The 121,896-nt window shown below is 39.0% G+C and overlaps 4 protein-coding genes and 1 long non-coding RNA gene across 9 annotated transcripts; all 5 read left to right on the top strand.

The window, feature by feature from the left end:
* Positions 1 to 4,481: 4,481 nt before the first annotated feature.
* On the top strand, positions 4,482 to 14,996 carry scamp3 (secretory carrier membrane protein 3). Its single transcript, XM_082186046.1, has 10 exons — positions 4,482 to 4,691; positions 4,852 to 4,931; positions 5,917 to 6,000; positions 6,255 to 6,362; positions 7,452 to 7,572; positions 8,564 to 8,692; positions 12,648 to 12,816; positions 12,904 to 13,005; positions 13,152 to 13,284; positions 13,765 to 14,996. Exons 2-10 carry the CDS (start codon positions 4,878 to 4,880, stop codon positions 13,912 to 13,914), a joined length of 1,050 nt encoding a protein of 349 aa, XP_082042172.1. The 5' UTR covers positions 4,482 to 4,691; positions 4,852 to 4,877; the 3' UTR covers positions 13,915 to 14,996.
* A 133-nt stretch (positions 14,997 to 15,129) lies between these two features.
* Positions 15,130 to 31,403, top strand: rnf115b (ring finger protein 115b). The gene is made up of 9 exons (XM_082186047.1): positions 15,130 to 15,335; positions 22,748 to 22,806; positions 22,983 to 23,049; positions 23,201 to 23,433; positions 24,717 to 24,785; positions 25,064 to 25,136; positions 25,338 to 25,431; positions 26,769 to 26,884; positions 30,227 to 31,403. Exons 1-9 carry the CDS (start codon positions 15,258 to 15,260, stop codon positions 30,356 to 30,358), a joined length of 921 nt encoding a protein of 306 aa, XP_082042173.1. The 5' UTR covers positions 15,130 to 15,257; the 3' UTR covers positions 30,359 to 31,403.
* Positions 31,404 to 33,859: 2,456 nt separating this feature from the next.
* Positions 33,860 to 66,467, top strand: ash1l (ash1 (absent, small, or homeotic)-like). Of its 2 annotated transcripts, XR_014210432.1 has the most exons (28): positions 33,860 to 34,018; positions 34,879 to 34,975; positions 39,114 to 39,912; positions 40,592 to 44,966; positions 46,721 to 47,438; positions 47,941 to 48,114; positions 48,206 to 48,300; positions 48,662 to 48,735; positions 49,092 to 49,137; positions 49,291 to 49,399; positions 49,534 to 49,740; positions 50,802 to 50,948; positions 52,037 to 52,145; positions 54,849 to 55,010; positions 55,114 to 55,184; positions 55,385 to 55,557; positions 55,678 to 55,830; positions 56,332 to 56,386; positions 57,780 to 57,912; positions 58,200 to 58,469; positions 58,820 to 58,906; positions 59,105 to 59,195; positions 59,735 to 59,873; positions 60,655 to 60,827; positions 60,964 to 61,130; positions 62,418 to 62,904; positions 63,899 to 64,586; positions 64,707 to 66,467. XR_014210432.1 is itself a non-coding variant. In XM_082185663.1 (27 exons), exons 3-27 carry the CDS (start codon positions 39,325 to 39,327, stop codon positions 63,988 to 63,990), a joined length of 8,895 nt encoding a protein of 2,964 aa, XP_082041789.1. In that variant the 5' UTR covers positions 33,860 to 34,018; positions 34,879 to 34,975; positions 39,114 to 39,324; the 3' UTR covers positions 63,991 to 66,467. The 2 variants fall into 2 exon arrangements, 1 of the variants encoding a protein (XP_082041789.1); XM_082185663.1 differs by having other exon boundaries at positions 63,899 to 66,467.
* A 6,328-nt stretch (positions 66,468 to 72,795) lies between these two features.
* LOC309511255 lies at positions 72,796 to 80,835 on the top strand. Of its 3 annotated transcripts, none has more exons than XR_014210560.1 (4): positions 72,796 to 72,901; positions 73,796 to 73,905; positions 80,113 to 80,679; positions 80,751 to 80,835. It is a non-coding gene; the product is annotated as an uncharacterized lncRNA (long non-coding RNA). The 3 variants fall into 3 exon arrangements; XR_014210561.1 differs by lacking the exon at positions 72,796 to 72,901 and having other exon boundaries at positions 73,842 to 73,905; positions 80,113 to 80,174; positions 80,256 to 80,679; XR_014210562.1 differs by lacking the exons at positions 72,796 to 72,901; positions 73,796 to 73,905 and adding an exon at positions 79,836 to 79,850.
* An 11,011-nt stretch (positions 80,836 to 91,846) lies between these two features.
* LOC309510375 (THAP domain-containing protein 3-like) lies at positions 91,847 to 94,235 on the top strand. Of its 2 annotated transcripts, none has more exons than XM_082185117.1 (5): positions 91,847 to 92,020; positions 92,447 to 92,550; positions 92,793 to 92,985; positions 93,135 to 93,224; positions 93,342 to 94,235. In XM_082185117.1, exons 2-5 carry the CDS (start codon positions 92,471 to 92,473, stop codon positions 93,558 to 93,560), a joined length of 582 nt encoding a protein of 193 aa, XP_082041243.1. In that variant the 5' UTR covers positions 91,847 to 92,020; positions 92,447 to 92,470; the 3' UTR covers positions 93,561 to 94,235. The 2 variants fall into 2 exon arrangements, with proteins under 2 accessions (XP_082041243.1, XP_082041244.1); XM_082185118.1 differs by having other exon boundaries at positions 91,866 to 91,957.
* The last annotated feature ends 27,661 nt before the right edge of the window (positions 94,236 to 121,896 follow it).

Genomic DNA, 121,896 nt, shown 5'->3' with positions numbered 1-121,896 from the left:
TCCTCTCAAAACATCAAGATAATACGTTCTTTCTCTCAAGGAGATGACACTTTAATCTAACTGGAAAGTAAGGCTTTAAATGAGAAATGGTCCCTTAAACTATAGACTTCAATGACCCCTGTGACTAATAGTCGTCAGGGTATCCTAGAAAAACAGATGTATGTAAAACAAGTCCATATTTCATTTCTGGAAGCCGGGCTAAATGAGCAAGCACTGTTACTGCTTTCAGATATCAAATACAGACATTAGAGAATACATTAAAAAAAGAACATTTCAGTAATCACACTGGTAACTTCTATAACAAAGTAAAATCTCACAAGCCTAGAGAAGTAATTCAACTCATTTGATATTTAGAAGGAAAAATATTGATTAATACCTTGATTATAATCACTCATTAGATATACATTGAAGCAGCATTGGATTCCAGAATCCACCCCATTCACACCCAACAAGCAACAACCCAGCAACCACCTAACAATACACTAGCAACAACCCAGCAACCACCTAACAATACACTAACCCAGCAACCACCTAACAATATACTAGCAACAACCCAGCAACCACCTTACAATACACTAACCCAGCAACCACCTAACAATACACTAACCCAGCAACCACCTAACAATATACTAGCAACAACCCAGCAACCACCTAACAATACACTAACCCAGCAACCACCTAACAATACACTAACCCAGCAACCACCTAACAATATACTAGCAACAACCCAGCAACCACCTAACAATACACTAACCCAGCAACCACCTAACAATATACTAGCAACAACCCAGCAACCACCTAACAATACACTAACCCAGCAACCACCTAACAATATACTAGCAACAACCCAGCAACCACCTAACAATACACTAACCCAGCAACCACCTAACAATATACTAGCAACAACCCAGCAACCACCTAACAATACACTAACCCAGCAACCACCTAACAATATACTAGCAACAACCCAGCAACCACCTAACAATACACTAACCCAGCAACCACCTAACAATATACTAGCAACAACCCAGCAACCACCTAACAATACACTAACCCAGCAACCACCTAACAATATACTAGCAACAACCCAGCAACCACCTAACAATACACTAACCCAGCAACCACCTAACAAGTTAAAACCCAGAAACCAAAACCACCTAACAATACACTAGCAACAACCCAGAACACCCTAACAACCAACTAGCAGTACTTTAGCAACCCATCAAAGACCTCAAAAGAGTCCACTAGCAGCCACCTAGCAATGCCTAGAAACTACCCAGAATGCCATAACAACCAACTATCCATAACCCCCTAACAACCAGCAAGCAATGAAACACATTGACTTAACTACCACCCAACACCTCATAATAACCATCTAGCAATGACCTAGCAACTGGCTAGCAATGCTGTAGCAACCACCCAGAACGTCCTTACAACCACCTAGCAATTCCCTAGCGACCACCCTGAACTCTCAGTAGCCACCTAGCAATGCCATAGCAACCTTTCAGAAACCCCAAAACAATACTCTGAGCGACCACCCAGAACTCCCTAGTAACCACCTAGCAATGCCCTTGCTACTACCCAGAACACTCTCACAACCACCTATCAACACCCTAGCGACCACCCACAGCACCCTATCATTGTGGCAGCAAATTTTGCACAAGCGCCGGATTACATTTTCTTCAGAATTCAGCATTAACTTCTATTGGTTCCTAGCCTGGATGCCAGCCGAACTTAGCCCCGCCCACAACATTTGAGGTAGGGAAGTTCAGTCTGGACTTGATTCGTTGTGGAGCAACTATGCTCTAACCAGAGCTATTCGGACCAATCAAATTGTCAGGGCGGGCTTTATACGATGAAGGACAGATGATCAACAGTAACGTAATTATCCACGTCACCAAAGAGTGCTTGGGTTGAATTCGTTTACAACAAAGATGCCGCCATCGCGTCTGTTATAGAAGATATCGACAGCGCATTCATTTTAAAAGAGAAACAGAGAACCGCGATCAAGGCATTTGTTGATCGGAAAGATGTTTTTGTAGTCCTTCCGACGGGATTCGGCAAAACTTTAATTTATCAGCTGGCCCCAATGGTCGCTAAGAAGACGGGGTGCAATGAAAACCCTGTGGTCATTGTGGTTTCTCCATTGCTTTGATTGGTTCTAGGTCTATCCAATTGAGTGCAGAGGCATTTTCTTTCCTGGTTCGGTTGAAACATGCCCCATAATCACAGCCCAATGGAGCAGTACCAGACTCATATTCTGACTAGAATCTGAGTATGACGATGTCAGGCTAATTGGTTCCATGTGTCTGTCTGGAGTTCTTGACTCAGTTTAAAATTTCAAGAGAATGCCAAAATGCTTTCAGACACGGATCCACATCCGCTGCAACTCCTGGCATGTCCACTGCGCACCTCGTTAACCAGATTCATTTTACAAGCACTCTAGAACAAGGTCGTCAAGTCTTCACCGCGTATTTAACTCTGGCCTTGTGCGGTTTAAGCCCATTGTGGTGGTATGCACTAAATTAGTCCCAGATCATGATTTCTACCCTTCTTTAATTGACACCATACTGCTGGGAATCAGTGGCAAAACCCCACAAGCCCACACGGTCCACTGAAACTCCTTCCATCCCTGCTGGTTGCCTTGGCAACTCACCAGTACAGGCTTCATGTCAGCTCATTCCACAGGCGGTGATGTCATGAGGCCATGCATCGCTTGATTGGCTGAGGAATGTTGCGGTTTCAAAGGAAAGCAAAAGGAAGCATGGACACACCCATTTAGGTTGTTAAAGAATGATGGTTTGGGGAATTAATAGTGACAAATCTTTGTCATTTTAGTATAACCTTCCCCTGAACTCAAAGATAAAAAGCATATTGTTTCTCCATGAATGGTTCATTTAAGGTCCCATTCCTGTTTACCATTGCTCTGTCAAGCTCATTGATTAATGTATTGCATTGGAACTTTACTGGAAGCTTGCGCACTAGGACCAGAGCATAAAAATAATGTGATCCAGGAGCCATGCGGTCTCAAAGCCAATTGGTGGAGTGTTTGGTTTCCATTCAATATGTGTGAATTTCATCTTCATCTGGTCAAAGTGCTGCATTGTTTTTGGAACACTTTATAAGCGGCAGCAGAAACAGTCATGTTGTAAGGCCAAATTTTTTAAGTGAATATGTAAATGTAAGCAAATGGAATTGAACAAACAGTTGTATGAGAGCACAAAAAAGGGTGAGTGTGTGTGTGTGTGCTTGTTTTTCTATTCCCGTGGGAACTTCAACCTGAATGCACACTGACTCATGGGGACTCGTGTCAATTGAGGTCCCCATGCGAAAACAAGCTTATAAATCATACAGAATATTTTTTTTTGAAAATGTAAAAATGCAGAACGTTTTCTGTGATGGCGGGTAGGTTTAGGGTTGGTGTAAGGGGATAGAATATACAGTTTGTACAGTATAAAAACCATTACATCTATGGTTAGTTCCCATAAAGATAGCGAACCAAACGTGTGTGTGTGTGTGTATGCTATGCGCGTGCAGTGTTTGAGGTTGTTTGTGTTTGAGGTATCATATGACTGACTTTCTGCCCTCCTGTCACTCATGTGAACTCACATGACTTGAGAATAGCAAGCCATCAGCAAACTTGCCCCGGTGCCACTACTTATATTTTTACAGAGGGAAAATTAGGTTGCTGACTCAATTTTCGAATCAACAGTGACGCCCAGTGGTTGAAACGGGAACCAGAAAAACATGAGATTTTAAATTGTAAATCAATTAACAGATAGATAGATAGATAGATAGATAGATAGATAGATAGATAGATAGATAGATAGATAGATAGATAGATAGATAGATAGATAGATAGATAGATAGATAGATAGATAGATCATTTTACTTTGTTAAGCGAATCACGCCCCTTTGCAACTCGGCAGAACATGCATTTTCCCCAAAGATTCTCCCTCATCATGTGACATAATTTCCTTTTCTTATTAGGCTTGTTCAACTTGAACCAACGCTGCACAGACCGATCAGTGTATGACATAAAAGTACCGCGAGAGTGATTAGAGAGTAGACGGCTCCGCATGCTTTTGAATCGCTCTCGCGGCACTTTGATGTCATAGACCGATCGGTCTGTGCAGCCCCGGTTCAAGTTGAACAAGCCAATTGGCTTTTAGCCGTCATGTCACGCAGCTACTTCCTCGCCTCTCTTCTGCCGTGTTGCCATGTCCGCTTATTATAAGCGACTTTTCCCACTGATACATATTTTTATTTTTATAGAAAAAGGGCCGAAACGTCTGGTTTATTTCCAGTAGTTATGTGAAATATTTTAATATTATAATTTTTTTAAGGGGTTTTCAAAAATACATTAGTTAGCAGTTTTCTCCTCCGGAACGGAAAAGGGATCGCTTATTTTGCTTTGTTTTTCAGATTGAACGGCTTTTTTCTCGTGTGCAACCTGGCAACCCCCCTGTCATGTGATAGACACATTTCCTGTACACTAGCGCTAATACACCAGTGATGCCAGAGTGAAATTGAAACAAATCGTGTCGCTCGTAAAACCCAACAAAAGAAAATAAGTAAATAAATAAAAATACCAAAGAAGAAGACCATAAACCACTTCAAAGAAGGACGAGATATGTTATTGATTTGAAACGGACACCTGACGTCTCTTTGTAATGTCTGTTGGTTAGCTGGTCAGTGTTAACCGTGATTTGTTTTGGTTAAATTGCGTTTATAATCAGCTGTTTACTAAACTATATTTACTTCTTCCTGTAACTATCCGTTACACAACACTGTTCTGGTCTGTAATTGGTCATCACGGTTAAGTTTAGCCTCTTTTTACATCTTGGCCAGATTTAATTTGCCAAATCAGCACCAGGATGTCAAAATACACCACTTTTCCTGATTCAGCCGATGATCATAATCCATTTCAGGTAATATATTGTTCAGGTTTTTGTAACTGTACATTAGAAATTTATGGTGTTTTTGTTCTCATTCGGGGCCTTTATTTGTGGGGTACGTCTTGTGATGCTGTCGTAAGACTTAACGGTCATCAGACCAATCATATTAGATTACATGATAATGTTATTGTATGGCTGATCCTTCCACTGGTCCACTATCTGTATCGTTGCATTCTGGTCTTTTTGACCTGCTTGTGGGGAACTTGTTGCTTTAAGTATAGATACATTTAGGGTACGAACACGTATTATGTTGCCAGGCCAGTAGTTGGCGATGCCACTTTATATTTGACATGAAAGACATGACATAAAATATTTACAGCTATAAGAAGACATCCAAAACGATAACAACTAAAAAGATTTAATTTACAATACAAGAGAAAATAGAAAAGAAGAAGAGAAAAAAATACCAATAAGTATTTAAGGAAAGAAGGCAGCATATAAAGTTAAATTTCCAAGTAACTTCATCTTTAAATTTTTGGTTATCAATACATTGGAGAGATTCGATATGCAAATGAAAATAATCCATAAAGACCTTCAAACGTTTATGAATATGAAATTACCCAAATACAAATATAAATGTTACATTTTCAGTCTATGAATAGGTACAGTTTATATTTGTATCTAAATTTAAGCAAACGTCCTTTAGGTCAAAAGGTTTTAAGATCAAGAGAAATTAATTCAACCATGTGTGTCATAATTATTTAATAGCAGTTATTACTGGTTACTTGCAGTTTATCAGAAGGATTTCATGTCTTTTTGTGTTTTGAAGGTCAGTTCCCTAGCAGGTGAAGTGATATCAGTGCAAGATTGTGAGCTTACAGTGCCAATTCCTAGGCCACCTCGAGCTTGTTTTAAAATTTTTAAATTTTTGTGGTGTCTGCCCAAATATCTAATCACTATCTAGTATCTACCGCCTTCTCTAAATGAATTGAAAGGTTTGTTTTTTCTGTGTTTGCAGGATCCATCAGTGACGCAGCACAGCAGCAACACTGGCTATGCCACGCTGGACCTCTACAACCCATTTGACAACAACACAACTGCGGTAAATATGTCCGTCCTGACAGGTGGTGAGCAGGCTGTGCTACATAGCTAACATAGCCTTTAATTATTAACACAGCACATGATGGGAGTACAAATGATTAAAAAACAGCGTTTCATTTCAACTTCGGTTACCTGCAAGAGAAAATTCTCAAGTGTCAGAACCTTTTGCCTGCATTATCATGATAGCTTATTTTAGTTCGATTTTTATTAAGCTGATATTAATTGTTTTGCATTTTTTGTTTTTGGGTAATGAAGCCTCCACCTCCCTATGAAGCCACATCTCCTGCTGCACCTCCTGCCCAAACGCCTCCCAGCAGGACCACACCCACTGAGCCCAGGAATTATGGATCCAATGGAACACAGGTGCCGGTTCCTTTTAGAATAGTCTGTTACTTGCTACTCAACACAGAATTTCAACTAAATTAACCATATTTGTTCACAAAGATGCATACACTGGATTTACTATGATTGCTTGAAATGTGACGGTATAACATTTTTATATCATGATAATAGAGTGGTGCAGGGATGATGTCAGAACCCGTAAGACTAATTCGCCACTTTTTTTTATTACGGTCTGTGGTAAACATAACGTGACGATACTTGAATATTTTGCTCTACAACGTAAATGAAACACCTATATCCAAAATGCGATTTTTTTTTTTTTTTTTCTTATAAGAACCTAGATAAGAATGTCTGGGATGTGTGCAGTTTTTATTGTAGATGAAAACGTTCAAGCATCGTCAAGTTATGTTTGCCGCAGAACTCATTAATTAAAAAACCCTGATAGGTAAATTTTGGCGGAACCAGTGGCGAATTAGTCTTTAGTGTTTTGACATAATTCCTGCAGTACTCTATTGCTGAAGCTTTTAACACTGTGGTTTTTACCAGTTGATTGAAAATTATTCTTAAAATGCAATCTCAAAATCGAAATAATTTGTAAAGTGAATGATCATCGTTGTGATAGATCTTATTGTCGCGTATCAGCACATTTACTAGTAAATACACTTACTGCATCACCTTCAACACATGCTTGCCCTCTCGTCAAGCCAGTGTATGCTTCTTATTTCACGTATAAAGCAATATTTTAGTTCCATCATGTAGAGCTAGATCTGTTATTACTATGATGCAATTCTAAAGTGGTTATTGAGCAATCAAGCTGTATATTGCATAATGATTGTATAATTTGATCTTTAAATGATTTAATTCCATATTTGGACTTTTTTCACAACATATAAGATAATTAAATTAATTTGCATGAATGATTTTGAGACTGCTGACTGTTATAGTGGGAATTTTGTGGGAATAGCAAGATAATATTTTTTTTTTAAAGAAATTAATACTTTTATTCAACAACTTTTATTTCTGTCACAGATAGTGACAGAAAACACTTATGCATTTCATAACTTAATCTCTCTCTCTCTCTCTCTCTCTCTCTCTCTCTCTCTCTCTCAGTCTGCAGTAAATGCCACCACAGCAGATCTGTTGAGGAAGCAGGAGGAACTAGAAAGAAAAGCAAAGGAGCTGGAGAGAAGAGAGAGAGAGCTGGATGCCCATGCACTTGGATCTGGAGCCTGTGAGTGAAGGATGAATGGAAAATATCTTAGTTTATGCGTTTGTCAGGGGAATTCTATTTAAATGAAACATCTTGAACCAACAGTGAAATTACTCCCTTCCCATCGACTTCCCATCAATTTTGCTGCTGGCATTGCGTGTATAAAAGGTTTTGGTGGCAATTTGCAATTAGTTTCGCCATTCATAACCTGTTGAATAAAATATTAATGCTAAAAAAGGAATCATAACACCTAAGCAACCACATAGGAATGACCTGACAATGATCCACAACATCCTAACATAGTGGTTTTACATGTGCAACCACCAGTTTCTTTTCAGAAAATGTACTTATCTAGATGCATTATGAAAGAGTTTTGAATAAACGTAATTCAGTTACCAAATAGAGTGAAGTACAGTCAGCTCCATTTGCATATTTTACCATATCCACATTTAAATGAACAATTTCTCACAATTTTGCAGATTTTTATCCACAATCAACGCCGAAAATGGGACAAGCAATCAGTTTATTTATTTTTTTACGAATAAGAGGCTTGAGCAGAACAGGCAAAGCAGAGCATTTCAATAATACTGTCTAAAACTGATTTAATTACTGCTTTTTTCACTACAGGTAGTCACCGCATTTACATCTTTTTTTTTTTTTAACCCTGAAGAGAGCTGTAGGAATAAGTATAGGAAAAGTGTTTGATGTAAAAATAACAAGACGGGCATAAACCCAGTGTATTTTAAGAACTGAAGTGATTATTTAGATGGACTTCTGAAATTGTTAGTGAGGGTTATGATGAAGGTGCAGAGATGTATGAGACCTGAATGAGTGGGGAGGGGACAAGAAACGGAACGGTTAAAAAAATGACAGTGATGGATGGATGGTATTTTCAAAGGAGTGAGATTTAGACCTAGGCAGTAATGAACAGGACATTAATTGAGTGATGCTAGCTAGCGGATGTGATTGATGAATGGGGAAATGAATCTCTTTCTGTGTTCTTCTCCATCAGCTCGTCTGAATAATTGGCCCCCATTGCCCTCCTTCTGCCCGGTGAAACCGTGTTTCTATCAGGACATTAATCTGGAGATCAGCCAAAGGTTTCAGCGCACTGTCACCACCTTGTACTACTACTGGATGTGTAAGTTTGCTCGGTTTAGTTTGTCTTGTCTTCTGAAGTGTGCGGATGGTTCTGGTTTGGGTCATCATCCTTAGTAAATAATTCAGTTATGAATTTATCCTTTGTTTTTTCTTCTGTTAAACTGAAATTGTGCGTGCCCATGGTAGTGATTGACAGATATATTCGGCAGGCTGATAATTCGACTGGTATTTGGCCATTGTCTGGCCATTTTCATTTTCTTTAGTACACATTAGCTGAGTATTTTCTCCTTATAACTGCAGTGAATCAAAGACACAGGGTTCCCACGGGTCATGGAATTTCTGGAATGTCATGGAATTTCTGGAATGTCATGGAATTTTAAAAGGTCTATTCCAGACATTGAAAGTCAGGGAATTTTATATATTTTTTGTCCAAGTCATGGAATATCAGGGAATTTAGTTTGTTGCTTTAAATTTTAGTTTCCATTTATCAAAATGTAATTTTTCTATACCGATTTTTTTTATCGCGCTGTTTCACACATCTTTTTACGGAGACCCTGAGGGGACCTTTGCAAAAAAATTATAATACGGACTTTCACATGCGCACGAGACTATTGTGTGCGCACGAGAAAGTTTCGCGTGCGCACGCGTTACAATTTCCGGTTTGGTTATAGTTAGGGGTGGCTCGATACCACTTTTTCATGTCCGATACCGATACCGATAACACACAATTAAGTATCTGTCGATACCGATACAATACCATATATTTTTTTCTTAATTAAGCTGTTAATAACACATTTGTCAGGAGGATGCACTGCTTAACCTAGCCATCTAAAAAGCATCATGCTCAAACAGTGCAATAAATGTTCTATATAAGTAGCCCACAACATGACTCAGTTGTGCAATACTGCTGCTTAATTTTTATTAAAACAATTTTTAAACAGAACTTGTAGCAGCATTTTTAATTATTCAGCACCATTCAATTAATGAAATTTAAAGTGCAACTGTGCAAATAAAACAAAAATTATAATTCCAGTGCCAAAAACTGGATGTAACACAAAACTCTTATGTAGTCATAGGGCTGTACCCGACTATTCGAATATTCGTTCGGTGGGTTGGTATTCGATTTGAGAATTTGACATTCGAATATTCGTTTTTTTTTTTTTTTTTTTTTTTTACACCTGGCATCCCCCTCGAAATGGTTCTCATTCGCGCTTGAATATGTTCAACACTATAAAATCTGACGAAATATAGATAGACACACGAGACGAGACACGTTCAGAATGAATAAACTTTGAATAAACTACAGAACAGCGCGAGTGGGAAGCGGCGCGCCTCACGCGGGCAGGGCTTATATGCTCCGAGAACTCTTTTTTACAACTATCTTATAAGGCCTAGCCATTTTTAATAGGATGGACAGTTGAAGGAACCCAACCTCGTTATTTGATGCTTCTTGAGTTGGCCTACTAAAGTGTTCCTGCAACGGTAGTATTCTCTGGCTAGAGCGCAGAACAGCGGAGTTTGTAAGGACAGAAGTGCATGCCTGCGAGCTTGTATTTTGGGTTAAGCTGCGTTGCTTTGACATTGTGGAAAATAGAACAATAGAAACAAAATGTATTAAGTTTTTTACCCCTTATTATCAATCTAAATTAATCTCATTTTTAATTTAACTTAATTTCGTTTTTCTTTATTTAAATTCGTTTTTTTCTTTAATTAAATTTCGTTTTTCTTTATTTAAATTTCGTTTTTATTTATTTAAATCTACCCTTTACTGTGTCAGTAATTTGTTAGTCAGAAAAATATTAGACTACCTTATTAAAAGTATTGCTTAAGTTAACAGACCTGTGTGTGTGTGTGTGTGTTACGTGCGAGTGTATTTACTTTGTGTTGTTCATGGGGAAGATGCGTTTTATATCACTAGTGCAGTAATCCGTTCTCGGAGCATAAGCCGTGCCCGCGTGAGGCGCGCCGCTTCCTGCTCGCGCTGTTCTGTAGTTTATTAATTATGAACGTATCGCGTCTTATTTTAAATAACTCCACACAGCTGACATGATAACTTAATTGCTGAGAGGGCTTACCTCACTCACCTCTAGCTACCGTTCACGTGATGCCAGTGTTGCCAAGTCCGCGGTCTCTCCCACCCCGAAACGCGATTGGCTATTTTTAAGAAGCAATTGGACGGGATTTGTATGTGAAAATCTGGCAACGCTGCGTGACGCGTGTTGCTCATCTCTCTTTACGGCATGTCTCTCAGGTGTTGTTAAGCATTTGTATGACAATTTAGGACTAAGGGACGTGATCGTATCGGATCGGGTTATACTCCCGCGATTCATGCAATATCCGATCCAGTGATTTTGGCCAGTATCGGACTAATACCGATACCGAATATCGGATCGGCGCACCCCTAGTTATAGTGTCATTACTACAAATGTGGGAAAAGGGATGAGATGAGAGTGTGCTTGGAGCATGCCTCCAGAGATTTGTCTTATTATAGGGAGGTTGTTTGTGGACTGTGCTTTACTGTAAGAAAAAAAGCATGAATATCACATAAATGAATATCAGGTCCCACATCATGGATTACATAATCAGAGAGTAGCCTATTTCTTTTCGTTTTGAATTGTTTCGTTTAAAGACATTCCAAGCTATCTTCAGATGTATTTCTCATGTATGTGAGGCATACACCGAGTTTCGGTTCATTTATGATGAGATGCGCTCCATTTCACGTGCAATGCAAGTGACCGCGCCGGCGCCTCCATGATTATATTGTCTGCTATATATTTGCTTCTCATTTATTAAATACAGGCAATTGGTTGATGAAAAATTTATCAAAATTAAGATACAATTTATACAAAATGAAATTCACTTTAAAGAAAGGCTTTCTACAAAACAAAACAGCTCGGTGCTCCGCAAAACAGCAGCCTGTTTTGCCGTTCATTATAGGTCATGGAAATTCATCTTTTTAGTCAGTGAAAGTCAGGGAAAAGTCAGGGAATTTGACATGTGGTTTAGAATGGGAACCCTGAAGACAGTCTCAACGCGATTTGAAATCGCTGGTGTTTCTGACGTCACAAACTACCCGTCACTCAGTAACCAATCACGTTAACGTGTGATCGCAAATGAGTGGATCTCTGAACTGGTGTGAGTGAGTGGGGGCGGGGCTAATTTGCATATTCATAGAACCGCGTATACTAAATGAGGCGAGGGTGTAGAGTTACATTCAAGCTATTTTAAGGCATGACGGATTTTTTTTCAAGGATAAAACGTTTAAATATGTAATTTTGGTGATCAAGGATGAGTTTTAAGGAATAAAATGATTGAATACAGGGGGACTTTAACATTTAAAGAGATTTTGTAAGAAACATTTTACTTGAAACATATTTTACTGTTTGTAATGTTACTAGGCTACAGTTTTATTTATGAATTTCATTCATAGAAAATTTCCCCCTGGGAAAATGTTTACAATTTCTATGTTTATATAATTGTTGTTGTAATGTGAGGTTTTAATTGCATATTGTGTTATTGTATCATTACTTTTGCCATGAATATAGCCTTTAATGCTATATTCAGTACTGCAAAAAAAAAAAAAAATCTGTTGTTTGACTGAATTTCATTGTTTTTGATAAATATGCCCATATTTTATTTTTATATTTTGTACTTGATAATATTTTTGGAAGCTATTTTTAAAGGTGCTATGTGTAAATAAAGTTTATTATTAATATAATGCTGATATGGCAAACAGACAAAAAAATAAATAAATGCATGCATATCCTCATACTGTTCCAGATCTCTATGATTTCTGAAGTCATATGGGTGATACAATTTTCAATTTTGGTTGAACTATGCCTTTAGTTTCAGCAATTTTTAACTATTCATTAAATAGTGTTATGTATCACATGCCAGCAGTTGCTCTTTAGTCATCCCTAGTATAGGAATATTGGTCAACCGCTACTCCAGTGTGTTACTTTACTTACTTTGTACTTATCTTTCTCTTCTTTTAGTCACAGCATGCACTTTGCTCTTTAACCTCATCTCCTGTTTGGCTATGTTCTGTGGCCAACCCAGTAATGTTTCGGCACCGGTTGGCTTTGGTTTTGCCATCCTTTGGTTTCTCCTCTTCACCCCCTGCTCCTTCGTCTGTTGGTACAGGCCTGTGTACAAAGCCTTCAGGTACGAACACAGATTCAGCGTTTAAATTGATGTCTCATCAAACATCATGGATCAGTCATTGTGCACTTCTGTTCTCTTTCTCAACAGGAGTGACAGTTCCTTCAACTTCTTTGCCTTTTTCTTTGTCTTCTTCGCCCAACTGGTGCTTTATGTTATCATGGCTATCGGTATCCCTGGCTGGGGCTTCAGGTGAGCGTCACGAAACAGCCATATTTCAAAACAAAATTTGCTAACCTACTTATTGACTTTTCAGTTAATTGTGTTATTCCATTCTTAAATTTGGCCAATGGCTTGTTACTCTTTAAACTTCTCTCTTTCTCTCCCGTTTGTTTCAGTGGGTGGATCGTGAGTTTAGCCGCTCTTAGTGACAACAGCAACAAAAATGGCAAGGCAGTGGGTGCGATCATGCTGATCAGTTCTGTGCTCTTCACCGCTCAGGCGGCCATGGGAGTCATTTTGCTCAAGAGGGTAAATCTCCACTAACAGCAGCAAATGGACCTTTACACATCCATTGGCAGTCAAATTAGGGATATAATCCTAAATATAAATTGAAAACCACACTAAATATTCAAATTCATCCTATGGTGAAGCTGTCTATTCCTCTTCGGCAGCTTTTCCACAGTTATTCCAGGGTTTAATGACAAAAATAGTGTTTAATGATTTCTGAAGGATCATGTGACACTGAAGACTGGAGTAATGATGCTGAGAATTCAGCTTGCCTTATAAATTACATTTATACAGGAATAAATTACATTTTGAAATGTATGAAAATAGAAAAAACATATGTTGCAGTATTACTGTTTTTACTGTAATTTTGATTAAAATAAATGCAGCCTTTGTGAGCATAAGAGACCAATGCAAAATTTTGAACAGAACTGTATGTAGAATTATAATTCAAAATACACATTGATCTGGTTAATGATGATTTCTTGCATATTCTTCCATCAGGTTCATTCTATGTACAGGCAGACTGAAGCGAGCTTTGAGAAGGCCCAGGCCGAGTTTGCTACCGGTGTGCTTTCCAATCAGGCAGTGCGCCAGGCAGCCACCAATGCCACCGTTTCTGCCGCACAGGGCGCCTTCACTGCACCTCGGTAGAGACCTGGATGAAAAAAGAAATAAGGTCTATGAACCTGATTGGTTACGCTGCTCATGAGACAAAGTGACTTATTCTAGCACCCATAGACATGGCTGAATTGCAAACCAACACAGTTACCCTAGACCCCTCTTGCATGCATGTCATAATGATAGTAATGCTACATTGGATTTCTTTTCTCTTAGTCGGTCTTGCTGAGCATCAGGCCATTAGTTTAGACATGCAAAAAGGATCTAGGTGTTGATGTGAAATTATGGTTGATATAAATGCTCTCTATGAGGATCTACAGTATGATCAACTAATACAATTGTCTTATTTCCATATATCATGCTAGAAATGTCACTATAATAATTTGTAAAGACCACAAAAATACCTAAGGCCCCAGGTTTTGGCTTACAATTCTTGCATATTTACAGTACATCTCTAAAGCTTGCAAAGTGTAAGGTACAGCAGCCTTGCAGATTCACGAAAGATGTGCCACATTCTGCCTTTGCTTTTTCCTTGACTTCTTCCTTTCTGTGTAAATAGCTGTACATGTCCAGGAAAGGGATCATTTCATTGCTCTAGAATTGAGGTTACTTATAAACCTGTGAAGTTTACCTTGCCAAAAGTTGTTTTTTTTTTAACGAATCTGAGGATTCTCACATCCTATTTTAGAGATTTATTATTCACTTTATTAGTCTGTTGGTGTTTCTTGTTTTTACCATTATGAAAAAGCATGTTTTGATGCAGCTTATACTACTGTATGTACCTCTTTGCATTGATACACAACTAATGCTTTATTGTCATGGGTTAAGGCAGGTGATTTGTGCTTTGGAATACAGAATCGAACTTGATACCTTGACATAAAACTTAAATGTTCTTATCAAAATGTGGTAGCAGAGATTGGTGTGGTTATCTGTGGCCAAAATTGTTGTGTTGCTTTTGTGATTTGTAACTTTCTCTTTTTGTATTTTCAATCTAACGTTTTGTCTAACACAATTGTATATGCCTAAATGAAAGTATTGGTTTTTACTGTTATTGTGTTGCTGCTGCTGTATGTCACTGTGTTATGTTTTATTAAAGTTCATGAATATGCATCTTATACTATTTGGATTTGGATTTTACTGTCTGGTTACCAACATTCTTTAAAAGATCTTATTTTGTGTGAAGAGAGAAACTCATACAGGTTTGAAACAACTTGAGGGTGAGTAAGTAATGACAAAGTTTTCCGTTTTGGGTGAACTATCCCTTTAAGGTTTACTATTCGGAAACTTGATTGGTCTGACGCGTCTCCTTGACAACCGACGCTCCTTTCCAAACGTGGCGCGTAACGTCATAGTTCTATAAGCTATATTGAGTAAAGATGGCGGAGGCTTCTGCTGCCCCACGACACCGGTTCTTCTGTCACTTCTGTAAAGGTGAAATCGACCCCAGACTACCGGTGAGTACACAGCAACACTTCATTAACTTGCGTTTATCTGCGTTTGGTGGTATGCTCACCCCATATTAGCCTCAACGCAAATGAAGTTTTCCTTCTTTCATTTATAACTTATAAGTTCTAACATACAGTACTGTATATATTTCTTATACATGCCGTGTTTGTATGAGTTCATGCGCATTAGTATAGAACTTTGGGAATGTCTTTCATGTTACCCTAACTGCGGACTAAACGTTATAAGGAATTTGTGATGAGTGCCATGGTTGCAAGGGATTCGGTATCCAAGTTTGGGAGTTAGCCTCTGATGCCAAATTTAGCACAGCCTCGATCGTCTGCAATCAAGCAGAAACACATGCAGTCAGTGCATTTATTGGCATGATGATGTGTGTAATATATCTTTTGGGTAAACAAGTGGAGACGCTATAAAATTACCCTGACATACATTCATACAAGGGTCAACTATATAAGGAAGATAGAATAAAACTGAAAAGTTCAACTGTGTTCTCAGGACAAAGGTATTTTTCATAAATATCAGATCGGGGCAAGTTGTCACACGTCTTTTAAAGGCACACTATGCAAGATTTGTACCTTAAAGGGATACTTAACCTCTGGAAAGATGAATGTATTTAAAATGGGTCATTTATGTAGAAGAAATATGAAATTATTTTTGAATTTATTTTTGAACTCCCAGAATGCACTTGCCTCGCTGCCCTAGGAGGCCACTCCCAAGCTGCGCCTACCGGTAAGAGAGCGCGCTGTCAAACAACAAGGCTAGGCTACTAGTGAGTCTCCATGACGAGTCTGCACAGGATTTCGAGATCGCCCAAAATGTCCGGGATTCGGCTTTTGCGTTCTACAGTCACCATTCATTATGTTTATTGTGGCGAGCAGGACGAGGCTGAGGGCCGCGGGAGAACGGCGCGCGGCCGGTGGCGTGATTATTGATGAGCCAGACTCGTATCTCTCACGGAGGAGCGGGAATTTTCTTAGCAATGTTAAAACGCACATCAACCGATCACTTGTTTAGCGTTCATGTAAACACTACATTCAGATTCACCAATCGGAATGAATTCAGTTCAATTGAAACAAATGGTGTGCATGTAAACAATGAATGGCTGCAGAAAGCAAAAGCCGAATCCCGGACATTTTGGACGATCTCGACGGCCGGACATGTCCGGTAAAAAGAGTATGGTAACCCCTACTACTCAGCTTTCTCCACAGAACAAGAGCCTGCTAGCTTAGCTTCCAAAAAAAGATGGTTGACACTATGTGTACATTCTGTGAGTGAGATCCCACCCTCTATGGGCGGGTTGAAAACATGCGGGACAGCCCCTCCTACTGGCTGTAGTCTTTAGCCTCTGGCCAAAAAATCCTCCGATGACGCAAAATGCAGGTTTGACAGGTGGCGCCCTGCCAAATCTCGCGAGAATCACGACTTGCTTTACGGCACGACGTCACATACATCAACAACATATGAAGCAGCCTCTATGGAAGACACTAGGCCCTGTCCCAAATGGCACACTTCATATGCACTTTCGGTCTTGTGGACTTACAATGGCTGCCGCTAGGGTGACCACCCATCCTGCTTTGCGTTGCACCGCATTTTCACTCCTTGTCCCGCACGTCGCATATTGAGAAAATGTCCCGCATTTTCATCAGTCTGTTGGTTTTTAATTATCATATTAAGAAAACGTGCATGCGTTCTTTTGACTTTTTAAGAAAGCATTTTATTTATTCTTTTTGCAGCGTAGTTTTTCACCTATATTTAACAGCGCTTCGTCAGAAGTACAAATACAACAGCCGGTTTTTAAATCCTAACCAATGGTTGAAAAGAAAGGAGTAAACACGGTCACTGGTAGGTTGTGACGGCTGTCAATCAAAATGTGGACCGCGATTCGTTCCATGTGTTCCCTGTCAGAAAACAAATGGATAATTCGGTAAATTAAAATTTTCATTTAAAGGAACCGTATGTAAGATTGTGGCCAAAACGGGTACTGCAATCACTTTCAAATTACTGTAGAGCGGTGTATCCCCTCCACCTCCCCCCTGACTCAAGGTTGCCAGTTAAGGCTGATTTATACTTCTGCGTCGGACCTACGGCGGAGTCTCTACGCTGTAGGCAACGCGTTGGTTTTCATTTATACTTCTGCGTCGTTGTCCGCGATGACGCGCAATTACACTTGCAGAGGGAGCATGTGAAACCCGAGGGAGCGGTCCCAGCAGACCAATCACAGCGCTTGCGTCCGCGTAGGGTTGACGCGTTATTACATTTTTGGAGAGGTGCACGTCAAGGTACGCCGAAAGGTACGCGCGCTACACACAGCCTACGACGTAGCTACGGCATAAGTTCGACGCAGAAGTATAAATTGGGCTTTAGGCTGCAGGTTCCAGCAGGAACGTAGGCTGCTACAAGGAGCTTCCAATGGCAAGTGATGAGTCCTACACAGTACGTTTTTTTTCGGACTTTGTCACAACGTATTTCGGATTCATAACGAGGTCTTTTAGGTTTCGTAACGATAGACATTTTTTATCCGACACGTTTGTAGCTGCAGCTGTGGTAACTAGAGCAGAGCTGGCAACCCGGATGCCGAAACACTACTGACTTCGTGATTAGTAGATAGGTGGAGGGTGGCGCATCAGGCCAAAACACAACATGACAACATCAACATCAGTTGAGGGCTGCAACTTCACTTTTAAATGACAATATCCTGGCCGGACTACTGTTGTCAGTGATATACGTATTTTAAATGAACATGATTTCTTAATGTCTAGTGACATATCAGGGCCATTTTATGATTCATTGAAATACATTTCTTACATACGGTTCCTTTAATAGAATTGATCAACTTGTTGCCTGCTGTGGTTGTTTTAATTCACATCCTTTCTAAAAAATATTAAAGTTTTTGGTTTTATATATTCTTAAAGCTGCAGTCCGTTAAAAATTATCCAAAAAAACACACACACAAAAAAAAACATAACCAGCCAGTGTTCAAAACTATCTGCTTACCTTAGCTCGATTCAAATCGGTTAGCTTTTAATAATGATTTTAATTCCAGTGGTACTGGTGGATTTCCGCGGGAAATTCAAGCATGTCTTTGCGTCATTACGTCACATCTGTACACATAAAGAAGGAGTCCCGTCTAGTAGGCTATATTGCGTGTGAGGATGTTCGACGTGTAGATTTATAGCCTTTTCTCACAGCACTCATAATTAAACTTATGGCGGATCCAGAGTATTTCAAACGACAATCACCAGTGACAACTGGAGATTCACCCGTTGTAAAACCCAAAAGACTTCGGACTTCGGAGTGGCTAGAGAAAAAAAGAGACTGCAACTGGGCCCATGCGAAAACAAGGATAAACATCAGCAGGGCTTTTGAAAGATGGCGTCAACTCCGTGTTTTAAAGGGGTTCAAAACGGACGCAGAGACGGCTTCTTCTTTTTTTTTGCTAGACAGGTAAGACATTTTAATAGTTTAATTACGTAACAATAGCGCACTTGTTCGCTTAATTTACTGCTACACAGTTACGGAGTTTCCTTTGTTGTGCCTTTCTCGTTTTGCTATTATGGTAAATATGAATTATTTTGTGCTAGCTATGAGAGGGAGCAATTCACCTCTACTCCAAGAAAATCAAACCCGCCTCCTCCGTTGTCAAGTATTGGATCTGAATCAGATCAGTAAAGTGAACATTTTCCTGTCGTAAGATGTTTATATTATGTTATATTATAACACGTTTTATGCATAACAGGGATTCCGTTCATACACTGTTTATTTCATAGCACTATGATTGTTATTTGTTTGTACTTATGATTTGCACGGTTTGACATGATATTATAAGCGATCGTTAGATTTAATCAGCGCGATTTACTGCAATGCTTTTTTTCCCCATTGGTCAGAACAAAAGTGGATGTTACTTACTTGTTCAGACGTCATTTTCCGTTGAAAATTCTAATATTGGTCATACTTCCAAAAAGTATATTTTGTGATTCTGAATGCCCGTAACCACACCAGCGCGGTGATTGATAGCCGCACACATCCGCAACATTGGATTCATCCGCGCTGGTTCATGCCGATGTACAACCAACGTAAAGTTGATAAGTCCGCAAATAACTGCAATTGCATATTTCGAACAGAGATGGCGACAAAGAGGAAAAGCTACGGACTGCAGCTTCAATATATAAGACTGTCAGTGGACTAATTTCATGTTGTTTTATATTTTATTTGTTCATTGTTTATTCTGTTGGATTTTAGTTGGACTTGGGCAGAACTGTTTCATAAATAGTGATCTGCATGATGCCGCTGCTTTTGGGCTCAGATGCTGAATTTAAATGACATGTAAAATGTTATGTTACACTGTGATGTGCATGTGATGGTGTTTTCTGGAAGGGACTAAAGAACAAATATCTTTTATCAGCTGAAAGGCAGAATACAAATGTTTTTATAAAGTTAGATAGACATTATATAACAGTTTCAGGTTATGTTTAGTGTTGGTAACATGTCCCACATTGTCCCACACAAACTTATAATCGTCCCACATTTGGTTTGTTTGATGGTGGTCACCCTAGCTGCCGCGTGCGCGTGTCCGTTAAGTCCGTGAGACTGTAGGGTGTCTCATTTGTCATTTTAGGCCTCAGAAGGGTGCTCGCAAGCGCCCCCTTTACGGTCAATATGCGCCCTCGATGCGCACTTTTGCCGAGCCCAGCAGACTTCTGCCGCATTCTATTATTGTCAACGAACCGACTCGGCCATCGGATATGACGTCACTTCCACACTTCAAGCGTTCTGGTATGTTTTGCGCGTCCGAGTCTGAGAAAAAACATGCAGGCAGTGATACGGACGCAGTAAGGTATTGCAGTAATACAAGTGGTATGAGTGATTAAAATCGTCATTTAAACAACCAAAGTGGTCCAAAAACAATGAAACAATGAAAACAATTCATACTTACAAGTCACACAGGGCACAGCCTTTTTGGATTCCGTATTGGAATTCTTGCTCGGTGTCCTCATGGTTGTCCGACTTCCGAGCTGTGAAATCCGAGGAAATGGGGCGCGTTGGTGCGTGTTGCTAGGCAACATCTGTCTTCCTAGTCAGATCTCCGACACGGATAAATAATAGAACGCACCATTCTTCCCGACAGTCAAAGTGGCATTAGGCTACGTCACAAAAGTGCGGACTCGTAGGAAGACCACGAGTGCTTAGGGTTCCATTTGGGACAGGGCCTAAAGCGCGGACGGAAGAGTCAAGGAAAAGAAAACGAGAAACTATTTACGACAGTAATGTTAAAAACAAGTACTCCACAGCGGTCACCTCTAGGGGTCGCTGTTTGACAAAAACGGAAACTGCATAGTGTGCCTTTAAAACAATACAGTATTTGTTGACCACAACACATGTTTGGTATTTCATTACAGATTTTTTTGTTTGTTTTTTTGTTCTGTTTTAGTTTTAACTTGCCTCATAGTCATTATTGTCAGCTATTGGGGTATGTTACACAAAAGGTAAATGTGTGTTCAATGAATTGTATTTTTTTTTTCATGGGCAAAAACAATGGGAATGTTCAATAGCTTTTTGTAGTCTATTCAGTAAAATAAACTAGAAAGTAAAGTTTGTCGGGACAAACGTTTATGTTTGCTTGACAAAGCCTTGATTGAAAGTTTTATAAACTTCCTAGCATGTGTCTAACATGTTTTAGGCTAGCTCATTGTTAACATTTTTTATTTAGTTGCTAGCATTATTTTGCATTTTGCTAACATTTCTAGAATGTTTTAACGTTTTTCTAACATGATTTAACTTGTTGCCAGCATGTTTTAACATTATTTTACAATTTGCTAACGTGATCCCATTCCTAACATGTTTTAGCCAAGCAGCAACCTTCCTGTCTCTCTCTTGAATCCAACACGGAAGTGACTTAAACTGCAATTCATCGACTGGCCGCTAGAGACAGGCTCCAAAAGAGAGTCAATCCCATAGACCCCCCATGTTAATGTGCCCAACTTTACAGCAGAATATTTTTTTTTACACCCTGGTTCAAAAAGTGTTTTTAGTCTATATAACTAATTTTCCCCTTCATGACACCTGAGGGGGTGCATTTTTTTTTATAACTCATCCGTTTAAATTATATTAAGCCTCTTAATTATATTAAGTTCTGCATAATTAAGGGTGTGGCCACTTGAGTGACAGTTGGATTGCCGCTGCTGTCACTACTGGCCGTTTGTCTGCTTTCTGTTAGCTGTCACTTCACCTCAGCTAATCCCGCCTCTTTGCCCGTTTTTGGTTATCCGGGAGTGACGCGCCGCCAACATGGTGATGGCCGGCTCCTCCCACTTTGTGGTTCAAAAATGCTCTTCAGAAACCTACGGGTGATACCACGGACACTACGTCCCTATTTATTTATTTTTTACAGTCTATGGTTTTAGCGCATTGCTAGAATGATTTAGCACATTGCTAGCATGATCCTAACATGTTTTAGGACTTTGCTAACATGTTTCTAAAATGTGTTTAGCACTTTTCTAACATGATTTTACATGTTGCTAACATAATTTTACATTTTGCTAGCATGATCTTAGCATGTTTTAACCCACTGCTAGGATGATTTAGCATGTTGCTAACATGATCCTAGCATTTTGCCAGCATCATCCTAGCATTGTTTTAGCATTTTAATAACATGTTTTTGCACATTGCTAGCATTTTTTAGTACGTTTCTAGCATGTTGCCAGCATGATTCTAGCATGTTTTAACATGTTGCTAGCCTGTTTTAGCATGTTTCTAGCATTAGTTTTTACATGTATTATTACACTTTCAAACATTTGATAACCCACACTTTGTATGCAAACCTCTATGAGACAGATTTACTAACAGTTTGCGCCAGCGCAAACACTCTTTTGGCGTTAAACTATTGTCAGGATTTATTAAAGACGTGCAGTGATAAATTAGCACTGAAAAGGCGTGGACACAGTTATGTTTAAATACACGGTGTAGGCAACACCAATTTTTGTCGTTGTTCTCTGTACTGACAGCACTCCAAATTTACAAAAAAAATGAGCTCAATGTTAAAATTGACCAGATGTTCTCCTTTAAGTGAATCCCACAACACAATTTACTAAGGATTGCGCTAGTCAGTTTACTGGTATTTGCACTATTATTTAACACCCACAAAAAGCATGTCTTAAACCAGACACTAATTTGCACTGCTCTTGGTAGATTGCATTGGGCATTATGGAAATGATCCGGCTGTGTTTGTGTTCTTTAATGTGCTCATTGTCAGTAAATCACCTGCAGAACTTTCCCCGTCCATCTGCGCTTTTATAGGATTGCACTTTCAAGCTAATTTGCCCTGTTTAGTAACCTAAAAGTCAACATCTGAATTCAGAAGCAATTTGTTTGGAACTGATGTACATTATAAATTACCTTTGAACAGGAATATGTTTGTCCCAAATGTGAATCTGGCTTCATTGAAGAGGTGTCAGAGAACTCCAGGTGAGTTTAACATTTATGTCACTATGTAAAAATAAAGATTGAATTGTTTTTCATTACTGTTATTGCATGTATCTCTGTTTATTATACTTACAATATCCTGTTTATGTCTAATAGGAATGATTTGTCTTTTAATTATGATGTTTGTCATGTTCAATGAGTAAAACATGTTTTATTAGTCTTCTTCAGAGTCTTGATGGCAGTGATGGGGCTGGCAGTGATGACATGGCCTCACAGTTTGCGGAGGTATAATACTATACAATTTTATAAATAAAATGTATATATATACCCTCCTTTGACTCAGAATGACTTTGCTGGTGCAGAGGAAATAATTCCTTAGGGGGGGTCAGTCATAGTTTTGTTTCTCTATGAGTCTTTTGTCTTTTCCTTTGATTAGCTGTGGCAGCTGCTCTTCATGGAACGTTCTGCGCTCCTATCCGACCCCGCGGTCACAGACGCGCCCCGCAGCCGCTCTGGGGTCGAGGCAGCAGTTGGTGATCCTGCCTCTGGGACTGCGGGACCTGTAGCTTTAGAGGAGTCTTTGTCAGACTGCACAGAGCCTGCGCTTCACCCTCAACAGAACAGCCAGGAGCGAAACTCTACACTGGATCAGGGACAGGCTGTGGAGGGGTGTGTAGAGACACTTGTTACAGCTGCTGTCTTCTAGGAGTTCTACAAGACGGAATATATAATGATCTGTATTTGGTCAAGTTTAGCACATTCATAATATATTTAGTATATCCATGTTTCTTTTACTTAGCTCTGGGATTTGACTTGACTAATCTACAGTATTCTTTACTAATTCAATTCAGCATGTTTTAACCTGCATATACAAAAACTATTTTAAATCAATCTAGTTTTTAGTACCTTGGCTATTTTTAACAGCTATTTGATGCAAAATGAATCTAAAATATTCCAGAATATTTTTTTTTATAATTCACCATTAGTCATTTACCTGGTCCAACAGATAGATCATGGTTTCAACATTAATAATTGGAAATTATTATAGGAAAGAATCAACTGTAACATATTTACACACTCGCACATATTTACACACACACACACACACACACACACACACACACACACACACACACACACACACACACACACACACACACACACACACACACACACACACACACACACACACACACACACACACACACACTCTCTCACTCATAAACTCTCTCTCTCTCTCTCTCTCTCTCTCTCTCTCTCTCTCTCTCTCTCTCTCTCTCAAGAGGAACTTAAATACACAGGCTAGTGATGAACATAATACAAACAGGTGTGATCGGTAATGAATGTCCATGGTAACATTGTGGCGGGAAAATAGAACAAAGGGAAACATGTGACTGAAGAGAAACAAACTAAAAGTCCTTGAAAACACAGATTGTGACAACAACATTGATTGTTTAGAAGCTAAGAAGCACCAAATCAGTATATTAGAATGATTTCTGAAGATGAAAATTCACCCATGCCATCACAGGAATAAATCACATTTTAGAATATATTAAAATAGAAAACAGTTATTTAAATTCTAATAATATTTAACAATATTACTGTAATTTTGATCAAACAAATGCAGCCATGAAAGACGTAAGAGAACACAAGACATTTATTTCAAAAACATAAAAGAGTATTAGTGTATAGAAAGTTCCATGATTTCCCCATGACACTTTTTCCCCATGACACAATTTCCATGACTTTTCTAGGCCAGAAAACATCATTTTTAAAACGTATATATATTTCCAAGTTTTCAATGGTGGCAAAATCTGATTAATAAGAATTTCTTAATTTATCTAGAACTCTACAAAGACTGGAATTTTTTTAAATTATTATGAAGACTGATATTCTGATATTACAAACGTGAACTCTTTCTTTTTAAATGCAACAAAACTTGTTTCTTTAAGGATTGTCCAGCAGTTCTTGGCTGGTCTGTTTTCCAATTCTGACAGTGCAGGTTCCCAACCCTCCTCATGGTATGTTTTTGTGGTTTACCGTGATTCTGTTAAGTGGAATATGTTCCTGAAATAACATTCCTGTAAATCAATCAAATTCATCAGATTTCAGGTGTGGCTGGGCTTAAACAATATTCTTATCAACCCATCATCACCTTTTGTTTGTTTGACAGGACTGTTGTTCCAGGACCAACAAAAGATATTCATGGTCCCCTTTGTCCTATAAATTCATTCATTACTATATGTGAAGACAATATCTACAGATCTATCCAATGTTTTATCAATAACCTGTTTCTCAGGTCTAGCATGCTACACTCTAACCCTGAAGATTATGCTTGGGGACAAGGAGGTTTAGATGTGGTCATCACACAGGTTAGTCACACCGTCATCTAATGATGTGACTCATCATGTCCTCAACCTTTTTGCACTTAGCCTCATTAGTCTTTGCAGTATTTTGCCTGTTGCCACTTAAATTTGTCCCCAAGCTAAAGTCGAGAAGACGTATTATTTTGTTTTACCAAAATTAAAGAAACATTAGAAATATCTTGTTTTTTTTTTTCTGTTCTCTTCCAGTTGCTTGGTCAGTCTGAAAATACCGGCCCCCCTCCTGCTGAGAAGGAGATGATCTCATCTCTCCCCACTGTTAGCATCTCCTCCGAACAGGCTGGTAAGTTCCCATAATCCTCTGAGTCACCATGCACACTTCATTTTAAGTGCTGTAGAGCAAAACAGGGCTGTTCACATACTTCTGGTCACCTCCAAGAAGCGTTTTTCTTGCTTTTCCTGGCAGTCTATTTTATTGAGTATGATACATTTAAGAGGGTGAACTGGAAAGTGTTAAAACAAGACGAATCTCTATGATTCTGACAGCAGTGCATTGTGTATTTGCCATATTCATGTCATATTCAAATGTTTCCAGAGACTCACATTTTTCCCCTCAAATTATTGATTTGCTGAGCTACAAATCACTTTGTTCATTCAGTCGCAATTTTTTTTTTAAAGCGTCGCAGATAATCGGTAACATTCTCAGAACCTTGGAACTTTCTGGCTAGGCTCTCTCAAAATTATAAGCAAACGCTCTTCCAGTAACATTAATAGAATGTTTGTTCTAAGTTATCTAGTCTTTAATAACATTCTCAAAATTATAGCACAAAAATGTTATTTAAACATTGTTCATCAAACTTTTTTCTGAAATGTTTTACTTTGTCTAACATGTTCAAAATATTGCTACTTGTTTCAGAATGTTCAGAGAACATTCAGAAATAACATTTTCATAACTTAATGGGAACATAAGTAACGGTTCTCATAATGTTTACATAATTATAAAATGGAATGTTCCCTTTACGTTTGAATAACCAAGAAAAAACATTTTTAAAACATAAAAAACAAACATTTTGAACATTCAGAAAGAACGTTTTCATAACTTAAAGTGCCCCTATTATGCTATTTTAAAGGTTCCTAATTTTGTTTTGGAGGTTTACAATAGAACAAGTACAAATAAACATATCTACAATAGGTTTACTTCTATCCAAGGTCAAAAAACACTTTAATTTTCTCATAGCATGACAGTGATGTCTTGAAGACATTGCACATCACCTAATTTCTCAAAGGTTCGTGCTGAAAACGGTTCATTTGAAGATTCAGTCTCTCTAAACCCCTTCTTACCACAAGCCTACTCTGCTCTGATTGGTCAGATGGCTCAGTCTCTCGTTATTGGTCTACCGCCTGACGACTCATTTAGTTTCAGAATTTATTCTTTATTTTAGGAGACAATACCTTTATTTGTCGTGCACTTTGATCTTTGAAACTTTGCAGACATTTTACATTTACAAACAGCTATATTTCACACTGCATGAAAGGTAATATTCGAAAAATCATAATGGGGCACTTTAATGGGAACGTACTGTACATATTTTTGCAAACTGGGATGCAGCACTTGACAATTGCTTTCTCCATTTTTCTTGTGTGTTCATCCATGCATATTTTTCCCCGTCTCTCTCACAGCATGCCGGCTGGAATGCCCTGTGTGTAGAGAGGAATACTCTGTAGGGGAATCTGTCCGACAGCTGCCCTGTCTGCACTACTTTCACAGCAACTGTATTGTGCCCTGGCTTCAACTGGTATGAGTCTCATAAAATGACCTTAGTGCTGGATCTTCTGTAATCAGACCCATGTTTACTAAACCGAAACATAAGCTTACTTTAGTGCTGCTTGCTTGTCGTAAATAGTGGTGGCCATGTGTAATCGTTGGTTATATTTGACTAACAAGCAAAAATGTTTGGAAGGACCTCTAGTGGTGGACATAGGAAAAACAACCTTACTCTAATGGACTAATAATCAAAGCCTGTAGATGTGGTCAGTCCTGACGTAGACCAACCCGAAGTCTAATTCACCCTCGGGAATTTCCACTGGGTTTTTTTTTATGTCAGTTTTCGAATTTATGAGCACAATAAACATTGTGGTTAACATTACTTGAAGAGACTTTCACATTTTTTCTTTACAACATTACACCAAGTCATACCACAAACATGAATTTTTGAGGTGGCAGGTTTGAAATGTGCTCAGACGTTAATGATATTTGAAAACTGTAGGTCATGGAATACCGAATGATGTGCTAAAATAACCTATGCTACCGTTTAAAAGTTTGGGGTTGATTTTGAGTCCCTAATGCTCACCAAGGCTACTTTTATTTGATAAAAAATTCTGTAAAACAGCACTATTGTGAAATATTATTACAATTTAAAATAAATGTTTTCTATTTTAATGTATTTTTATTTCTGTAATGACAAATCTGAATTTTCAGCATCATTACTCCAGTCTTCAGTGTCACATGATCCTTCAGAAATCATTCTAATATGCTGATTTGTTGCCCAAGAAACATTTCTTATTATTATGTTAAAAACAGTTGCTCTGCTTAATATTTTTTTCAGGATTCATTGAAATACAAGAAATACATAGTTCAGTCATGAAACTTCTGAGCAGCTGATTGGTTCTCATAAAGGGTCATAAAACCCTAAACCAAATTTTAACAGAGTTATGTGTGTTGAACATCATAGAAGTCAGTGTTACCATCCGTTAGTTTTGTTTGTAGGAGAAAGATGCAAATTTGAAACTTTTTTGCGGTATTTTTAACTTCCGGGTTTAAATTCGTCTGCTTGTTAGTGTCGCAGGATGTGGTGTTTTCTTGTACTATAGTAGATCGATGACTCATCTGTGTCTCTAAATTATTCATGTGCATTTATTTGTGCATTAAATTATAGCTGTCACAGGATATGTATGTATTTGTGTAATTTACGGTGAGCTCACAAAACCATATGTATGTTGTGTTGCGTGTAACGGTAAATTGCAGCGTGCATTTGATGCTTTTAATGAGAGCGTTGCTGTGTTGTCAGTCTCCCCTCTTCCACCTCCACTCAGCACTCAACCACGCCCACTTTTGTAGCATTTTTCAAAACAGTAGTGAGAACTGACTGCTTCTGAAACAGGGGGTTTCATGACCCTTTAAAGCTGACCGAGTCAGTGTACCGTGCCATGGGATTTTTTCTAGCCCTCCACATTCCCCAGCACCACCTGCCTAGATCTGTAAGGGCTTCTCCCTTCTTCCCTTTATAGCAGCTTGCATTCTATTCACTGTATTAATCTGCATGTTTCAGCATTAGCCTTTTCTCACGCAACAGCAACAGCGTAGCAGATCTAGCCCTCCAAGACTAAGAGGGTCGCACACCGGACGCGCAGCTCAGCGCCGCGCAGCGCCACGTCTTTTAAATTCGAACACATTATTCTCTATGAGAGTACACACACCGGCGGCGCCTTTCGGCGTCTGTCCGCGGCGCCCAGCAATGGCTCAGGACCGTGAGCGGCCGCACACTGGACGCGCAGCTCAGCGCCGCGCCGCGCCACGTCTAGGACAACTCTCACCTGAAAATCCGATAACATCAGCAATTTTTTGATTACTGTAAATAAATATAAAACTAAATGTATATTGCAGCACAGGGTGAAGTCCGTATATACATTAACTACGATTTGAGACACACACATGTAAATTTAATATAAAACTATGTAAATGGCGCTCTGTGGCGCGGCAGGATTTTGAACAAGGTCCTGAGCCGCCGCGGACAGACGCCGAAAGGAGCCGCCAGTGTGTGTACTCTCATAGAGAATAGTGTGTTCGAATTTAAAAGACGTGGCGCTGCGCGGTGCGCCGCCGAGCTGTGCGTCCGGTGTGCGACCCCCTTAAGCCTATTTACTTGGGCTGGGAGAAAAAAATCCATTCACCTAGCTATCGCGATTTTTCTAATTCAAATTCAATTGCTTTATTTTTGTAGTTGCTTTCGTATGAGGTTGACAGAAGTTGGCCGCTTTCGTTCCAACAGAGGATGAAATGTGTCGCTATCTATGAGTGTTGAGTGACGTAATATCCCAAGTGGACGAACGGAAGGACGTGAGACTGAAAGCACTGAAAAGCCCTCGCGCTACTCATATGCTGAGAGAGAGATAAGACAGTAGAGCTGCACGATTCATCTTTAAAAGACTGTGATCTCGATTCAAACACCCACGCGATCTTTCAATTCGTCTGTCTATTAAACTTTGACAAAATCATATCGCAACATTCAAAGCTGTGTTGGCGCTGCCGCTGCCGCTGACCCGGAGAGAGTTGTCATGAAACAGCTTCACAAACAGTCTTTTCAACCTCATAGTATCATTATTTCTGTGATGCAATAGTTAAAATTATCATAGAAGAACTTGGATAAAAGTTTAAAGTTCAAACATGAACACTGATGTCTACGATAACGATCAAAATCAGCTTTTGATAGAAACTTGGTGCTTAAAATAATGCATTTATCATTACATTGTTTCGCCATTAAGTGCCGACAAGCGACTGTTAAAATTTGTATCTGTTATTGAATCATTTATTCAAGGGAATGTAGTATTGTATGATGCTTCTGAAATAAAAGTAAGAAAGATGTGATGATTTGTTTTTGTAAATATGACTCATCATGTGCAGTCTGTATAAGTGTATGATTTAACTTTTCCCAATGGTCTAGTGTTAAAAAAAAGGCAATATATTGCAATATCGAATCGCAATACTTGTAGAATCGCAATTCTTAAAAAAATTGCAATACATATCGTATCGGCACCCAAGTATCGTGATAGTATCGAATCGGGAGATAGGTGTATCGTCCCAGCCCTACTATTCACATTCCATTCTTATCAATAAATGCTGTTAAACTATATTCCTAGAGTTGTTATGATTGAACTGCATTACATTTTTGAGATTTTTTTAGTAACATTGTCTTTAGAGTAATTTTTTATCAATTTAATGTGTCCTTGCTGAATAATAATTTTCTCACAAAAAAAAAATCATAGTGACCCCAATCTTTTTGAACGATAGCTTATGAAAAAAATTTAACGAAAAAGAAATGACTCTTCTGTCCTCATTTTGTGCTGTTTTGTGTTAATAGCACGACACCTGCCCTGTCTGCCGGAAAAGTCTGGATGGTGAAGACTGGGGTTTCCAGCCACAGACAGGACCTCCTGAGGCAATCCCTTCACCAACGAATGTAGAGGAATGTAGCACCTTTGAGACCATTTAGCCTCCTTTTCCTTCCTTGATTAGTTTGATCAATCCAGGACAAAGAGAAGCACCATAGCTATGTGCACCAGTGCTTCTTGGAGCCCCTGAAAAGACCTTCCAGTCAAGTGCCTTCTATTTCGAGAGACATTTTAATCAGACAACCCTTTTTAAAACAATATCTGTTTGATAAGCATCTATATCTGTTAATTTTGTTTGTATAATGTTTGTGAACTAAAATCCCACCAAGGATGTTTACAGTCCAACCTGAGCAAACGCATTTCAACTCTGACTTCAGTTTTGATAATTCCAGGTTGGAATAAACACGGTCTCTTCGGTGGGCCCGCAGTACTGGAGCTCACAACCGCTGAGATAGATGATACAGATGTCTCAGGGGATACGGTTCAAGTTGCATATGCATATTTAATGGCATGGCACACTTTTACCCTATAGCTTCTTCAGAGCTCTCGTTTCAATAACTCACAAAGAAGTCAGCGCACAGTTCACTTTCCCTTACCTGTCAATGGATGACATCTGCTTCACGCATGCCTTCGCTCTTTTGAAGGTATCATAGAAACACAAAGATTTAGATACATGCTGAAGTTTTGCACTGTCAAACGTTTTGTCTGCTCTACGTGTTTTTGGTTCATAGTTTACACTTCTGTTTTGTGGTTGTTGTTGATTTACATTGCTACATATAGTTTTTTTTGTGTGTGAAGGTTTTGGGGTTTTTGTAGATAGATGTAAAAAAAAAAGAAAGAAAAGTACTTAGTAGATGATATCTTGAAGCTGTTTGATGTTCCTCTGGGTGCTTTTGTCCTCATTCTCAGGGTTCCTTGACTTTCTGCTCCATATTTTGATATTGAGACACAGTCCCATTTATAAGAATGTTCACTTCACAATATGGCCTTTGCATATTTTGAATGTCATTCAATCTCAATGTGAACGTGAAATGTTTACAAGAAAAATTATGTTGCAATAAATAACTAGAAAAAGGCACATAACTTTTATAAGCCAACCTATTACATATTGCACTCAAAGCAAATAAATAAAATAATTTATTACAACGAGTTTTGTGTGTTTTAGACAGTGTATGAACTATATGGGGTTTTCAACTGTTGATAGACTTCAGGGTGGTTGATGGCTGATATATTATAAATAATTCATCCTAATGACGGAAAAACAATGTGTTAACATTTCTTAATAATCTCAAATATTTAAGCCTATTATCGGATTGAAGACTCATTATAGAATTATGATTAATAAACCAATCATAATTCCATAATTTAATCATAATAGAGTTTTGTAGTGTTTAGTTTTACATACACCTTTCAAAGGTTTGGGGTCAGTATGATTTTTTTTCATACTTTTTTCCAGCAAGGATGCATTCAATTGATTGAAAGTGACAGTGAAGACATTTATAATGTTATAAAATATTTTTATTTCAAATAAATGCTGTTCTTTTGATCATTCTATGAATCAATACTGGAAAAAAAATTATCACGGTTTCCACAATAATATAAAATAAAGAGTTTTCAACATTGATAATAATAAGAAATATTTATTGAGCAGCAAATCAGCATATTAAGAATGACTTCTGAAGGATCATGTGACACTGAAGACTGGAGTAATGATGCTGAAAATTCAGCTTTGCCATCACAGGAAAAACATTTTAAATTGTAATAGTATTTCACAACATTACTGTTTTTACTGTATTTTTTTTTTATCAAATAAATGCAGCCTTGGTGAGCATAAGAGACTTGTTTCAAAAACACCAGAAATCCTACGACCCCATGGTGAACAGTAGTGTGTTTGCATGCTTTGAGAGGCAGATATGCTTTTCAAAATTGATCTGTCATTTAGATTTTGAAAGCTTCTGAACGTAGCTTCCTAATTAATTTGTTATTAATATTTGACACGTCCTCATGCCATGCACTCAGTCAGATTAATTATTAATAATATAATTTTGATTTCCATTTGTTTTACCAAGGCCATTTCTGCATGATTGGTAGAGGTAAATGAGACACGTGACTATTCATATTTCTTCATGGAGCAATGTCCCTACAATGATAATCCCTTGACATTATAGACACTCAGGACTTGTTTAAATGCAGAATTGACCAGTAACTTAGATCAATGTAAAAAAAAAAAAAACATGTTTTGCGCAACTGTATATTTCACCATCCGCCTCCTCCAAGCTTGTTTCAAAAGTTCAAAGGGAGTTTGTGTGGATGGAGTAAAAGGTCAAATAAAAAAGCAGGTTTCAGTGGTCATATTGTTGCTCTAATTATTGCAAATTATGCCCACTTATGCTGTTACCGAACACCCCACAACTAATACCCACGAAAGTCTCAATATTTATCTGTGGTTAAACACTGACATGACACAACAGGATCCAGAAATGGCTATAATTGATGCCCTTTTCGCAATAGGTGTTGGGATTTTGATTAATCTCAGTGGCTGCATCTGAAATTGCATACTTCCCTATAAAGGTGAAAAACAGTATGTGATGAAAGAAAATTGTCAGAATTCACAGTATTCATAAAAGAGTTGGCAAAAAGTACCCAGATGACCTATTACTTCCTTCTAGATTCTGCATACAACTTTTCTATCCCATGAGGTCACGGGAGAGGATTTATGAATGGCAGTGAAGTGACATAACTGATGCTGGTAGGTCACGTGATAATGACAACATGGTGTAGTAGCTACATCCAGATTACACTCATACTACAAACATTCATACTATATAGAACATACTTTTCTAGAGGTTGTTAAGTTATTACTTATTCAAAATAAGTACCTACTCAATAAAGTATGTGATTGTGGACGCAGCCCAAGACTCTCTTGAATTTATCAACTAAAAAGATTTGTTCAGTGGCCCTTTCTGTAGTACCTCCTTACGCCAGTAGGTGGCGCCAATTCAGTGAGTGAGTTTTGTGAGTCATTGAATAATTTACTGAACTGACTTGTTAAAAAAGTAGTTTAACTGAAAGTCTTATTATTAATTAATTAGTCTTTAAACATCACATGAATCACTTTCAGGGGATAAACAATCTAACAATGACAGCCAATCAAAATCCACCTTACAACTTTGTTATGTTCTTGATGTGAATAAGAACAATTTGTTCCACTTTAAAGATTAGTTCAAAACAAACAACTATTAGTTGCTGGTCTCCTAATGATGGATTCTGCTCACTTACTATTATTACACAACCCGCCTCACGGCTACGATTCCCACGGGAGTCTCGATATTTCACTGTGGGTAAACACTGCCACGAGCGTGCGACAACACATGACCCTCTTTTTCAGGAGTCAATCGTTTTGTGATTCATTAAACGTGTAACTGCTCAACATTTTCATCCGACGAAAACAAATATAGCCCGTATGTTGTTCAAATGTCTGTAATTGAATATGCCCCGTACAATTGAGCAGGGAGAAAGTGTCGAACAGCCTTCTTCGACAACTGCCCTCGACTCCCCTCCCTTCTACCCGTCCCCCTCCTTTCCTCGCCTCCCCTCCCGCCCCGCTCTGACTGTGAGAATGCCCGTGGTGTACTGACAGAAACGATACGGGCTTAGCAGACATGGAGGCCCGATTAACGAGAGAGGCCCATTCCTACGCGTCTGAGCTCGACTAACGCTGACCCGGAGAGGGATTCGGGCGACACATCAGATTATCACGGGTAACAAGCGCCGCACACAAGACGGGGGAGAGGGTGAAGAATTTGAGGCAGAGATCCATTTCGGGTCCTCTGTTGATTCAACGCAGCAGCCGCCATTTTGTTGACAGTTCGTGTTTTTAATAACCCGTGCAAGGCTCATCCCGAAGAGGGTTAGATTTTTGTATTCTGCTTCTTTTGGTCCTCCCGAGGATGTTTATACGCGATTGTTGGATTTTTATTGACGACCGGGGCGATAAGGGAACACTTTACTAATCTGTAACACACCAACAGCGGCTGCTTCGTTACATTACTAGTCGTGTGGACGGATCGCGGGGGTTTAGCTAGCCATACCAGTAAATGTGCCTGACAGGACAGATCAGCCGTTTCATTAGAATGTGGGTTTAGTGGTACCAATTACCTGGTGTGAATTCACTCATTTGAGAGGTAGTAAACAACACAGAGACGTGAATTGAATGACCGTTGACGTTGTGTACGTGGGGTTATAGCCGCGATGAACTTACATTGCTCTGACATGTGTCTTAAAAAAATGCAATTGCAGCAAGGTATTTTGACATCCCGTTGTAGTAAGAGTCACAGTCTAATAACTTGCTAATAATGTTTGATACAGTCTAGTTTTTGACATATACAGTAGTGTGAGGTTAAGCTCAAGATATGCTCTTTGCTAACGAGCTATGCTAGCTATATTAGGATCATAAACCGTGACCAGTGCGCCTCACGTAGATAAATATCGTAATTTTTGCGGGGTGCCTAGATCTACAGACCAGACGAATATTTTGTTATGCCATGCATTGGTTAGAATGTTCTCCCGAGAAATGTGACCGTTTTCCCCTTTGCTTTTTTTTTTTTTTTGGCCATATCAGCAATTTCAAGATAAATATCCAAGCGACCATGCTGTTGCGTACGAAGGGAGGATTTTGATCGCAAATTATGTGAACGCCGTTCTGGACCGCTATCAAGGTGAGTAGCTTGTTAATTTTTTCTGTATTTTAACTGCAATTACTCAATAAGTTGTTTAATCCAGGTGGTTTGTTTATTAGTGCATCAGCTGTCAAAACAAGTGAGGAAAATGCAGTATTTTGATGCGTAACTCGCGAGCTTTGTTTGTTGTTGTCAGAACGTATGGTGTTTAGTAAGTGTTGCGGTATTCATGAATGAAGGAGTTCTGGTTTTACGTGTTCATAATAAAATACCAGGTTCATAGAAATGAACCTCCAGTAGCACCTGCGAGTAGATCATCCTCAGTTAACCTCACTTACAATAGGGTTCATTGCACATGCAAATTGCGCGCGCCTTTGCTAGGTCATATTTTTCCCATTGGAGCAGATGTCTTGAGTAGCGTAGGAAAGTGTAGAAAGTGGTGTCTGGAGCCTCTGAACCACCTTTGACCTCTGACTCCGCTGTCAATGAAACCTTAACTAAGCTTCCCGCTGACTGAGTGCTGTTTGAGTGGATAGCCGTGATTTCAGGCATTTAGCGCAATCTTTTCCGATCACAAACTAAGACGCATTCTGTTTGAAATATGAGTGCAGATTAATAGCAGATCCCAATGCTTAGCCTGTGGTAGAGAAGTTTAGTTTCGTTTTGTGGTCCTTTCCTATCTGATGCTACCTTGCGAGTTAGTAGATAAATAAATCTAACAGTTTCTCTAAAATAATAGACACTTAAAAATGAATGAATATCATTTTATTAGATGAGTAAAAGTAAAAAAAAGTTGTATTAAAAAAACAAACAGATAGCACATGCACAAGTCTGCTTTTAATATGCCTTTTTAATATGTAGACACTTTCTTGTTGTTAAACATTAACATTCATAGTTGATGTGCTGAACTACACTAAATTACCCTAAAAATTATTTTGAGACCTGTTGGTTAAAAATAATCGCAAAGATGTCTAAATAAGTGAAGTTAACTTAGTGCTAAGAAAAAGTCTAGACATAATTTGTTTGCGGATTCCACTTGGCTGGATATTGTTTTCTAATGCAATGACATTCGAGTGTGGATAGTTCACCTTAAAATTATAGTTCTGTCATAATTTATTACTCACCCTCAAGTTGTCCCAAACCTGTATGAGTTTCTGTCTTCTGTTGAACACAAAAGATGATATTTTGAAGAATGTTGGTAGCCAGAATGTCAGAATTTTCATTTTTGGGTGAACTATCCCTGTGAGTGTCTAAATACATTACATTTTGGGTCGGCATGAAACAAAATTCACCTTACTTTCTAAATGCATGTTATTGATCTTATTGTGACTGATTCATCCATGCATGTTTCATTTTTTTTTTAAATAGTTTTTGAGCTTGTAATTTTTAATCAATGTCATAACTACATTTTCCAGTGAAATGACAGACGTCTTTCTGGTGATGCCAGACTTCTATAGTCATGTCATTCACTTAAACCCCACCCCTTTTATACAATCTTGTGCAAGCTTGCATCCAATCAGCTCCATCCAATCTGTAACTGATGAATAGAACTCAGTCCCCGCCCTTTTTAAAAATTATTTTTGATAATGTTTACCTCAGATGTAGGTCACAATACGGAAAAAAATGTGTGGCTACTCCGGTTGCATAGCAACTACACTATGCAAATAGTAGCTTAAAAGATGGTTTTGAATAAAAGAAGACATAACTGCATGTAAAGGGAAGAGTGGGAAATGAGAGGAGATGATAATTGTTTGCTGTAAGTCATCTACACCATATTTTTAATAGCTTTTAGATGCAATTTGCCAGAGTTTTTTCTCCTTGCCATCTATTCACCCTAAGGCTCACTAAATCTCTCAAACTTCAACTGCTCCACTGTCTCTCAATTTGTCCTGCAGTGTTTTTTGGCCGACTGGAGGTTGTGGTTTTCAGTACTCATAGAATAAACGAGGGCACCATAGTTGAAGAAAGGCTGTCCAAACACACTGAGTTAGTATATTATATCTCTATGCTGCCAAAACAAGCACAGATTAAAGAGTCATGAATGACAGGTGCTGAAAGAGCATGGATGGAGGAAGCAGAGCAATCGATGACTTCAGAGTAAAATTTTTGTCTGTTGATAAATTCGCTTTGTTACACTGAGACAAATTGCTTAATCAGGTCACACTTTATTTTAGTGTTCATGTTTCCATAAATAACTGAAAAGTAGCTGTAATTAACTATATACTTGGTGTGTCATACTTGGGTAACACTTTATTTTACAGTGTCATTGTTACATATGTTACATTAGTTATTACATTAGTTATACATGTAGTTATTACTATAACTACAAATTACTACTATAGCCAGAAATTATGCATAATTACATGCAACAAACCCTAATCCTAACCCTATAGTAAATACATGTAGTTAGTTACTTAACATTACTCAGTACTTAAATGTATAATTACAGTGTAATAAAGACGCCTTAAAATAAAGTTTAACCCATTTTTATTAGTGCAATTATACGTAGTTCACATTGTTATTAGTATAGTAATAAACTATAGTAATGTGTAATATTTGTAACACAACTAGTGTAAAATAAAGTGTTTTAGTTGGTTTATTTATTTTGTTCTGGTAGCTCAACTGGTAGAGTAACAGCAACAGCAAGAGCATGTGATTCCTATAGCATCAGATACATAAATGTAAAAGTGTTGGATTATTAGCAAACGATAGCTTGCTGCAATTCTGTCCAGTTTTCCCTCAAGACTTTTCCCGCAGCCATTTTACAATACAAGGTAGCATTTATTTTTGGCATCTTCTCCGCAAAGAGAGGAGGGACAAGAGAGCGAATAACACAGTAACGAGAAGCGGAGTACGACCCAGAGCGCTGAGGAAATAGGGGAATGATTGTCACTAAGGGAGGGACGGACCAGGGAAAAAAAGACGGAGGGAGGGAGTGCTAGGGAAATGTGTTTTCGATTAGCAGAAGCACAACGGCTCTAGTTTGACCGCTGTACTGTTAGATTTCCAAGTGAGTGTTAGAGGGAGACTGAATGAGTGAGAGGACGAAGAGAGTGACAGAATGGGGTGAAAGGGTAGGTCGGACACAGAACAAGCGAGGTGTGATTTTTGGAGCACCATGTGTGAAACGAGAAGGGGCGAATGGAAGAGTGTTTAAGTGAAATGGGGTGAGTAATTATAGTAAACATAGAGAAGTTGGAGTAGAGAGAGAGGGAAGGCATGACTCCAAGTTCTGTAGCCAGATTATAGTTGTGGTGATTTCACAGAAAACAACTCTCTCAATATAAAAGACCACCACTAATGAAACAACACTCCGTAAAACGGCTCTCTGAGCTTTTTCTCGTGCCGAGCTCTAAACGGCCGTAACCGTACATGTAGCGTTCCATTGACCTAGGCGTTCTTAATAGACTTGTGTAATATTTAAACCATCACTCTCAGTGGGGCATAAAGAAACTGTCCACTTCTGTTGCTCTGCCCTCTCTTTTTCCTTTTCTTTCCCGGCCTTTCATTCACTCTCTGTGCTTTTCTGACTGGAAGTCATAAAAAGGGCTCGGAAAGGTGACTGGATCCTCTGTCTCCCAGAGGACCTTTTATGCTGAGGTCACCGCTCGGTCTCGCCTCCCAATGACTTGACCCTCAGAAAGCACCTGTGGCTGGCGCGGTACTAAATTACTCAGTGGCCTTTTGTTTTGGAGGTGTGTTAGGGGCAAAAGGTTACTTTTGTCAAGCCCCCAGTACTTTTTTTGTACGTTCCCAAAAAGTTTTATATTATCCATGTAAAATTGTGCTTGAAATAAAACTCATTTATTAGAATATGAAGCAATGCAGTTGTAAAAAAAGTTTTCTTCAAAAGCCTCAATGATTCATAAAAATATTAATGAAATGTGTTTAGTTTTTTAAAGTAAATTTGTGTCAGCTTTATGTCTGGCAACATAGGTTATCATTCAGAGCCACCAATAATCAAAAGTCTGGGTCAGATTTTGGATATTAGTGAATTGCAGCTGTCTAGCCTTTCTATGTCCTTAGTTTGATCATTCAAAGTCAGATTTGTGGTGGTAGTGATCCATGTTTGCAAAGCCATTCTGTGTTAATAATTAAATTAAAGGTTAACGCTGTCTTAGAAGTGTGGCTTATTTGTCTTTTGGTCGTAACACCCCCTCTGTTTTTATCTCCACAGTTTGAAGGTGAGAGAGCTGGGCACTTGGCAAGGGACGACATTGCCTCAACCCAACAAGGATTTATTTCCGACCTCTGCTACACCCCCCTTCCCCTTCCCCTCTATTCAACTTCCTTCCTCCTACCTGGCATCTGGAAAGTCCTCCTGTACCTATACCTGCGAGTAAGAACATCCTGTCTCCCTCAAGCCCCCCTTGTTCCCCAAATCACCAATGGATCAGAGGACACAGGGGGGGGCCTCTACGCCACCTCCGCTCCCTGCCAATGCCCCCCCAACAGAACGTGAGAAAGAAGGAGTAGGAGGGAAGAAGGATGATGAAGAAGAGAAGAAGAAACGAGAGAAACCAAGAGATGGAGCACAGAGTGAAACTTGTGGTGCTGAAAGTGGGACTAGTGACCAGCAGCAACAACAACAGCAACCCACACAGTTCTCAGTCAAAGAAACCAGTTACTCTGAGGGCAATGTCAAACTCAAAATAGGCCTGCAGGCCAAACGCATGAAGAAGCCACCTAAGATCCTTGAGAACTATGTCTGTCGGCCAGCCTTCCGAGCCACTGTAAGACATAGTGGAGGCAGAGGTGGAGGGCGTGGTAATCGTGGGGCTGGAGCCATTGATGGGAGCAGCCACACTTCTAGCCCAAGTCATGGAAAAGAAGGAGAGAAAAGCCCCTCTGTCAACAGAGGAGCACCTCTATCATCTACTGCTCCTGCTGCTAAATCTCCCTCGCCTTCTCTTCCTCCTCCGCCTGTTTCAGCCAGCCAAGTCACTCCTGTGAATGGAAGTGCTCCAGCAAAAAGGGTAAGGTTAACTTGTCATGCATTAAATGTCTAAGAAATTGTAAACAATGAAGAGACTAGCTGAAATTGCATAACAAGCATCCAGTACAACAAACCAACAGGGATAAGGGATAGACAAACTCAAATATCCCTCTCACTACACTTTCCTTTCACTAAACTGTGGTTTCATTAGATAAATAAGCTTTGCTCACTCTTCTCTCTCTTCTCTCTGTCTGTCACCCAAACTCTTAAACTTTTTTTTTTTCTTTTCCTCATTTCTCTGTTAACTATGATTTTCTGTTTGACCCAGAGTACTTTGTTGTTCACTCTTAGATTTTGTTTCTTAGACTTTGTCTCAACTCTGTCCAAATGTCTTTTTAACCCTGCTTCTATTTCTCTATTTCGCACACATATTCCTTCTCCCGTCTCTTTCTTTGTTGTCCTGCTGCTGTATTATTAATTTGAAAGAAGAAAATAAACAAGTAAAAAGGGTCCAATATTCAGTTAATGAACAGGAATTTTAGTGGCATAAAACATAAAAAAATACATAAAATTTGGTATTTTTTCTAATAGCTTGGAGAAATCCAGCACAGTTAATAATGCATAATTTCTTTGTGTTCCATGATTTTCCATATTACATTGAATTAAATGTATGTAACAGTGTTTCTGTGACTCAGTATTTTTTCTTTATATACATATAGGGTCCTCCAAAACTTGCCTGTAAGTCTGAGGGAAAAGCTGATGTAAAATCTGTTGCTTCTTCAGAGAGACCCCTTAACCTTCATCGCCCCATGACAGAAAGCAAATCACACTCCTCTGGAAAGAAAAACCATGTTCCACAAACCAACTCTCCCGCCCCATCGCCACCAACAATGCCCCCAGCTGCCACATCGCAACAGGAACCCAAAACAGATGGGATCTTAAAATCTTCTCAGTACAATTTTTCTGAGGGGCAAAAGGAACAAGAAAGAGGAATTTCTGCCTGGGGTACCCCTACTGTGACAGAGAAGCTTGCTCAGCTCATTGCTACATGCCCACCTTCAAAGTGCCCAAAGCCGAAAGCCCGGAAGGTGTCGCCAGCTCCAGCACACAGTAGCTCACCCCCCTTAATTTCTAATCTGCAGCGCCCTGAACGGGCTATGGCAAATAGGAACACCTATTCCAGGGCGGTGCACCTTGCCCCACCACCACCTGTTTCACGGCCCCCAGGTCGCCCATATGGTTCCAAAAACAAAGACAGTATCCTGGAAAAATTTTCTGGTACCTCTAGAAAAGAGGAATCAGATGGACTTTCAAAAGGTGTCACCAATAGCAACAGCAGCACAACCACCACCACTAGTTCTGTTCTGTCTCAAAACAATAGTCGTTTGACAACGACATCCACAAATGATAGCACTGACAACAGTACCACCAATGGATTAAAATCTCGTCTTGGGCATTGCCCATCTCATTCTTCCTCCACGGCTTCTCTTTCTTCACCAATATTTTCCTCTTCCTCATCCTCCTCCTTAGAGAGAATAGGAAGTACAGGATGTCACATAGGTTTACCAGGCTCCCTAGCCTCATGCCCTATAGCAAGCCCCTCCCGAATAGAGGAGTTTACTGAGAAAGACAAAGAGCGTGACCGAGACAAAGACACAGACAGTCCCAGAGATTTAAGTAAGGGCTCCACTCCAGCCATGGCAGGGAAGCAAGATGCTAAAGAAAGGTGTCCTTTGTCAGCTCCTCGAAGTGAGAGGGGTAAACACAGTGAGAGCTCAAGCCCAGTCAAACGTAGTCCCAATCAGGAAAGTCGCGTTAGTGGGGTACCAAGTCCTGCTGAGTCCACCAAATGCACTATTTCACCTTCATACCCTTCTGGTGCCAGCAGGAGCCCAACACCACTATGCGATGACATTGGGGCTGCATCTCCTGCATCACCAACTGAGCAGGATTCAAAGCCTCTTAAGAAGCGGCGGGGACGGCGACCTCGCTGGACGAAGGCGGTGAATCGAACCCACAAGTCTTTACTTGAGGCTGCTTCTAACCATCAGAAACTCACCACACCAATGCCCTTAGGGCTGTCATCCCTATCCCCTGTTCGGCGTCCTGTGGGACGGCCTCCGAATTCTAATCTCATGCCCCCTGTTGTTTCAGAACTTTTTGAATCTTCACCCAAGAAGAGGGGACGGCCCAAGAACAAAATGCCTCGGTTAGATGCACCAGCACGTGGCCGCACCCCAAACAAACTGGCACCCTCAAAAGTCTACTCCAGTCTGCTCAAATCTAAAGAAGAGCAGGATCCCCCTGTTTTGCACCCTGAAGTGGACTTTAATCCACCTAAACCCATGGCAAGAAAGCGAGGGCGCCCCAAGCGCTTACCTCCAACCCTTCCACAGGAAACCCAGCCCCCAACACTTGCTCCTGAGTCAGGGGATGCTTCAGTAGGTGAAAAACCTTTTCGTAATAAGGGCAATGGGCAGCTCATCATGAAGACGATCATAGGCAAAATCAATAAAATGAAGACAGTAAAACGAAAGAGGCTCCTCAGCCAAATACTGCTTGGGCCGAAACCAGGGACTGAGCAGGAAGGCTCCAGAAACAGTGGGCCACCAGGAGCTCCGGCTGCTACGAAACCACAGTCTCTGTCATCACTTGCTGCTACATTTGGGGGCAAATTAGGGCCGCAGATCAATGTTAGCAAAAAGGGGACAATATATATGGGTAAAAGGAGGGGTCGTAAACCAAAGTCATCAGCTAGTCTGTCTCCAGGTGCCCCCACACCCCCTCCGGAACCATTCTTGTCGCCAAACACTTCTTCCCCACTCCATCATCACCAGTCGCAGACCTTGCAAAACCAGCAACACCAGTTACCTCCGTCTGAGGTGTTCCCTTCCCCATCACTCTCACAGTCAAGTGGAGGTCAAAGTCCCATTAGCGATGCTAGCTTTGTTGAGCCTGGCTCAGTGCATTTCTCATCCCACCCACACTGCAGCCATTCCCATCAGAGCCACCACTCATTCTCCTTTCCCCCACCTACTTTTTCGGCCCCGTCTGCTCGCACTGTAGGGAGCACCACATCATCCACAGCACACCCATCTCAAAAGAAGTCTTCTTGCCGGGGTTACCACCATCACCACCACCACTACCGGCAACACTACCATTATCGAAAGTTTTCTCCTCCAAGGCCGCTATTGCCCACGTCTCCTGCTCCTCTGAGTGAGCTGAAGGAGGCCACTCCTTCCCCAGTCAGTGAATCGCACAGCGAAGAGACGGTACCCAGTGACAGTGGCATTGGAACAGACAACAACAGCACCTCGGACCGTGGTGAAAAGGCTGGTTGTGCAAGTGGCTTAGCTGGTGTAGGAGTCTCACAGGGTATGGCAAGTGGACTCTTAATGCCTGGTGTCATTGGTCCAGCCATGGGAGCGGGAATGGGACTTTCTTCAAGAGGAAGGAGGCGGCACTCATCTTCAGTTCTCTTGGAACGTCCATCACCTACACCCTCTCCACTTGGAGCGAGGGCATCACCTGACCCAAGAAGACCCCACCCAGCTGCTCCATCATCTGCTTTGGTTGGACATAAAGAGAAGCACAAGCATAAGTGCAAGCGTCGTGCACATGGCTGCCCTAGCTATGACAAAATAAAAAGGCAAAAGCGCAAACGCAAGAAGAAGTACCTTCAGCTGCGGACACGCCGACAAGACCCAGACTTTTTGGCTGATTTGGATGAGATCTGTGTTCAGCTCAGTGATATACGAATTGCTCATCGCACACCTACACTTCGTTTGGGTAGCAGCTTGGGTCTGGGTGCTGGGGCAGCAGGACCGGCCCGTGGGTCTGGCTTGGGAAGTGCCAGAGCCAGCAGCAGCCTTGGAGGTGGAACCAACCCGCCACCCCATCACTATCTACATAGAGACCTCTTGCCCACCATCTTCAGGATAAATTTTAGTGGATATTATTCACCCCACCCAGCCTACCCATGTGATTCACTTCATTATGTCCGTAAGCCAGATCTTAAAAAGAAAAGAGGGCGACCACCTAAGCTCAGAGAATCTATATCAGAAGTACCGTTTGTACCTGGGTTAGGCTTTCCCCTGTCTAGCGGTGGTTTCTATCACCCTTCTTATGGTGTCCCATACTCTTCTGCCCCACTGGGACTTGGCTACTATCGGGGTTATACCCCTGCAAGTGCCCTGTACCCCCACCCCCATCACCAGACTCCCCACTCTGGCCCATCCCACCATGTTCATTCCCCCTCTTTTCCTCCACCTCCGCCCCCTTCTTATGTCCATCATCATCACCCATCCCACCTGCTTCTTAACCCCTCCAAATTTCACAAGAAGAAACATAAGCTGCTTAGGCAGGAATATCTAGGTGGTGGTCGTTCGTCAGTACTCTATCCTGCAATGTCGTCTGAGCTGTCATTTGGCTGGCACCACAAACACAAGCATAGACACAAGCACCGTGATCGTTGTGGAGAAGAGGAGGGTGATGATGGTGGTGGAGTTGTAGGTGGCAGAAGTGGAGGAGGGGAGGGGTTGGGAGTCGGAAGAGGGGAGCGAGGGAGTGTAGAGTCCCTTCAGCGCTGCCGGTTTGGGCGAGATGGCTCTGCTGACTCCAGTGCTAACAAACAGACAGCTTCTGCCAACTCTCCTTCCTCTTCCTCCTCATCTTCTGCAGAACGGTACAAGCGTAAAGAGGCCTCTTTGTCTTGTCTTGGGCCTTCACGACTGTCTTTGGGCAGCACGAGCCGGGGACATCACCCTGTTGACTCCTGGTTTAGAATGGGAAGTTCTGATACTGATTACTCCAAACTCTGTAGAAACCAGTCCCTTTCTGGGTCTGGTGCATTCTCTGAAGGACATGCGCAAAATACAGTGGAGTGCTCAGAGAGTGACGAGGAAGATGCTGCTTCCCCCATTGAGGAGGCAGAAACCAGCCACCACACCAACTTGTTTGCATCTGCACTATCTCGAACTTCGCTCAAGGGGAGTCGGAGCAAAAAAGGTGGAACGTCAGAGAGCCCCAGCCTTTCACGTTTGGACCGGACAGTGAGAAGGGATCGTTCCACATCTGCAGAGAGGAGAGAGATGGGTAAGTGAAAAATCTTATGAACTAATGCTGATATTGATAAGCCTATTAAACTTATAAACCATAATCATAGCGCAAAAGTATTACATTACATCCATGTTCAGTTCAGTAATGCCCTTGCATTTTTTTTACATGTTGTTTTCAACCGACTGAATGCAAATATGAGCCTCCTGATGTGACCCAAATTTAGTTTGACATTGTCAAGGTTGCAGAATTAATGCAGTGAAATGTTGTCACTCTCCAAATATAGCTTTACCTCGGCGTCCTTCATAATTCTGTGCTAAAATTTTATTGGACGTCACTTGTTTCAGTGCATGCTGCAAATTTATGATTAGTCTTCAGTACTTCCTGTCAGTGTTCTGTATTGATTTCAAGGCCTGGTCATCACCTCAAAAGCATTTTGAATGACCTGTTTAAAGCGGTTAATACAAGAATAATACAAGCTGCAGCTTGTAGTTAAAGGTCCTACAATACATACTACCGAGTATATACACAGAATGGCTTGTTGCAACTTAATTTCTTCTGCACTCCAATAGCAGTGGGATTCCAAATAGGCTACTTGCATATACAGACCTGGGGCTAAATTTCTTCACGCTCACATATAAACACCTGCTCAAATGTTACAGTACTGAACCAGGTAAAACAGAGCAGTTTTCATAACAATGCAGCTTCTCAGTCATGCTGGGATGGATGGGCAGTGTGTTTGTGTATATGTGTTAATGCATAGAGGATCCCTAGTGAGACAGCAAAGTGTAGTATGTAATCCAGGATTAGAGCTCAGGACATGAGGTCATCCACCGGTCATTGACTGCACCATTAATTCACGGTAGCAGTGAGAGCAAGAAACTGACGAGAAAGAGTAAAAGAGGAGGATTAAAGGCTAGAGGAAAATAGGACTGATTAAAAAAAAGACTAAGGCTGTGAATAAGATGTGATTGGAAGGAAGAGTTAGTTGATGAATTGGTGCCCATATATAGTTAGTGGTGCTTGCTAAGGCAGTCATTAATATGTGATTTGAGCAAAGAGCTAACCATAAGTATTAAACTGACTTGTAACTCGTCTCACACAGGAATTGTGGAGAAAAAAAACATTGACTGATGGAACGATAAGATGAATAGAACATAATAGACTAGACTGTGTTGAAAGTGAGTTAGACTGAGATTAAGTTAATTAAAGGGATAATGGAGGATAGAGGAAACACAGTTAATGAGGCCCTGCACACATGAATAGATGATGCTGCTTTTTTTGCTGAATCTGTGAGATGATTCTTTTCTTCTACATCAGAATTTGGCCACTGGGAGATGAGGAGATAAATTGGATTACAGATGGTGTAGAAAAGATTATCAAGTGCCCATTCTGTTATTTGCCTGTTAATAAACTTGTTCTAAATAAAGATAATAATCTAATCACGAATTTCTGAGTTTAGCTTAGTCAGTGGCAGGATGCTGTTTTCTGTATTGAATGTTGCTCAGCGTTCAAAGGATACAAAATTAGCCAGTCAGTAACAGTAATTTGGTATATATGTGTGTGTGCTTTTTTATTTAAATGTAATTTATTTTATCCTTTGTTTTCATTATAATTGTCTTTGTTGACTATGAAATCAAATTACATGAAAAGGGATTTGCATTTAGTCATTTTAACTGCTTGATTACTTGACATGCATGCTATGGGACCTTGGATGATAGATTGAGTTCTTGTTTAATTGTTTGGCGAAAAAATTTCAGCCACTCAACTCTCCTTTTGGTTTAATCTCATAGGGAATGTGTCTGGCATGCAGAACCGAGGTGGTCAATCCAGTGTTCCTGAGGTCTCTGAGGGTCCCCATCATCGGCACCACCACCCTCCTTTATCCCTCTCGCACTCTTCCTCTTGCCTTACTCATTGCACTCTTGACCAGCCTGGAAGTGCCGCAGCTCTCCGGCCCACCAGTCGCCAGGCTAGTCCCTCCACATGCTCCTCCCAGCCTGCATGCGGCCTTGACTCCCCCCCTTCGCATCACTCCCATCGGCCCCCTCCCAAAAACAACCTGCACCATGTCAACAAGATCCTCCGTGCAAAGAAGCTCCAGAGGCAAGCACGCACAGGAAACAACGTAGTGAAAAAACGGGGTCCGGGTCGTCCCCGTAAATATCCGCTGCCCTCGCCTCCCCCATCACCATCACCACAGGCATCTGAACAGGAGAACCACCCGTTACCTGAAAGGCATAGAGGAAGTGTGCTCTGGGAAGGAGACACCGTGGTTGATGTCATTGAGTCTGTAGTGCAGAGCCAGCGCAGAAAGGGACGCAAGCGGAAACGCTGGGAGAGGGAGACGGAAGGAGGCGATGAGGAAGAAGAGGAACCGGAGGAGGAAAGAGAGGCGGAAGAAGAAGAAGAAGAACATTCAGCTGCTAGAGAGGAGGATGTGATGCCGAGAGTTAGAACAGAAGGAGGGAGGGAATGGTTGACGCAGGAAGAAATGCATTGTTTTCGCAGGTATGCTGTACAAAATACACCATTCAAATGTGTGGGGTCAGTACGATTTTTTTTCAGTACGCTGTTCTTTTGAACTTTCTATTCATCAAAGAATCTTGAAAAAAATGCATCACAGTTTCCACAAATATATTAAGTAGAACAACTGTTTTTAATATTGATAAGCACATCACCTCTTTTCTCACAGTGTCTGAAATGGCTCGATAAAGTTTTCAGTTTTGCTAAATCCCTCCTTTCCAAGAGCTTCCTCTGCTCTGATTGGTCAGATGGCCCAGTCTGTTGTTGGTTGGTCTACCACTTGCAGCACAGGTCGGAAGTGAAACGGCCATCTGCATTTCTGAATTTTAGTTCAAAATCTGTTTAAAATCAAAATGAAATATAATATAAATTGGCCAATCTACTTTCGGGCTCCATGTCATGGTCAAAAAGCTCCCCAAAAATGCAGATTACATTTTTCATGATTTTTTCTTAATCTCATTATAAATAATTGTTTTTTTATTTGCAGTGCACTGGAGGGAAAACCTGATAGCCAGTCCTCCCCAGAGTGCACAGGCCCTACTACCGTGGAACAAGCCCCAACCCCAACAGTGACCACTCAACGGGAGAAGAGAGTTGCTAGACCACCCAAAAAGAAATTTCAAAAGGCGGGGCTTTACTCTGACGTGTACAAGACTGATGAGTAAGGGTGAACATGTTCAGCAAGCCCGTTTTATCATCTAACATTCATATCCCAGGTAAATAAATGTAACCTTTCTGCATTTCCCCATCAGTCCTCGCAGTCAGCTGCTACAGCTAAAGAAGGAGAAGTTAGAATACACTCCAGGTGAACATGAGTATGGCCTTCTACCTGCTCCCATTCATGTTGGTGAGTCTTTCCTTAATGCTTAACTTGCAGTTGTAACCTTTTAGTCTACAGATTTTGACATGCATCATCACTTAGTTTAGCTCAATGTCTAATTGCTGTTTAGTCGACAGTAGGATTTTCGACATAACATTTCTATGCTATTATTTTAAGAAATAAGCTTGTGGACTTGTATTGGTATACATCTTTCAGTGTCATTCCTAACCAGTTTATTATGTATGGCCTCATGGGCAATCAGGCTGATTAGTTATGGTTTATGAGTTATGAGGTGATTCGTTGATTCAATATTGGAGTGGGGCAGCCTCAATTTAGAGGACAAAGCGCCTGAACTAATAACTGCAATTTGTCTTTGGTGTTTGTCCAGGGAAATACTTGAGACAGAAACGCATTGATTTCCAGCTGCCTTATGACATCCTGTGGCTTTGGAAACATGATCAGGTAGCTCCTTAAAACCACATCTTTCCCTGAGTTGACTGCTGCATTTGTCATTTATCTTTTTTGCTGCAAAAATAATTTTATTAATCAGTATCTTCTTGTTTTCTAATAAACATCCTTAAAACAAGATACATTGACTTGTAAGATGAGACTTGTTTTCAGAGAATATATCATGTAAGCATAAATCTAACAATAATTTGTGAGATTTATGGAATAATAATTTGCCAAAAGGGTTATAAAAATAAACTTAATTCAGGATATATTTTCTAAAAACAAGTTTTAAGATTTAAAAAGATTTTTAGCAGTTTAATGTCTGAATGCTTGCAAAAATCGTTCTAATAAAAGATGAATCTTTGTAGCTCCACAAGAGACCCGATGTGCCTCTCTACAAGAAGATCAGATCCAGTAAGCAAGTTTTTATTGTTTTGATCACTGCCCAGAACATGCATCTGTTTTCATAAATATACTGATTTTCAGGACTGCTCTCATTTTTATATTGTGTTTTGTGTGCATGCTTGCGGATGATTTAGAGTAACGCATTAATATTTTTTCAATTAGATGTCTATGTGGATGTGAAGCCTCTTTCTGGCTATGAAGCCACTACTTGTAACTGCAGGGCGCCTGAAGACGTCAGCGAGAAGGGCTGTCAGGACGACTGTCTAAACAGGTAACAGGGCAATTAAATACTTCATTTTTGGACCAGTCTTAAGAGGCTTACATAATCTTCTATGCGCACTCATTAGTGCAGTTGTAATTCATAATGTGGATCCCATTGGTTTCTCATCTCTCTCTCTGTCTCAGGATGATCTTTGCTGAGTGTTCTCCAAGTACATGTCCGAGTGGTGAACAGTGTGATAACCAGCATATCCAGAAGCATGAGTGGGTGCAGTGCCTTGAGCGTTTCCGAGCTGAGGGGAAGGGCTGGGGGATCCGCACCAAGCAGCCCCTACGTTCCGGCCAATTCATCATTGAGTACTTGGGAGAGGTGGTCAGCGAACATGAGTTCAGGTTAGCCGCATTTTGTCTGTAAACAACAAAAATGAGACACAGACCTCAACTAGTTTGAACATGCTACAGTTTGGTATTGTCCAACCTATATTTAGACCACAATAATTTCCTTTTGTAGCCAATACAGCATCAATTTGTCTTGGGAATGACAGATACAAGTCCTGCTCAGTGGCCAGAGGGATTTTGGGCCATTTTATTGTATGTATTGGTGCATTATCATGCTGATACACGGCACCCTCACGGCACATGGTCCTCCCGAATGGTTTGGTAGTCCTTGTCAAAGTGCCCATCGAACACATTAGGGAATGCCGTGATATTGCAGCCCAAATCATCACTGATCCACCCCATGCTTCACTCTGGGCATCAACAGTCCGGATGTTAAGCCTCTTTGTAGCTTCTCCACACCGTAACTCCCACGGATGTGGGAAAGAAAGTGAAGGTGGACTCATTAGAGAACAATACATGTTTCACATTGTTCACAGCCTAAGATTTACACTGTTGGCACCAATGAAACAAACATTTGGCATTGGCACGAGTGACCAAAGGTTTGGCTATAGCAGCCCGACCATGAATATTGAACCTCTGGAGCTTCCGACAAACAGTTTTGGTGGAAACAGGAGATTTAATTCTGTAGAGTGTTGGGCAGCTGTGGTTTTATGTTTTTTGGATACAATCCGGGTTAGTACCTGGACATCCCTTTCAGACCGCTTCCTCTTGCATCGACAGTTACTCCTGTTAGATGTGGTTCGCCCTACGTGGTGGTATGCCGACATTACCCTGAATACCATAGCTCTCGATACACCATAAAGACTTGCTGTCCTGGTCACAGATGAGCCAGCGAGACATGCACCAACAATTTGTCCTCTTTTGAACTCCCATTATGTTTGGTGGATTGCGATATTTTATGTACATCTGTGCCATTTTTTATAATAATACATGATTTTTATAATTAATTAATATAAATATAAAATAAACACAATTCCTTAACCATTATGAAATGGTGTGTATTATTTTAATTATATTATTTATTATTATTATTATTTATTTTCTTTTATGTTTAGGAGTCGCATGATGGAGCAGTACTTCTCCCACAGCGGCAACTACTGTCTGAACCTGGACAGCGGCATGGTCATCGACAGCTACCGCATGGGCAACGAGGCTCGCTTTGTCAACCACAGCTGCGAGCCCAACTGTGAGATGCAGAAATGGTGAGTGAAACGAGACCGTTGATGAGTCACTGTTGAAGTATGGCAATAAAATCCCATCAGCTTCTGATGAATTCATAAACAGAAAGGTCATTTTTAACGGTGAGTCAGTGGGGACGTGGACAACCACGAGTACTGAGTAAGCAATGACTTTATCCTCTAAAAATTGCTGTATTATGAACAAGCCATGGTCATGTCGAAAAATTTAAGAGGAAGGTCACATTTTTCTCTTTTACTCAAGGTGTTGAAACTCGCTTCATAATAAATTAGTGTAATTAGTCGAAACATAAAGATTATATGTTAGCAACAGGATCGTGAACTCAAGATCCAGGTCAGTAGCCAACATCTGCTTGGTACCGTAACATAATTACAGACACGTCGGGTTTTTGTGTTCACACACAGTCTACAGAAAAATGTTATCTCTTCCATCTCTTGCTCTGTCTAAGTTTTTTTTCTCTTTCTCTTTCACGCACACATACACACATTAAAAACTGTGCTTGTAGGCTGAATGGTGGCAGATCATCCATCTTTTCACACAAGAGCGATTATCTGAAGCTTGTGTTTTAGGGTGGGGGACACAGCTGTGCTGCCCAGTGTTTAGCTGTTAGAGTGCACACACACACACATCTGTGCCAAAATGGCCTCATTCTACCTTATTGCATATTGTACAACTCAGCCTAGTTTTTCAATATCAAGTCCACAATGCTTGATGTTGCTTGACATGCTGATGGCTCGAGTTCATTTCATTTAAAAGATCGACACTCAGAGTCAGTGGTAGCTACAATAAATTAAATAATATTCCACAATATTACAGTTTTGACTTTATTTATAATCAAATAAATGCTGCCTTGATGAGCATATGAGACTTTTTTCCCAAATTTTTTTTTAAACTTGCTCACCCCAAATTTTTTGAATTGTAAAGGGTATATACAAATATTTTTATTAATCTCAGAAGAAAGTCTCATAAAAAGTTGAACATTGCTTGTCTGATCAGATTATTAGAGCTGTAACAATTTGTTTCACAATTGCTGTAAAATCCTGACTGAGGTTGAATGTTGAGTTTAAATCATGAATCTGTCTCTTTCTCTCAGGTCGGTGAATGGAGTGTACCGTATTGGTCTGTTTGCTCTGAAAGACATCAGCAGCGGAATAGAACTGACATATGACTACAACTTCCACTCCTTCAACATGGAAGAACAGGTATGTTAAAAGAGTTGCAGTCACCCGTGTCCAGCATGTCAGGAACATGCCTGTCTGAAGCATGTACATACACATGAACACGCAGCTGTGTTTTGTTGCGGATGCTTGTACTCTCAAGCATCATAGTCACACCTGATTCTTCCAGCCACAGAATCTAGAAGGGTTGGGACTCCAAATAACATTATATAAAATACATTATATACAGGGCTTGACATTTAACTTTTTTGCTCGTCAGCCACTGTGGCTACTGGCTAGTGGTTTTCCAAAGTTACTAGCCACTCAGCATTTTCACTGGCCACAATTTTGACTAGGGCTGCAACAACTAATCGATAAAATCGATAATAATCGATTATGAAAATCGTTGTCAACGAATGTCATTGTCGATTAGTTGGTCTGCTCACGTCACGGGGAGCGTTTACTGATGACGTCACTTTCATGACAACACAGTCACACGCGAAATGGCAGAGAGTACAGATCAACCGGCGGCAGAAAAAAAGTTTGCGCTCCAAGTCATCTAAAGCATGGGAACATTTTACATTAAATGCAGCAAATAAGATTGTAACCTGCAAGTTATGCAACGCTGAGCTTGTGTGGCATGGAAGTACCACAGTGATGCACGAACACATTAAGAGGAAACACGTTGGTGTCACGGATGAAGGTGAAACATCAGCACGCTAAGCAAAAACTGTATATCCTCATTATATGAAGATGTGAAAATGGTATAGTCTAGTTTAATTCAATGCTACCGTGTAAACAGCTTTGTTTACTAACTTCGGGACAGTCACACTAGATCTATTTTGTCTCGACCGTCAGGTTGCGCAATCAGTTCGCTCGCAACATAAGTGATGGATTAAAATAGCGCTACCGCAGAAATAGGTTAAATTAAATGGTGTTTACAAAGTGAAGCACTAAATATAAAGGCAGTCAATAACAGCAGCAGTAAAATATTGTTTTTTAGTCACTGTAGTCAGTGGTTTTCAGCGAATGCTTGTGCACTAATGCATAATTTTTCCTGTCCTTTTAATCAAGCCTGTTAGCTTGCTGCGTACCTCCATCCCGCTCTCTTTTTATAGCATTTGTCTACTATTAAGTTTTAATTGTTTTTCAAACGCGATCCACAGTGGCTGATCAGAGGCTCTACTACGTTCACATGCTTGTTTTCAGTCTTTCTATATTTAATTTATCAATATATCCTTATAATTCATTTAATTTTAAATAAAATGTAAATTATATATTTCACAAAATGAATGGAGAGGAAGTACCAGGAGGCATTCCCAAAAATTAAGAGTGCTATAAACACCACCAACAGCAGAATGGCTTTAACTACTATGGACAAGTGTTGCCACTATGTCAAAATTAAAGATTATATTATTAAAACTCAATGTGTGGCTTTTGCACTTTTTAAAGTACACTTTTACACATAAATACCCCGATTTAGGGTTTTATTTAGTTATAAAAAACTTTTATCCGATTAATCGGTTAATCGAAAAAATTATCGTCCGATTAATCGATTATCAAAATAATCGTTAGTTGCAGCCCTAATTTTGACATCGATACCTTGGGGAAAAACTGCCATATAGATATGTTTAATATTATCCCATAATTTGGCAGCAGGTATATTAGGCTAGCATCATTTCAAGACCTGACGCACAGATCCATTATGCTGTTAAACGTGTTTTCTTTCTCAATTGTTGTGTTTACGTTCACTTAAAACATAACTATAACTAACTGTGTTTACGTGAATACTCTCCAAGAACGGCAATAAGCCCAATCCCACGGCGAAATTCAAGCCATGTAACACCAATAATATTCATCCGGAGCAAATAAAAATGAGTGAGGGGAAGCGGGTTTGTGTGCCAATTCGCCTTTTGGAGAGATGAGAGAACGAGGTGGTCTCGTCAATCTATTCTGTGGAATAGAATATCTATTTTGACTACACTACATTGCACTTAGTTTATTATTTCAGATGCCTTTTTGAAAGACTACAATTGAAAAATGTATATATTATATAAAATTCAACCCGCCAAAGTGGCTAGTAGGAGTGACTGCGTTACACGCCATTGAAATCCTCCCGCATTTGGCGGCTTGCCGGATGGCCGGGTGTTAATGTCAAGCCCTGATTATATATAATATTTTGTAAATACTTTACTTAAAGCCTTTAAATGTAATGCATTGCAAAGGTATTCATATTGTATGTTATAATGTATTATATCTTTTCATATATAATTGTAACCAAAGTCAAAGTGCATTATAATATTTTAAGATTTCTTGTTGCATCTGAATTGGTCAGTTTTAATGCATTATACGTTCTAAAGGCGAAAAAAATATTATGAATTAATAATAAGTATAGTTACAATTATTCACAACAAGACCATACAATTGGCATTACAAGGCATAATTAATGTATAAAAAATACTTTTATATATAAAGTATTTAAGTAGTTGCATTTCATTTTTCGTAAGCTTCTATTATTTGTATTCATTTATTATGTATTTCATATTAATAAGCTTGAAAAACAGTGTTTTGGACGTCACTTCAGACAGTTTACATTTATTTACTTTTTAGCGGAATCTTACTTTTCTTTCTTTATTTAAATCTCACATTTTTGATATGTTTATTTTGATGTGTGTATTTGTGATTTGTGACCAAATTTTTTTCTTGCTTGCCAAATGATAATGTTTCTTTGCTCTTGTTGCTATGCAGCAAGCCTGCAAGTGTGGCTCAGAGGGTTGCCGTGGCATCATTGGCGGGAAGAGCCAGCGAATCAATGGGCTGCCTGGGAAAGCGGGCGGATCAGGGGGCGGAGCCAGAAGGCTTGGGAGACTGAAAGAGAAACGCAAGTCCAAACACTCACTGAAGAAGCGGGTATGAGACAGTTAATTCAATAATGATGCAGTTCTGTTGGCTACAATAGCAACTAGTACAGCATAGTCCTAAGGCAAAACTCTTTTCTTCTGTTTGACCTAAGGAGGAAGAGTCCAGTGACAGCAGCAAGTTTTACCAACACCTTTTAATGAAGCCCATGTCAAACAGAGAGAGGTAGGATCCCATCACACAAGTCTAATGCATTGACGTTTTTGTACCAACAACAGTAATTTAGTTTTTTTTATTTATATGTCTATTTATCTTTATTTTTATTTCAGTAATTTTGTACTTCAACTTGCAAATGACCTGTTATAAACGGCAATCTCTCATAGTAAAGGTCCAGACATCCTCCACTGATTTCTTGTTTAATTCAGGAACTTTGTGCTGAAACATCGAGTGTTCCTGCTGCGGAATTGGGAGAAGATGCGGGAGAAACAGGAACTTCTGAAGCGAGAGGGAGAGAGAGAGCGAGAGAGGGAGAACAGCAGCCTGTCTATTTACACACGCTGGGGAGGAGTCATCCGCGATGACGGCAACATCAAGTCAGGTGTGTGAATAATATTCATGTCAGCTGACTAATATTAAGCATGCAAGTTTGTAATTTACTGCTTTGATTATTCAGACAGTTAGTAAATCATGATTAGCATTGTTTGTTTCTTTTTTCCAGATGTATTTCTGACTCAGTTCTCAGCGCTACAGACGTCACGCTCTGTTCGCACACGCAGACTTGCGGCAGCCGAGGAGAACACGGAAGTGACACGCACTGCACGCCTGGCACACATCTTCAAAGAGATCTGTGACATGATCACAAGCTACAAGGGTAAACGGACACTAATTCATTCAGACATACCATCACACATAAACCCATAAAACCTGCAGTTTATGCTATTGATCTTATTGTTGGCAGTCGCTTTAATTGCTGCATAAACATTTTCATTATGCAAAGCAAGAACCAAAGTCGTAATCGTGGCATAATGGAGTTACACTGAGTTTGACATGCATTTCACATCTGTAGTTTCTCAGTTTGGTTGACTGGACTGGAATCAGTTGTGAACTTATTACTAAACGCTGACGCTCGTTAGTTATTTGTTCTGATGGAAATATCATTTTAAATGATTTAGTTATGCAAAATTCAATTAGTGAGATATGCGATTCTGCAAAAGGCTTTACTTTTGATTTCATCTAGAATGTTGAATCTAATTTCAATTTAATCTTTGTGCATTTTTGTTTTATTGCTTCAGTGTCATGAGACTTGTTTGCACTTACACGCTGCTTATGACCTACACACTGACAATATCAATTGCTTTCTTGTACTTTGAAGATTCATCTGGTCAGACTCTTGCTGCTCCGCTGCTTAACCTGCCTTCAAGGAAGAGGTGAGAACAATATTATGTTCTTAGTACAGAGTATTTACAATATAAATATGGACTTTTAAGTAATTTGGTGCAGTTAAAGGGTCTGCAGAGGCTTAAGGCCCTGATATACTTCAAGCGAACTCGAAGAACGAACTGGTGTGACGTCTTTTCGCAACAATATCAGGCCAGAACAAAGTTTGGAGTTCGTTTTGGGAGTTTGAAACAGCTTGCCAAAGCGAACTTTCCAGCTGGTAAAAACCTTCATACTCCCATTGGTCTGTGGCGATGATGTAATAGGTTGGTGTGCTCTGAGGCTCTGGCTTCTTTGAGGAGGAATTTTTCTCCAGTTCATTTCTTCTGTTCAGTTTGTCGTGGTCAGATGTCACGAGTAAAAACATGAACACACTGGAGAGCTGCTTTATGGTAGACATTTTCTCACTGCTATTATGCGTGTTTATTTTTTTGTTGAAAGTATAGCGAGCAGCACATATTTACATATGCATCTAAACACCGCTCTCAGCAGTGTGGGTGGCGTCGGGATGTTTGCTAACAGTGTACGACAGCTTGCGCATTTCGAACTTCTTTTTACCCCTAAGCCAAGAACAAAAAGAACTTCACCATGAGTATATCAGGGCCTTTAGGCTACGTTCACACTGTCAGTCCAAATCTGATTATTTGTGCGTCCGACTGGAATCTGATCTAAATTATGAACTGTTCAGATCCGATTTGTGTGTTCCGTGGCACTCTTTCTTTTTCCTGAATATCTCCATTGGTTTCAATGGCAATGATGTTGCATTGATAGGGATACACCAAAAACGACAACAGCAACGCGGAAGGGTTTGCAATACAAATGTTGTCTTGTTTACAATATGTAGCCGCCGTGATGGGCTACTGTCTTATGAGCCATCTGCAGAATTGTAGGAGGCTGGTATGTGCAGCTTTATATCGTCTCCGTCTGTCTCAAAACATGTCTCTGTTGTATTGCAACTTTCTACTCAACCGGCACTTTGCATCAACACAACCTTGTTTCTGCAGCGACTTCCAGCATGTTTCCTATAGCAACGTCAGACATGTTTACGTTTTACGTAAACATGCGAAATCCGATAAGAGCATCACACTGAAACGGTTTTACGGAAATGGGATTTGAATAGGTTTTCGCATTTCTAAACTCGGATTTGTAAAACTCGCATTTCATGTGATTTTATTTTAGTATGATTAGATTCCAATCGGTTATGCACAAAAATTGTATTTGGACTGACAGTCTGAACATTGCCTTAGTTGTCAGAGACCTGCAGATATGGTTCTTATGAAAGTCTGATAATTAATAACTGCAGTGAGAACAGTCTTACGGTCACTATAATGTCATCATCCTTCATGGCAATACTTTTTGTACTGTGTTCATGTGCGTCTACAGAAACATACAGTACTATGAGAAGGTCACCGATCCACTAGATCTCAGTACCATAGAGAAGCAGATCCTCACTGGACACTACAAAACCGTCGAGGCGTTTGATGCGGACATGCTCAAAGTGTTTCGCAATGCTGAGGTTAGTTACACTTCTCAGGCTCTTTTCTTACTCACAAATATGATTGCTGTAAGTCTATAAATGTAAATCATTATGAGATAATTATAATGAACAAAAATCATTGTAATTAATATAAGTACTCAAGTATAATGAATAAATAAGTTATTTGGACAAAAGAGTTGTAAGATGCACTCAGTAATTTTGTCCTCATTAGAAAAACGTTTAAAACAAGTTGTTGAAAACTCTTGAAAGAATCTTCTCTGGCTTATTCTGCAGCACTTTCCTTTATCTCTTCTTCTTCTCAACAGAAATATTATGGCCGGAAGTCTGCCCTGGGTCGTGACGTGTGCCGGCTGCGGAAGGCGTACTATGGCGCGCGTCATGAGGCCGCTGTCCAGATTGATGAGATTGTGGGCGAGACGGCCAGTGAGGCCGACAGCTCTGATTCGCTGGAGAGAGACCACGCCCACAATCACCATGACGGAGGGGGCAGCCACGACAAAGACGATGATGTCATCCGCTGCATCTGTGGCATGTACAAGGACGAAGGGCTCATGATCCAGTGTGAGAAGTGCATGGTATGTGCTCATATTTTTCAACAAACCCCTAAACATAAGTTTTAAAATTCAGTGTGCAACTCATCCCACGCCATTTGTGCCACATGACTGATATGACTTACTCATCAAGGATGCATTAAATTGATCAAAAGTGACAGTGAAGATAAACTTATAAGTACAGTACATGTCAAAATCAAATTTTTAGTTTATTGTATTACCAAAAAATACTTTTAGTAGTTTTAGTTAACAATAACAACTGTAAGCTATTTAACTATTCATTATTCTATCATTATTCATATTGTTCATGTAATGTGTTGTGTATGGATTTTAAACCGTCTGTAATATATATGTTCTGTGTTTCTGTCTGTCAGGTGTGGCAGCACTGTGACTGCATGCGTTTGGAGGCAGAAGTGGAGCATTATCTCTGTGAGCTGTGTGACCCTCGTCCAGTGGACAGGGTATGTGACCTTTCAGTCTGTGTAACCTTACAATTCATTCTTCCTCTCTGACTGTGTTTAGAACAGCCATATGTTCTCTTATCACAACATTTTAAAGGTCACTTTAAGATTAAGATCTCTTCTGTCATTCAGGAAGTTCTGAACTTTTGAAAGTTTTTATTTAGTCTTTTAATGCATTTCCTTTCATTGCTGCAACAGGAAGTGCCAATGGTGCCCCAACCCAGCTATGCCCAATCAGGATCTATCTATTATATATGCCTGCTGCGTGATGACTTACTATTGCATCAGGGTATGTGCATGTGTGTGTTTGTGAAATTAAATCCATGCTACCGTTCAAAAGTTTGAACAATATTCTTAAAATAAAGAAAGAAATTAATACTTTCATTCAGCAAGGACACATTAAATTGATCGAAAGTGACAGTAAAGACATTTATAATGTTGCAAAAGATTTCTATTTTAAATAAATGCTGTTCATTTTGAACTTTCTATTCATCGGAGAATCCTGAAAAAATGTATCAGGGTTTCCACGTGGAACATGGGATCATGGCTGCTGAAAGTTCAGCTTTGCCATCTCAGGAATAAATGACATTTTGAAATATCTTCAAATAGAGAACAGTTCTTTTAAATTGTAATAATATTTCAAAATATTTCTGTTTTTACTGTATTTTTGATCAAATAAATGCAGCCTTGGTAAGCATAAGAGACTTTATTTCAAAAACAGTTTTTTAACAGTATTTTTGTTCAAATGTGTTGAAATTATGTTCTGTTTGGATTTTATATTTGTAAGTATACAATATATGTGTTTATGTTTGCGCGTGGCTGTCGTAGGTGACTGTGTGTACCTCATGCGGGACAGCAGACGCACACAAGAAGGCCAGCCGGTGCGTCAATCCTACCGTCTCCTGTCTCATATCAACAGAGACAAACTGGACATCTTCCGTATCGAGAAACTCTGGAAAAATGAAAAGTGAGATTTCCCACGCTCCCACTATTGAAAACTTTCAGATTCAGTTCTTTATTTGGACACCTAAAACACAAATGAAGTAATCTGAGAGATTTCTCTCTCCATTAACCATCTATGCAACTACCACTTTGACGCTTCAAAAAGTTCTGAAAGAGATTGTAAAACTAATCCATATGAATTGCGAGGTTTAGTCCAAATTTTCTGAAGAGACTTGATTGCTTTATCTGATGAACTGCTTGGCTTGTATTCGCATATAAACAATGATCAGTGAACATAAAACAGAAGCTCAAGCGATCCTGTTTGACGCATGTTCAAACGCGCTGCGTAACACTTGAGAATGAACTTCATTGGTTCTTGCGGAAGCTCAAACGCGCTGTGTAATATGAGGATGAACCTCATTGGTTCTCGCACGTCAAGCGAACATGCTTGAGCTTCCGTTTACCACAACTGATGTGTGAGTTGATAAATGTTTATATGTGAATAAAAGCCTAAATTCAATCTGTTCATCATATAAAGAGATCGAGTCTTTTCAGAACATTTTGACTAAACCGCTCAATTCATATGGATTAGTTTTACGATCTCTTTAGAAACTTTCAAAGCATCAAAGTGGTAGTTGCGTAGCTGTCAATAGAAGGACAGAAAGCTCTCAGATTCCATCAAAAAGATCTTCATTTGTGTTCCGAAGACAATCCAAAGTCTTACGGGTTTGGAATGAATTTTAAATTTTTGGGGAACTATATCTTTAAATGTGATCTGGACTCTCTTTCTCTTTCTCTTTCTGTAGAGGTGAAAGATTTGCCTTTGGTCATCACTATTTCCGCCCCCATGAAACGCACCACTCTCCTTCCCGCCGCTTCTATCATAACGAGTTGTTCCGAGTGCCTCTCTATGAGATCATACCACTGGAGGCAGTGGTGGGGATGTGCTGTGTGTTGGACCTGTATACTTACTGCAAGGGTGAGATGTTCACACATACAACCGTTTGAAATAAATCAACTGTAAGATCCAAGAAATGTACCGAACCAGATGTTCCATGCTGAAAACACCACACTCTTTGCATGCTAATGACCGCTTCTCTTGCTAATGGATTCAGGTCGTCCGAAAGGGGTAAAGGAACAGGACGTTTACATTTGCGACTACCGGCTGGATAAATCGGCACACCTGTTCTACAAGATCCACCGCAACCGATACCCGGTGTGCACCAAGCCCTACGCTTTCAACCACTTCCCCAAAAGATTGGCGCCGAAGAGAGACTTCTCTGTGAGTAGTGGAGGGGGAAGAAATGTTTAAGAAAAAAATAAAGACGGATGTTCTAGGACCATTAAAGACCATTATACTTTTACGAATATTACCTTTCATGCAGTGTGTAAAATAACTGTTAAGATTCACCTATAAATTACTTTATATCAAATGTTTTGTTATTTATAATATATATATAAAAAATTTTTTTTTTTTTTTTTTGTTTTTTTTTTTACAGTTTGACAGTAGATGGGAAGTAACATTATTAATGTTTATAATATTATTATTGTGTTTTAGGGTGGTGAAATTGGACCTGGACAATTATTTGAGATTCTTCCATAAATGTTATTTTGGCCAATCATTTGTTTAATTTATATTTTATATTTTTACATGGGAAATAATAATAATTATTATTATTATATATCATTATTATTAATAAACATTATTAATAGTAATAATAATAATAATGTTTGAGCTTTAATATGTAATATAATTGCTACATTATGTTACAAAAATATATTTTTTATTTTAGGTTGCAATTTGAGCGTGACATTTGTTTCTGAGATTAACCCGTAAATGTTATTATAGTAAATTAGTGCTGTCAATCGTTTAACATTTTTTACTCGATTAATCACAAATTTGTTCTGTTATTAATCTGGCTTGGCTGCTGTCCCTTCAAAACCAGCCGCTGCTGCACATGACGCGGATCTCACACGCGTCTCATTTTCTCACTATTCTTTATGTTCATTTAAGACTCCTCTTAAGTTATGAGGACAATCGACAAAATTGACATTTTGGGATAATTGTGTGTGTTATTGTTCAATGAAGCGCAAAAGAGAACAGTATTCTGGTGCGCTGCTTGTGCGCACGATACTGGCACGCGTCATTCTGTGCGTCGTGTGTGTGTCAAATAAGACAGGACATTCACAAACAGCGTGTTCTCTTTTGTCTTGTCGCGCTTGAATGGTTTAAAAGCATTTGCATGAATAAGAGCGGGATCATATAATGTAAAGCTAGCCAACGGAGGACAAAAATTAACGGATGCTGCGTTAATTGAGTTCAATATTTCAACACGTTAAACTGGACCAAAATTAAGCGCATGCGTTAACGTTGACAGCCCTATAGTAAATATAATATTTTGTTCATATTTTTACTGTTTTAGATCAGAAGTGGCATTGTGGAGTCGGTTAATTTGATTACATTTGTATCTGTATTTTCCCCACTTAACTCATGACTGTTTGAATCTAAACTAGTTTAAGTAGGCGAGGTGCTTCCATTTAATTTTCATGAATTTATCTCTTTCTACAGCCTCACTATGTGCCGGATAACTACAAGAGGAACGGCGGCCGTTCTGCCTGGAAGAGTGAGCGGCCCAAAGGTGCAACAAACTGCGATGAAGAGCCCTCCCCCAGCGCATCATGTGACCGGCTGTCTGCCGGCTACTCAAGAGATGGGGACGAGGGCGGAGGAAGAGGAGCGGAGGGAGACGTGGAGACCTCTCAAGAGGACTCCAGCACCCCTGTTCCCCAGCAATCCACATCACAGGAAGTGAGGACAGGTGGAGAGGAGGAAGACGTGGAGGAAGAAGAGGAGGGTGAGGAGAGGAGAGACATGGATGAGGGCTCTCGGGAAAGGGGAGGAGGAGGAGGAGGGCGGGACGTGTTGGACGCCCCATGCTCAGCCTCGCTCTCCTCTTCACCTCTTCATCCGTCAATCCTGGGAAGGAGGGAAGCGCAGAGAGAGCGATTGAACAAGATTCTGCTCGATCTGCTGCATCGGGCGCCCAGCAAGAATGGTAAGACTGAGAATATTAGGCTTTAGTTACTTATTTATTAGTTTAGTTATTTATTTATAAATACAGTTTTAGATTGGAAATGATATTCATATTAATAATAGTATTACTTTGTTTCAAATTTAAAGCTCCAGTCCGTAACTTTTTTGGGTTCAAAATGATCAAAAAAAAATTTTTGAGCAAGTACATAACCAGCCAGTGTTCAACACTATCTGCTTGCCTTAGCTCGATTCAAAACGGTAAGCTTGTAATAATGTTTTTAACTCCAGTGGTACTGGTGGATTTCCGCGGGAAATTCGAGCATGTCTTTGCGTCATTACGTCACATCTGTACACATAAAGAAGGAGTCTCGGCGATTTACTGCAATGCTTTTTTCCCCTTAGTTGGTCAGAACAAAAGTGGATGTTACTTACTTGTTCAGACGACATTTTCCGTTGAAAACTCTTATGTTGGTCATACTTCCAAAAAGTAGAATCTATGATTCTGAATGACAGTGTCCACACCGGCGCGGTGATGGAGAGACACATTCTCCTCAAAACATTGGATTCATCCACACTGTGCCGGTCGAGGCACAACTCGCGTAAAGTTGATAATTCTGCGAATAACTGCAATTGCAGATTTTGAACACAGATGGCGACAAAGAAGAAAAACTATGGACTGCAGCTTTAATATAGCTATATTACATTTACTACAAAATATATACTCTTATTTTTTATTTCGTTTTTTTTTTAGGTTGAAATGTATAATACTAATATATATATATAATATATAATATACTATACTAATAACACTGTTTTAATATAACTATATTTTGTTTTGATTCATTGAAAAAAACTATTCACAAGAACTGAGACTTATGTACATTCATTTTTTCTTTTCTTTTTTTTTACAATTTTTAAACATCATGTGTATTCATAAGCTGTTCTTTTAGCCCCACACTGCAACTAATGTAATGCAAGTTTGATGAAAACTAATTTTTTTTATGTCTCCTTTACAGCGATAGATGTGACATATCTCCTCGAGGAAGGCTCTGGTCGCCGCCTCCGCAGACGGACGCTTGGACTGAGCGAATTTATTTGCAGGAAGTAATGCTGACAGCACTCTCTGCTGAGCACGCTTGCAGAGCAGCAAGAGAATAATGGATACCGAGGAGCAGAGGTGGACTACACCTGAAAAAAAGAGGGAAAATGGAGGTGGGAGGATATTTATATCTTGCAGTTTCTTTCTAAAGGAACTACAAGAGAGACCAGCCCGAGCTTCGTGCACTGAGGACACGCAATTTGCTGCGAGTCGTCAACCTTGATGCGTTTCAAAAGTGCAAGTGTCACACATAGGAAAGTTGAAACTGAAGAAAAGCGCCTTGAAATTCAAACCCAATTGTCATGGATGAACTACGACTTTACTGGTCAAACGTCTCCAGTGACTAAGTTGTTAAGGAAGCGCGTGGTACTAAATTTGGCCCTGCAAGTAGAAAAAATGGGAGACCAGTGCCACCTTGTGGTCTACAGTGGCAATGACTTGAGGCAAAAAATAAAACAGAAATAGGAGCGACATAGGAGGTGCAGTGTAGCGCACACACACTGCCCGTAGACTGAGAAGAGAGAGAGAAAGAAAGGAGAGAGCTGAGAAAGAACGTTGGCTAACTGCACTTTTAACAACACGGACATCATTCGCTCCCCGGAGATGTACGGATAAGACACACTAACATTCACACAGTATTGATGAATGCTGTATGATAAAGCAAAACAAATAAGTATATTAACTTCTTTTTTTGTTTTTTGTTTGTTATACTGCAATTACATTAGGAATGGAGCACGACGGGGGTATCCATATTTGTGAGTTCGGGACTTCGGGACTGGGCTGGAATGTTTCGCTTCTGTTATCGTGGGCATTGTGATTGGTTAGAGTGGGTGCCAGCCCCGCCCCCTTTTAAAAAAAAGTATTTAATTCACCAGCTAAAAAAAACAACAACAAAACAAAATCTAGCAGTGGAGGCGCGCTGGCTTTAAATATATATAACGCCTTAGAATGCCATGATATTGAGCGTTTTTTGTTTATGGTAGTGTGTGAGATTCTTTACGGTGTTTGTGAGCGTGTGTGTGTGTGTGTGTGTGTGTGTGTGTGTGAGCCCATTATGATAATATAAATACGAAAGAGGAAACAACTAAGGGCTTGACAGCAGTTAATAAACAGTTAAATTCATGAATTCACAAGAACTTATTAAATCATGTGATGTCATATTTTTTGTGGTTTGTAGGGCGGGTGGGATGGGGTTGGGGCGAGGTTTTAGTATTGTCATTTTCTTTTAATTTTCTTTTTAATTTTTTTAATGGCCTTTCAGGTTGCCATGGAGAATGTTTATATACAAAATCATGATGAGATTTTTTTTTTTTTTTGCCCTTAAAGCTTCTGCTATGACAGATAAGTATTTCAAACCCCATAGATGGACCGACACGGAGAAAAAAAACAACAATGAAAACTGACAAACAAAAGGAAAGTTGTATAGTGCCAAGCTATGTATATATACAGACAGGAAATGTGAGAAATGTCTCCAAAAGCAATATCTTGATAATGGATTTTGTGTATTGTATTGTACAGGATTCAGCCCTATATGTATTATTATTATTAGTATTGTTATTATTATTACCATTCTTAAACGATTTGTATTGACAGAACTGTCACATGTAACTTTACGAGAAGTGGAGAAAGTGGCAGACATAATTAATAATCGCTACAAATTTCCATAAACGACAAACCGTCTGAAACCTTGTTACCCATAAACATGAATTTAGCGCATTTCGAGAGGGAGGATTGTCTGATGAACTTTGTCGAAGGGGATACTGCAGTGACCCCAGACCTGGCACCCGTCACTGTAATAATTAATATGAACATTATTATAATTATTATTATTATTATTATTACTTTTTGAGGAGAAAAAGATATAATGTTCCTCGTTTTTTTGCTGCAAAGTGTTGAACACTAAAAAAACAAACCAACATAAAAATGTAAAATGATATTTTGGCAGGAAAAGAAGCTGTCAACCCGATATCATGTTCTTAATCTCCTTTTTAATTTTTTGTTCTTCAAATGAGAAAAGATTGTTCTGTTTTTTGTGATAGCGGTCATAAATATAATGCTTGTATTTCTTGTATTTGTGTGTTTTTGTGTGATTTGTTTAGTTCTTTTTAGACAATCACAAAATAAGATGCAAGCATTGTATATGGACAGACTGGCAGGCATTTTGTGATGTTGTGTACAGTTTGTCGAAACTTCTTCCACTCTGGTTCAAAGTTTGTAATTATAAAGTCATGAAGATGCTGTTGGTTTTTACTTTTTTTGTTTTGTTTTATATTCTATTTGTTTTGTTTGTTTGTTTGTTTTTTAATAAAAAGCACTACATTATTGTGAATATACTTGCCTGTTGCTCATACATTTAGCAGAGAATCTGTGATGCAGTTCTTTACTAGGTCATAGCCATTATTACTCCAGGTATACAGACAAATCGTATTTTAATTGTATGGACAGTCAATACATCTTCAAATAAAGTGAATTTTAACTATTGCGTAGCACATTGACATTGTGTACCATCATTTGAACTGCCAAATACATTTGCAAAGAAAACACTAACTTAATAAATACCTTGTATTTTAATGCTGTCTAATTTAATTAATGCCAGACATAACTGATGTTGTCACATATATTGACATTGATGTAGTTACTGATTCTTGATTCTTTAAATCATCACTATAATGTTCTTAACACATGTGTGCCTTGTAATTTGATTTTCTCTTTATTTTATCAGAACTTTGGACTCGTAATTTAAAAAGATTACAACAGACGTTACATTTAGGAAATATTACAACTATGTCCTGACAGAAGAATAATATTAATTTGAAAAATATACCTTTTTTTGAAAGGCTTCATAGCTGTCATATATTTATGAAAACATTTATTAATTCAATTTAGTCTGTAGGTCATCTTTTTCTATAACACCTCCAGAAAAAATGATTCCTTAATACATGTGATATACAATTCGCAAAATATATATTTTTATTTAATTCAATAGATGGAGCCTAAATTATTTCGTTTGTTTTTAAACCTTCCCGCAGTCTCTTTTAAAAAAAAAATTGTTAATATTTAGCCTATAGTAATTTCTTGCATTATGATATCTGGGGTTTATCTGTCAGGGGTGCGTTTCCCAGAAGCATCGTTGGCCAACTGTGATCGCAATTTCCATTGAACTCTATTGGTAACGACCAACTTGCTTTGGGAAACGCACCTCAGAACAGTTTATTTTTGGTCTTCTGACCGCTCCAGATACGTCTCCGCGTCCGCCATCTTGGAACGGTCAGCATGTCCGTCACTCAAGAATCAATGATGCCACACAACATTGCGCAGCTTCTAGTTGCTTTAAGATTTCTCCGAGATTTAAATTCCCGAAGAGATGGGATAACCTTTCACAGGTGATAATGTGTTGGTTTGGGTTCTTATCATAGACTGTAAAAAAAAAAAAAGGTTCTTATATATATTAAATAAGCGCATTTATTTTCATATTTGTTAAAATGTTATAATGTTATTTTTTCCCCCATGTATGTTGATTTATGAAAAGTGAACAGCACGAGTAAGATAGGATGCACAATATATCGAGAGACATGGAGCGGATCAGACATGATTTTGACCACTCTTCACTAAGTTTTGTTTTGTAGAAAGGCTTTCTTTAAAGTGAATTTCGTTTTGTATAAATTGTATCTTAATTTTAATCCATTTTTCATCAGCCTGTATTTAATAAATAAGATAAATAAGATTTAATAAATAATAATAAAAAAATGATAATCTTGCATTGCACGTTAACTGGAGCGCATCTCATCCTAACTTAACGAAACTCATTGTATGCCTCACACAGACATGAGAAATACATCAAATACACAAAGCTTGAAATGTCTTTAAACGAAATAATTCAAAACGAAAAGAAAAAGGCTACTCTCTGATTATGTAATCCATTATGTGCATTTCTCTCTATTGAGAATGAGGAGATGTCGTCACGACACAGCGCCCCGCCCTCAGAGACCGCGTCATCCTCGCCTTTCCGCCATTTTGGGAGGATACACGCCAGCACCGTTCATTGTTTGTATTGATAGTAGAGGAGGTTGTCGCACTATTTTAGAATGCCTGGAAAATACTGCTGTGTAAAAAACTGCTCCAGTGTCTCACACGATTGTCATGGAAACCGTAGGAGCCATGTATTACAGTTTTTTCGTATTTTAAAATTTAAAAGTAAAAAAAAAAAAAAAAATTTTGTTTGGCATTGGTAGTAAGTTTCTCCCTGTAAGGACCCTTTTCTTTTGCCGCATTCTTCTCCATTTATTCTTAATTTTCTCGTAATTTCTATTATAATTCCTCGAGCCGTCTTTCCTGCTCCGCCTCTCTGTATTGCTCTTGCACTGTTGCCCCTGGCAACCCATAGCGTATCCTCCCAAAATGGTGGACGGGCTCAATTCGTCACGTGACAGCAAGCTACCTATGAGTATGTCCTCATTCTCAATAGGCGCGTTCACTATATGGCGATCGTCAACGTCATCTTTGCAGCCGAGTCGACACTGTCAGAAAACACTAGATTATTAATAAAAATCAATGCACGCGTCACATCTTGCTTGTTGCACCCACACATATTATGTCGAAATAACGAGATATTATGTTGAAATAACATTATTAATAATAATAAATATTGTAGAATATTTGATTGAATGCTGAATGTTGCGCTTGTTCAGTTAATAAAATTAAAACTTTAATTGTGATCATTAAAATAATTGAATATTAAATATTTAGTGGCCAAGTTTTGCTCATTTATTTATTTATATATGTAAGGCATTGGTTCCAATCAACTGCCGTAGCCAAGGCCACATCTAGTGTAGGCCTATATATCTATGACTTCGCACTTCTGGGTAAAGATGCGATCAGTCAAATGAAATACAATAAACGTACAAATAAATATTACAAATTAAAAACCGATCGGAAATGTGGTCCAATTTTCGAATACTATTATTTGATGACAACAATACATTTGTAAAACAAAATACAGCCATTTACACCAAGCTGCACCCTTTTTTAAATTTCATCTTTCATTCCGAAAGAGAATAATGAACGGACCCGATGTGCAGATTGTAAATATTAAAAATGATTGAATGATTTGATTGTGTTTTATTGTTATATGAAATGTTAGCATTAGTTCTTTTCTCATTTGATGTCATTATGATGAAGAAACAAGGCAAAAAATGGCAAAAAAACATTTGTGGAAGGCATCCGATGAGTGTCAACCCGGCCAGATCAGCAAGTGCATCAAGGCAACCACGATTAGCCGGTGCACCAGCCAGCAAAGTGATTCAATGGTTCATAGGTGTAGCTCGCAGCCTCATCGCCCTACCCTCCACTCCTAAAGAGTGTATGGCAGTTATTTATATAGGGCAGATAAGAGCTGTGTTTCTCTTCGACGGTAACTGTAAATTCAAGCTGCGATTTTTCAAGTTGGATATACTCGCGCGGGCAAATACAGATGTGTTAAACACGATAATAACACAAATTCTACCTTTATTCGTTAATACAGTCGGTATTTCCCACAGTGATTCTGCTTTGCTATTGGCCCACGTCACGATCACTAAGCGCTGCGATTGGCGGTCACGATTATTAAGTATGAAAATGAAAATTCTGTCAGTAATTACTCACCCTCATGTTGTTCCAACCCCTTCTTTCATCTTCGGAACACAAATGAAGATATTTTTGATTAAATTACTAAATTGGACTATATTAACGATGTGTTTAATGAACTTTTCTGGGCCAGCAAGTTTCAAACAAGTTTAGAAGCCTGAAGAAGTCTCGTTCCGAACACATCGCGATATTTGGCATCAGTTTACGTGTGTCAGATGTTGGTAAGTAGTAAATACGCTGTCCGAATAATGTGTGATATATATAATGTATTTTCTGTTTGTCGATATTAATCAGATTAGCTCACGTTCAGTCACGGCATTATATCTGTCATCTCCACTGAGGCTTTGCGTTTTATTGCTTTCTAATTCAAAACAGGGTGATTAAACACTGCCTGTCACCTGACGTGAGCATAGGCCTAAAGACCTTAAATCAGTTAATCATATTCATATCAGATTAAAAGTAGTACAATTAGTTCCAAAGTTGTATTTGTAGTAGAAGCACAGTACAAACAACATTTACCATGCTTTTACCACATTAACATTAGTTTTACTGTGGTAAGTGTAGTAAAAAGACAGTAATCACAAAACTTACCATGCTTTTACCACACTATTGGTAGTTTTAATGTGATACTTATTGTAAATGCACATTAACCACAACGCTTACCATGCTTTTACCACAGGAATGATGTAAAACAACATAATGATATTTTATTTTCTCTTTTTTCAGCTGAAAAGACCAAAAGGACCTTTCGGACTATTATTGTTTGAGGACAAGTAAACGGAGGAGACGGACAGCTGCAAAGGCAAATATTCGCAATGGTATATACATGTGTTGGTTCGAACCCTAAATCAAACATTTGATCAAGCATTTGTTGTTTCTTAAACCTTTTCTCACAAACGATACTCGTTTTTTTTATAAATTCGTACGATACTCGTACATATTTGTATACTCGTACACACACTGTCAGAAAGTTGATATTAATTGCATTGTATTGATTACAATTAGTGATGCACCGATGTGAAAATTGAGGCCGATACCGATAACCGATATTAATATTGCTGTTATGGCCGATACCGATATTTGCCGATGTCGATATCTCTGTATAGAAAACAAATTTTAATGATTATCAAATAAAGAGCTATTTTCCAAAACACTTTTTTTTTCTTTTTTTTTTTTTACTTTAGAAATGACTGATATTGGGCACCTTTACCTGTGTGCAAAATATGTCACATACGACACACATGCATTATACTGCATTGCATATACAGTAATGTGTGCTGGTCAACTTGTCTAAAATTAAGAAACCCTTAGAAAACAGTAAAAAAAAACACACAAAAAACAGGAACATTGTGTAAAATGAAGATAGGCTACTTTATTTATTATTCCAATATCCAAATATGATACAAAAAATACCACAGGGAAAAGGGCTTCTATTTGTGACGTGCTGTCTTTGCGTTTGAACATTGCACATTTTAAACAGGACACTCATTAACTGAATAAATGTTAGCCAATACAAACATATTTATAGAAAACAGTTGACAATGAATAGACAGGAGTCCAATAATAGCATAACGAATCATTCTAAAAATAATAACAACAAGTAGCCTAGGCTATAAGACGAATCCGACATGGGCTGTGTTAATAGTAAAACGTCCGTCATTTAACGAATTTTAAAAACACGGATGGATAATACAAAATACTTTCTGATATTTTGACAGAAAAAAAACAAGCAAGAACAAAATTTAAACTTAGCCCGTCAATTTTTCATTTTACAATTATCTTCTCTCTCTGTGTGTGCGCGCGTCCATGTTTGTGAGAGAGAGAGCTCGCGCAGCACTGATACAACGGTAGCCTACTTTTTAATCCATAAGTAACGAACGCGCTAGTTTTCATACAAAATAAATATGTAACATAATTAGGTAGGCTACTTTAGTTATTATTAATACAATAACGTAACACATGAAGGCTATACGTTTCTCAACACTGAGAATGAATCAATAAACGCCTGTTTCTCCACTCGCGCTTATCAGTAATCCACAAATCACACGTGCTGTCACTTTTGAGAAAAATCTAATTCGAACGGGTATCAAATATCAAGCAATATATTCAAATATCTACGAGTCAAAAAACGATCAGTCAAAAATGTGTCATGAAGAGGAAAAAAACATAAGTCGCACTGGACTGCGTTAACAATGTTACGGACGGGACAGTTGACGTGAGCGCTCTGAAAGCGCCACTAAGACTGCTTTAAAACTTTCACAGAGACCTCAAACAGAAAGCACAAAAAGCCTGTCTTTAAATTTAATTTCGTTTTGTATTAATTGTATCTTAATTTTGATAAATGTTTCATCAACCAATTGCCTGGATTGAATTAAATAAGAAGTAAATATAGTAGAAAATATTTAATCAGGACACGGAGGCGAGGGCGCGTGAACCTGGAGCGCGTCTCATAAATGAACCGAAATCTACCTGCCTCACAGACCCGAGACATATATAGAAAGCTTGAAATGTCTATTTTTAAACAGAACAATTCAAAACGAAAGAAAACAGACTGTTCTCTGCTTATGTCATCTGTATGAAATGTGTATTTATCTCAGGCACATTCACTACTGCTAAGATCGAGTCAGCATCGTCAACTTCATCTTCAACTTCACACGTCAAATATCGGCCTGTTCACATCGGCCATATTTTGACATCGGAACGATACCGATGTGTAAAAAAATGACCATATCGGCCGATATTATATCGGCGGCCGATATATCGTGCACCACTAATTACAATTATTACAAATTGGTCCCCGTCTGTTTATGTTCCAGTGATACATGATGTCTCTCCACACCTCATAACCTACCTCTGTTTGCAGGGGTGGAAAAGCTTATCTTACTTGTCACATGACATCAGATACTCGATTATTTTGTCATAATCAGATCAGTTACACTGCTGATAACTGTCCCGTTTGCATGTAAATCATTTTCACATGATTATTGCTTGCTATTAAAGACGTACTTTTATTCATAGAAATGCCCCCACATATCAGTGAACTTTTAATATAAAAATGCTTTTAAAATTTAATTATTCAACACTCTTTACAGAAAAAAATATCCTACAGTTATACATAAACTGACTATTTGCAAGTAATGTATTAAAATTACCTTCCTTTCCGTCTTGCAGGATTACTTGGTCCTTTTTTTTTTTTTAAAGCTCTACAATATCAAACTCAACAGCTCTTTTAAGAGCCAACCCTCACAAGAGCTACTAGTGAGTCGCAGCGAATCTTGCCGGGATCAGCCCTTCCCAGGTAAAGTTTCTAGAATATTGAAATCGGTATTTACTCATCAAATCCTCTCTCCTTAATCGCCGCCGCTAGAGTTCTTACGAGATCAAGAAAATATGATCATATAACAGCGATTTTATCATCACTGCATTGGTTACCTATAAAGTTCCGTATTAATTATAAGGTATTGCTACTGACTTATAAAGCTCTAAACGGCTTAGCTCCAGTCTATTTAACGGATCTTCTATCGCCCTATAATCCATCGCGCTCTTTAAGATCACTAAATTCATTAGCTTTTGGTCATACCTAGGATATCCAGAACCACCAAAGGAGGGAGAGCATTTTCACATTTGGCTCCAAAACTCTGGAATAGTCTTCCTGATACTGTTCGTTGCTCAGACTCGCTCTCCCAGTTTAAAACTAGATTAAAGTCGCATCTCTTCAGCCAGGCATTCATATAATCCTACAGTTCAAACTACAATCCGGCCTGTAGCTCATAAATGCCAGAGGAGAACTGGCCCCCGACTGAGCCTGGGTTCTCCCAAGGTTTTTTTTCTCCATTAGGTCACCTGATGGAGTTTTAGGACACCATTAGGTCACTTGATGGAGTTTTTCGGTTCCTTGCCACTGTTGCCTTTGGCTTGCTCAGTTGGGGATATTTTGGGGATATTTAATTTAATTTTATCAATCAATAAATTCCTCTTGAAACAAACATTGTTGTATTATTTTAATTTAATACTGTGAAGCTGCTTTGATACAATCTGTATTGTGAAAAGCGCTATACAAATAAACTTGACTTGACTTGACTTGACTTGAATCGTATGGTAAATTAACTTATTTATAACTGTCTTAATTTATGTTTCAAGAACAATAGTAATTGCACATAGAGTAAGTCGAGACTTTCTTGTTTTACAGCAGAGAAGGAAGACCAGTCCTTATATAAACGCAAGCTAATCGAAGTCCTTTGTTTCGGGTGAGGAAGGAACATCTGGTGCCCAAAGAAGACAGAAAGCTGCGCGAGTCCATTGGTATGTCTTGTATTGAAACAATGCTGTAATATGTAGTACATAATTTGATGTTGACAATTTTACATTGTACAGGTTATCACTTGGTTTTTGACCAAGTGAAGCTCTTGAAACAAGTGACAGGAGAGTATGTAACTTGTCTGGAAAGTATCAGAGTCGCATTTGGCACGCGTGCCTTAGGTTGCCGACCCCTGGTCTAGCCTATAGTCTATGGTACCAATCACGTTAGTGAAGCCTGAGTAACATATACTGTAATCGGCATGGTCATGAATGCATGATCTTCATAAAAATTTATGATAGCCTAAAAAAAAACTGCAAAAAAAAAAAAACTGCTTTACAACATTGGGTCTTAAAGTATGTAGCTTTTCTACTAAAACGAATCCTTTTTTTATTGCCTGTGTGTGAAGGGGTTGTAATATCACATTAAAATGATCCACTTTTCGGGTTTTGCTATTACCTCTGAAAGCAAGTATTCTTATGTTTATGTGAAGGTGCCGGGTCGGATTTACCGCGAAATCCAGTGACGTCATCACCTGCATGCGCGGAGCGCTCCCGAGCCTCTCGCCTCGTCTAGCCTACTGATTTTGCACTCAACAGCGACGACACTGCAACTTATGACATGGACTTATGACTTATGCAACTTATGACATGTCTGATAACACTAAGAAACGACCTGCTCCCAGCACAACACAGACTCCAACACAAACTCCACATATTGATAAAAAAACAATAAAACGTTTTTTTCTTTCTGCTGAAGCTCGTATTAAAGGCCAGACGTGAATCGGATGAACTTCGGGTGAAAAAACACGGATCAACATCGGCAGGGCGTTTGAATCATGGAGAGACCTATCTACAAACCTAGAATGTACATTTCCTGAAGAAAATGTGAAGTAGTGCTTGCAGTGGCAAAATTCGGCACGGTTGATAGGGTTCCATTCTTATCATGGTACGAGCATGGAGCATTAGTTCAACGTCAAGCTGATAAAAGTAGCCTATTATTGTAACGTTGCAGTGGGAGTTTACCTGAGTTTCTAGCATGTTGTGGGATGCTCTCTCTGGTGTGTTGCGTGACGCGTCTCAGTCTGGCCGGTATCCACAGTGCTCGCTCATAAATTCGAGCACGCGCAAGAGCACGCGCTTGTCAACTTATTGGTTGCAATCTGAAACATCACCGCTAGAGGCCGCTGAAAACTACATACAGCTCCTTTAAAGCAGCACTCAGTAGCTTCGGGATTTCTTCGCTGTATTCTCGCTTTTTGCTCGCAGGTTTCTCTCTAGAGCTCCCCCCACAGCTTCGGAATAGATATTTGACAACACTGTTGTAAAAACTCGTTGGTGATTCTCAGACACCAGAGGCTATAGATCAACGACATCAAAGCAGATGGGACATTCTTTCAAACGTCTTCTTCATTCGGGTTCGGACAGCGTGAGGGAGCGCAATAATGACAGCATTTTAGCAGATTTCTTTTGGCCGTAAAGCAATTGTTTACATCGCGAGACCTGATATCACGCGAGACTTCCTGACGCGGCCCGCCGGCTCAAAGTTGCAAGTGCGTATTTTCCGCTCACGGGCACCAGGGGGGTGCGAAACGACCACCATTCAACCCGAAATAAGTAATATAACCATTCCAATGACTCCGAAGCTGTTCAGTTAAGGTAAAAAAAGTTACTTAGTTCACCTTTAAGTGGCTTGGAAATGCCACAAAAAAACCTAAAACTGTTTTTTTAAACCTAAAAGCGCCAGGTAAACTCCGAATGACACGACAGACAGCACTTTCCATCAAGTTCTCCGCATCTCCAATAGTGTAAAGGAAAGAGCCACTCGCAAATAATCTTAAGGCAATGCAAACAGTTTGTGCTGTAGTTAAAGCCCGACTCCGACAAGTCGAAAATAAGTGTGCGTTTCCAACAAATTAATCATGTAAACGACAATCTCACCAGTCACGAGAAAAAATATATATCTCAGAAAGTGCACTATTGTAACGCAAAATCTCAGTTCTTCGTACCTCAGGGCCCGTTCTTCGTACGTCGCTAACTCAGTTAGCTGGATTTGATTATTGGCGATTTGGCATGATCTGGGATTGTTTGGTTCTTCGACGCTCATCCTGGACTTGCTGTCATAGCAACAGGTGCGCAAGCTTATTTCATGTTAACAGGATTAGATCCCGGCTTCATAAGCGCTGGACTTCCCGTATCAGCTCCGCTTATGAAGCCGCAGTCTAATCCTGTTAACATGAAATAAGCCTGCTCCCGAGCAGGTTTAAGCTTGCGCACCTGGGGCCCGTTCTTCGTACGTCTCTAACTCAGTTAGCTGGATTTGATTATTGGCGATTTGGCATGATCTGGAATTGTTTGGTTCTTCGACGCTCATCCTGGACTTGCTGTCATAGCAACAGGTGCGCAAGCTTATTTCATTATTTCAAGCTTATTTCATAAGCGGAGCTGATACTGTACCAGCCATTTGGATTATAGACATACTTAATTGAATGCAGCAACAAATTATTTACAGTGTAGCAAGATGATTTAAAACTCATTTACCTGTAATTAAGGTGTTGCTGTTACTGGTCCCTAGGGTTGGGTATTGGTTGGGTTTTATCCGATACCAGTACCTACTCGGTATTTTTCAAACGGTTCCGGTGCTTAAACCGGTACTTAAGAAAACGAAACTGCACACACTTTTTCAAAAAAATTATATCTGTGTGTGTTTTCTGAAAAAGATTTTCTGATTAAATAAAAAATTGTGCTGATGTAGCCGAAAACACTTAAGTTAAGATAAAAATGTTGTCTTCTAATATTATTTATATATATTATATATCAATTATATTACATATTATATATTATAGACTTTTACAAAACAGAGACATATCTGACACTGAGCAGAAATATTTAACACACAAAGTATAGCCTCATATAAATATACTTGATATACTTCATACTTGATATGCAAGATTTGCAGTTGGCATTAAAATACTAGACTTACCCGAAGAGGAACACTGCAGCTGAACTTGAACTTTAGTCAAGAATGTCAGAGGTTTTGGGTTCTAATCCGCATTCGTATTTTTTATTTTTATTTTTATTTTTTATCCGATTATGCTCATCAGTGGTTGTATATCAAGCAGGGACACTTTGTGTGCATTATATGTTGTGATTTCACCAGAACGAATAGATATGAGGCGCCGTCTAGGGCTTAAATCGAACTTAATTCACGCACACATAAAACGCTTGCATACATATATACTAAGTAGTCACACATACATGTATACTGCTGAATGCTCCAACTATATGAAATGCACAACGTCACATCTAAAGTCGCTCACGCACACACACACATAAACTCGCGCACATACTCATCTGAGACGCGAGCACACACACACACACACACACACAAACTCGCGCACATGCTCATCTGAGACGCGAGCACACACACACACACACACACACACACACATATACATCTGAGACGCGGGCACGCACACACAAACTCTCCAAGCACATAACGTTACTCTTATATAGACGGCGCCTCATAAATAGATCGATCTCTGCAACGTATTGAAACGCGCGTCCGAGTGTGGTGTGCGTGAGCCACAAGAGAAAATAATTTTCAGCGCTTGATCGTCTCTTATTTTACAAACGAACGAAATGAATGCTCTGGTTAGCTGGAGATGTTTTGTTATTGGATCATTCGTGCCGCGAGATGTTTTATAGGGGGCGGTGAAAAAAGTCAGGCACCGAAATCAGGCACCGAAAGTTTCGTTCTTATTCGGTCTGGTTACTACCGTTTACGTCGGAACCGGTTCCCTATTGGAACCGGGTTTCGGTACCCAACCCTACTGGTCCCTGGCCTACTGGTCTAAAGGCTTATTTATACTTCTGCGTCGAACTTACGCCGTAGCTACGTCGTAGGCTGTGCTTAGCGCGCGTACCCTTTGGCGTACCCTGATGCGCACCTCTCCAAAAATGTAACAAAGCGTCAATTCTACGTGGACGCAAGCGCTGTGATTGGTCTGCTAGAACCCCTCCCTCGGGTTTCACATGGTCCCTCTGCATGAGTAATTGCGCGTCAACGCGGACAACGACGCAGAAGTATAAATTAAAACCAACGCGTTGCCTACAGCGTGGAGGCTCCGGCGTAGGTCCGACGCAGAAGTATAAACAGGCCTTAAGGAAGAGCTGCCCCCAGGGATGCCCTCCACAATGGGTCGGTTCTCATTTAGCCCAAGGGCCAGCTCTTCTGCCGGGGTATAACGTGGGGGTGCAGGACCACCACCTGTTTTTTTCTGCTCCGCCTTTTTCTTGGTTGCAGATAACCATAAACAGACAAACACATCATTTAAAATGTCTTTGCTAAAAGATACTAATCAGTAGAAGTAGAAAAGATTACCAGTTTGAAGAATATTCTTGTACTTCACTTTTACTTGTTCCCATGTTCTAGTGGGTCCTGAGGTGGCTCTGACATTAAGCAATTATGAAATTATAAAAATACAAGAACTGTAATAAGTGATATAACCATAACATGGAACACTTACGCATTTAATTTGTCTGTTACTTTTTGCCAGCCCTCTCTCCTGGCTTTTGCACACTTTGATTCCCAGTGTTCCCTGGCGTTTTAATTATATTTTTCAAACTCTGCATACCCTTCCAGTAAAAATTCCTGCTCTGCTGCGTTGAAAAACTGAGCGCACTCTTTGGCCATGGTGAGCAGCCAATAGCAGCGTTGCTGATCAATGTTTCTACTATCGATACATATCCCCTTTTAAACCAGCGCGTGAACGCGCAATTATCTCACTAACTCAATCCAGCTATACTAATCATATCCGGCAGGTGTGTTCGAAGAACCAAATTAGTCAGATCATGATTAGCACGATGATATCATCTTGGATGTCTCGTTTGATCTCATTCTCAGATGTTTTAAGCAACGTACGAAGAACGGGCCCCAGTTGCTATGACAGCAAGTCCAGGATGAGCGTTTTTTGAGAATTTCTTAAAAAGGTGATATCATCGGCCTAATCATGATCTGACTAATTCGTTTCTTCGAACACACCTGCCAGTTATGATTAGTAGAGCTGGATTGAGTTATCTGAGATAACTGTGCGTTCATGCGCTGGTTTAAAAGGGGATATGTATCGATAGTAGAAACATTGATCAGCAACGCTGCTATTGGCTGCTCACCATGGCCAAAGAGCGCGCACAGTTTTTCTCCGCAGCAGAGCAAGAGTTATTGAAGGTTATGCAGAATATGAAACCTTAATTAAAACGCCAGGGAACACCTCAAAGTGTGCAAAAGCCAGGAGAGAGGGCTGGCAAAAAGTAGCAGACAAATTAAATGCGTAAGTGTTCCATGTTATGGTTATATCACTTATTACAGTGTATATTCTTGTATTTTAATAATTTCATAATTGCTTAATGTCAGAGCCACCTCAGGACCCACTAGAACAGTGTTCTTCAACCCTGCTCCTGAAGGACCCCCAACACTGCACGTTTTCTTTGTCTCCCTAATCAAACACACCTGATTCAACTCATCAGCTCATTAACCCATGTGATAATGAGTTGATGAATTGAATCCGGTGTGTTTGATTAGGGAGACAAAGAAAACGTGCAGTGTTGGGGGTCCTCCAGGAGCAGGGTTGAAGAACACAGTAAAAGTGAAGTACAAGAATATTCTTCAAAATGGTAATCTTTTCTACTTCTACTGTTCTTTGTCTCTTTTACAAAAGAAAAGCACCGTTAAATGTGTTTTTCTGTTTATAACAGCAACCAAGAAAAAGGCTGAGCTGAAAAAAAAAAACAGGTGGTGGTCCTGTTCCCTCACATTATTCCACATTATACCCCAGCAGTAGAGCTGGCCCTAGGGTTAAATGTGAACCGACCCATTGTGGAGGGCATCCCTGGGGGCAGCTCTTCCTCAGACCAACAGCCAGGAACCAGTAGCAGCAACACCTTCATTACTGGTAAATGAGCTTTAAATTATCTTGGTACACTGTAAAATATATCTTCTTTTTTTTTCCGCATTAAATTAAGTAGGCCTATATAATCCAAATGGCTGGTACAGTAATTTCAGCTGTTAAATATTGAGTAGTGATCAATTGCTTTGACTTGTGAAGGTGAAAACTGCTGAACTTAATGTAAGAATATTTTGCCATGAGTTACTGATCACATTTGTTCATATAGTGTAGTTCATTGTAATGCCATTGTGTTTCCTCTTTTGTGCAGTTTTACATAATACACCAACACTTGTACCTGTTCCCAAGAAAGTAGTGGCTGAAATATGTGCAGTAAGTGGACTTTTTCTAACTTTACATCAAAAGGGAAGAAAGTGCAACACTTTGTAATGCCCATTTGTTTCCATTGCACAGGACAGTGAAGAAACCCTCTCAGATGACTGTCCTTTGGAGGAAGTACTTGTAAGTGCATAAATAACTTTACTTAATTTATAGTAACTTGTGTACATATTATTTCTGACTGCAATATGAGTTGCAGGAGGAAAGGCCTACTGCACAAAGTGATACAGAGGTGGGCAGTGTAGTAACCTACTTGTACTTTTTATTTTTGTTGCATGAGGCTTGTGTTGACAGTTCTTTTTTATTTTATTTTATTTTTTTATTCTTTTTATCCAAACATGGCACAGGGTGATATCCGTATATAAACGGAATCTACAACAGAAAATTGAGTATTTTGACCTGAAAAAAAACGAAAAATGAAGGGGAGAAATAGAACTTGACACCTTAAAGAAGAAAAAACTGGCACTAGAGATTGAGTTGCTTCAAAAGGAACTTCAGAGTAAGTGCTAAATACACTATTTCACACACAGTACTATTGCTGACCTTGGATAACAATATATCTTATTGCAGGCAAAAGATGACCATCATTGGCTTTTCTTGACAAAGAATAATTGAAATAAAACTCAAGGAACTAAGCATGTTGTCTTGTCTTCTATTCATTTAATGAAGGTTTTTGTTTAAAAAAAATAAAAAAATAAAAATGGTGTTCCACAATTCTGTCCCGTGCAGCTCTGCCACTTGGTTGGTCCAAGTGCACTGGCTGGAGGTCATCATCAGGCTGCACCTCCACCACAGGGGTCCTCTCCTTTCTGATGGTGGCAATATTGTGGAGTATGGCACATGCAACAATAATGTCACAGGCCCTGTCAGGTGCAACCCGCAGACACTGAAATCTTTCCTTTAGTTGCCCAAAGGTCATTTCAATGCGTGCCCTTGTCCTGGCTAGAGCTGCATTGAAACGGGTTTGTAGTCCGGGGTTTGGGTCAGGGAATGGCGTCATGAAATACTGCCTGCAGGTATAGCCCCTGTCACCAAGCAGGATCCCGTCGTAAGCACCTGGAAAAATGCAGTTTTGTTAGGCTCAGAATAAATGTATGTAATACAGTGAGCTTGATATTAAATATTTCCTTACCACGTTCAAATAATGTGCATAAATGTGACTCTCTGAAAATCCTGGAGTCATGCACAGAACCAGGCCATTTTGCTTCCACATTTGTGATGTAGGACATGGAGTCACACACCATCTAAGATATTTTTAATCAGTCAACTGCATACTTTTTGATTACATTACTTTTTGTATTATTTGATATATTCTGGACTCGCTTCTCCAAGGTAAATGGTGAATTGTTTGATGTCAGGCTGCATGCTCAGAAAGCGGCAGTGGATTGTGCAGCGTGAGACCACCTTCAGCAACAGGTTCTTGTCGTAAAAACGGACAAGACATGGCTGCGAAAGACTTCCCGTATCACCTCCGCTTATAAAGCCGGGATCTAATCCTGTTACATGAAATAAGCCTGCTCCCGAGCAGGTTTAAGCTTGCGCACCTGCTGCTATGACAGCAAGTCCAGGATGAGCGTCGAAGAACCAAACAATCCAAGATCATGCCAAATCTCCAACAATCAAATCCAGCTAACTGAGTTAGCGACGTACGAAGAACGGGCCCCTGGGGCCTGTTTCAGAAAGGAGGTTCAACTGAGTTGACTTACCCTGAGATGGGAAACTCTGAGTTTTCGGTTACAGAACAGCTGAAATTAGTTAGTTCAATCAACTCTGAGTTGACTGACTCTGAGTTAAGCGCGTGCACCACCACTATAAAAAGCCATCATCAATGGAGTGCAGATATTATGAGTCACCATGGTAACAGCGCCAGACAAAAAGAGGTCTGCATATTTCTCACCAGCTTCTGCAAGCGTACGAAGACATATTATTATTTTTTTAAATATCGGCTGCAGCAGCGAAGGACAGAGAGTTAGCTAGGGAGAAAATAGTTGCTCGAGTCAATGCGTATGTTTACATTTTAATTAGTTATACAGTGTTGGGTGTAATTAATTACCAAGTCATCTAAATACTGTCATTTAATTAAAGGGATTACTCTTAATTCTTCTGTAATTTGAAGTAAAATCTGATGTAATTGCATTAGACTATAGAACAATTCTGTATATTTAACATACATTTTTAAAAGGTTTATTTTTTATGTAACCTTCTCCCTCTACACACTTTGGTCAATTCAAGAAAAATCCATGCAATTGTATATTGTTTATTTGAAAGCATTAAAAGTGCAGTTTCTTGTCTCTCCTTGTATTGTTCAAGTGGTTGAGGTTGATATGGGATTTGTTAATAAGTAGACTTTCTAAAGATAGTCATTATTACATGAATCTAATTACACGGTTGAAGATGTCATTTGTAGTTAGTAATTAATAACTATTTTAGAGTAACTTACCCAACTGTTATAATATCAGAGGTGAAACTGGAAGAACAGTATGTTATTCAACCTAATTTTAATTTTCATGGGTGCAATCCTGCAGGTATTAAAAGAACATGGCAGCAGCTGAAAATTAAATATAAGAACATAATTCAATCAGGTAAGGTTTGAGCATATCATGGGTGTAGGCTACCTGAATTTACAAATATTTGACATATTAAATAACTAAATAGCATCCCAGTGTCTAGCAGTGCAGCAGCATTTTTGGCTGGGGGAATTCCTGGAGGGACTTCAGAGCCAGTCACTCCCGAAGATCCAAGGGCCTTCATAAAATGTAAGAGGTTTACATATGTGTTATTTCTTATAGGCTATTTTTGATATTTAGGGGCCAAGCACAGAATGTGCGTAGGCACCTATTGTATCTGTTAGCGTACCAAAAATAATTCTTCTTTTTCTTCCGCTCTGGGAGTCTATGGCAGCCCATAGATCCGCTTGCGGGAAAGTTGTGCAATTTGGCACACTGATAGAGGACAGACTGAACAGTCACCATAGCAAATTTGGAGTCTCCAACTCATTCCCTCTAGCGCCACCAGCTGTCCAAATTTGCACTCATGTTTATGCTAATAACTTTTGAACCACAAGGGCTAGAAACAAAGTTCCTGTTTCCTCTGATTCCCTAGCTCAAGACGATTCAATTGCATCCTATGACGTCATTTTCCGTCATGGAAAGTTTTCCGCCATTTAGAATTTTCCGAAAAACCTACTTTTTCGAACTCCTCCTAGGCCGTTGCTCCGATTTTCACTAAAATTGAACCAGATCATCTACAGACCATGCAGACAAAAAGTTATGGAATTCAAGTTGATTCGCTTAGCAATTTTCGAAAAAACCCACCAACAAATTTTACGTAGCGCTTGCGAAAACAGACGTAAGGCTGTATCTCCGCAACGCTTTATTGGATTCAGACCAAACTTGGTACATGTCATCCCAACCATGGCCTGAGGCAACATGCTGCGTTTCGGCGCAGCGCCACCTACTGGTCCGGAGATATGAAAAATGGCTATTTTTGCTTATAACTTCTGAATAGTTTGCCCAAAAATCATATAATTGGTCTCGTTAGATTCAGGCCAACATGCTGAGTCGACTGATATCCAATTTTACCATATCGGCCATTTTGGCTGTCGGCCATTTTGAATTTTGTGCTAAAATGCTGTATTTTAAGAACGCATGAATGGATTGTTACGAAACATGGTATGGGTCATCAGCACGATGCCCTGAAGGAGCGTGAGAAGTTTCGAAAACAGCGCCACCTTGTGGTCAAAAGTTATAACAACATTTCCAAAAAGGCTAATAACCTTTGAATAAATCTGCCTATTGAAATGCCACTGGTCTTAATAGATTCCCTGGGTCACGCTGAGAACATAGATACCAAGTTTGCCATATTTGGCCGAACTTCCTGACCGCCATCTTGATTTTCAGTCAAAACCTACTTTTTCGAACTCCTCCTAGACCGTTTGTCCGATTTTCACCAAAATCGAATCGTATCATCTCCACACTGTACCGACAAAAAGTTATGGAATTCGTGTTGATTCGTCAAACCGTTCTCGAATACCGCGCAAACAAATTTTACGTTGTGCTACAGCTACAGATTTAGTGCAAAAGTACTAAATCGCCCATAACTCCTAGACCGTTTGTCCTAGACTCAAGTGTCTTACTCCACTGTGATCCCTGGCTCAAGTCGGACAAAATGGCTATCTCCAAATTCGATTTAGGCCAGAATTTCTTTTTGCTATGTCGAATTTTGTCCGAAACCTACTTTTGCAAACTAGTCCTAGGTTTTTCGCCAGATCGGAACCAAACCAGTCTATGACATTTCTCTGGACTCTCTAGATCAATAATTATCGAACAAAAATTGGAACTTTTGCATTTGGGTGGCTGTAACAGGGTCATTTAGAAAAGGGGCGTGGCAAAATACACTAAAAATCCTATAAATCCCAAATGAAAACTCAGAACTTCACCAAAATTGATGAGCATATGTGTCAGAACATGGTGAGGAAGCATGCAGAGTTTCATGGAGATCGGACCATAGGTGGCGCTATAACTGGCAAAAAGCCTTCATTCTTATTAGGGGTTCAAGCATGAAATGCTGAAACCCTATTGTAATTGTAAGGATTCGTAAAACGCATCGTGCAGGCCAAACCGTAAGGCCTAGAGACTTGAAACCTGGCCAGATGGTAGGCCTCAATTTGGGGACAACCTATCAGAGTATGACACCGATTGGCCCATAGGTGGCGCTACAGCAACCAAAAGTTCAAAATTGCTCATACCTCTTAGACCGTTTGTCCCAGGATCAAGTGTCTTATATCGTTGGAATCCTTGGCTCAAGGCGGACAACATGGCTATCTCCGATTTGCTCGCCCTTCAAGCGCCAATTTCGAGTAAATTGCATTTTTTTGAAAAACCTATTTTTGCAAACTTCTCCTTGGTTTTTCGCCCAATTGGAACCAAACCACTGCAAGAATATTCTCTGGAGTCTGACAATCAATAATCATCCAAAAAATTCAAAATTTCAATTAACGGTCGATAAGGGGAACCAAAATCTTTGATGGCACCAGGGCCACTTTTACTAAAACGGTGATAAATTGTGAACGGAAAGAGATTTTTTTTGCTAAACTTGGGACACATCTTCCTGAGCTCATTCTGAGGTCACGTGAAAAAAAATCATGAGAATTGGCCACTTGGTGGCGCTATAAAATGGTTATAACTTGTGAACGCAATGAGATATTTTCACTAAACTTGGGACACATGTTCATAAGCTCAATCTGAGTTGACATGAAAAAAATCGTGACAATTGGCCACTTGGTGGCGCTATAACAGTGAAAAAAATCATGAAAATAGCTATAAGCGCACCCAACCGTTAGTCTACTGAAAATTGGCACGCAGTGTCTTTGTCCAGGGTGCCATGATAGTCTATGAGAACATTGGTGTATCTCAAAAAACTCAGTATACGTCATTGGCACAATGCCTTGAAGGACCCTTAAAAGTTTCAAGGAAGCCCGTGTTTTTTTCACAGGAGTGACCTCCTAAGAATCCTTGCCGAGTCCAACAAAACCAAACATGCCAGGTTTCGCCTTATGGTTTTTGTAAGTGTCATTTAGAGCTTTAAAAAATTGTGGTTATCTTCAAAGCCGTTAGTCTGATCTAGACAACAACAAAAAAACAACGGAAATTTGAAAACATAGGTAAATAGCTAAACAATAACGCCAAAATGTAAAAATTATGATAGGAACTGACAAAAAAATTAATTAAATCCAATCAATTTCACCCATGGATCATTTTGATGCTCTCACATGTTTGAAACGAACAATGATGGATTGTGATGAAATTTGTTTTGAATTGGGACTGGCGAATCCCCGTCCATACTGTCAATGACCGGTCGCAAAGACCCGCCCACTTTAGTTACTGTTGCTATGTCTGACACTCTCACACCACACCAAGTTCTCACGCAGTGAAAAATACATTGCGGATCAGAAAAAAGACTGCGCGGTGACAGACAAGTACTTTTGATATGAAACAAAGTCTCACCTTTCAAATGTAGTCATTTTTTAGAGACATTTAAACAATAAATACCGTTTTGTGACTCTTTAATGTGTCTGACAGATCGCTGTAGACTCGAGGCTCAGTTAAAGCTGCTTGTGAACCGATCATCTCTTCCTTCTAGTTAATTTAAAGCATTAAAATAGTCAAGTCAAGTCAAGTTTATTTGTATAGCGCTTTTCACAATACAGATTGTATCAAAGCAGCTTCACAGTATTAAATTAAAATAATACAACAAAGTTTGTTTCAAGAGGAATTTATTGATTGATAAAATTAAATTAAATATCCCCAAAATATCCCCAACTGAGCAAGCCAAAGGCAACATGTTAAAATAAACATGAATGAACATAAAAGGAATGTTGTTTTAAAGTGCTAAGACGTCAGTACACTTTGTTTTTCAAATTTAAATCCTCCTATGTTAATCTACTAACTCTCCTGACTGCTTTATTGGACAAAATGGCGGATTATGATTAGTCAGATCGCCTGTCAATCAAACTCCCAGCGAAGGGTCAATTGAGAATGCCTGTGCGCACAATCCTGATCTAATCGACAACTTTGCAGTTGCACATAGGAAAGCCCGGAAAATCCCGCTATAATGTAAGAGAACATCTTTTTCATGTATTTGGACTTAGACCTAACAATGTTTTATAGTGCGCTGTCCCCATTGTTTTTTTTGTTGTTTTGTTTTTGGTGAGCGTAGGCTGATATCCAATCTTCCCAGATCAGTCATTTTGGCTGTCGGCCATTTTTAATTATGTGCTAAAATGCTGTATTTTATGAACGCATGAACGGATTGTTACGAAACTCAGTATGGGTTATCAGCACGATGTCTTGAAGGAAGCTGAGAAGATTCGAAACAGCGCCACCTAGTGGTGAATTTTTTTCCCCAAATGCTTATAACTTTGGGTGTGGTCGACTTATTTTCACGAGAGTCATCTCTTTAGACTCCTGAATCGTTGCCGAATCCAACGATACCAAACATGCTAGGTTTCGCCTTACGGTTTGTGTAGCGTTGTGATTTAACGCTTAAAAAACATTTGGCTATATCTTCGAAACCGCTAGTCCGATCGAGATGAAACCACCGTCAGAAGTTTGGAAACATAGGTCGATAGCTAAATGTTAATGCCCAAATGCCAAAAAATTTATAGTAAGGGGTAGTAAAATCAAATCAAAGTCATATGTCAGTCATTTTTTACGTGTTTTTTCATATAAATGTCTATAACTCCGAAGCAAATTGAGATATTTTCACCAAAATTGACACACATATGTATGGGTTCACTCTAAAAAAAGGACACATAAAAAAAATGGTGGGACTGAGCCTCTTGGTGGCGCTATAATAGAACAAAACATGAAATTCCCATTGACTTCAATACAGTTTTTTTTAAATAAAATGTTTTACTAAACAAATGCATTGGTGTAATATTACAAAACTCAGAATGTGCCATCAACACCATCCCCTGAAGGTACCCAAAATATTTCGAGACAGCGCCACCTAGTGGTCAAAAGTTATAAAAACATTTCCAAAAAGGATAATAACTTTTGATTAAATCTGGCTATTGAAATGCCACTGGTCTTAATAGATTCCTTGGGTCAAGCCGAGAACATAGATACCAAGTTTTTCTTATTTGGCCGAACTTCCTGTCCGCCATCTTGATTTTCATTCAAAACCTACTTTTTCGAACTCCTCCTAGGCCGTTGCTCCAATCTTCACCAAAATCGAATCGTATCATCTCCAGACTGTGCCAACTAAAAGAAATGGATTTCGTGTCGATAGACAAAACCGTTTTCGTATAGCGCAGCAGCAAAGTTGAGGCATGATGGTAAAAACACTATTCAGGCTTTATCTCTGCAATGCCTTATTGAGACCAAACTTTGTATGTGTCATTGTCACTTCACTCTGACCTCATCACATCAGTTTTGTAACTGCTCCACCTATTGGTCGAAAGTGATAATCCATTAAATCATATTCTGAATGACTTTTTTTTATGATTTTTCAGCCATTTCGCCTAAAATCCTCTTTAAATGTCTTTAATTGCTCATTGTTGCAGTTGGTCTGACACCTTCAGCCATGTTGGCATATCCTGTCATCTGCTTGCGCTTGGCCCCGATAATTGCTGCTTGCAGCTATATTTCCATTTATTTTACTTTGGGTTGGGTTTTTTGTTGGTCCCAACAGATTCCGATGGTAATATCTGTCTTTTGGAGCCTCCTGTCCCAACAAAACCTGCAGGCAGTTGTAAGTAGCCTACTCAATACACCAGAAATTATGACAAATAGTGTTATAAAGTGTACTCATCTTCACAGGACGATGGGGATAATGTTATGTGTCACATCAAACAATCTACACATTCAGTTTTTTTCACATTTTTATGTGGAGTAGAATCTAAGTTTAAAGCTAAGTATAAATGGGTAGTCTTATCTCTCCCCCCCGCCCCCAAAGTGGAAGAACAGCAGGAGGACGGTCCATCAACTTCTGTTGCACAGATGAACAGAGTTCAGTGATTTTCGGTAAATGCCACAGTTTAATTCTGTAGAATTTGTTTAGAACTACATTATGTAACTCTAATCTACTACTGTATATTCAGTTGCCAGTTAAGGAGTTAATAGACTTCATCTTATTTAAAAAATTGGGAAAAAAACCCCAGTAAAAATAGCAATATTGTATTTATTAATTAAAGATTCATTTTATTAATAAAAATGTACTGAAAGAATGAATGAGGTGTTTAAACACCACTTCCTCTTTAAAAAAGGGGAGGAGACCGAAAGAAACTCTGGGTTTACCGAAGAAAACCTGCTCCCGACCAGGTTAGGTTCACAGAGTAAGTTACCATGGTAACTGACTCTGAGTATAAGTTACCTCTCTTTCAGAAACGGGCTTGACTTACTCTGCTTTCTCAGGTTTAACATACCTCCCATTCTGAAACAGAAAACCCAGAGTTTCCCTCATTTCAGGGTTAACATACTCTGAGTTTTCACTTAACCTCCTTTCTGAAACAGGCGCCCCTGGTCTTTTCACGATCGGATAGCTATCCGATCTGAGAAAACGCATGAAGTGGCCAGGTGTAAACAGCCCCAGAAATCATTCTAATATTCTGATTTATTATGAGTGTTGGAAACAGTTCTGCTGCCTAATATATGTGATGAATAAAAGGTTCAAAAGAACTGCATTTATTAAAAAAAATATATAATTTCTAATAATATAAATCTTCTTTACTATCACTTTTATTTATCAATTTAACACATCCTTGCTGAATAAAAGTATTGATTTATTTAAAAAGAAAAAAAGAAAAAAAATACTGACCTCAAATTACTGACCAGTATGTATATTGTTGTTACAAAAGATTTCTATTTTTTTTTTTTTTTTTTACTTTTTATTCATCAAAGTATCCTAAAAAAAAGTATCACAGGTTATGAAAACATATTAAGCAGCAGAACTGTTTCCAACTTTGATAATGAATCATCATATTATAATTATTTCTAAAGGATCATGTGATAGACTGGAGTAATGATCCTGAAAATTCAGCTTTGCATCACAGAAATAAATGATCATTTAAACTAATTATTTTAAATTGTAAAAATATATCACAATATTACTTTTTTTTCTGTATTTTTGATCAAATAAATGCAGGCTTGATGAGCAGAGGAAACTTCTTTCAAAAACATTAAAAAATACTAATACTTATACTTGCCCTGTAATACATGTATTCTTTGTTTTAGATGTTATTAACTTAAATTCTTATGAATAATAAAAATGTTGTAATGTCTATTTGTTATTTATGGCCTGTATGCCTCATTATTGATCTGAGCTTCTACATCTTGAATTCGAATAACATTCGATAAAACATAATTGCTGGATTATTTTGACTATAATAAATAAGCAGATGAAACATAGTAGGCCTATACACTGTTTATCACAGATTACTTTGGACCAAAGTTACCATATTATAATTAATTATTATATAGTTCTATTCATTCATTTTATTTAAATTAGCACTGGTTAAAATGTATAAAGCATGAACAAGATATGAAACAATATTTATTAATAATACACAGTTTAAATATCACAAATATCAAATTGTATTTTCATTTGCGTCATATGCTGGCTAATTACGACGTTTAACCTGTTATCATAACACTGAACAACTAAACTGTGTGACCTAATAGAATTCTATCGGGGGTACAGTTGATGATACACCTGTGTCTCCCCCGCTGGCCACCTCGCACATTTCTCTAGATTTTGCAATTACCTTGCATGACACAATACCATGAAATATGCCAGTTTTTAGGGCACAGAATAACGTTTCTGGTGATACCAGTTACGTTTAACAGTCACATAAGGATAATAAGCTATTCGTTGTGCATGGTGAAGTGAACGTCATCTACCTTAAAAAAACAACAACAAAAAAACGTTTCCGATATCTTCGGATCGGAGATCAGAATCAGAATCAGAATCAGAATCAGAAAGAGCTTTATTGCCAAGTGTGCTTGCACCCACAAGGAATATTCTGTAAATGTTTATTCAGACTAAACCCAACTGTGACCCCTTTTTTTTTTTTTTACTTTTTATACTATTTTTATTTTAAATAAAAATATGCCCTGGATGTTCTTTACCTGCTCTCTTCATTACACCATTTTGGATGAGACCGATGACGGTGGTGTCGTCTGCAAATTTCAGGAGCTTGACAGAGGGGTCTTTAGAAGTGTAGAGATGCGTCCGTTGTTCAAATTTCCCACGATCAAAGAGGACACTAATACGCATGTGCACAGCAAAAATCACAACTTGTGGTTGCTGCGAACGCAAGTTATTTAAGGTGTCGAAACTGTAGGCTACACAGCTAGTCTATTCATTTTATTTTATTTTTCGTGTTCGCATTTATGAAGAAACAATGTACGAACGAGACCGCTCTGAAAGCAGCACTAAACGACTGCTTTAAAACTTTCACAGAGACCTCAAACAGGCATTTAAAACACCAAATATTAAGGATTGGCATATCAAGCAAAATAATATTCGATGATTGATCGAAAATCGTATCTCTCCCCCTACATGCTCACCGGCAAGCAGGGATGGGCAGTATGATACATGTATTTAAAATACGTATTTGAAATAAAAAATATTATTTTCTATTTTACCAACATCTGGCACACGTGAACTGATGCCAAATATCGCGATGTGTTCAGAATGAGACATTTCTTCAGCGCGATTTCACAATACTACTACTACTACTAATAATAATATATCACAATACTGTTGTTGGTTGTTTATACTGTTGATCAAATAAATGCAGGCTGGATGAGCATAAGAGACTTAATTCAAAAAACATTTAAAAATCCAACTGACCCCAAACTTTTGAACGTATAAGTGTACAGCAGGGGTCTCCAACCTTTTGTGAGTGAGGGCTCCCTGAAGGGATAAAATAGTCTAGAGGGCTACTTGTTTGATATAGGCTACTCATACTCACTTGCTGCGTTCGAAACCGCATACTCAATGAGGTACTTCATTTCAATAAGTACTTACTTAACGAGCGCTAAAAGAGTAGGTAGGCTACTTTATAGCCAGATCTCGTTGAGTATGAATGCGAACCGGACATCTGCTATGTTGACGTTGTCATGTGACCTACGACGCGTTATCACCAAGCGGCAACCTCCATAGACATGTATAGAAAGGCTAGATGGCTCAAGGCGGAGTCAGCTGTGTCGTCACTTGGCGGCCATCTTAGGTCAGGAGACTGCGCTGCTGCTCCCTGCTGCTGTGGACGGAAGGTGAGTGACATACGCCAACTAAAATGCTCGTAACTTGCTGAATTCTTGACGGATTTACAAACGGTTTGGTTTATTACAAACCTTATTAACGTGGCTATGATTTGTGCTGATGCCGATGTTTAAATTGTAGCTTCACGTTTTGAGAAACGCTTAACATTGCAGCGTAGCTGTGTGTTTCATGGCTGCCCTCTACTCTAAAGTGATACCACAGTCGACATTTTCAATTATTAACAGGTTTCCTGAGACCAACAACGTTTCTTGACAACCTAATCTTTTGTCTAAATGTCATTTTGTGGATGTGGTTGTATTTATTTGCTGGCTAGCAGTGAAGAGGTCGTAAGTGAGTCACCAAGCAATTGTAAATTGGTGGGAGAGACAGGGTTAGTCTTTCGTTTCAACATAGCTTTGAGTTACACATGATTTCCAAGTGGTTTGGTTTCTTAAAAACATCTTTACATTTGGATTACTTTGTTGGTTTTTTGTTTACAGAACTTCTGATTACGCTTGTGGAAAATGCCTGATTATTGTGCCGCCTACGGCTGCACCAACGCACGGAGCCTCCAAACCAGAACGCGTGGGATCACCTTTCACAAGTAAGAAAAGAAAATATTATGACTATTATTAGGATACTTAGTAATACAAGTTCTGCTAGGAATAGTGTAACTGAGACAACATTACAAGATTGGCTACATATATTTGCATACATGCAGTACATAGAATCAAAATGATAATATATTTTATACTGTATTTTAGTCCATACCCTCAATGTTGAAGGAAATAAAGGTGCAAGGTTAACAATCATTTATATCTGACTACTATTTCTCCCATTTGTAAGGTTTCCCAAATGCAGCGAGCGCCGGAGACAGTGGGAGCGTGCCCTGAGAAGGGAAGGTTTTGTGGCTAATGACAGAACACTGCTCTGCAGTGAACACTTCAGAAATGAAGATTTCGACAGGACAGGGCAGACTATCAGATTCAAAGCTGGAGCTGTTCCATCTGTCTTCAACTTCCCTGCTCATCTTCAGAGGGTACGTGTATAATTGGCCAACTACTAGAATACAAGGTGTTAAAGATGGATGCATCGATATTTAAATGTGATTTAATGTCACACTTTCTGCAAGTTTAGCAATACATAAAGTGTATTACAGATCAATTGAATATTTAACTATTTTTTCAGCCGGTAGCACCAAGAAGCACAAACGCTTCAAGAAAAGCAGGAGAAAACCAGCCCATGGACCCCGAGCAGGATCAACCTCCGCCTGATGTTGTGAGTATTTTTACACATGAGGAATGTCACTAACAAATACACTAACCCTAACCCTAATTAACTTAATTATATATTTATTTATTATTTATTGTTTGTTTTTTTTGTTTTTTTTCAAAGCCACAGCCATCCACTAGAGAGAGGCAAAGGAGTCGGAAGAGGAAGGCCCCTGACCACCAATATGCAATGCCTTCCTCTCCAAAGGCTCTTAAGGCCAAACTTGATGCAGCCATGGCCACAGTGCGTAAACTGTGGCGGGAAAAGAGCAATGCCTTGGCAAGGGTAAGGAGGGCCAAGAAGAACCTGGAGGTCTTGTCATCCCATCAGCAGGCACCGTGAAGGTCGTCAGGGCAGCAGAGTGGGTTGTTCGGCAGGCAGTAGCAGATTCCAGGAGATCGCAACCCATCAAACTGTTGGAGGTCCTCTACATGGTGAGGAAGAGGATAGGTGGAGAGGATGTGTTTTTGCTCGGGGAGCACATCACTGACACGCGATATGGCATTGACAGTCACCACCCTACACTCTTGACTCTGGTTGTGTCCCTCTTCTTCAAGCTAAGGCTGCACCACATTGCGAAAATGTCAACGCTTAGCTTGCAGAAAGACAGTGTGAGACAGAAGCTCACAAAAACTGTCCTTTTCAAAGGGCAGTAGCGCAAACTATTTGTGCACTTAAAGGATGGGTTTTCAACTGGTGGTCTGTTTAGTTTGCTACTCTTCTTTGATGTTTGCATGTGAATGAGTGGTGTATGAGTGTGTGCGTGAATGGGTGAATGTGGGGCTTTGTAAAGCGCTTTGGGCACCAAGACGGTGTAGAAAAGCGCTATGTAAGTTCAGACCATTTAAGAGAGAGGAGGAGAGGGAGGGAGCTGTATTGATTATATTGTATTGATGGAAAGAGTTTTGTGTCCAATTGTGTCTTAATGTTTTTTTTTTATATATATTTTGTATATTTTTTTTTGTACGTTTTTTCTAATTGTGTGCCTTTGGACCTAAGTAAAAAAACAAAGACCCATCTCTTTTCTCTTTATTTTACAGAATGGCAACTTGAGACAGATTTATATTATACATAAATTTACACATGTATTTAATAATGTAAATATTAGTAATAAACTAAATTGCACTATTTCATGTTTCATGTACCTTATAAATATTGACATCATTACTGTGTGTGTGTATGGGTATACCTAGTACTTTACCTGTCTAGTCTACTTAATATACTATTTTCTTAATAAACTCCGTGGCTATAATTTTTCACAAGTATGCAGTTAAATAGCCGCATCCCTGACGTTTATGACACACCAAGCCGTTTGAAAATCGGTTGAAAATTGAGCAAAATATAGTTATTTCAGCACTACATGCACAATAGACTTTAATGTTATAACTGGACGAGCGGTCCTGTCCTAAGATGGCCGCCGTGTGACGTCGTCGGGTCCCATTGGCTCTCAGCGCCGGTAAGCTATCTAGCCTTTCTATACATGTCTATGGCAACCTTTTTTTTTTTTTTTTTTTTTTTTTTTTTTGACAAAAAAAACAACAACATACAAAACTCTCGTAGGGGAAAGAGAATACACAATCATACAAAAGTTGTCAATATACAAAAAGTACTAACCAAACCGAAAGCAACAAAAAACAAAACAACAAAGGGGGAGCTACTTCGAAATACACAAGTCACAGGTGAAAAGGCTAAAGAAAAGAAAATTATGGAGCTGCACACCCACACACAAGGGGAGATTAATCAAAACAGTAGTTTCCTAGATATGTCATTACACATTTTCCTTGCGATTTTAGTATTGATCTTTTTCAGTGAGGTAAAAAACAATTTAAAATCATTTATAAACCAAACAAAGGAAGGCTTAGAACATCTCCACTTACTGCAATGAATATGATATTTACCCATAAGAATAATCATATTGACTAAATCTGATACTGATGAATCTACATTATCCATATAAAAAAGGATGTGTGGCAAGGTAAGGTTAGGGATATTATCAATCCTAAGTGACATCCAATTATGTAACTCGGACCAAAAACTATTGGCCGCTGGGCAAAAGAAGAACATGTGTTCCAGTGTCTCATCAGCAATCTCACAAAAAACACAAGGGTCTACATCAAATTTGAATCTTTTTCTAAGAAAATCAGCAACTGGATATATCTTATAAATTATTTTAAAGTGAGTCTCTTTGACTTTTGGGGAAATGGGCCATTTAATGAATTTAAAATGTGTTTTTTCTATGGACAATGCAACCATATTCGGAACCTGTACACATAATCCTATGTTATAATCAAAAAACAATTTAGATTTCAAAACATTATTAATATATTTATTATTACATTTATAGTCAACTAATCTACAATCATTAATAACTAAATTTGGTAAAGTTGGTAAGGGTCTTACTATTGCATATTACAATGTGCTTCGAATTAACTGTAATAATGGTACAGGAATTGCTTTACAGATCTTGCTGTATTCTCGATTCGTACAGTTTAAATTATATTTGTCTAAAAAAACTTTATATTCCAAGAAGTTACCATTATCATCTATAATATCATTCACAAACACAATGCCCTTTTTATACCAGTCAGACCTGCACAATGATTTCCTATTGATTATAATGACCCTATTGTTCCACAAGGTGGATTCATGTGGAGAAAAGTTATGGGTGAATATCATTTTCCAATATTGGAGAATTTGTTTGTGGAAGTTTGATAATTTAACCGGAATTTTGGTCACCTCAAAATCACATTGCAAAAGAAAATCAAGCCCTCCTACTTTTTTAAATAGATGTCTAGGAATGTGAAACCACATAGAATCTGGTTGTGATAGATATGTTTTCAGCCAGTTAATCTTAAAGGTCCCAAACATTGATTCAAAATCCAAGGCTTTGATACCACCCATATCATACTCTTTAACAAGCTGAGATTTCCTTATATAATGGGTTTTATTTTTCCACAGGAATTGGAAAATAATTGAATTGACTTTCTTGATATTACCGGAAGAAACATACAGGGAGTGACATGGATAAATTACTTTGGAAATACCTTCTGCTTTAGATAGAGTAACTCTACCAAAGATAGTGAGGTCTCTGGTAAGCCATCGACTCAAAGATTTCTTCACATCTATTAATCGGTTAGAAAAATTAACATCTTCCCTTCTGATAGCATTTTTAGATAAAACTATTCCTAGATATTTCACTTCAGATTTAACCTCGATTGAAGAGATGATGGAATCCGTTGACGAGTGAATGGGAAGTAGCTCACATTTTTTAACATTGAGGGTTAATCCTGACGCTTTAGAGAATATCGATACTGAATCAAGGGCAACATCAACCATGAATTTATTTCTTAAAAGGATTGCTGTGTCATCTGCAAATTGACTAATTTTAAATTCCTTGTCGAATATAGAAATCCCATGCAAATCGGGGTTATGATTAATGAGCATGATAAGTGATTGGGTGGCTAGAATAAACAGTTTGGGAGAAATCGGGCACCCTTGTCTAATACCGCGGAGCACCTCAAACCTAGGAGTCATACCAGGATTCAGGGACACAGAACTATATATGTCAGTATAAAACATCTTAATTATTTTACAATTTTTTTTCCCAAAACCTAAAAAACCTAATACTTCAAATAAAAAGGCATGTTCAACAGTGTCAAATGCCTTGTAAAAATCGAGAAATAAAATAAAGGCATCCGTATCAATGAGATCTCGATAGTCAAGCATGTCTAGAAGCAATCTGGTATGATTATGTATATTTCTACCCCTCATGAAAGCTGATTGACACTCATCAATAATATGTGATAATCCCTCATTCAGACGATTAGCATAAACAAGTGCCAATAATTTATAATCATTACATAACAAGGTAATTGGTCTCCAATTATCCAATAACAGATTATCTTTGTTAGGTTTGGGGATTAGAGTGATAAGACCATGTTTCATAGTGGGAGAAAGATTACCTTTTGAGATACAATCTAAATAGGCATTATATAGCATTTCTCTGATATCGCTCCAAAAGAAAAAGAAAAACTCCACGGTTATCCCATCTATTCCCGGTGATTTCCCCTTAGACATCAGTCGAACTGCCAAGTCTAGTTCCTCAATTCTTAGCTCTTCTTCCATAGATTGTTTAAAGTTATCATCCATTGTCTTTTTAAACCCCTGAATCCTATTTAAAAAAAAGCAACAATCTTCTTTAGAAAAAAGGGATTTATACAAATTACTATAAAATGCTTTTATTTTTTCGTTTACTTGTTCTTGATTTTCAACAATAACATCATTGATATTTAATTTCCGAATTTTTTTCTTCGTTTGTCTTTGTTTTTCCAGACTAAAAAAATAGGAAGAGTTTTTTCCCCCCTCTTCGATCCAACGAGCCCTTGAACGAATAAATGCTCCCTTGGCCTTTTCCAAATATATATTATCAAGATGGGACTGTAAATTGATTAATTCAGTCTGTTCTTCCAGTGTTAAATCATCTTTACGGCACAACGTATTAATGTGGCTAATGATGTCCCTTTGTCTTATCTTTTTAAGTGTTGATAATTGCTTACTTTTATTAATAGCTATCTGTTTAACTTTGAACTTGAACCATTCCCATTTACTCAGAAAACACATTTCCAATTCACCTACTTCTTTAACCAGTTGTTTAACTGCATGCATTGCAAAACTCAGTATCTCCCAAGAGGGTATTATTAAATTTCCATATGGGGTTTATGTTATTTTCTCTTCAAAAATATTACACAATGATCAGTTAGGGGTGATGCTGAAATTTCACATCTATTTACCTCATTAATTAGATTTTCTTAGACTAACCAATAATCCAATCTTGAGCACTGGCCATTATTAGATGGGTTAAACCAGGTAAATTGTTTTCTGGTTGGGTTTTTCCATCTCCAATAATCTATTAGATTGGCCTTTGTAATTAAATCAACAATTGTTTCATCAAATGTGTGGCAGTGTCTTTTTGATGGTAGGCGGTCTAACCAAAGATCAGGGGCCAGGTTAAAATCTCCCCCAATTATTACTCTATCTGTTGAAAAGAGCATTTTCCATTCTTCTAAGCACTTACTTAAGGATACAAAGAGATTTTTGTTGTGTGCTCTATTGTTATAACCATACACGCATAATAAAATGTAGTTTATACTATTCATTTCTGTTGCGACCATTATCCAATAGCCGGTAGGGTCACTTTTATGGTCAACAATTTTCCCAGGAAATCTATTTAACAAAATCATAACTCCTGCCGAGCGTGACGTTCCATGACTGAAAAAGATAGAGTCTCCCCATTGCGATTTCCAAAATTTTGTGTCAACCTCAACTGAGTGGGTTTCTTGCAAAAACACACAATTAGCCCTTTGCTCCTTTACAGAAAAGAAAAATAGCCTTACGTTTTACGTTATCTTTCAACCCCCTAGTATTTAAAGAAATAAAGGAAAACATTTAGGTGATAAGTAGATAGCTTATAAACAGTGAACAAAAGAGTGTTATCGATGCGCAGGAATGAGTCATTAGTCCTAAATCTACATGTTTAGTGTAACTAATCCTCTATACACTATAGAGGGAATAAAGAATACTACAAACCGAACAGCTATTGTAACAAAGGACTATTTAAATATGGAATTAACTTCGTCTACTTTGTTGTGTTTTTCTAAATTTTGGCAGAAAGCTATTGTAGACTACCTTAAGAAAAAAAAAAAAATTATATCCAGCTTTAAAAACATTTAATAGGTAACCAAAGTAAACAACCAGTAACTGCCTGCCATATGCTGGAGTGCAAAAAAAACCTCTTTTTTTTTTTGGAGTCATAAACGTATCAATGACCATATACTTCAATCATAACATCAGCTTATTTAACCCCGGATATTCAGTGATGCATTAAACAAAGTGCGGGTAGTGTTGATACTTACATATCAAAACGTTTATGTCAACCAAATAAACATAATAATAATAATTCTCAGTCAAACGTGAGTGCAGGCAGAATTTTGACAGCCATTCAAATGATGGCAAAACAAGAGATCAATTGGGGTCCACTCTCCGGTTATCGATCAGCGCGTAACCTTCCTTTAAGAATGCCCTTTTACCCGTCTTTCTGGCTTCTTGAACCAGTGGCCACAGCTTTGCACGCGCCTCCCGGTCTTCCTTCGAGAAATCTTCTTTGAATCGAATGTGCATGTCTCTACACACTCTCGCATCCTTCGATTTCTTCCAAACATCATCCCGCACCGTTCTCATCCCGAACTGAATAATGATCGCTCTCGGTGTATTATTTGAGGTAGCGGCGTCGCCTTTCCTTCCCAGTCGGTGAACGGTGTCTACGGTGTCGCGCAGCCGCTCCACAGACATTGGAACAACTCTTGTCAGTATCCCAATGACAACTTCTCTCGTGTCCTCGCCATCCTTTTCAGGGAGACCAATCATCCTCAGCAGTGGCGGCTGGGGCAAACATTTTTTGGGGGGGCGCAACAAACTGAATTATTAATCCAGGACTGAATGTAGGCTAATTGTTAAATAACAATTCAACAGTGATAATAATGTAGCTATCATTAGCCTAAAGTTTAGCTAAAACTTCAGCCGGTAGGGTTGGGAAATAGCCAGGCTAAATGGCGATGTATAATCTGAGTAATAAATATTATTTTTCTGTTTTAATAATAATAAATAAAAAATTATATTTAATATCCTGATCAATATTGTCCTACAAACAATGTTCATATTGAAGGTTATAAAAACAATAGTGTAACCTTGCTGTCTATATGTGCAGTCTATCCAAAAAAGGGGTCAAATCACATTACATTCTAACATTGCAACATTACAATCTAAAAACAAAATAATGCTTTTTAAAGAAGTAGTTAAATTTACTAAACTTAAAATAAATAAATAAAAAAAACTAAAAAACAAAGCTAATATCATAAAAATACACATGTAGGTTTGAAATTCTCTAGCACATTTATGTTCACCAACAACAACAAATATTCAACAACAAATATTTTAGCTAAATATATTTATAATTTAGTGCTAATGTATATTTTAGTCAGAATAATTGCGCTCCTATTCTATTGCGCTCCGTCTGTTCGGCGCGCATGCACGCGGCGGCGCTCGTTCACGGAAGTTTAGCTTGCAGAAGCTCGTCCACTCATGACAGCAAACTGGAAATATTGACTTTCTAACATTTACAGATGGAGAAAATGTCTGTGAAATGTAAGTTATGCACTGAGCAAATTATTGGATGTCACTTCAGCTTATGGCTAAATATTATTAGAGGTATATTTGTTTCCAGCAATCGCTGCACAAGTGAAGTTTACGTATGATGACGAAAGCACGTTAGTGCGAGCCCTCCCGGAACCCATAGAGAATGCATTGCAGTGCCTGCAGTTCGAAAAAAAAAATCTCTGAATGTAAGTCATAGACTGTAAAAAATATGGACAAAGCGTCTGTGACGTCACCCATAGACTTTCTGAAGAACGGGTTTGAAGCCGTTTATGGGGGGTATGGGCGGCGCCATCTTGGAAAATCTTGGGAAACCCTAACCCCGCCCACCTTCTGACGCAGCGCGCGTCACTCAGCTCGCTCTGCTACTCCGGTTATCTCTGTGTATATTTTAGGCAACGAAATATGTTATAAAACACCATACTAACTCTTTTCGTTTTCATTTAAAGAAATCTTAAACATTATAGCCACACAAATGTGGTTCAGGCAACGCGTATTGATTATATTCACTGCACATAACGTAAAACGAAATATAAAACACAAACCTGCCTCTTTTCGTTTTAAATATAATATACAAATATTAAACATTTGAATATGGTCCAGGCAATATGTGCATTTGTACTAAACAACAGATGTTGCAGTAAACAACATTACAGATCATCTTCTTTGTATTAAAATTTAAAATGACAAAACTCAACCCAGTCTCTTTTTGTTAAATTTCTGTTTTATCAATATTAGCTATTATAAAAGTATAAGTAAAAGGTAAAGTTACAAGAAGCTATACAAATAAAGCAAACAATTCAGTCAAACATAAAAAGTCATGCGCTCGATCTAGTCTAACCATACAACGGTACAAGTTAAATATAGCTTATAAAGTTATGAAACTTCCCCTCAGCCAAAACGATTGCCCACGAGACCAAAAATCGCCCGTTAGATATAGACAAGACGAATTATATATCATGTTTAACCACTACAGAGACGCCAGAGTCAGCGGCAAACCTCAAAACGTCTAGCCGATGAAAGGCTGCTCCAGGCGGGGTACATCGCGCCGAGCGCCCGGTCATCGCTGGATCTCACAACTGGATACAATTTTCATAAATCTTTATAAATAAACCACAGATTTGAGCTTTAAACAACTACATTCTCGCCTGAAAAACTCTTAAAACTACATTTCATGATACAGAAACAGTAGTATTATATGTCAACTGTATTAAAAAATGGCGCTTCTTATGTTGTCATTCTCCGTGGCGCTGCCTTTCAGCTGTCAATCAAGCTGTCAATCAAAGTTAACCACGCCCTTATTGTCATACATTTTATATCTAAATACTATCTAAACTAACGAGTTAGAAAAAAATTCACTACCCTCGCCGTTGTCAGGCACTCGGAACCTATCGAAAAATCCAATAAAAGTCCATGGGACCAACCTGTAAAAACATGATTTTATGCTGTGAAAACGGACATTTTAACATGGGGGCTATGGACATTTGCTCCCTTTTGGGACCTTCCCCTAGCGGATTTTCGATGTATTGCAGTTTTTCGCACTTCCGGGCAAGTACACCTGGCTGCAGCCTGCAGATCGGGGCGGGGCTGCACCTGGGGCGGGGCTGCACGTGCAGCCCCGCCCATAACGCTTCTCATTGGTTAGGGGCAAAGTGATGACGTCGATCGAGGCGGGGCCGCACCTGGGGCTTCTCGTTGGTTAGTGGCACAGTAATGACGTCGACGCCACGGTAAACAGGAAATGCGGTTGAAAACTCATGCGCCATATCGCGCTGACAGCGCATGCGTCGTATTTGCGTTAAGTGGTGACGTCACGCGTCTTAAAAACGCTTGCGCAAATTTAAAATAATACTTTAATAAAATGATAAAGTATTAAAACAACTCTAAAGTAATAATGAAAGCAGCAAAAAGTAGTTGAGCATATATCCATAGTTTTAACTATGTCTGATCTAAGGTAAACATAAGGAATTACAGAGTATAGGCTATATATTGTGCAATATCTGTGTAGTATTTTAAAAGTTTTTTTTACATTCTGTTGCACTTCACTGTGTAAATTACAAAATTACTGTAAACATTAATGGCACCTTATATATTTCTTATTTTAATCATTCCTCTGTAATAGTTCTTGTTTATTTTTGTGCATTAGGTTATTATAAAACATTTATGCCAATAAAGTAGTTTTAAGTTAAACTAACTACATACAGTACATTGTCAATCTCTGTCTGTATCCCATATTATGCATGCCAACTCAAAAAAAACAGACTCATACCAGTGATAACTTTTATTTCAAAACAAAAATAATTGTGTAAAAGAGATATGCACACATACAGATAATCACGTACATCAACCGTACACACACACACGTACATACACACACACACACACGTGTACGTACGTACGCGTCTGTCTGTGTGTATACGTATGCGTGTGTGTGTACGGTTGATGTGCGTGATTATCTGTATGTGTGCATATACACTCACACACGTACGTACACTCACACGCGTACGTACACTCACACACGTACGTACACTCACACACGTACGTACACTCACACACGTATGTACACTCACACGTACGTACACTCACACACGTACGTACACTCACACACGTATGTACACTCACACGTACGTACACTCACACGCGTACGTACACTCACACACAATCTACTCAGCCTGAAAAAAAAACAGTCAACCGAGCAATAGCCCTCAACCTCCTTCTCAGAATAAAGTCCCCGCAGGACTCCGCTTCGGCCATCACCCACAGACCCAGGTGGGCAGTCCTTGTATACTTCAGTGCAGTGCAAGCACAGAGTCAGCGAGTAGGGCACCCGGAACTCTTGCCTATGTTGTCTGGAAAATGCACTCCAGTTCACAACACCTAATTTAGATAAAATACAGAACAAACAATATTGAATAATTTTAAAGAGAGGCATTAACATAGTACAGAGTCATACAAGGAATTTATTTTTTATACATTTTAAACATATTATAGGGAAATGTTAGACAAGATATGCTTGAGTGTTATTGGCTTTGTCTGTAAAGTACCTAAGAGACTTACTTTGTTTATGAACAACAAACTAGTTAAAAAAGTTTGTCAACACAAACTTTAATTTGGCTTCAGAAAGCCTATCCTAAAAGTTTGAAATAGTTTTAAAAGCTTGAAGGTTATTTTTATATATATATTTTTTTTATATACCTTATATTTATATATATTTATATATATTAATAACAATAATATCAAAATACATTTAATCAGTGTATTCATAGAAAAAGAATATCCTACAATATATCTTTGTATATTAATATTAACTCTTAAATCCTAGCCTATATTTCTTCTTCTGGTTTAGTTTTGCCACTATGTTTCTTTTTAAGGGCCTCTGTTGTTTTAACCTATGGTTTTAACTCTATATCCTAATCCCACCAAAACCACAGACACCACGCACACACACACACACACACACACACACACTACGCACGCACGCACACACACACACACACATACTTAGACCTATGCTGTCCTAGTTATTTGTGTGATATGATGAGCAAAGTTAGCACCACACGATCTCATTTTTACACCAATTAACATCACACTAAACGCCACTTCAGAATTAAAAATGGTAAAATAAAATGTAAATAAAATTAGAACAAAAAAAAGAGTAGCTTGCCTGTAATATACTCACCATGCAGCGATGAACATGAAAACATGCTAGAATCACGTCATGACTTCACGCCACTAACCAATGAGAAGAGATGTTGGCGGGAAGAGACGTGCAGCCCCGCCCCAGGTGCGGCCCCGCCTCGATTGACGTCATCACTTGCCACTAACCAATGAGAAGCATTGTGCACCCCCGCCCAAATCTGCAGGCTGCAGCCAGGTGCTTCTCCTTCCGGGTAGGCTTCATTTTTCAGATCAGAATGTTGCCCCTTGATGTAAGTCTATGGGAACACTCTGGGCGATGTTCGGCCATAGTAAAATCGCCCAAAAAGAGGCGGTACTCCACAGAACGTGACTTGGCACTGATTGGACTATATCCAGAGGCAGAACAACAGTGAGTGACTGCTAGCGTAACTCTGTGGTCGAATAAGATTGTGATTGAAAAAGTCCCCTTCACACTTTGGTGGTGCGTCGCCCGATTGCCCTAATGAAGAAACCGCCGCGTTTGCTCTGCACATGCTTCTTTTAACAAGCTGTTTTCTCTCTGAAGGCCTCCTATTTTTTTTTGAAGCGCACAGATTTCTTCACGGTTTTCTTTAGTTGCGGTTGTGTTAGCTTCGATACGTCTGTCGAAACTTTTCAAGAGTTCCGTCTGCTCGTCCATTTTTCTGGTCAGAGCTTGTACTGCATGAAGAATTGCAGCGCCAGTATTCACGTCCTCAATTTCACTTTGGTGTCTCTGTTTCTTTGGATTTGGCTGTTTAACCGGCGTATGTTCTTTGTTAATTTTGTCTTTTTTGGATGAATGTTGCTCAGCTTCCATTTCTCCCTCAATGTCAAAATCATCACATGCCTCGTGGAGAGCAGCCAAATTGTAATTGTTGTCGGACATGATTCCAAAAAAAACAAAAAAGAAAATGTCGACACTACATTAAATATCTGTTTAGTAGAGGGGTTGTTACACTAGTTTATCACATTTCAAGGACTAAAAATAAACTTTTTACTGGAGCCTGCAAAAGTGTTACCACTCACTCCGCCATCTTGAAAACCCCCCCCATCTATGGCAACCTCCCATAGACAGTATATAAACTGGACACAGCGACCCCATAGGTTTCAACGGAGAAAAGTGAAGCAAATTAGAGGCACTCATTTCCTGATTGCGAGCGAACTGCGCAGACTCAAACTGAGCTTGACGACGTGGATGTGACGTGAGCAGCCTGTCTGACAGTTGTAAGTCTTCTAGGAGCTGTGCCAAGAGAAATCTGAATCATTCCCTTCCGAAACTTGCAGCGACGGAGAGCGTGAGTAGGAGCTGTCCATGAGCTAGGAGCAGGAGAAACTTTACGATTCTCTATGGGCTTCTCCCTTGACTTTATCGGACTTTATGCCTCCAAGTACCCCCGATTGACTGCGAGCTTCTCCTCCTGTCTCTACGGTAATTTCCAGAGAGTCGCGTGGTTATGACGCAATCGTTAGCCTGTTTTTACAAAAACTGCTTCTACGGGGCCATAACGTAAGATACAAGGTAATGGAGCATTTTATACATTGTCGTGTTTCTTTAGAAATAAATAATGGACAAATGGAGTCTTTAAACGTCTCAGATGTAAAGTTATTCGCTATCAAAGTGACGCCAAAATGAATGGGAGTCAATGGGATGCTAACAGCAGGTGAAGGCTTGTTAGCCAATGGCGGCCGCCGGGGGTGGTACGGAAATCGAGAGCTCGATTACCCCCCTGCAACCTCCCAAGCGGGAAGGAAGTCGACCGGAAGTTGAAGCCGGCCGCGTGCCACCATCTTGTAGCAGAACTTCACCTGCTGTTAGCATCCCATTGACTCCCATTCATTTTGGCGTCACTTTGACAGCGAATAACTTTACATCTGAGGCGTTTAAAGACTCCATTTGTCCATTATTTATTTCTAAAGAAACACGACAATGTATAAAATGCCCCATTACCTTGTAGCTTATGTTATGGCCCCGTAAAAACAGTTTTTGTAAAAGTAGGCTAACGATTGCGTCATAACCACACGACTCTCTGTCGCACAGTAGAGAGATTACCGTATTGACGGGAGGAGAAGCTCGCGGGCAATCGGGGAGATGTGGAGGCAAAATGACAAAATAATTAATCAGAATACCTAGCAAAAGTTTCTCCTGCTCCTAGCTCATGGATACCTCCTACTCACGCTCTCCGTCTCTGCAAGATTCGGAAGGGAATGATTCAGATTTCTCATGCCACAGCCACTAGAAGACAGACGGGTTGCTCACGTCACATCTACGTCGTGAAGCTCAGTTTGAGTCTGCGCGTCAGGAACGGAAGTCCTAAAAAATCGCTGAAAATGGGCTTCACTTGCCTCAATTGAGTTCCATTGAGATGACTCTGTCCATTTCTTATACTGTCTATGCAACCTCCCCGTCTCTCTCTTGAAACCAACACGGAAGTGAGTTAAACTGCAATTCATTAACTGGCCGCTTGGGCTGGCTGCAGAAGTGAGTCAAATCTGTATCTCCCCCATGTTAAAATGACCAACTTTACAGCGGAAAAAACATGTTTACAGCCTGGATCTCTATGTGGCTTTGGTCTATACAGCTAATTTTGCCCTTCATAACAACTGTGAGGGGGGTGAATTTTTTTATAACTCATCCGTTTAGTTGATTAATATTTAAAGTTCTGCATAATTAAGGGTGTGGCCACTTGAGTGACAGATGGATTCCCGCTGATGTCATTGCTAGCTGTTTGTCTGCTGTTGTTACTACTAGCCATCACTTCACCTCAGCAAATTTTAGCTGCTGAACTTGCCATCTCTGCAGTGTTTTGTGCTTTTTTCCGGGATTATTTCATACAATTTAATACACCCATTACTTCGCCCACGGCTTAGGATTCCGTCGTTGTCGTCGAGTATCGTTCGAGAGAACAACCAGCGCTGTATTTCAGTTGTTTTCCTCTGTGAACATGCACTAATGGATGTCTGACAATTTCGTAGCTTTTTGGAGTTTTCAGATTTAAAAACGTCAATAAAGGCTCGTTCGTTCTGCTCTCACGGAACAGATAGATTATAATATGCTTAAGTACCGTCAGATGAAATCCTGCAGGTGTCGGTGCTTTCTCCGTCCATGCAATAAATGCACATCCATGAATGAGCGCGGATTTTCTAGCGCATTTACTTGAACTTCATAGGCAATATATCTATGGTTTAACCCATTTGAGAGGCGGCCAAAATCTGAATTTAAAATGGACTGAATAAGCTCATCTCTACGAACTTGAGCGATGCCGCGCTGACGGACCATAGACTATAAAAAGAGAGTGACTGACATGTAACGTTAAGCACATAAATCACTGTCACACACACACTCTCAGAGTAATATTAAGTTACTGCATAATACATTTTCAACTAGCAGAATAGTACAGAATCATATTAGCAAGGCTCCTCAGCTCCACTCCCGCCCCGCCTCTTTGCCTATTTTCTGTTATCCGGGAGTGACGCAAGGCCAAGATGGCGATGGCCGGCTCCGCCTACTTTAGGCTTCAAAAACAAGCGGGAAGGAAGTCGACCGGAAGTTGAAGCCAGCCGCGTGCCACCATCTTGTAGCAGAACTTCACCTGCTGTTAGCATCCCATTGACTCCCATTCATTTTGGCGTCACTTTGACAGCGAATAACTTTACATCTGAGGCGTTTGAAGACTCCATTTGTCCATTATTTATTTCTAAAGAAACACGACAATGTATAAAATGCTCCATTACCTTGTAGCTTACGTTATGGCCCCGTAAAAACAGTTTTTGTAAAAGTAGGCTAACGATTGCGTCATAACCACGCGACTCTCTGTCGCACAGTAGAGAGATTACCGTATGGACAGGAGGAGAAGCTCGCGGGCAATCGGGGAGACGTGGAGGCAAAATGACAAAATAATTAATCAGAATACCTAGCAAAAGTTTCTCCTGCTCCTAGCTCATGGACACCTCCTACTCACACTCTCCGTCTCTGCAAGATTCGGAAGAGAATGATTCAGATTTCTCATGCCACAGCCACTAGAAGACAGACGGGTTGCTCACGTCACATCTACGTCGTCAAGCTCAGTTTGAGTCTGCGCGTCAGGAACGGAAGTCCTAAAAAATCGCTGAAAATGGGCTTCACTTGTCTCAATTGAGTTCCAATGAGATGACTCTGTCCATTTCTTATACTGTCTATGTTCAAAAATGCTCTTCAGAAACCTACGGGTGACGTCACGGACACTACGTCCATATTTTTTTTACAGTCTATGGTTATCACACGCGCAACAACTTAAAAGATTTGAACGACAAGTTTAATTCATCTATCTGTAAATATCTTGATATTGATTAAACTTGCTCATTTTGTGGTCTTTTTGAAGAAACTGCTGCCCATTTATTTTGTGAACACATTTATGGTTTGATTTAAGTTATATTTAACCCTACTAATGTGACCCACCGTTATATCCTTAAAGGGATAGTTCACTTTGAAATTAAATGTTGGTATGTTTTAGCTTACCTCAAGGGCATCCAAGATGTAGGTGTCTTTTTTTCCGCAGTAGTTTCAATTTTGATATTTTTAGGTCAAACGGTTTCGCAGTAGCCAAGGCGACATCTAGTGTATATATCTATACCCGCCCGCGCTCTCAGATCACTTGGACGTGGCTGAGTTCAAGAGGTAAAAACGATATAAAAACTGTTCGTTTTCTCACACAAACCGCTCGTTTCGTGTCTTAGGCCATCAATGTGTACTTACAATGGGGAATTGTTTAATTTGGACGACGGGGAATTGTTTTAATTTGGACTCTGTGCATGCTGTTTGAGACAAGTGACCATAGACCTGCATTATATGACTAACAGACAAGAACGGTTTGACCTAAAAATATCAAAATTGAAACTACTGCGGAAAAAAAGACACCTACATCTTGGATGCCCTTGAGGTAAGCTAAAACATACCAAAATTTAATTTCAAAGTGAACTATCCCTTTAACGATATTATTTATTTTTATTACGAAATCCCAAAATTGTCATCTCTTGAATATGTTGTTAATTTCTTTATTTTATATCCAAACATTTTCATCCACAAGCAAAAGTGGCTTATTGCTTTGTTTTCCTCTTTTTCTTGTTGAATTTAACTCTCGTTTCATCCCTCAGGCCTGGGCCTATAACTAACAAAAAAATGATTTTTTTAAATGTATTATAATGAATTATTTAAGAAAATATATATTAAGATATTCAATCTTGTAGATTCTTTTTTCCTGTGTAAAAAATCTCATATTATGTATGCAAACCCATGATTGATATATATATATACCTCATAACATAGTAACTCAACAGCCCTATCTAGAACGGTTTTCCTCACTGTAAACCCGGATAAGTAGAATCTACTTAAAAAAAACAAGGTAACTCGTTGCCTTAAATTTTCTAAGTAATGAAGCATTAGTTGAATAAGACAAGTGGACTACGTTCAATGTACTTAAGCCCATAATGGAATGGAATAGAACATTTAAGTTGAATGTACTTATAACCGAGTTACAGTAACTGAAGATACTTAGTTTAAACAATCATTCCCCACCCATTTATTTAACTCAGCTTGTTAAGTAAGCATTACTCCATTACCAATTCAACTAAATTATATATTCTAACGGGCCCAACTTAACTTTTAGTTCCTGAAACTCAAAATATCTTTCAATCAATAGAGCCATGTAAAATACACACATACAACTGCAACATTACACTGATCCAATTATATTTTTATTGAACATGTCTTTTTTTTAGCAACAAAAGAAACAATGCCATGGCCTAATAGGCTTCTAGTGTGTAGTTTCCTCACATACTGTATTTTTACAGCACTAGTACAGTAAAAAGCATTTACAGTACTCCACTGTAATTACCAAATACAGTATAACCCACATACTTTTACAATATTAAACTTGTCTACAGCAATAAATTGTATTTTACAGGGAATGCTGCTTTTATAATTAAAATATTATACGTTAAGGTTTCATAAGAGTAGCCACACTAGGAAAAAGAAAACAAAATTTGGTTAAAAGCAAAGATCAGAAAATTGCCTTCTGTGAACATGTTGGCTGAATTTTTTAAAACATAAAATGCAATTTTAACACTTTAACAACAAACAGGTATAACTAAGCGTTTAATTAAAGGGATAGTTCACCCAAAAATTTTAAATTAGCACATGATTTACTCACCCTCAAGTCATCCTAGGTCTAGATGACATTCTTCTTTCAGACGAATACAATCGGAGTTATTTAAAAAAATGTCCTGGCTCTTCCAAGCTTTATAATGGCAGTGAAGTGCTGTTTCTGTTTTGAAGTCCATAAAAGTGCAAACGAAATCCCATTCAAAGTCTGCAAGTTTTCGCAGAAGTGAGGAAACCTGTAGGCTTACAGTGGTGTTCTTTTTTTTTGCATAACTTGGCCAGTTTTCTATGAAGTTACTTGTCCTTTCTTTGTTTTTGATCCACGTTCAGGATTGATGTCAAGAAAGCGTCTAAAAGGCAGAAAAGAAAGAGAAAAAAAACAATGAAATATTATGGACTGAGTTTATATATTTTGACAGAGAGAGACAGCACAAAAGACGTGTAAATAAAAACCAGATATCGGTTTTAACGACTAATTTGTTTGGATAAAACTAAACAACATGAAAAAAAAAATGCAATGTTGGATGTTGTGATCAATAACTGATATTTCTTCTGCCCTGGTTAAAATACATCAACTCAATGTGTCTGTTTACAAGCGCACTGTCAACTAACTAAACTTTTGGAAGTGGGGTTGCCAGATTTAAAGTTTATTCTACAACTTTTGTCTACTCATCACCCAGCTCATTAACAATATCATCCCCTCATCAGGTCCCATCAGAGTATCAGTGGAAAGGCAGTCATAGAGTCTCAGTTTATATAGAGCACACATTGCCAGAATCCAGCCCAAACCTTTGTGACAGAAATAATTTAACTTAATTGCAAGCCTTGCAATGTGAATTGCATACATGACTACATGATAATGTTAAACATGACATTTACCAGACTAAAATGCATGTTTGCACCCAAAAATGAAAATTCTGTCATTATTACTCACCCTCAAGACTTTCGTTCATCTTCGAGACACAAATTAAGATATTTTTAATGAAATCTGAGAGGTTTCTGTCCCTCCATTGACATCAATGTCATTGCAACTGACTGTCAAAGCCCAGAAAGGTAGTAAAAACATCAGTAAATAGTATATAACAACGTTGGTTCAACCTTAACCCTGGAGAACCCAAGAACACTTTTCTTCTTTGGAAAATTATGAACTATGCATTAAATTACTTCTATAAGTTCACTGAACACCAAAATATCCACTTTTTAAATTTGAACCCTTTATTCCCTAATTTAGGATTAGGGCCAAATTTGACCCATGGGCTTTAGGTGTATCATTTCACAGAATAACAATAACAAACACCGTCAATGCAAACTATTTTAAATTTAGGAAAATAATCAGTCAACCACACAGCTACATTTAACAATGTTTTTTTGTTGTTTTTTTTGCTTTATTTGTTGCATGTTAGAACTGGATATCAAATGTACAAACACTTTGGCCAATGGAAACAAGAACACAAGGCCAAAATCACGACTGAAAAAAACTAACACCATGGGTCTTTGCTTATCCAAAAATCTGTTCTGCTAGAGAGAGGAACTCACACTATCATCAGCTTCAAGTTGCTCCAATACTTGTGTTACAGTGACCTTTCTCTGCTGCTTTCCCTGTCCTGAAAAGGGAGTGGCCATACTCCCTGAAAAGATATACTACTTTATTAGTCTCTGGCCCTGTTCTACTGAGGTAACTTATTCAAATATATTATACAAATGAAATTATTTCAAGGCTTTAGCCAAACACAGGACTGTCACCATTCTCCATAAAAGTCACTCAAAGAACCAAAGGGTCATTTTTGACCCAACATGTTTCTAACCCATACACCCAGAGGGTCATTTTTGGCCCATCGTTTTTTGAACTAGCTCAGAGTTGCTAATTTATCCCAAAATAATATAAAACATACTTCTAGGCATTCTGCAAGCTAATACTAAATAGATGAACAAAAAATACACAATTTTACCATCCGCTGGTTTGCTGAGAAGAAGATTTTGTTTGGCTAGGTTTCCAGCTCAACAAAACAGCATGTGGTCAGCCATCATATTACTACCACTCTGGCACTTGTGAGTTCAATATTCATCCACTAGGTGTCTCTATGCAGGGGCCAGAAGTGGCACTCTGGGCTTTTGAAGTAAAATTTGACCTTTTTTTTTTTTTTGGGTAGCAGCAATTAACAGGGGTCAAATTTGACCCCGTGGTTTTGTGCGCAAAATAACCCCAAAATAACAACATTGTTGAATAATCTCTTCTTTTCCATGTCATTCTCCTACACTGTTGACGTAATGTAAACAGTGCAGCGCTTATGGATTGTACATCAGAGCGTAGGCTCACTATTGGCTAGCTCCTGGGTCATCACACACGACCAGAGTCGGCCAATAATAAGCCTACGTTCTGACGTAGAACCCAGAAGCACTGCACTGGCTTTTTTTCAAGGCTTGCACCTTGAAATCTATAACAGGGTTTGCGTTCTCGAGCCACCAGGCACTGTTTTGTGTAGATGAGTGGGCCGGAGAGCGTTAAAGGATAACTCTTGCCAAAATGTTTAAGTTTGACCGTATTTTCGTTTTCGGTCAAATTGCCTTTTGAATGGGAGCGCTTGGGGCACGACTATGATAGCATCAAAAATCGCTATTTTTAAAACACTAAGAAGGCTCGACACAACATGAAACTTTGCTCTCAGTATCACCAGGGGCTCTACACATGAACTCCAGCATGGAGAACATTGTTTGTGTACACAGAGTTTACTAAAAAGAAAGATTTTGAACAACTCACTGAAGCTGTGTCCGCCGGCATTTTGACGGTCAAAAATAGTCGATCTGATAAATTTATTCTAGAGCTGCTGTAAAGCCTAAACAATCCATGTTACTGTACTTTCCTATTATCACTGTAAAGCTGCTTTGAAACAATCTATATTGTTAAAAGCGCTATATAAATGAAGGTGACTTGACACTGTTTACACTACGTCAACAGCGTAGGAGAATGACATGAAATAGAGTAGAGATTGTTGAATAATGTCGTTATTTTGTTTTTGTGCACAAAAGGAATTCTCATCGCTTCATAATATTAAGATTGCACCACTGTAGTTACATGGATTATATAAACGATGTTTTGACTACCTTGAAAGTTGCAAAGACGTTGCTGTCTATGGGTGGTTCAGAAACCTCTCAGATTTCATCAAAAATATCTTATCTTTGTGTTCTGAAGATTAACAAAGGTCTTACAGGTTTGGAACGACATGAGGGTGAGTAATTAATGACAGAATTTTCACTAATCATTTAACTGAAAACAACTTGCACTGACATATCTTAAAATATGTGACTGCCACTGTTTTGTCTCGAGATGCACACCAGTAATGTTTATTTTTTTTTATTAGACATTTTTATAAAAGCTGCTTAAATACCCTAATTTGATTAAGGCCTAGACCCGGCTTAAGCTAAGCCCAGTATGGAAACCATGGCCATATTGTTTATACCAGTAGTCAGCTATTTATATATTATTATATTTATAATATTTATATGAATGGCAAATATGCTAATGACTAACCTCTGAACAAACTCAAGGTGCTGCCTCTTCCTGGTACTGCAAGCTGAACTCATAGGAGGAGGCAAACAGCGCTGCCAGGCCAGTGATGAAGATGCTGTGATCCTTTCACACACACCTTGACCTTCCAAACGTAATGTCCACTACTGGTCGCTTAGAGATTGACCTGTAATTAAAAAAAATTTATGAATAAATAAATAATATTAATAATTAAAATAACTATTGTGGGTTTCACTGTGGTTCGATGTAGTTGTCTATTCATAGTTCTATGAATACAATTTTTCACCTAAACATTAAAATTGATTAGGGTTAGAATGTTAAAACGCACTGGCATATTATTTTGCTTGTTTTAAGCATAAACTCACTTAATTTTGACTTATTCTTTCAGAAAACAATCCAATTTTTACTTGTCTATTAAATGCTTCTTCATAAGAATTTTAGATATCTGGACTGGAAACAAGAAAAAAACACTAATTAAGAAAAACATATTTTGCAGTGGGGTGAGTAAATGATGGCTTTTCATTTTAGGTTAAAACTACCCAATGTTTACATACCAAGCAACATAAAGTGTGGACTCCACTGGCAAATGTAGATTGCAGGACATCAGCGTTGCAAATTCCTGAAACAATTTTTTAAAAGGACAGCACAACCATGATCAACAGAACCAAAACATAAAACATTACAGATTAATGAGATTTGTTGAATAATCTCTACTCATCTGCTTTAAGGATAACACCGTCTAACTTCTCTTTGAATGGTGGGAGTAGTTGTAGGACCATGGCATGGCAATCAGGAATACTAGCCTACATTTAAAAACAACATTAGGAACATGGATTTTCTTGTGCTAGCAAAATTCTGACAACGATTCAAAAGCACGATCACAGAACTGACAATTTTTTTTTTTTTTTTACCACACAGATAGACTAACGTTATAACTGTGTAACACTACTTAAAAGCACTTACATTAGCACTGGACCGTCATCAGCTTCAAGGTGCTGGATACTGAAGGAGAGGTTTGATCAGGTTGGTCTGAAAACACTGCTGTGGTGGACCAGTATCCTGAATTTAAACCAAAGGTCACTGAAGGTGCAGCTGAACATGTTTAAGCTCCAAAACACATACCCAACCAGTTCAGAGGCCGCAACTATTCTGAGGAATCAGTTGCCTGAACTTCGTGGCCTTTTCAACCAAGTAGAAGCACTTGTACGACTTCTTGTGGTTGTTCCTGCCTCTGCTGAAGAGGAGAGGAGCTTCGGTGCTCCGAGGAGGTTGAAGACCTGGCTGAGAAGCACAATGTTGCATATTCACATTGTATCAGTCTATCACATTCACAAAGTAATACTGGATAAAGTCAGAAAGGAAAACATTTGCCAGGAGTTTATCCTGGTGAATAAGTACAGGAAGCAAGTGTTTTGTTCTTTCGTGTGAGAAGACGAGACAGGACAGTATAGAAGGGTGGATAGTTAGGATACATGGAGAGATGTGATTGAAAGGATAGATGGAGGGCAAGGAAAAATGTTCTTTATATTAAAGTTAAATGTTTGTTTTTATGTTTGTGAGATAGTGTGACAATCTTGCAGCTTGTGTCCCAAATAAGTAGTGCATCTATTGTGTTATCAATTTTCCCATACTTTTGGATTACAGAAGTAATGATTACAGATCGTTTTATATTTTCAGGTACAGCGGTTAGTTTTAAATAAGTTTATTTAACAGATTTTATTCACACACAAATTGGATTCAAATAAAACATTTGGAGTTGGCTAAATTAGTAATGTAAACAGAGCACAAACAATTAGCCTAAGTATATGAACTTATTTTAACTAAGTTAACAGTGCATAATTGTTTACAGTGCAGCATGAAAGTTCTTTGATTCTTTATTTTCTCCTCATTAATTCCACACAGCTTCAATAAAGGTTCAGCACATAAGCACAAATGAGTACACTGGTGTTTTCATGGGTGTGTGGTCTAAAGCAACGCATATAATAATATAAATCAATATATAACATAACAGAAACACAATTCAATAGGCTAACTAAACAGATGCATACAATGAGATGTAGCAGAAACACTTTCATGAACAATAAGCAACATCATTTGAATACATGAACACAAATCAATCACTACTTCTATGTAAAGCTTCCTTAAACAAGGAATATCAACCAACATAATAAATTGACTTCATCAAACAGTTAACATGAGCTGAAGTACATAAATCAAGTTGGTACTATACGCACACATCAAACGTGAGGAAAGCATGCATGAGACTAGTCTGTTTGCTACACTCACTCACTCCATGCGGACTGGTGTTTTCTATCGACGCTAATACTGAACGCCCCCTGCTGGAGATTGGCGGAGCAGCGTCTTAACGTGCTTTGACAGCGCGCTGTTTTTAGCTCAAATTTTAGTCTTGATGTGTTCCTGGACTCAAAAAACTGTAGCATATAAATTGCAATGAATTAATTAATTAACCTTTATGTATCCAGGCAAGTCACTTAAGAACAATATCTTATTTTCGACAACAGCCTGGCAGGAGAGATCTCCTGAAATTCGAACAAACATGATGAACAATGAATTATGATATATTTTAAAATATGTGATATGTGTATTTTTAATTGAATCGACACACTACCTTTGATCATTGAAAAAAAAAGTTTAGAAATTGTTTGGTTTGATTTCTTCCTGCCGTCGACTACTCAATGAAAGAACCATATTTGTATCGAGAGCATCGGTTCTCGAGCAGACTGTGGAACATCTACGTTTACACTAGTAGTGCATTTTCGTTTAAAAACGCATACATTTATTTAGCTACGGTTAAGCCTGCCGTTAGACTATTTAGACCCGTCAGTCAAGTCCGAAGCAAGACACACGCAAGTGACATATTGTGTTATGGCAACGAAGTCTCAGACTGACAGATACATAACAATAAAGGTGAATTTAGGCTACTTTAGTTTTGAACGTACGTTATCATGTTAATTATAATCAAATTGATTTTGTTTTATTGACCACAATATTATCACTGATATTTGTTTGAGATGGGCACATTTGATTAATTTTGGGGGGAAAATTAATGCACAGCAAGCCGTGGATTTTCCCTTACATATAAGTTTATAAAGTTTTCTGTCAAAACAATAGCAGTTATCTTTGCAAGTTTCATTCGAAAAAAAACATTCGAAAAAATCCCTTGGCAACCGGCCGACGCGCGTCACTACTCGTGACGTCACAGGCAGAGTCGCCCATAGAACTCTTCTCTGGTTTTCGAGCAGTTCAGTTGATTTCTGGTCTGTAGTACAAGCGATCTGACTAGTATTTCTGTTACATCTGTGGTGAAAAATTGCTCTAATTGTTTTATATCTCTCGATCTGTGTTATATCTCATGATTTTTAGTATTTCATTTTGATCTGTGCAATTTACGTTCAGTGAACTTGTGATAAGTTAGTGACAGAACATCAGAGAGACATCTGGAGCAATGGGTCAGTGCAAATCTCACAGTTACATTGTAAAGGAAGATGCTGCTGCATCTGTGTCGCCAAGGCCTGTCCCAGAGAAAGTAGAGAAGAAGAAGAAAGGGAAGTTCCTTAGATGGGTTTTGTCTCGGAAATCCAAGAACACTTCCACCGAAGCCCAACAGAGTCAGTGCAGAAATGACAGCAGCCAACAGCCTGAGAGATGCTCTGATGGGGAAGCTGAACACAACAGCGACACTGAACACAACTCAGTGTACAGCAGGCACAGCTGTGTGTCTTCTCCCACCAGTGTGCCGGATGGTGATAAAGACATTACCAGGCAAGAGCAAAGTGGCATCATCTCACACAACAGCAATCCTTCTCTGCCTGTGCCATCTATGACTGAGCAGAACATCAACTCAGCTTCGACATCGGATGACATTTCTTGGAAGAATGAGGATGAAATTATCCATATAAGTTCAAAGGGAAAGACAGGTCAGTTTATATAACAAGCCCCAACATGACTCATAAAATGTGCAAAAAGTACCTACATTTTAACATGTTTTTCTGGACATTGTCTTTATTATCCAAATGAAAATGTGAACTGAGGATGGATTTTGGTTGTGTGAGGCACCACAATAATGTGTCCATTCTACAGCTATTTTTAATGTGAATTTTTTATGTTTTTTTGTGGTTTATACTGTAAATTTTGTATGTCCCTCTTTTTTTTTAACAGGGGAAGTCTTGCAGCACTATGAAACTATGAAAATGCTGGGTAGAGGATCATATGGATGCGTCTACGACGGGATCCGTTTGTCTGATTCAAGAAAGGTAGTTTTTTTGCACTCTTGGAAGTTGGAATTTAAATTCATTAAAAGTTACATCAAGGTTAATTACTGGAATCATGTGACCTCTGCACATATAGTTAATTAATTGTAAAACATTCTTACAAAAAAAATCTTATTTTTTCTTTCCCTTGGAGAACAGGTGGCAATCAAACATGTGCTGAAGACAGAAGCCATGGAAAATGTCCATATTGTAAGTAGGCAATTCCTCTCTTCGTTTTATTACTCTCAGAGTACACAGTCACATTAACAATAGGACATTTTAACAAAATTTTGCAGTCACATAAGGACCATTGTCAATAGCGTATGAACTTCCGAACCAAGCAGCTTTCTGTTAGTCAGCACAGTTCATTCGCGTGACTTTACCCTCATGCAAAAATTCCCATTAAAATGACAAAATTTTGCCCTGAAAATTTTTGCCGGTCGACAGTAAAAGTGACCGAAACTTTAGTAACTATTTCCAGTATTTCAATTACTTAACTCTTCAAACCTATACTTACCCAAATGCAGGACATAATTCTGTAGTAATTCATTTAAATTAAACCATGTCCCCTAATTATCTCACTTTTGTATAACTATTATCTCTCCTGTAGGGTCTATTCGGCAAATCCCCTCCAAATGAGGTCGCTATGATGGCTCTTATGAACAAAAATCCCAGTGTTCCTCAAATAATAAAGCTGCTGGACTGGTACGAGACACCAGAGGAATATCTACTGGTCTTAGAGCGGCCCACGCCATGTGTAGATATGAGGATATTTTTACTGCAAAATGGTGGCATCCTCAAGGAATCGACAGCACGAGCTGTGATGCGTCAGGTTGTCACTGCTGCAAGAATATGCAGTGAGAGGGGCGTCTTCCACAGCGACATCAAGCTGGAAAACCTGCTCATCAACCCAAACACCTTGCAGGTCAAATTAATAGACTTCGGTTGTAGCAAACGCTTGAAGAAGTCTTCTTATTCGAAATTCAGTGGTACGTATTATTCCACAAATCTATGGTGAATAAATCGACAAAAAGCTATGGAAATACAAATTCATTGCAATGGACGAAATCTTGTTCTTTCTTCCAGGCACAAGAGATTATGCTCCCCCTGAGTGGGTCAGGCATGGAAAGTATCATGGCAAGCCTGCAACAGTGTATTGTTTAGGCGTACTGATGTTCAAGATGCTGTCTGGGAAGTATCCTGGCGAGTACCGGTACCTCCCTCAGATGTTTGGTGAGCCCTCCTACACAGAAGACATTTCCAAAGGTGAGAGCATGTGGACGGGTCATACAGGAACTTTTATTACTGCTTAAAATAATGTGAGCAGTTACACAAAGTATAACACTTACAATAATAACCGGACATCTCTCCCCTCTTCACAGAATGCAGGGATCTGATCCATTCATGCATGGAAAGTAATCCAGCCAAGCGGATTAATATGGAAAAGATCCTCCTCCACGACTGGTTCCAGGTATCGATCCTCACCTAAAAATGTTTGGAAATAAGATACCGTCATGAGAGGAAGAACGAGAAACAAAAGAAACCCAGAGAGTAGGTAAAGAAAAAACCTCATGTGCCTAAAAGAAAAAAGGTAAGGAAAGGAAGTATATGTAAGCGCTTTGAGGTCTCAGAAAAAGCGCTATATAAATGTAACGAATTATTATATATATATATATATATATATATATATCCATATATGCAATCACAGGTCAAAGCACAGCTTACATGCACTATTGGTTAACGATGAGACGCTATAGTCGCAGGACAAAACACCGCTCTTCCGTTCCGATAACAACATTAAACAGGTTCTCCCCACTCAGTGAATCACCCACTGAGAATCCTGTTGATTGTGCCCTAGTTATTGGTGATTCTATTACACAGAACATGAAAATAGAGACACCAGCCACCATAGTCACATGTTTGCCGGGAGCCAGAGCGCCTGACATCAAAGCAAATTTAAAAGTGCTGCTGGCTAATGCTAATCGTAATTTCTCTAAGATTATTATTCACGTCGACACAAATGATGTTTGACTCCGCCAGTCGGAGATCACCAAAATGAATATTAAAGAGGTGTGTGAACTTTCCAGTACGATGTCAGGCACTGTAATTTGCTCTGGCCCCCTTCCTGTTCGCAGGAGTGATGAGATAGTTAGTAGATTGTGTTCACTCAATGGCAAAATAATATAGAATTCATAGACAATTGGAAAAGTTTTTGGGGCAGACCTGACCTGTTGAAAAGAGATGGTATTCATCCCTCCTGGGATGGTGCTGCTCTTCTCTCCAGTAATTTGGCTCATAGTCTTAGAGATAAAACATGACAATCTGCGGCTGGTTTCACAAAGATAGACTTTGACTATGGCTTAGATATAGTAGATAGTCAGACTTCAGATAGACATCTAAATCAGACCGTTGCACAAAGCACTTAAGACTCTGACTATCTTAAGTAGGACTACACTGCAATGCATTCTGGGTAAAATAAGACATTTTCAAAACAAAAAACATGGCGGATCGAGTAAGCGCATTCAACCGCTCAGTGCAGTTTACCCCAGCGGAAAATATGTGTTTGTTGGAGTATAACAGTTACAAGGACATTTTACTTGAAATTTAGCGGAGAATGTAGTAACAAGAAGAAATGTTTAATTTGGAAAAAGATTGCTTCGACAGTTAAAGGGATAGTTCAGCAAAAAATGATATTAAACCCATGATTTACTCACCCTCAAGCCGTTCGAGATGCATATGTCAATCATTTTTCAGACGAACACATTTTCAGTTATTTTAGAAAATGTCTTAGATCTTTCAGTGGTTATATGTATATTTTTACGACAAAACCGCACGGATTACACCCTCAGAAGGCCTTCGTTTATCCCCCTGGAGCCGGATGGATTAGTTTTGTGAAGGATGCATGCACATTTTTGGGACTTGAAGGAGGTGGACCCCATAACTTGACATTATAACCACTGAAAGATCCAAAACATTTTCTAAAATAACTGAAAATGTGTTCGTCTGAAAAATGATTGACATATGCATCTCGAACGGCTTGAGGGTGAGTAAATCATGGGTTTAATATCATTTTTGGCCGAACTATCCCTTTAACAGCGTTAATCCGATCACTGAGCGGAGCGTTAAAGACGTACAGAAAAGATGGTACAAGATACCCTGTATACCACCCATGACACAGAAGCTTTACTGAGACCCACTGTGTCACCAACAGCATTCAGAAAAGTTCCTGTTGCATAAAATCTCAACGCAGTGCAAACCTGCGCGCCATTCGGCGTCTGTCCGCGGCGCCCATCAACGGCTCAGGACCTTGTTCAAAATCCTGCTGTGCCACAGAGCGCCATTTACATTTTTGTCTCATATTTGTCTAAAATCGTCGTTAATGTATACTGACTTCACCCTGTCCTGCAATATACATTTAGTTTTACATTCATTTAAGGAAATCAGCTGTGTGGATGAAAACGGCTGATGTTATCGGATTTTCAGGTGATATTCTCAATTCATTCAGTTAACGGACGCTCTGAGGTAAAGTGTTCAGACTGCAGACTTTAGTTTGCAACGATTGTATTTAATTGTACAGTACAATCATAACATAGTACAGACATTATCTTAATTCCATAATGTCCTTAACCCTTGTGCTTTGTTCAAATTCACTACCCTTTCGTTATGTTCGTGGCTGAAAACAGCCACTACTTTAAACTGCTGTAAAAATGTATCAGATAAATATTTTTTTCAATTTTTTTTGCATAAATCTATTAATCAACCTCAGTCCTGATCAAAACTACTAAATGTTTAAAACTCTTTAATTGCCAAATTCATAAATGATGTCACTGATTTTGGAAAAAAAAAACACAAAATGACTTATTTTCAATATAAAAT

This window comes from Leuciscus leuciscus (genome assembly GCF_965113295.1).
Source record: "Leuciscus leuciscus genome assembly, chromosome: 12".
Taxonomy (NCBI): Eukaryota; Metazoa; Chordata; class Actinopteri; order Cypriniformes; family Leuciscidae; genus Leuciscus; species Leuciscus leuciscus.
This window is presented reverse-complemented; position numbering and strand designations above follow the sequence as displayed.

Bases quoted from the DNA above. Each gene is read 5' to 3' on its own strand.
- ash1l (XM_082185663.1), top strand. From the start codon at position 39,325: ATGGATCAGAGGACACAGGGGGGGGCCTCTACGCCACCTCCGCTCCCT. The intron at 55,011-55,113 runs GTATGAGACAGT...GTTTGACCTAAG, and splicing joins AACACTCACTGAAGAAGCGG to GAGGAAGAGTCCAGTGACAG. The intron at 57,913-58,199 runs GTTAGTTACACT...TCTTCTCAACAG, and splicing joins AAGTGTTTCGCAATGCTGAG to AAATATTATGGCCGGAAGTC.
- LOC309510375 (XM_082185117.1), top strand. From the start codon at position 92,471: ATGCCTGATTATTGTGCCGCCTACGGCTGCACCAACGCACGGAGCCTC. The intron at 92,551-92,792 runs GTAAGAAAAGAA...CCCATTTGTAAG, and splicing joins CGTGGGATCACCTTTCACAA to GTTTCCCAAATGCAGCGAGC. The intron at 93,225-93,341 runs GTGAGTATTTTT...TTTTTTTCAAAG, and splicing joins ATCAACCTCCGCCTGATGTT to CCACAGCCATCCACTAGAGA.
- rnf115b (XM_082186047.1), top strand. From the start codon at position 15,258: ATGGCGGAGGCTTCTGCTGCCCCACGACACCGGTTCTTCTGTCACTTC. The intron at 25,432-26,768 runs GTAAGTTCCCAT...TCTCTCTCACAG, and splicing joins CATCTCCTCCGAACAGGCTG to CATGCCGGCTGGAATGCCCT. The intron at 26,885-30,226 runs GTATGAGTCTCA...TTGTGTTAATAG, and splicing joins TTGTGCCCTGGCTTCAACTG to CACGACACCTGCCCTGTCTG.
- scamp3 (XM_082186046.1), top strand. From the start codon at position 4,878: ATGTCAAAATACACCACTTTTCCTGATTCAGCCGATGATCATAATCCA. The intron at 6,363-7,451 runs GTGCCGGTTCCT...TCTCTCTCTCAG, and splicing joins ATGGATCCAATGGAACACAG to TCTGCAGTAAATGCCACCAC. The intron at 13,285-13,764 runs GTAAATCTCCAC...TTCTTCCATCAG, and splicing joins GAGTCATTTTGCTCAAGAGG to GTTCATTCTATGTACAGGCA.